The 140,266-nt window shown below is 50.9% G+C and overlaps 4 protein-coding genes across 7 annotated transcripts; 2 read left to right on the top strand and 2 right to left on the bottom strand.

Moving 5' to 3' along the window:
* The first annotated feature begins 5,178 nt into the window (after window positions 1–5,178).
* On the top strand, window positions 5,179–7,706 carry LOC104058402 (G-protein coupled receptor 12). Its single transcript, XM_054075689.1, has 2 exons — window positions 5,179–5,633; window positions 6,447–7,706. The coding sequence occupies exon 2, from the start codon at window positions 6,449–6,451 to the stop codon at window positions 7,469–7,471; it is 1,023 nt and encodes a 340-aa protein (XP_053931664.1). The 5' UTR covers window positions 5,179–5,633; window positions 6,447–6,448; the 3' UTR covers window positions 7,472–7,706.
* Window positions 7,707–13,853: 6,147 nt separating this feature from the next.
* Window positions 13,854–42,737, bottom strand: LOC104058414 (actin-binding protein WASF3). 3 transcript variants are annotated; one of them, XM_054075660.1, is made up of 10 exons: window positions 42,600–42,737; window positions 33,421–33,624; window positions 30,122–30,280; window positions 28,193–28,327; window positions 27,900–28,053; window positions 27,045–27,162; window positions 26,785–26,900; window positions 26,046–26,312; window positions 25,233–25,615; window positions 13,854–24,550 (listed from the first exon to the last, which is right to left on the bottom strand). In XM_054075660.1, the coding sequence occupies exons 3-10, from the start codon at window positions 30,252–30,254 to the stop codon at window positions 24,393–24,395; spliced, it is 1,464 nt and encodes a 487-aa protein (XP_053931635.1). In that variant the 5' UTR covers window positions 30,255–30,280; window positions 33,421–33,624; window positions 42,600–42,737; the 3' UTR covers window positions 13,854–24,392. The 3 variants fall into 3 exon arrangements, with proteins under 3 accessions (XP_053931635.1, XP_053931633.1, XP_053931634.1); XM_054075658.1 differs by having other exon boundaries at window positions 26,725–26,900; XM_054075659.1 differs by lacking the exon at window positions 33,421–33,624 and having other exon boundaries at window positions 26,725–26,900; window positions 42,600–42,720.
* Window positions 42,738–52,064: 9,327 nt separating this feature from the next.
* On the top strand, window positions 52,065–91,294 carry SLC16A2 (solute carrier family 16 member 2). Its single transcript, XM_054075846.1, has 7 exons — window positions 52,065–52,115; window positions 52,213–52,495; window positions 81,994–82,138; window positions 86,233–86,695; window positions 87,129–87,272; window positions 88,065–88,293; window positions 89,349–91,294. The coding sequence occupies exons 1-7, from the start codon at window positions 52,065–52,067 to the stop codon at window positions 89,567–89,569; spliced, it is 1,536 nt and encodes a 511-aa protein (XP_053931821.1). The 3' UTR covers window positions 89,570–91,294.
* A 9,989-nt stretch (window positions 91,295–101,283) lies between these two features.
* Window positions 101,284–121,658, bottom strand: RLIM (ring finger protein, LIM domain interacting). Of its 2 annotated transcripts, XM_054075496.1 has the most exons (4): window positions 121,517–121,658; window positions 111,684–111,872; window positions 110,740–110,823; window positions 101,288–109,920 (listed from the first exon to the last, which is right to left on the bottom strand). In XM_054075496.1, the coding sequence occupies exons 2-4, from the start codon at window positions 111,850–111,852 to the stop codon at window positions 108,386–108,388; spliced, it is 1,788 nt and encodes a 595-aa protein (XP_053931471.1). In that variant the 5' UTR covers window positions 111,853–111,872; window positions 121,517–121,658; the 3' UTR covers window positions 101,288–108,385. The 2 variants fall into 2 exon arrangements, with proteins under 2 accessions (XP_053931472.1, XP_053931471.1); XM_054075497.1 differs by lacking the exon at window positions 110,740–110,823 and having other exon boundaries at window positions 101,284–109,920.
* Between the last annotated feature and the right edge of the window lie 18,608 nt (window positions 121,659–140,266).

Here is a 140,266-nt window from a genome sequence, read left to right on the forward strand (position 1 = left end):
ATTGCCTGCATCATTGATAAGACAACTACTCCACATCCATGCCCTGAGCCAGGAGAGCATCCGAGTCCACTGGATGCAGGAGAGTGAAATCTTCCTTTTCTGTGTTTTTCCTAAGATTTTTAGAGGCAACTGGGTATTTTCAGGTATTTTAACCTCTTTTGGGTCCCATCCTGCAGGTCTCTGGCTCAGGCATGCATGCAGTGGGAAGGCAGGAGGAGCCCATGGGAGCTGCTCCGGTTGGCTCCTGGCACCTGGCTTTACCTGCTTGTAACTCTCCCTCACTCTGGCTGTTTTTCTTCCAAGCCAAGCACTTGCTTTCTGTGAATTATTTCTCTCACCAGGAAGCAGCTGTGACCTTTTTCTGACAAATTCCTAGCCCACCCCCTGTTTCAGACCAGGGCTGTGGATCTGGGCAGTGTGGTCCCCAGGCTAACTCCAGGAAATGTGCCCATGCTCAGGAGATGCTCAGAGGGGAGCCCAGTGCCGTGACTCTGCATAGGAACCTGTTTAAATGTCAGAAGTAAGAGTCAAAATCGATAAATAGAGAGGACCAACTGTGCTTGGGCGAGGGAGTGTCAGAGCTGCCTTTTGCTTAGCTTCAAAGCTGAGAACTTGTTCCCTGGGTTTTACTAAACCCGACTGTCCTTCCTGCCCAGTGGGAAAGGAAACGGGGAGGTCCTTTGAGTGCTACTGCAGGAGACCTTTCCCTGCTGGGTGGGCTGCTTAACACCCCCCATGCCAGCACATTAGGAGGGATCAGCATGGGAGTTTAGCCTTGCAATGGAGAAACAAACCCGTCTCCATCGGCATGCGGTGGCTATAGATTTCTTTCGGCACTGATGTATCGCCATCCCCGGGGCAGATGATGGCTTTTCAGCATGGACTGAACACCTTCCCTGGTCCTCAGATCCAAGTCTCTGCTGGGGCTCAGGTGTTATGGTGGTCCCAGTGTGAGTGCAGGAACCAAGCTCCTCCGGAGCAGCTTACAGCAAGCCTGGCTTTGGAAAGCTTGTGCTGGTGGCAGTGGGTGGTGGGAGGCTGGCAGGGAGGACCCGCTGCCCCTCTCCCAGCTGCAAAAGGATTCCAGATTTTTTTTTCTTTTCTAAAGAATCTTTCTTATTTTGCCGCTTCCAAAAACCACAGAAAATTTTCCTTCCCTCTGTGCCATGTCAGGTAAATTAGGTTCTTGTTAATTATTAATTATCACAACCATTTGCCCTAATATTTTGCCTCACATCCTGCACACTCTCAGCGTTCCCTATGGTTTGATGAATGGCAGCATAGGCGAAACAGTCGCTGCTGCTGAGGTAGCCAGCCAGAGCGCCAAACACAGCGTGGGAGAAGTAGGAAAACACAGTGCAAAAGCTCTTTATTTCAGAAAATAACCCTGTCCAGAAGCCCTTCTCACCAGAGCTGAGCCTGACATATGGTGACACGGTGCATGCCAGCAAAGGTGCTTCAAAATGTGTTCCTCTGGCTCAGAAAAGCAGTGAAGCTTAAGGATTTGGAGCAAAATCATTCAGGTGGGAATGATATAACTGAAGGGCAGGGAAAAAAATCCTCTCCCTGTTTTGGCCTGAGTGTCTGGTTGGAAATGGAAAGAGAAGTCAGAGTGAGCCCTCAAATCACGCAGCGCTGCTCCTTTCTGGCACAGCTTGGCATTGCCCCCACTCATCCATGCTGGGGGTCCTGTCCCCAGGTGTGCAGCACTAGAATGGTTTGAGTTGGAAGGGACCGTAAAGATCATCTAATTCCACCTCCCGCCATGGGCAGGGACACCTCTCACTGGATGAGGGTACCCAAACCCCACCCAACCTGGCCTTGAACACCTCCAGGGATGGGGCAGCCACCACTTCCCTGGGCAACCTGTTCCAGTGTCTCACTGCTCTCATGGTGAAAAATTTCCTCCTAATGTCTAGTAGGGTCCTGTACCCACGCGGGTGCCAGTGGGATGCAGGGATGCAGGCTGTCCTCGCACAGGGGGGCCCTGGGAGCCGGGAGCTGCTGCCCAAGCATAGCTGAGCTTGGCCCAACAGCCTCCCAGGGCAAACCTGCAGACGCAGAGCTTTTGTGCATGCTGGGGTGCGCTCAGCATCTCTGCTGTTAACCACCCTGTGTGCCCTCAGTGCCCACACCTCTCCAAAGCTGCTGCTCCATGGCGGAGCATTCACAGCAGCTGGATGCCCAATCGCAGCGCCCAGCGAGGCGTGCTGTCCCCGCCATCCCCACACCGGGCAACCCAGAGGTATCTCATTTTGGTGTAGGAAGGTCTTGCACATCTCAGCAGCGTGGGGCAAGCTGGGGCCTATGTTCCAGGCTGCTGCAAGAGTAAACCATGCAACCATAGCTCTCTGAGAGGCAAAAGTAGGGTTGCAGCCGTGCTGTTGCAGGCAGGATGGCAGAGGTGGCGTCTGCAAGCTGAACCCTTGAACGGGTCTATTCCAGCTACCTGTGAGAGAGGCTTTTCAGCCAAATCAACTGTTTTTCAGCAGAGCCAGATGATTTAATAAGCCAGACTCCTACCAGATTGCCTCCACAGCTACCTGGGTTTGACATCAGCACACAACCTCCTAACCCCTCACTGAGCCTCAGTCCTTTCTTCTGCCAGGCTGCAATGCTGGAGCCCAGCGACTGAAGCAGCGCTGGGAGAAGCCCCCACTCTCCAGCAGAAGCAGCAGCAAGAGAATGGCCTCGTTTCCACCCTGCAGCCAGAAAGATTATGCAAAGCTTTTGAATGTAGGACTTCACACGATCTCCAGCAGTGCGCAGCCCCCAACGGCCCCATTTTTGGGGAGGCTGGCGGGCGCAGTGTGCTAGTTCGACACCCTGATTAGTCAGCACTGCTAATTATAGCCACGCTTTTCCTTCTTATAACTCTTTGAGCACCATTGGAGTAATAGGGAACAACAGAGGCGCTGAAATAAGGCTGCATCCGTTCACTGTGGAAAAGATGCCAGTGTAAACACAGGAATGAATTTCCAGTGGTGCGGCTTTGCCTGCCCATCTCGGGGGGTTTCAAGGCAATGAGCTCATGAGTTTGTCAGTTCAGCCATGAGATACTCCGGCAGGAGTGGAAGCCAGGGTGGGAAAAGCTCCTGTGATGCAGGGACATAATGACATTTCCCCAAAGGGAATAAAGCAAGCTGATTTTAATGCTCATAGAGAAAAAATGTAATGGAGAACTGTGTTGCATCTGTTTTATCAAAAGTGTCCTTTTCACCTGCTGAGGCTTGGCCGTCTGCAGGATCCGGGCAGGGGCCTGGCTGTAGCACAGGAAAGAGAAGGAGGAAAAGCTTCAGGATTCTGACAGCGCTTCCAGGCATGCCACCAGCCTGGCATATCCCCTTGCACACAGGAGGTCATAGCCAGGAGGTGAACCCCCAGAAAACCCCAACAGAGGCATGGAGTCACTCCTCCCTGGGGTGCCACGGGAGGGTAAGCAGCCCTGACTGCTGGGTGAGAAGCCTATTGCGATGAGCACAAGGAAACGGATCATCTCTTGAGTGGAGGGGGATAATGCCTGCAAGATCTTGTACTCACTGCAGGACATGGGGAAAGCACCCTGCGACCATGCCAAACTTGCAGTGGGATGTTGAGGAGAGGAACTGAAGATGGGAAAGAGAGGCAACAGGGTGGTTTGGGACTATCAGAGCTTCTGTGGACTCTGGCAATCAACCAAGAGACCCAGGCATTTGAGTAGGTTTCTATGAATGAGTGCAGGAGGGGCTGGATGGTGGGAGGTCCAAGCCAACTATCAGTGAGACCAGGGGGCATTGGGGTCAGCTGAGACCTGTTGGGAAGTGTGTGCCTGTGCAAGAGGCAACTACAGGTGAGAGGATCCAAAGGCTGGAGCGCAGCAGCAGGCTGTGTGAGGACGCTTACTGGAGGGCTGCACAGTGCATCTGCACATGTCCATCCCTGCTCAGCATCGCTCCTGGCTGGACTTGGGGACCCAAAGCCACAGCAGCCTCCCCTCTGTTGGTTAGGGGATTCAGCAGCCCCTGGCAGAGCTAGTGGGGACAGCAGGGTTTTCCCTGCTCAGATCTGCAGCTGCTCGCGTCCCATCAGCCTGGCTGGTCTGAGGCCGCCCGCACTCATCTCACCGTGGGGGCCCTGGATGGGTCATGCCCTTGAGGAACACCTCACCAGGCCGTCATGTCCCCTCTGCCTCAACAGCTCAGTGCAGGATGCCTGCTGCACAATGAAAACTGCATCCACCTCCCCTTTCCCAGGCAGTGTGTAATTACTGGGAGTGAATTCATTCAGCTCTTTGCTCAGCTTTCCTCCGCCCCTTTTCATGCTGCTCATGTCACTCGGCACACAACGGCGCTCAGTCACGCGGCTGGCAGCCCCAGGTAGATGACGATTCAAGTCTCCTGGGATGGGGCTTGGCCTGATTAAGAACACAGATGCTCCTAACTGGGGCTATCGGGTTCAGCCAAAACCACTGATATTCACCTAAATATCTTTGCGTATCAGGAGGTGGAAATGCTTCCTGCATTGATCTCACTGCACTGCACAGCTACAGCCTGGAAGAGAAAGGGGGATGAAGGAGTAAAGCTGGAGTGTTATGAAACCAGTAGGAGAGGGGGGAGAAGGTGTAGCTGAAATATTGCCGACACAGGAGATGAGCATCCCTGCTTTGAAGATCCTGCTCCCTCTCTGAATTGTGGAGTCATTTTTGGCCAGAAAAATCATCATGTCTTTGGGACTGATTTCTTTCCAGGCTGATCTTTTCCCAAATATTCAGGAAGAAAGCCTTGGGGTGGGTGGGTGGGTGCTGCAGTGCAGGGAGGGGGGCAGACTCCCACACCCTCCATCCTCAGACAGGTCCCTCCCGCACAGAACGGTGAGTGTCGGGCTGGGCAGTCCGTGTGAAGCTTCAAGACGTTGATCCCCCTCATCCCAGCTTTTACACTGGCTGGAAGGAAGCCCGTGTGGGGTGAAGGCTCTGGGGCGCGATGTCTCCCCTGTGAGGGGATGCATCTGCGCCAGCCTGGTGGCACAGGGACTCCTGAGGACCCACCAGCTGCCGGCTCCTCTGCACCGGTGCTGCTGTCCCTGGCCATTGCCCTTGAAGCGTGGGGCAGCCAAGCCACGCCACGCCATAGCGGATCACCTCCTCTCCCTTTAGATCCCCGCACGAGAGGTAAAAATAAACCTTGCCCGTCCGCCTTTGCGAGCCGCCGGGGCCTGGCTGGCACCCAAGCTGCAGCCGCAAGACGCAGGTGCGAAGGGCGCCGACCTTGGGGAGGTGCATCGGGGCGGCGGGAGAGCTGATGAATGGATGGCGGGGCGGGTGCCTGCATGGGTGCGTGCGGGTGCGCGCACCCCCTCGTGCCTGCGGGTGTGGATGTGGAGCAGGGAGACAGCCTCGTTGTTATTCTGATCACAGCAGCTCTGATTCACAGACTTGGATCATGAATATAAGTGAAGACTTTGACGTCAGAGTTGAGATTTATCAGCAGATCCAATGGGGCAGGAATATTAAGTGCAAGTCGATGCCAGCTATCTGCCAACGTTATTAGCAATGCTCACCGAGGAATGAGGCTTAACACCAAGGGCTGGAAGGACCGGGAAGGGGAAAAATAAAAACGGGGAAAAGCAAGCAGATCTTCTAGCATTAAAGCCAGGTAACACAACCGCCCCCGGGAGCGGCTGGGCTGCATGCGCTAAGAGGGGATGCGGGTGGTGGGAGCTGGCAGCGAACTGCAGGCAGAGCCCCCCAACCTTCACCCCTCTGCTGACCCGGGGGAGCTGGATTTCCTCTGCAAGGGGGACCGTGCCGGGCAGGGCAGGAACTGGCTGGGAGCATCTTGCACCAAGGAGGGGAAGGAGAAAGGAGAAAGTTAACGCAGACTGTCCTTTGCGGCTGCCTTCTGGTTTCATCACCGGCTCCGCATAGGTACGCGGGTTGGCCTATGAATAGTATTTATTTTTACTCACCGGACGCAAAAAAGAAAGGGTTGGGGAGGGGGATGGGGGATGCTTTGCGCTATAAATAGGCAGCAAAAGGTAGCCGGGGACGCGGGGGGGAGGACTTGGCAGCCAGCGACGGGGAGCGCAGCGCCCCGGGTCCTGCGCGGGGCAGAGCGCACGGAGGCGGCGGCGCTGGGCTGAGCTGGGCTGAGCTGGGCTGAGCTGGGCTGGGCTGAGCCGTGTTAAGCTGCGCTGAGCTGTGCTGGGCTGTGCTGGGCTGGGTTGAGCTGTACCGAGGTGTGCTGAGCTGCGCTCGGCCTCAGCGCGCCGGGAGGGGCAGCGGGCAGCTCTCGGGGGGGGCGCCCTGCGGCCACCGGCGGCGGCCGGGTGCGGACCCGGTGCGGGGCTCGGTGCGGGGCTCCCCGGGCTCGGTGCGGGGTGTGCTGGGGCTGGGCGCGGGGCTCGGTGCGGGTCTCCCCCTCCGCATCCCCGCGCCCCTCACCGCCCGCCTGTGCCTCTCTCCCCAGCGATGCTGCACGGCCCCGCGGCCATGGGGGAGCCGTGGCAGCCGCAGCCGCAGCAGCAGCGGCTCCCGGCGCTCGGGAACGCCTCGGAGCCCAGCGCGGGGCCGGGCACGGCGGCTCCGGGCGGCGGCGGGGCGGCGGGCGGCGTGAGCCCCTGGGACATCGCGCTCTGCGCCACGGGGACGGCGGTGGCGGGCGAGAACGCGCTGGTGCTGGCCGTGCTGTTCTACACGCCGAGCCTGCGGGCTCCCATGTTCCTGCTGATCGGCAGCCTGGCGCTGGCGGATCTGCTGGCCGGGCTGGGGCTGGTGGCCAACTTCGCCGTGCGGTACCTGCTGCGGCCGCCCAGCGAGGCTGCGGAGCTGGGAGCCGCGGGGCTGCTGCTCGCCGCCTTCTCCGCCTCCGTCTGCAGCCTGCTGGCCATCACGGTGGACCGCTACCTGTCGCTATACAACGCGCTGACCTACCACAGCGAGCGCACGCTGGGCTTCACCTGCGCGATGGTGCTGCTGATGTGGCTGCTGTGCCTCGGCGTGGGGCTGCTGCCCCTCCTGGGCTGGAACTGCCTGCGGGACCAGAGCTCCTGCAGCATCCTGCGGCCCGTCACCAAGGACAATGCGGCCGTGCTGGCCGTCACCTTCCTGCTCCTCTTCGCCCTGATGATGCAGCTCTACCTGCAGATCTGCAAGATCGCCTTCCGGCACGCCCAGCAGATCGCCGTGCAGCATCAGTTCATCGCCACGGCGCAGGCCACCTCCACCCGCAAAGGGCTTTCCACCCTCTCCCTCATCCTCGGCACCTTCGCCCTGTGCTGGATCCCCTTCGCCATCTACTCTTTGGTGGCCGATTCCAGCTACCCCGTGGTCTACACCTACTGCCTGGCGTTGCCCGCCACCTGCAACTCCCTCATCAACCCCATCATCTACGCCTTCAGAAACCCAGACATCCAGAAGTCGCTCTGGCTGGCCTGCTGCGGCTGCATCCCTTCCACCTTCTCCTCCAGACCAAGGACATCCAGCGATGTGTGAGGACTGAGCTCCCTTGCTCTCCTCCTCCTTTTCCCCTCCGTCCTTATTGTTTCCTACCGGGAGGAGCCCTCTCCCTACCCCCAGCCAGCACATCTCGTTCCATGAAAAGATGGCCAAAAAGAGAAAAAAAAAAGGAAAAGGGAAAAAGAAGGGGGGAAAGGAAAGAGAGTAGAATGATAATGGTTTCGTTTAGAAATGTTATTTTCTTACACATTTTATTTTTTATTTAAAAACACAAAACACCAAAAAAAAAAAAAGCAAACAAAGAAAAGAAAGGATAAAGAAAAAAAAAAAAAAGGATCTCCATACAATGGCGTTTGTCTCCTCTCGGGGTAAGGAGCCAGGGGAGCAGGGGGCTGGCCGGGAAGGCCACAGGAGGGGGGGTGTTGGGTGTCGGGTCCCCCCCGGCGGGGCTGGTCCCCATCGTGCTGCCCCCCCCTCCCCGTCCCCCTACAATCAGGTCTTGCGATGCTATGCAATAAGGGGGGGAGGCGTTCAGCACCGCGGGGCCGGACAGCTCCGGCGGGGGGGCGGGGGTGACGGGCGGGGTCGGGGTTGGGGGTCCCGGGCGGGGATGGAGGATCCCGGGGGGGGGGATCGATGCCTCGTTGTTTCTATGTAGTTTGCGAAGCACTTTGAGAGCCTGCGGGGCCAAAGGCACTTTAGGACATGGCCCTGGTTTCGGGCTGTCATAGGGGTGGGGGTACTTCGGGAATCCATATACCCCCCCCTCACCAAAACAAGGGGGGCTGCGAGCAGAGTGGGGGTGACTGTGCCGCCGGGGTGCCCCGCACCCCAGGGCTCCGGGGAGGCCGAGGAAGGGCTTTCCTGCTCGGTCTGGGGCCACAGAGGAGGGGATACACTCCCCAGCTGTCCTCACTTCCATGGTCGTTTATATGGGGTGGGATTTTCATCCAAAGAAGGGGCTGGGCTTGCTGGGGTCCCCTTGGGGGGAAGCCTCTGACATCAGGCGTGTTATTCTGGATGCTACCTGTTTAACTTGCTTCATTAGCGAAGCTACGGTACCCTCACATTCCTCTACTGTATCATGCGCTTTGTGGTGTTAGTGAGACCATGATGAAGTGTCCTTTATCTTGTGCTTTCTTTTGGCTGAGAAGTGGAACAGTGCATTCACTCAAAAAGCAAGCAAGAAACCAAGCAAGCTTCGGAGAGATGGCAGGGCTTGGGGTGAACCACGCAGGGGGGCTCAGGGCAGGGGTGGTGCGTGCTGCTCTGGGGCCTGGCGTGGGAACAGCTCAATGGTTGCAGCAGCAAAACACCCACACCCCTTCACAGCCCGTGTCCCAGACATGTTGCTCTCCTTTAGAGAAAGATATTGTGATCTCCAGCATCCAAACCCCCTCTCTTCTAAGCAGGAGCCAGGTTCTGCTGCACCATGGGCAAACCAAAGGTTCCTGTCAACACAATCCAGTGGCCCTGGTGCCACCAGACCACAGCATGTGTACCCCATAGCTTTGTGAAAGACAGAAATGTTCTTGCTTTGTGAGGCTCTGGTGGGTATGAAGCCACTTTATGGCTGGATACAGGCACAACTGTACTTTCTTTCTGGATTTGTGCAATGAATTTCTTGCTCCTCAGAGATATGTGCTCATGAGAAAGCTACGAGTATTCCAAAGTGTGTCTGGAGCTTGGACTTATTGTCTACCTTAAAAAGGTGACCAGATTCTCTTTTTACTTTTTATTTCCTTTCTCTTTTGAATCCCTCTGGCAATGGGCGGTAAGCACAATGTTGAATCAGCATACATTTAGAAGTAAATATGTATAAGAAAGAGTAATAGATATACAAGCGTTTTTTTCTGTCCATTTTATTTTTTCTGGTTTCTGTAAGTGCAGCCAGGTCCCTGCATTTTCTTAGTGTGAAAACTCAAGACAGAGTTCTTTTAACCCATTTTTTAAACATTATGAACATTTTGAAATGTTTTTGTGCAACCCTATCCAGAAACCAGTGTTTGTTTCTCTGGGCAGCTCATTTTGTTCCTTTAAATGAAATATGTTATTAAGTAATCAGCTCTAGAGAAACCCTGACATGAAAAAGTTGCATTTTCTTGGCTTTCCAGTCAGTTCCCTGTTGCTGAAGTTTTGGTTTCAACAATGTTCTTTGTGGACTTCAGTTGTGTATTTGAAACTTATCTCAGTTTGAGGGATCCATTGATCAGCTTTGACAAAGGCATACAAGAATTGATGGGAAAAAAATTTTCCGCCATGGTCCTCCACTACAGTAGGAGAAAGATTTGAGATGTGAGGAGCTGACGCTGAGGATATAGTCTCTACCAGACAGCTCAGTTAGAGGGGAGATGGAGATGTCCTTGCTGATGCTCCAACACACCGCAGATTTGGTGAAGGCAAACTCTGCTGCCTGAACTCTGGTCCTTACACTAAGGGCACTTCTATTCTGCTGCATCCATCCAACTCATAGTCAGTATCAAGGTCATAGAATGGTTTGGGTCAGAAGGGACCTCAAAGCCCACCAGTTCCACCCCCTGCCATAGGCAGGGACACCTCCCACTGGATCAGGGGCTCCAAGCCCCATCCAACCTGGCCTTGAACACTACAAGATGTGGTGCAAATTCATTGTGTGCTCAGATGTAGTATGAAATGTCGATCTAACTCTTTTCAAGTGTTAGTCTAGGACCTTTCTCTTGTAGATGGTTAAATGCAGCCAGGGAAGTTGTTAAAAATCCTTGATAGGTTTCAGGAAAATCTCAAGAACTGTCGTCTAAGGAACGTTTTAATAAATTGGCTTTTCTGCAGTCTCTCTGCAAAGGAGAAGCGAGGCAAATAAGCAGGTATGATCTTCTATGCTATGCATTGCATTGTGGAAATCTCTGACTGCACCTCTGCTTTGCTGGTTTTTTTTTCCCCCTAAAGAAAATCTTTCACTCAAGAAAGTTTAGAAGTGACATTGTTGGATATCAGCGAGGACATTGGGTGTTGGAGCCTCCTTATGCGGGACATTAGGAGAGCTCCTAATTTGAGACGTGTTCAGGGCGTAATATGGGGCCTTGACTTTGGGTGAGGTTGTGTTGTCCTGAACAAGAAGCGGCTCCCATGAATGTAATGGTATCATATGTGGATGGGGCATCAATGGATAGCAGAGCACTGGAAAACAGGTTTTTCCAGCACAGTGAATCACGAAGTAATCGCGAAATGAATCCCAAAGTCCTGTGGATTGATTGAGGATACAAAACATTTGGAAACATGGTGAAAAGAGTCAAGGAAGCCCTGTCTAGCTCTTGGGCCACAAAGCATCCAGATTATGGCCCATTGTTCTCTGTTCTCTGGTACTGAATGTATTGGTAACCCTTCTCCGGCTGGGATTCCTTGTCATTAGAAAAGCTGAGGTCTATAAAAGCCACCGATGTTGTTACTGTGCTTTTCAGATGATGTAGAAGAGGACAGTGGTATTTGGGCAAAGCTAATCACAAGGTCTTTAGCCAGTGGAAACTTGCTGGTCTCCTTTAATTTCCACAGAGCCCCTGTGACCACTCTATGTGGAAACTGGATCTGCTAGGAAAGGGCTGGTCGGTGTTTGGTTGGGTAGATCTCCATTTCCTTCCCCTGGTTAAAGGCCCAGATCTTCAAATACTATACATTCAAAAACTGAGCTTTGCAAATAGCTTTTGGTAAAAGATGAAGGGCCAGAGCCTGGCTCTGCTTACGCTCACAGCACTCTGGACTCTACAGGAGCTGGTTTAGAGTTATAGCAGTAAAAATAAGCAGAAAATTGGCCCTGAGCAATTACACAAGGTATCTAACTAGCCCTGAACCTATGGCAGAGATCAGCTTATCCAGGGAAGTGAATCCACTTCATATTTGGTCGATTTGTTTACAGGTTTCTGCTTGCATTTGGCTTTTCTACCATAAGTCGATGGCAAGCAGAATGTAGGTGCGAAATGCTTTCCGTGTTGGTGGTCAGCTGGTTTAGTCAAGGGGATGAGGAAAAGGCGATCAGGAGAATGAGAAAGCATTCCCTGAATACACTGTGAAAAGGCCAGGGACACCCCTGGAAGGGACATAACCACAGGTGCACGAACACTCTGAATTTCACAGAGATGTGCTGGGGTGGGTGCGAGCTTGTGCATTTACAACAAGCCCTTATGCCTGTCCCAAGGGAGTTCAACTGAGAAATTAGAAAAAGAAGCTAATAAAATGTGTAGACTCTACCAAGAAAGTAGCTTAGCTTATTTTGTTCCTTTCCATTTTGTTCAGTTTGGGACTTTGAACAGCGAAAAAATCTCTCTTTAACCAACTTAATTTCAGTAACCTGCAGTAAGTAACTCAAGGATCTCAGTCCTGATGTGGCAGCCACAATTTGTTCATCTCAAACAAAGAGTTTTACTTGAACTTTGAATAAAACCCCAAGAAACCATTACTGTTCTCAGTAGGTGGAGAACCTCTTTCTTGTAGAGCATCAAATTGGGGGTGGAGAGGTCTTTAAAAAGCCATTGATCTTGGTAATCGCCTGTGTTGACGTGTACCGACCAGCATCAACAACTCATTCAATTGTTAGCGATTAATTAATGGCTTACTTTTAATTGTCAGGAATAACTGTTCAATGCACATGGTATTTCCTTGTAACTCTTTTCGTTCACTCGCAGCCTTTTCTCTTGGTGAGGCAGTCATGCTGCCATAGAGCTGATGGCTTCACTTGTACCATTTGTACCTTTTCTGTTAAAAACACAGTTGCCTACTGCAAAATCCCCCAGGAGTCACCCTTCCCTCTGTCCTGGCAGCTCCAGGAAACTCCCTTTTCCACTGGAAAAATCTGCAATATAGAGCATTATAGACATAAAATGGATTTTCAGCAGAAAAGACCCAACTCAGAATGGATGGTCCAAAGCTCTTTTATCCCTGACTTTGAGGGACGTAAATAAATTGTCTCCAGCTCCAAGGGTAACAGTTGCCTTCAAAAGCTCTGCTCCATGTCAAGCATAATTGTGTTTAAACCAAGGTTATTCCTTCACATTTGGGCATGCTGCAGCAGGCAGGACGCTGGAAGTTTGACAGCACATTGTATCAATAGACACTGAAATCATAAGCACAGGTTTATGACCTTATTGCAGGAGCTGGGAGATGGAAAACCTCTGGCATGTCCCATGAAAAGCTCTTTTCTGACTGGGCAGTATCTGGGACAGGATAGCGATAGCACTGGTGGTGCTGGCAAAGCAGGCGTCCTTTTGAGTCTGCTGCAGCCTGGCCTCTTGGCTCTACACCACGTAGAGTGAGAAGGACTGGCCTCGTTTCTGATGCCCCTTGTGAGTAGGTCAGAACCAAGCCCCAGGCAGGATAAACAGCCTCCTCGCTAGAGAGCGCATCCTCTAGCTTGGAGGGAGAGATCAGCTTCTGGGGGCAAAGCTCAGCGAGGGACTCAGCCAGACTGGGGTGGCCTGGGGCCAGAACCTGCTCTGTGGTCACCATCGTGGCCGTGCAGCTGCCCTCCCGAGGCTCTGAAACCCAGCTCAGCCCGGCCAGGCTTTGGGCAGTGTCTGTCGGAGTTGCCTTTGGCACTGCAGGTGGACAGAGTGGGAGTCAGTCATCCCTATTCTCAATCCTGCCTCCCATCCTGTCTGCTTCCCAGGAATGAGGCCATTTCAGAGCAATTAAAACAGCAATTTATTATGATGTGTTTTCATTAGCCTTGTAACTTGTCCAGGAAAGTTGATCTCAAAGAAAAATGTACAGCTATCGTTCAATTATGGTTAAATCAAGCCCCTTCAATGCACTTTATGAACGAGTGAAAACCAATCAATGCTGTTATTGCACTGTATCTCTATTGTGTATAATATTATACATTCATCTGTAAGAGTAATTTATTTTTATTACTGTAAATAAAACTGTTAAAGTGATTTGTCAAGAGGATATCTAAAAACAGGGGAAGGGAGGGGTAAAATTAAATCATTTGAAGATCTGGGCTCCTGTCCCAGGTATGTGCCATACTGTGCGTGTCTGTGTTTTTATTTCAGCTGAAGTGAGTCTACCACAGGTTTCTGCTTTCCCTCACTCGAGGTCTGTTTCCACTTGGATCGCAATGAGCTGGTTGAGGACAAAACCTGCTCGAGACATTGACTGTAGGGGTTGGGGAGAGCAAACCTGCTCAGAGCCTCCAGGCAAAAGGATGGAGAATTTCCCATTAGCAAGTGATCCTCTGGTTTTTGATTGCCCAGGCAGTCAGGGATTAAATACCCATGGGAATGAACCAATCTTTGAGAGCTGGTTCCTCCAAATGAAGGGTTATTGAGATATTGCAACCTTCTGCCGCTGCTTCTGTGCCCCGGCCTCTAATAGAGAAGGGAGCATCACACGGCTGAAAACCAAAGACACCCAGTGAAGGCAAGCTGACAAAAAGCAAAACCCAAAGCTATTTTAACCTCTTAAAATCTTTATTAATTTTTTTTTAATTACCACATGCATAAAGTGTCAACAGTTTGGGATTAAGATGACATTTTTTGAACAAATGTAGTTACAAGCGGTGCTTCGGATCATTCCAAGTTTCCTCTCTACACTGTACAGAAGAAAGCTCGTGCTGCAACCAACATAGTCCCTACCTTTCCGTCATCGTGTCACAACAGGCAGAACCCACAACACTGGGGAGAAATACACTTGTTCACACGTAGCAACTGGGGATGGTAGATAGATACAAGCAGCAACATCTACTCACCTATTAACTAAGTGCACATGGTTAAAAGACCCCATTAGACAGTGAACATCTTGGTTTTTAATGTCAACTATATAGTAATGGAAATCAAATTATGGCCTGTAATGGGTGACCCTCCCATGGGAGAGACACCCGTCTTCCATCAGTTGCTTCGATTGAACGGCAAGTCAAAGGAAACACAAGTAATACTTCTGCCGGTATTAAAAAAATGAGCCTTTGGCAGGACCATCAGAGCAGATTCACCGATGCTGAGACTCCCAGGAAGCCAACTGCAAGGTGGCATTGGGCTGGTACCTCTCTGTCCCTGTCAGGCCACCACTGCAGAGTGGAGTCAACCGCTGTAGAGACCAGCCCCAGCCCTCGCTCCAGGCTCTATGTATGAATGGCCGGTGTCAAAAGGGGAGAAATCCACTTTTGAAATGCTCAGCTCGAGCTGGTCACTCACAGATACTCTATTTTAGGAGGATAGGCTGCCCCAGTGCTGGGGGGCATGCTCTCCCTACCTTGTAGCTGCTGAGTTTGGGTAGTGCTCAAGGTTTTTGGGGGCAGCTGAGGTGCTCCCAGCCCAGCCTGGGCCAGTCTTGATCCCTGGGCTACTAGATGCAGGGCACAGGAGATGATGCTCATCTGCCTTCAATGCCCCCAAAATAATACTCCTGCAGCGCACAGCCTCACCTAGAGGTGCTCATGTTCCTACTCACTCTGAAGGCAATGGAAACCTGGTATTGAGATGATTCCTCTCCTGCCACAGCAGTTGGCATTACCCAGCAGCCCTGGGCTCGGGACAGAGGAGGAGGAAGGCGCTATAGCCTGAATGCTTGCCCCATGGCAGAGGTGCTACAGACACCCTGGAGGAAACCCAAGAGCACATACATGTCCCATAGCGAAGTGGCGACAGGAGTTGTCCCCTCCCCGCAGCCCCCCTCTGTCCTCTCAGGTATTGTCCCCATGCAAGCCTTCCTTGGGCTGGCCAACACTGGAATAAAAGCTGCTCCCAAAACTACCCCTACACAGGCACGAGTGGAAAACCCTGTGCACAGGGAAGGAGGAATCCCAGTGGACACCTCAGGGTCTGGACAGGTCCAGGTTTCCACCCAGGTGAGGACATGCTGAGCATCAGAAATGCTTGGAAATGCTCTGCTCTTCCCCAGCGCGGGAAGCTCACCCGCTCTGTGAAGCCCCGTGCTCCTTAGCAACGCAATGGGGACCTCCGGAAAAGGCACTTTGGTTGGTAAGGAGCTGCTACGCTGCTGCGTGCCCGCTGCCCTGACAGGAACACCAGACCTGAGCCTCATACATGACATGACACAGCCAAAAGCACAGAATCACAGAATCATTTAGGTTGGAAAAGATCATGAAGTCCAACCGTAAACCTCACACTGCCAATTCCACTACTAAACCATGTCCCTAAGTGCCACATCTACACATCTTTTAAACTCCTCCAGGGATGGGGACTCCACCAGTATGGACTCTGCCAGTGCTGGACAACCCTTTGAGTGAAGGAATTGTTCCCAATATCCAATCTAACCCTCTCCTGGCACAACTTGAGGCTGTTTCCTCTCACCCTATCTAGTGACTTTGGAGAAGAGACCAGCACCCACCTTGCTCCAACCTCTTTTCCGGGAGTTGGAGAGAGCGATGAGGTCTCCCCTCAGCTTCCTCATCTCCAGGCTAAACAGCCCCAGTTCCCTCAGTCACTCCCACAACCCCTGTTCTCCAGACCCTTCCCCAGCTCCGTTCCCTTCTCTGGACACGCTCCAGCCCCTCAAGGTCTTTCCTGCACTGAGGGGATAAAACTAAACCCAGGATTTGAGTTTCAGCCTCACCACCTCCAAGTCCAGGGGACTGATCCCTTCCCTCCTCCTGGCCACACCATGGGTAATCCAAGCCAGGATTCTCTTTGCCTTCTTGGCCACCTGGGCCAATGCTGCTCATATTCAGCCACTGTCGACCAGCACTCCCAGGTGCTTTATTTTTCTGGGCAGCTTCCCAGCTGCTCTTCCCCAAGCATTGCATGGGGTTGTTGTGACCCACGTGCAGGACCCGGTACTTGGAGTTGTTGAATCTCATATAATTGGTCTTGTCCCAGGGATCCAGCCTGTCCAGATCCTTCTGCAGAGCCTGGATCATGGATCCAGCCTGTCCACAATCCCCAGCCCATGGATCCAACCTGTGCAGATCTCTCTGCAGAGCCTCAGCCATTGATCCATCCTGTCTAGATCCCTCTGTAGAGCTTTCCTTCCTTCCAGCAAGGGGAAGAATGCAACAGCAACACTTCAGCACCAATCTAAACTCACATCAGAGATACCCTGTTTCAGATTCTCCTAGGCAAGTCAAGCTGCCACAAAATGAAGTCTATTTCAGATGGGGAGCCATCATCCCCAAAACGCTCCTAAAAAGGCATTTTGGAGAAAAAGGTTTCTTTTTGGTGGGGATTTTCTTACTTTGTGCTAATCTGATCTGATCTGAGATGAAAGGCACCACAAAGAGAGTCACCATCTGTGGAAAACTGGCCAGAACTAAAGGCAGACCTGAAATACCTCTGTATAAAAATAACACTGGGGAGGTGGTGATGAGGGGGTGTCTCAATGCTCCTAACTATAATTCCAGAGACCTGTCAGGACCGTGCCACAAATGGCATCCTGCATCCAGCAGGAAATCAGCAACTCCTCCATGTGCATCCCAGTAATGTCATCAGGCTCAAAGACCACTCTGTTTCTAATGCAAGTCGTTTTTCCATGGCAAGAAGTGACTTTCTATGGAGTAAGTGGTTTCCAGCTGAGGCATCAGGCATACACAAGCACCGGTAACAGGGGAAAATCAATGGGATTTGAAACACTTGAGCTGGGGTGGGGCCTTCAGGGACAAAAGCACTTCCTACAGTGGCAGGAGACTCATCTCTTTGGTTGCACGGTGGGTTAATGTGCTGCTTGCTCTGTTCTTAAACACCAGTTTCTTAGGAACTGACTTTTGAAAGTGGTTATGGTGACAAGTGCTCCATTTTTCTTGTGGCTAGCTGGGAAGCAATGCTGCGTCTGACTCCCCCTCAAGGTCCAGAGGAAGGAGATGGAGCAGATTTTCCTTCTGGAAATCACATGGAAGTTGTTTGTTTGTCTTTCAATTGTGGGGGGTGTGTGTTTGTTTTTAGATTTCTCAACTGACCTATCTCAAATCAAAGGCTGACTCTTAAATTGTTTACCTTAATATTCCAGCAAAGTTTGCACGCCGCAGCCTGTGGACCATGGATGGCCTGGAGGAGCAGGTTGCTGCAGCTGCTGCCTTCTAACTACTGAAATGCAGCAGTCACAGCTGCACATCCTGGGTTTCTGCAGTTAGTTCACATCCTTCCCTCTCAGGTCTTTGTCCACCAGTATACTGGACCTTCATTGTAGTTGAGAGTCAACACCAGAACCAGAAGGGGCAACAAAGCTAAAAGAGAACATGGGCAGGCTGCCCTGGCTAATGGGCGATGCTTCAAGGCTGTAACCTGCTGGGACAGATCCACAAGCAGAGGTGCTGCAAGCCTGAACGAGGGGATGAGGTGAACTGCAGATATCCCAGGCTTGAAGAGATGCCCTGTGGGCACCCCCACCATCCCCTGGCCCAACACACGGTCATGGACAGAGGCCCTCCCTGCAGTTTGCCCACCAATTTCTCAAAGACTTCCCATGGCAGAGCCTCTGTGACCTGTTCCAGAGTTTCTCCATCCTTACCTTGCAAAAGCTTTCCCTGAGATCTGATTCATCTCCTTTCTGCTACAAGTCAATTCCATACCATGCAATTTGGTCCAACACACATGTGGTGGACAGGGTATTCTCCCCGCTGCCCTTCACTGCTTTGCAGAAGGTTTCACCTACCTGAGGATATTCTTGTACAGAGTGCTGTGAGTGTAACCAACCTAAAATTCCAGGTTATTTTGTTTCCTCCCCTCTGCACTTTCAATACTTTCTACACAGCTAAATGCTACAACTACCATTGGGCTGAAAGTCCCCCAGCACCAACCCAGTCTGTGATGTTGCCACCACAGGGGAGGTGTGCAGGGAAAGGCTCATTTCACACACACTTGGGCTCACACGCTCTCAAACACAATGACCAAGAGCAGATTTAAGCCTGTTCCTGCTAAGAGCAAAAGACTACAGACCTCTGCGTGATGCTCTGAAGGTGGTACCTATGGGAAGATATCTTAGGAGAAATGCCCATGGGAGGGCAAAGCGTCAGTGATCTACCAACATGTAGCACTACGGAGATGTCTGTGGCCTCAGGGCCCTTTGCCAATGCAAGACAGATATTAGCAATGATAATGTCACATCAGCATTGCCTTCACAGGACATTGTGGCCAAGCACGTCCCATCAAGGTCTTGCCAAGGGATTTCCCACAGCAAGAGCCCAATTCCTGCTACAGGCTCTGCCTCATGCTAGTGATACCACCAGGAAGGTGTCCTTTGGGAACAGCCTGGTGTCCTTCTCCCACCCTGCCTGTGGGCATGGTGCTGAAGGCTTCAGGGCAAAAGCCCCACTGAAGTCCATGACCAGGGTTTTCGGGTGGTGTTTTTTTCCCCTCCCCCAGCAAAATGTGGGTGTAATTCTCACCTGAAGAAAGCAGAGCCTGGAAAACCTGGGGTTTATTAGAGATCAGACTCACAAAAAGACTGAAATACTTCAAAAATCTAGGCTTAAGTGTAAGTGTCTGGAGGAGGACTCTTTCCATGGATCACATGGAAATGCATGGACCCTGTCCATGCATCACATGAATTGCATGGGCAGCTCTAAGTGCCAAACGCAGCTGGAATGAGGCTTCTGGGCATGCTTATTACTGTGTGCATGGTCATCTTGGAGGAGCGCAGCCATGTGCGGACCGGGAAAGGCACATCCCGAGGGCATGGCAACCCGTTTAGAGACAAAACCAGCATGTCTTGGTGCTCAGGCACTTTTGCGTGGGGATGCGGTCGTGGTGTTGGTTATGGGTTCACTTAAGGAGGGACAGCAGTCCTCAAGGTGCTGCTGCCCAGTTGAGGGTAAATTCATGGGTGAGTGAGCATTTGAGGCTTCTAAAGTGCAGTGCAGGTTATATGGTATTTACTTGTAAACTGTAAACTCCTCAGGACAGAGTCCTTGCCCTTACTTTTATTATCTGTAAAGTGACATGCCAGCTGAGAAAACTTTACCCCTAAATAACACCAACTACTACAGGATAACAGGAATCACGGTGAAAGGAACACCCTATGCTCTTCTTACCAGGATCCCATGATGGGGGTTGCTTCCCATGGCCCTCCATGGTCCACAAGGAAACAGCACGGTGCTCTTGCCAGCTATGCACTTCTGGAAAGCACCCTGTAAAAATACCAATTCCAGTGCTATAACTTGCCTCCCTCCAAGCCAAACTTTCATTTCCCATCGAATCTGAGGTGTTAATTCAGGCTCTGTTCCCAGCAGAGTCTGTAGAGCTTCTGTTCAGGCTGTTGGTGTCTTGAAAGGGAGACAGAGATGTAAAAGTTGCTGGGAGGAAACTTGAGGACTCTTTTGTGAAGGTAGCTCTCTGGAGAAGCCACGTTCAGCCCTATGTTTGTCACCAGAATAAAGCCCTCCTAGGATAAAATAGCTGCAAAACCAGGAGCTTTCATAAGACGTGATGTTTACTTCTCCCTGAGTCTCTGCCCAGGGTGAGAAGTTAGAAGCTACCCAATCCTTTCTTCCTTCAGGACACTGATCCATGAAGAGCCACCAGTGCCAACAGCTAGCTCCAATGCTCACTCACAACCAAAGAGATGCTGCGGGTGCAACGCCAGGACATGAACACTGCTAGACCTCCACCAACCTTCATCAAACTTCAGCAAGACCAGACTTCACACCTGATGCAGTCTTCCCAGGCAACAAGTGGCGTACCATGGGCACGGTGGTCCCCATCACGTCCCTCTTTAGAGAAACCAGAGATGTCCAAGAGGTTCCTAAAGGACCTCAAGGGCTATAGCCTTCCGTTAATACCTTAAACCAGAACCCATCTGGCTAAATTCCTCTTCTGCTGCCTCTTGCCCAATTCATTTGTATGCACACAGAACATACTTCCGCCTGTTGGCAGTCGTATTTATTATTTTAATCCATGCCCATAAATTGGCAAGTAGGAGAAAGCAGATAAAATGGAAGGAGGAACTCTCAGGAGATCGGTTGGGCACATTAAATGTTTGGCACTCTGTGATTATCTGTCAGCAATGAAATGCCACTGCAAAGTTAAAACATAGAACATGATACCCTAATGTACAGGAGAATCTCCTCAGCCCACTTCTGGTACAATTGAGAGAGAGGAAATTCAATCATCTGTGACCTGAATTGTAGTTTTAATGGCTGCCAAGCTAGATAAAATATTTAAATATTCATTTTTATATCAGCCTACATGGGGATTTGAGCACACCAGGTTGTGTAATACAGCATGGCCTACTTCTGTAAGAGTATACGGAAATAGGCACATACATACGTACAAAATACGTACACAGCATATGGGTCAGCCAGCCAGTGTTAATTAGTACAGCTCAACCAATTCCAGCAGAGCTAATCCAGCCCAGCCAAGGAGCCGGTGTCACTTGTGTTGGATTTCACAGGTCACCTGGCCAAAAAGTAGATGAATGCACCTAAACTAAAGCTGGTCATCCTCAAACATGGCTGAGTCCCTCAAGCAAAGGCACAGGGGATGTTGGCTTACCCTTACAGGAACGGCTACATCATGAGACTGGGGGTCTCGGTGTCACCATGTGCTTGCCTGCCTTGTGGTGTTGCCAGGAAAGAGTTGGGAAGAGTAACGTTCACCATGTTCAGACCAGAAGTGGTTGTTTACAGTCCGCATTGACTATAAAGGTTACTTCTCCACCGGGTACACAAGAAACCTGAGCAACGTAGACATCTCACTGGGGAGAGGCTACCTGTGGATCAGCCCCATCTCTGGTATCAAGACAGCTTCAGTGGAGCTGATGCAGTTCAGATTCCTGGAAGAGCTGGATCATGGTGTCTTGAAGAAACGATCAACGCCAGGAGATTATGGTCCTCCTGACTTGCTCTGGAGTTGAGCATATGAAATGGACTTGTGTTACGAGGGGCTGGAAATTTCCTTAAGCACACTGTAATCCGTGAGGATGAGCTGGCACGTCCAAAGAGGAAAAGATGGCATAAGAACATAAAGATGTGAAGAAATAGGGATGAGCCTTGCTCCCTGCATGCCCACGGCTCCTGGCTGTGCATCTGCTCTGCAGATGTGGCCCATGCACAGAGCAGACAAGGCTTGAATTACATGATTGTCAAGCGTTTTGCCATGAAATGGCATCGACCCGGGTAGTAGCACAGTTTGACTGACTGCTGCCAACCCCAAGCATAGCAAAGTTGCTGGGAAGTGACAGGGAAGTCATAGGGACACTTTTGACCCACCACATGCCAATGGAGTCCTACCAGAATTATCACAGTTTCATGTGACACACAATGCAACCTAGTGCACGAAAAGAAGGAATACAGTTTTTTAGAGGCACTCAGCTCCTCTCCAGCTTCCACCAGGATCAGCTCAGCTTCCTAGGATTAGGGTAGGCACAGATGCAAGGGACAAGCCAGCCCTGCATGTCCCAAAGCCCCTTCAGGTGCTGGTGGGACTCCCTGACTCTGCCTAGGCACCATCTGTGTCCTCACAGCCACTTCCGCAGCTCTTTGAACATCATAACAGGTAACAGCAGCTCCAACAGCCCTCTGCTCTTCTCTCTTCCAGAAAGAGTTCTCACTTTCTCCAAACTATCCATGTAAACCCAATCTCTCCTCATATACGAACAGCATCGCAATTGCATCTGTATTAATAACACTCTATAATAAATACTACCAGGTGACTCTTAAATGTTACTCTGAATTTTTCCAAGCCTTTCCTCTGCACTTGCTCCAGGTCAGACCCCATCTGCCTTGCCAAGGAAAGCATCGGGAGCACCGCAGGGGCTCTCTGCCCACGCGGAGATGCCAAGCTTTAGCTGAAAGCTTTTGCAGCCAGTTCTCTGCATCTTTGAGTGTCAACGTCAGAAACAAAATCTCTCTGTGAGCACTGAGTACCAGGAATTTCCTGGTCCCTCGCAGTGTACCATGTCTCCCTGCCTCCTTCAGTCAATCCTATTTCCTTGGGGTTTGCAGATGAGCTGTTCCATGTGTCCTATTGCTCGGCTGCTTCTTGCCTTCTCTGTCCCATCCGCCCACAGCAGGAGCTCGGTAAAGCGGGAGGTGCAGAGCCTTTTGGGAGGTTGACATGGGAACTGGGATTGATCCATACAGCTAAACCCACACTGACGTATCTTCCTTGCGCTGGGAGAAGTTGCCCTTCAACGGGGAGAGGGGGATGAACATCTGAGCAGCTTAAACAGCATCAGCGCTGCTGAGATGGAGAATTCTGGGCTTAAATCTGAGGATTTTATTTCCCTAAGGAATGGGTGGCCAAATCACGGGATGTGGCCCAAGGCAAGGTACACCCCTAAACCCTTTCCCAACCACCTTTGCCCTACATCCACGCTGCTCCTCCGCTCAAGCCTCCCACTTGGCATCGCAACTCACAGCTCAGCTCCGGAGATCTGGGAGTCATCGCATCCAAGGGACACAGACTGTTTTGTGACAGTCAAAGGAAGGGAAAGCTCCTGGGAGTATTCTCAGCAGCTGGGCAGAGGGTTCATAGCACCTCACCATGAAGGGTATCTCACTAGGAGGAAAACGAGCAGACACTTGGGGCATTGTTCACCATCAGCAACTCTTAGGGTGAATTTAAACACCAGCCTTTGAGCCTTTTGGGTCCCAGCCATATCCTCCCACCTCCTTTACAGATGTAGTCCTCTCCTAGATAGTCAAAATACTACTTTTGTAGCCATATATGGCTACTGGGAGAGCAGGGGAGGTGGGCTCAGAGCACAGCTTCTCCCCTGAAGAAATGCAGTGTGGGGACTCAGTTTTCCCCCATCCAGGGACTCACAGTAAATGGGAACACAAGGAAAGACCTTGGGTCAGTGTTGCAGTCAAGTCCATAGCTGGTCCTGGCCCATTTGCTGCTGGTGGAGAACCTCTCCCAGCTTTCTACAGGCTCTGACTCCTGACTGTGATATTTTCAGTACTCCTCACCCCTTCACTCTGCCTTCCTAAGCCTCTTCCTGCTGTAGCTGCGTGAAAAGCCTTAGAAGAATCATGCTCTTTTTGGATGGGGTATTTTCAGCGCTGTGGGGACGACCCTGCTCTCCAGGATCCCCCAGGGCAGGATCCAGCAGGGCAGGATCAGTGCCTGGGTTTGAGCTGATCTCAATTGTACAGGCGCAGTTTGTGGGGTTGCAAAGTGCAACTTGAGAGAACGCGCCCAACCTCGCTCTCCCTTTATTTCTGGGGTTTGGGAAAGCAGCATTTTGTCTAATCATTTTTCTTTTTTACAAATGGCACTGAAATGGTGTAGCGCCAAGGCCAAGGAGAGCTGGGCTTGGGGAAGCTCCCTGGACACCTCTGCTCCGTTGCTGCAGCCCCTTTCTGCCACAGGACAGCACACGTTGTACCTTTCAAAGCTCACACAAATTCTGTCTCCCTCCTAGCTGCACAAGCCTTGCCTTCACCCTTTTCTCCCAGAAAACTGGACCAAAGGATGGAAACGGGCCCTGGTCACCACACGTTGGGTTTCTCCAAGGAGTGACAGCACAACAGTGACCATCCCTACGGAACTGCAGTAAAACACAGTGCATCGCTCTATGGGGAAGGAGGCTCTTGCCCTCACGAAGCCCTTGGAGCTGCCCAGTCCTACAAAATGCAGGTAGCAGAGCATCCTCAAGCCCAGCATGTGGCCGTCCCTGCACACCTGTGGTGGCACTCGTTGTACAAACAGGTTTCTTCTCCTGGAGCTTCTCATTAACGCATCTAATATCTAGCTGAAAAAGCACTATTGTCTCTGGGTCTCCCTTCTCTAGCAAAGCACGCTCAGGGCCAGTCCCTGGACTTGGCCCAGGTGTAAATCTGGAGTAATCCTATTAACCTGCCTTTGGAGCATTTTTGAAGTCATTAAAAGTGAAGGTGCTGCTAATTTCTAGTCTCACTGCCTCTGAGGTGTATCCTACCAGTGCTGCTGTTGCCTGAAGGGTTTTCAACATGGTGTAAAAGCAAAGCTCCTGAATCAGCGGGGCTGCCCGCGCTTGTTGGCACTGACGTTGGGGAAGGCGCCTATACACACCTGGTATGGAGCCGGGGAGCTCTGCGCCAGCCCAGCCCCGGGACCCCTCAGTCCGACCACTCATTATCGTCCAGCTCGGAGTCATCGTCGGACTCGCTGTACTCAACCGCGATCCGGCGGGACAGGATCGTCGCCACATCATTGCCCACGGGCTCTTTTTTGGCCTCTTGCTCCCATTGTTCTTGGACTTTCCGGAGTTGGATTCCTGCAGTAGGGAAGGGGGGAAAGCTTTAGGGAAACATGCCCATCACCCATGGATGCACCCAGAGTGTAGCATCCCCCCATTTACTGGCTGAAGTCATGGCTGAAATGAGGTGGCCGTGGCCTTCTTGCAGGAAGAGGCATGCGATTATAAAGCTATATGAGATAATAATGCAATGCATGTGATTATAAAGCTATATAATAGCATAAAGCTCCTCCTCTGCTTCCACTTAGCCTTGAACAGGTTGAACCTTCTTAAAGGTTAAATCTGCCATTCAACCTGAAGATTTGCTGGGAGAAAGGAGAAGTGCAGGCAGAAGGCAGCAGGTAAGCGGGAGACACTGTGTGCTCCCTCCCATTGCGATGGGTGCATCTCAAGGAGAGAAGCCTTGGAGCACATTACTTGCTACAGCCTTGAAGGAGGCTATGTGCACGAGAGCTGTTGCTCATCCCTGTGGGGCTCTGTCCCACTTCCAGCAATGGGTTTCTCCCATCTCCCTCCAACATCCCCAAGGTCCCACCTGGGTGCCACCATCTTCACGCATCACCTGGCCACCCAGGTCTCATCTTGCACTCAACGAAGCCAATGCCACCCAACTCTACACCAAGAGGTATTTTGCCACTGAGGTGGCACGTGCTGGGGACCCATCTCCTCCACTCCTGCTGCCACCACTCCCACCGCTCACCCCTGCGGATGGCTGCCAGGAGGTCGCTCCGGGCATCGCTCATGGGCATCAGCGGGATCTGTGGCTTCCTGGGCTCCATGGTGGGGGCTGGTGGCGATGCTGAGTGTGCCGGCGAGGCGGAGACAGCAGGGGGGCCCGGTGGCGGTGGTGGCGGTGCCACCGGGGGTCCCATGGGGCCAGCCTGCGGCGGGGAAGCAGAGTAGGGGCCAGGGGGTGCCGGAGGTGGTGAAGGTGCATAGGAGGGGGGTCCAGCGGAGCCAGGGGCCAGTGCAGGGGGAGCCGAGATGGGGCTGTCGAAGGCAGTCTGCGCAGAGGGGATGACGGGCGGCGGGGGCGGTGGGGCAGGTGGCACGAAGTATTCTGCCATCGGCACTGGCTGTGGGCTGCAACAACAGGGCAAAGCCATGTCAGCAGCATGAGGAACAACAGCACCCACCACCCGCTGTGGACACCCATCTCTCACCCCAGGCAATGACCAGCTGAGCCGTGGCTTGGTTTGCTCTCAAGCACCATGTAAACTCTGTCCCAGTGTCATGGAGGTGGGGGAGCTCTGCTGTAGGGATGCCTTACGAGGCATGCAGTGGTGGGAAGGCAGGCGACATCCCAGGGAAAAATGGTCCCCTCCATCCACCTTGCCCCCTTATCTGGTTATGAGGTTACCCCAAAAGTGCTCCTGACTCATTTGGCCTTGGCTCCCATCTGCAGTTCCTTCCCATCACCAGAAACCTTCACCCATCGGCCCCACACCACACCACACTCCCCTTCCCCTGGGCAACCCTCTGCCAGGTGAGAAGAGGCAGGCTGAAGCCCTACCCATAATCCTTGACTAAATGAGGTCTTGGCCCATTGAGGATAGCCTCGGGGGGCTGCGGCACATGGGGCTGCTGGAGGCGGTTGAGGCTGTTCTGCCGGCTGCCTGCCATCGGTGCTGGGCGGTAGACATGCTCCTGGGGGGAAGCGGCCACCACCACACCCTCCTTGTGCTCCGCCGGGGCCAGGTGGGATGCTGGGGCCAGCAGCTGCGCAGGGTGGTTTGGGCTCGCTGGGTATGAGTGGTCGGCCACGTCTGATGCATAAGATCTACGGCACAGGAAAACCCAATGGTCGTACTCCTGGGAGGGAGGTTAGCTGGATGTGGGGGTCAGGGGAATGTGGGTTTGGGGATATTTTGGGGTTGAGACAACAAATTAAAAAATGGCCACAAAAAAAAGCCAGCTGTATAAGAAAGCACAGAGATAGCGTAGGGGAGGAGGACACCAACAAAGCTGAACAGTCTCCTTAGCTGCTAAATGGAAAATGCTACCACTTTATCCCAACACCAACTCCTTAGGTCCAGGATGTGACCCCAGGGGCGCCAGCTGTCCATGAAGCTCCCATGGATTTACAGCATATCACCCTGACCCTGCTGCAGGCAGCACAGCCCCCAAAGACGGAGAAGAAGAGAAAAGCAAAGGAGAGCCAGCAAGCTAAACGCGTAGTAGGTAAAACCTGCCTATTATCTGGGGACAGTGATCCTTCCGATGACGCCATGTGATAGGGGGATGGTGAGAACCTGTTATCGGGTCGGAACTCTTTATCATACGCCATCATGTTCCACTCCAGGCGCCGGTTGCGGGCTTTCCTCACTTTCTTCACCTCCCGGGTGGAGTCCTCCACCAGCCGCTGCTCCTAGGGGTACACACAAGCTGCAGCTCCACCGCCAGCCCAGCTCCTCTGCACTGGGAGCGGTACCCAGGGAGCATTGCCCAGCCCATGAGATACACTCATTGCATTGGGGGGGGGAGCACCCAGTGTTCCCCACTTGCCCGTTACCTTCTGCCTGCGCTTCTCCTTTCTCTTATCTTCTGTTGCCTGTAACATTTTCTCTTTCCATAAGTTGAAGAAGTAAGAGGGGTCAGTGTAGAACTTGAGGCCGTCCTTTTTGTCGTCCCTGGGGGGTTGAGGAGGGAGAAGAAGTGGTTATCAGCCACAGAAGAATGATGCCCCTTCCCCTGCACAGCAGGGTTTGGTATGAGCACCTCCCATACGAGGACAGGCTGAGAGAGTTGGGGTTGTTCAGCCTGGAGAAGAGAAGGCTCTGAGGAGACCTTAGAGTGACCTTCCAGTACCTGAAGGAGGCGTACAAGAAAGCTGGGGAGGGACTGTTTACAAAGGCATGGAATGATAGGACAAGGGGGAATGACTATAAATTAGAGAGGGGCAGATTTAGACTAGAAATAAGGAGGAACTTCTTCATGATGAGAGTGGTGAGGCACTGGCCCAGGTTGCCCAGGGAAGTTGTGGCTGCCCCATCCCTGGAGGTGTTCAAGGCCAGGTTGGATGGGCCTTGGGCAGCCTGAGCCAGTGGGAGGTGTCCCTGCCCATCACAGCGGGGTGGAATTAGATGATTAAGGTGCCTTCCAACTCAAACCATTCTATGATACTATGATCACAGCTATGAGCTGTTGGCCCGCCACGAACATGTACAACACAGCAGTCACTACCAGGAATACCACTGCACAGGGTCACTGGTCCCAAGTGCCCCACGCCACAAGGACTGTGGCACAAGAATCAGAGAAATCAGCCTTTCAGTCCTCACCAAGCAGCAAACAGGGTGGACCCCCTCTATGCCTCCCCTGGAAAGGGCCCTTCAGGGGCCCTCAGGGAGAGATACGCTGGCTGCCCTACCTGTAGGGCGTGAGGATGTTGAGTGGTGGGGGCTTGTCGCAGCGCTGGTACATCTCCATCACCGGGTTGGGGATGGAGTTGCGAGACACAACCTGCTGGTTTTGCACTGTGGAGCTCTTGAAGGCTTTCCGCATGTTGATGTCCTGCAGTGAAACTGGGGACACAGGAAGAAGACGGGATGTAGGGCTGACCTCAGACCTCCAAACCAGGCAGAGCAGGTCACCCAGCCCCAAGCACGTGTCTCCCACCTGCTTGCACCCAGCCATCACCCCAAAACAGCCCCAGCCTCTCACCTTCCTCCACGGTGGAGTCCAGTTGCGTCACCTTGATGACCAGCAGGTCCACCCTCTCCTGTAGCGAGTTCATCCGCATGTAGAAACTGTTGGCTTCGTTGAACAGCTCACCAAAGATGTCCTCCGCGTGCCTGCCTGGCAGAAGGTAACGCGCGGCTGTGATGGGCAACAGTGGCAGGCAGGTAGCCACCACCCAGCCTCTGCCCCACACACCTCCTGCCGGCTCCATGAGGCTCTCTCTCCAGCCTTATTTTTTTGGGATATGAGCCTCATCCTCTCCCAGACCTGGCAATGTGCCCCATGGAGGCAGGGGAGCGCACACCACCCACCCTTTCTTCTGCCCCCTCCTGTGCACACAAGCATCCTTTGCAGTGAGAGTGGTACCCGCAGGAGGCACTGAACCACAGTGGTGTGCGCCCCAAAAAGCCTTTGGATCTACCAGGACTGATGCAGCCGAAACACTAACATCACACACCATGACCTGTGAAACCCAGCCCTGAAGGTGGAAAACGGAGAGCAGAGCAGTGGGCAGAGCTGTCATTTGGCCCACTTTAGCACCTATTTTCCTGCAGGACTCAGTGCACCGCTACAACAACTCATTATTAGGGCTATGCCTACCACAGTTCTGAGCGGGGTGGCTAGCAGAGCATTGCTGACACCTGCAGGCTACAGTACCCACACCATCCCAGCACTCATCCCAGCATCCATTCCATCCCAGCACACAGCCCATCCACGCCCCCATCCCAGCATCCAGCACAGCATCCATCCCAGCACCCATGCCATCCTAGCACAAAGCCTATCCCAGCACCTGTTCCATCCCAGCATCCAACCCAGCATCCATCCCAGCACCCATGCCATGCCAGCACAAAGCCTATCCCAGCACCCGTTCCATCCCATCATCCAGCCCAGCACCCAGCCCAGCACCCATCCCATCTCAGCCCCCATCTTATCCCAACACTCATCCCAGCACCCATCCCAGCCACCATCCCATCTCAGCTCCCATCCTATTCCAGCATCTAGTCCAGCACCCAGCCCAGCACCCATCCCATCACCTCAGCTCCTCAGTGTTTCCTCCAAACCCACGTATCAAACAGCTCCCAAGACCAAGCTGCTTTTTGTACGTGCTCAGCCTGTCACCCAGCTTGGCCATTTGTGTTTCATGGGGGTTGGAACTGGATGATCTTTAAGGTCCCTTCCAACCCTAACTATTCTATGATTCTATGATTTCCTTTCCCAGGATGAGGTTGCCAATGGCCTGAGCACCCACGGGTGCTGCTCACACCAGCCCCTGCACTTCCAGCAGCTCCCTAAATATAGAGTTTATTTTTCTGGGAGTATTTTAGAGAAGAATCCAGTTCAGGGTGTGGAGTAGGAAGAGGGAGATCTCTGAAGACCCTATGCTTCTCTTTCTATCTAAAGTCGATCCTCAGCAGTGAAATAGGCTGCCCCTATTAAATCTTCACATCGGCATGTGCAGTGCTCTCATCCTCCCCTTTTCGGCTGAAATCAGTCCCCGGGCAGGAAGAAAGCCAAGGATCTCAACCTTTTCTATAGATCTCTCTTTCACATAAAGCTCTAAGATTAAAAAGAATAGGTTGGGTTTTTTTAAACTTCACTTGACCTTCCTATTTATGGCAAAGTCAAGAAGCAAGGGGCTCGCGAAGGCTTTCCGACGCCAGCCGCAAGGACCAGCTACAGGAGGAAAACAGGTCCTAAAAATACCACCAAGTCTCCACTTTGAGCATCCCCTTTTTTTTTATTACTTGGATAATTGTCATTGAATTAGGAGTGGCTGCAGCCTGCACGGTTTTCGCGTAACCCCCGTTTCTCTGTGACTGGGACTGGAGTAAGCAACCGCGGCATCCCACAAGCATCCCACCAGCATCCCACTGCCCCGTCCCACACCAGGGTCGCTGCGCCGTGACTTACTGAGGCTGCCCAGCTGCTTGATGATGGCAGCCAGCGTGCTGTTGGTGACACATTCCAGCTCACTTGTCACCCCCTCAGGAAGAGCCCCCCGGCACAGGTGCCGAGGCTCGATATTCCTCTTCACGAGTGGCATGCTGCCGGCTAGCCCTCACGCTGCTCCTGGGAAAAGGAGAAAGAAAAAAAATACACAGCTTTTGCCATTGGCTTATTTTTTTCTCCCCATTCCCTCTGCCCAAGGGACTCAGCCTTCCCCCACTGGGATGCGGGGGATGCTGCCCCTGTGGCAGCAGCAGGGTTTCCCAGGCAGGGATGCTCCATGGGTGCAAACCTCCAGATGCTGGCGAGTTCACAGACGCCAGGACTTAAGCAAGGACCATGCCAGAGCCCTGTGCCCACCCCTGCGCTCTGCTGACAAGCCACTGTGCCAGTGGAGCCTTTCCCACTTACCTTCCCGGAGCTGCCAAACCAGGAGCAACCCCCCCCGAATGCTGCAGCCTTTCAGCCGGCCCCAAAACGCCTCATCCAACCCAAACAGCGGCCAGAAGCGAGCAAGCGCTTGTAATGCCATTATTTCCAGCTCAGTGCAAAGCTCTCCAGGGTTTTATTTGTGCACGCACTATGAGGCAAACTGCCGTGGCCAGCTCGCCCCTGCCCTCCACAGCCCCCCAGCTTCACCACTGCCCCTGCCTCAACTGGGGTGGTTCATCTTCTATGGGGCTCGAGGAAATGCAGAGAAAAGCTTGCACTCGGCAGCCCCATCCCCAGCGAAAGCACCCATGGGAGCTGGCGAAGAGGAATGACAGGAACAGTGGGGAGGTGCTGGGGCCAGGTTACTCTGCTGGTGTAAAGGGTGAGTGGTGTAAAACAGGCTGAGAAAGGAGGAAAAAGGAGCATTTATTAATCACAGTGGTTTATCCTGGGACAGGGACACGGACAGGCACAAAGCAGGTGGTGACCCACAGGCTTGCGCCTGGGGGGGCTTAGGTGACATGAGTGCATCGGGCCTCAGCTCCGCTCCCAAGACAAAGGCAAACTGATGGCTTTAGCATTAAAAATCCACAGACTGGATTCCAGACTCAGAAGGTCTGGAGAACACAAACAGCCTTCCCAGCTCCTGAATGCAGTGAGCTGAATCCCCACATTTCACATCCCAGCCCACCCCTCCCCATCCACCTCATCTTTCACAAAACCCTACTCTGCTTTGGCAATGACGGAAAAACCAGCTTCCGAGCCTTTAATAGCTGGGAGCAGCCAGGCACTAACAACGGAGCCAGCAATTCTGACCATGAATGGAGCCAGAAATCTGCAGAGTTCACATTTTTTGGCCCCAGCAGCATTAGACAGAACAGTTTCCCATTGATAGCACCGGCCAGTGCTCCTGTCATCAGCATCACCAGCTCCTCCACAGTTTTCACATGCAAATGCAAACTCCCTCCGCGAAAGAGCCCCAAAACTATGCCTAAATCATTCACATTGGGCTTCCCAAAGGGCTGATTGTGCTCCCAGATCTGTACGGGGTGAAGGGCTGGGCTCTGCTCTGCCCTGGGACAATCAGGGTGCCAGAAGGACCCCAGCCTCAACCTCCTTTAGGATCATGGGATGCTTCGGGCTCAGAGCAAAACCCACATGTCCTCTGGTGCTTCCTAAAGCCACTGCATGTGGATGGTGGGCTTGGTACTCTCCCTGGCTCCTAAAGAAACCAAGAGGCTTCTGCCAACTGGTTGTTATTCAGCTGAGAAATCTGTGACGGAGTCTGCAGGGGGAGGCTCTGGATCCCTGCTGATGGACATCTGCTCTGGCCACACACAACCCCGTGTTCCAGGCACCCCCTGAAACTCTCCCAGGCTGTGGAAAGAGATGAGCAACACCAGCAGCTTCACCCCAAGCCAGCTTTGAGCTGGTTTTGTGCGTGACCCCAGAATCTGCACCCCAAGGCTGAGCACTGGCACATCCACAAGGAGTTTCTCCCCAAGCGGTGGCTGCAGGGCGGGAGAAAGAGGGGCAAAGCGGTTAATGAGCTGCTTGGGCCCAGCAATTAGAAACAGGGAACAAAGAGCCTTTCTCAGCATCCGCTTGGGACATGGCCACGGGCACCCGGGGCTTTGTGTCCCCACACTCTGGGCCCAGGAGGAATCAGAGCCACCAGCGCCTCCGTCTCCATGGGGACCTCAAAGGGATATGACAGAAAAAAAAAAGGATTTGAGGTCTGAACAGACAGGCAGAAGGTGCGTTTGTAGCCTGATAACAGCATCTGAGATCATGCCATGGGAGAGCACACCTGGAGAAGAAAGATGTCTTTAATCTCCACCCTCACTCCCAAAACGTCCTAGCAAGACTCTGAGCTCGCTGCAGAAGAACCCAAGGAGGAGTTATGACCACGCTTTTAGGCTGCAGCAGCTGGGACAGGTAGCCAAGCCAAGGGAGAAGCTGCTTTTTAATCTTCTCAATTAATGCCTACTAACAGGAACAGAGAGGTTGGAAACCCCAGCCATCCCTTTCCATGGCAAGTGCCATCTCAACCTGCTGTAACAGCATCCCTCACGCTCCAGCAGCACCAAATCTCTGCCTTATGGGTTGAAAACCCAACTTCTGACCAAACTTGCACTGTTGAGGCCTGTCCTGACTCAGAGGATCATAGAATCACTGGGTTGGAAAAGACCTTAGAGGTCATCAAGCCCAATCGTACCTGTCCACTACTAAAACAGATCACTGAGCACCTCATCTGCCCATCTTCTAAAACCCTCCAGGGATGGTGACTCCCCCACCGCCCTGGGCAGCCTCTGCCAGTGCCTCAGAACCCCTTCCGTGAAGAAATTTTTCCTGATGTCTAATGTGAACCTCCCCTGGTGCAACATGAGGCCATTTCCTCTTGTCCTATCACCTGTCACTTGGGAGAAGAGACCAGCACCCATCTCATGCAAACCTCCTCTCAGACGGTGTCGACAGTGATAAGGTCTCCTCTCAGTCTCCTTTTCTCCAGGCTAAAGAACCCCAGGTCCCTTAGCCACTCCTATGACCTGTTCTGCAGCCCCTTCCCCAGCTCCATTCCCTTCTCTGGATGCGCTTCAGGACCTCAATGTCCTTTTTGTAGTGAGGGGCCCAAAACTGAACCCTAGATTCGAGGTACAGCTTCACAATGCTGGGTACGGGGGCAGAATCACTTCCCTGGTCATGCTGGCCACGCTGTTTCTGGTACAGGCCAACAGGACGACAATAATTTGGATGGGGATGGATCATAAGCATCCCTGCAGACACCAACTTCAATTCTGTCCTTGCTGGCACATCTTGCTCACACCTACCAAGACGCTGTGAACACATCCTGAGCGCTGGTGGCTTGGCTCAAGCCCCAGTGAAAGGATGCTCCGTTACGCCAAGTGCTGCTCCTGCTTGTGCTGATATTTCAGGTGACTTCCAAGCTTTCAAGGGGCTGATCTTGGTGACAGGTCCTCAGACCTTCAGGCAACAGCTCCCAGGAGCAGGGATCCAGGCATGGAGATAAATCCCTGGTGCAAGAGGAAGAAGCCCAAACATGGACAGAGTTAGGCCAATAGTAATTCATGGTTTCTTCCACACATCTGGCCATACTGGACCCCATCTCCATGCTCAGCACCAGAAGCCATTGCCAAACCGCAGCGTGCATCAGGCTCAGCAGCAAGCACTGTAGCACCCCCAGTACAACCCAGCTGGACATTGCAATGCAACCAGTAAAGCCACAGCTGGGTAGCTGCAGAGCCACTCTGCACCTTCCCATGGGCACTGCTAGCTCATGACAGCCCTGAGCAGCCTCACCTTGGACACCCACCCCACCCACGGGCCCAGGAGGTGATTTAAGCTCAACTGGGGGTGCTAGTCCTGCCCTGAAAGATGCTGCTGGTCCCCAGCCCTGCTCCTGGCCCCGCCCCGCTGGACCTCTCCCCTGCAAGCAGCTCCTGCCCCAGGTGTGGGTCCTCCGGGCTGGATGCTGGCACCCAAGGGAAGTTCTGGCACTGTCTTCATGGCAGGCATTCAACCTGTGTCACATCCTTGTCTGTGTCCATGTCCCCTTCGGCTCCTTCCTGCTGGACACTTCATTCTGAGCACGTCTGGGCTGCCAGCAGACCCTGCTGCTTGCTTGCACTGCGCCAACGTGATGGTGACCTCCTGCGCTGGGGCCACCCTGGGCTCCACATGGCTGCCAGCCCTGCTGCACCCAGCGAGGGCAGAGGTGGTGAGGCTGGGGCAGCTCCTCACTCACAGCGCTTGCTTAACGCACCCGCAGTGACCTCGTCCTCGTGCTGCAAGAGCCCAGCCCAGGTGGGAGCAGGGTTCCGGTTTTTCAGGGGAAAAAAAAGATTTGAGGGCAGGTAGGATGTCCAATCTTGGTGTCCATGCTCAGGCAGGACATCAGGAAGGGTTTTCCACCTTGCTGGGCTGCTCCAGGGTTGGTGGAAGGTGTCCGACTGTCAGGATGATGGATGTCCGAGGCCAAGACTGAGACCAAGACAACCATGCCCAGGCAGCCCTGGGCTGGGCTCTGCTCTGAAATGCGTAGTCTGGCACAGAGGGTTCAAAAAGGAATTCCCATTCCCTTGGGATACACGTGTCTGTCCTTGCTGGCAAGGGATACTTGTAGCTCTCAGAGCTGCTGCCATGGTACCTTCACACTGCATGGGCTCTCCCATCACTCCTCTTCTCTCCTCGACTGCTGAAATACCCAATAACTCTAAATCTTCCTGTACTGGGAAATGTTGCAGGTAAAAGGCAGCGGTGACAGCCTCAGCTGTCAGGCCAAGGAGGGACTCGCTGCTGCTGCTGCTGGTAATGGGAAAGTGCCTGCACCTCCGCAGGCCGTAGTTGCTGCCCCAGGTAGCACACTGCAATTTCCATAACACATCCATCGCACCTCCTTGGCATCCTGCTGGGGCAGCAGCACTGACCCCCCTGAGCTGCAGCTTTGGGAGATGCATCGGGCTGCTCAGCCCAGTTCCCCACCACTGCTTTGTCCTCTCCAGCCCACAATAAGCCTCAGTGTTCCTCAAAGCCACAAACCCACCTCGACACCTGCTGTATCCCACCTAAGCTGGGAAACAGCTTGCAGAGACGCAGCCTCACACTTCCTTTCCAAACCAAGCAAAGGAGCTTGGAAGGGAACCGTGTCCAGCTCACTGCTGCCAGAGCAAAGATCAGCTGAGAGGCACAGCCAGAGGAGGTGATGAGACCAGAAATGAGCTTTATCTTCTGCTGTAAGAAGCTGATTTCTCCCAAGCAACAATCAGCAAATGGACTACAGCTCCCCAAAGCCCAGAGCTGCTGGTGCTACTGAAGAGCAGACCCTGCTTTCCCAGTCCATGCAGGAGAGGGCAGGAGAAAAGCACTGCCCCAGCCCAGGGCTGCCAGCCTCCAGTCTCCACCGACCAGACGAGCAGTGTGATTTGCAGACGTCGGCTCGCAGGTGAACCCCTACAGCTGGTTCCTTCCAGATGTCATCCTTCATCTCAGCAGCCATCACATCTGGCAGCTTAAGTCCCTGGAGTCATCGGGAGCTCTTCTGCAGCTCTTGTTTTGTAAGAGGACCCCCAAAACGGAGTTTTGCGTCCAGCCATTGTTCCTTATACTCTTTGCAATAGCTTTTTATGTACATAACTGTCTCCCCACTTCCACTGCACCTCCAAACCCACAGGCCCTCTCCCACTGAGCAGGGGATTGAGCTGTGACTTGTAAAGCCAAGCTGGATTACTGCGGTGGGGTCCAAAGTGGCCTGAAGGATCATCAGTGCTCTGGATGGCCCTGCAAGGAGGGACAAGCTAGGTGTCCACACGTTTCTCAGGTCCTGGCTAATCCTCATGACAGATACTGGTTTGGTAGGTGCCTGATACCTGCAGTCTCTGCCCCAGTGCTCTGCTTCTTATTGCATGAGAGTGAAGTTCTCCTGCTGCTGTGCTCCTCCACTGAGCCAAGGTGGTACAGAAGGCGATTTTGGGCTTCTCTTTCTATGGCTGGGTGCTCCCTGTGGGAAAACCATGGACTGGGAAAGGAGCCATGGCAGAGATGAGCAGAGCTGAGCTAGGAAGGATGCGCATGTTGCTATCACTGGTATGCAAAACCAAATCAGCCATCGAGGTATCTTCAATACCCTGTGTGATGGTATTGAAACACAGCACCCAATTGCTTGGTTGGCGCGTGAAGCAGCAGCTGAGCTTGTACAAGGTGACCAAGGAAAACCTAATTGGCCGTGTGTCAGATGGCCAAGACAAACCCTGAGCCTGCATTTGAGGAGAACATGAGTAAGTGTGCAGTGAGAACAGCAGTGCCAAATGCCTGAAGACCAGGAGTTTGGTGAGGCCCTGCAGCTAAGCTCAGCTCTCGGCCAAGCTTTGGTAGCACTCTGTCTGTTCAGCCCTTGGATTCAAAGCTCCCAAGGGTGCTGCTGAGCCTTGAGGACCAGACACTGCCAGGAACCAGAGGCTTCTGCAAGGAAGCAAAAGCTTTGGTGGGATGCCAGGAGCCAAAGTAGTGTGAAAAACCAAAGTGAGATATTGAAAACCTACAATCCTTGAACAAAAGATAAAAATGAGTTTACAAATGAGTATCAAAAGAACCAGAAGTGCTTGACCTCACAATGCCTGCTCGGGGCAACAACCTGTGCTTTGGTCCGGCACCCTGGGAATGGCAAGGTAGGGAAAGCTGTCGGGGCAGGACGAGGGAGGAGACACAAGGCAGCCCTGAAATATTGAAAGGAGGCAAAAAAAAGCCAACTCTAGAGTGAGGGAAAGGACAAGAGGTGGTGCTCACTGAGTTCATGGGTGCCTGAAGGAGCTTGGCCTGTGGAGTTCAGCAGGACAGAGCTGGTACAGGAGAGTCCTGGGGAGCGCCCCTGGGGTGTGCAATGTTTCTGAGCAACCAGAAATAAGCGTTGGAGTCATTGATCTGCGGAGCTCTGCCACAGGGGTGCTGGAAATAGGGGCAGGAGGGTGCAAGGAGCAACAGAATAAATCTGTGGAGGACAGACAGGGCCACCAGCAGCTCCCTAATGGCTGAGGTTTCCCCTCTGGCTCAGGCGGCCCTGAACTCCTGCTTCTCAGCCTCCGCTGTTTGGCTCATGAGGGCCATGAACAGCCCTGGGAGGGAGAGCAGAGCCTATAGCCTACGGAGGCTGAAGCTTTGGTGTCTCAGAAAAAAATCAACCAGCACAAACCGCAGGCAGATCTTTGCAATGCAGAGAAACCTGGACCAGATCTGCTGATGTACCACACACAAAATGGAGCGCGCTTTGCACCACAAGGACCCGTTGCTCTAATTTATGAAATGCATCTGCAACCACTTTTGAATTTGTTGCTAGCCCCACTGACTGTGAATATTACCAGCACGACAAGTGTCACTGCTTTGTGTGAAGCTGATAATCACCCCAGAGCTATTGTCCAAAGGTTAATTAACTGCATTAAAACCGGCTAGATCTCAAGCATTCCTCTTGCTTAAAATAAAGCAGGGGAAGATCTTCAGTGACAGTAAATTCTCATGATTGCACTAAGGCTGATGGGCGTGGGAGAAGCAATGCTACTGCCCTCTCCTTGAGACCACAGCATCCAGGAGGAGTCTGGCTTTCCAAATGTTCTGGGGCCACAGAAAGCACCCCAGCCCCATCCTAGACGAGAAGGGTTAGCACATCTCATGGCAAAGCATCAGGTGGCAAAATGCCTTGAGGACTAAAAAGTACCAGGAGACAGGATGCTGTTTCCAGTCCCCCCCATCTACAGGGTTTTAGGGCAGGCTGGAAGCCGGGGCTGTGGACTTACTGCTCCTGCAGCACATGTGAAACGAGTTGAGAGGTCTGAGCCCTGATCCTGGGTGGCACAGAGGAATATTTGCTATTAGCCAAGAACAGATTGGGGCTGAGCAGCAACTGCAGGGAAAGGGTCAGGCCCTCCAGCCAAAGGGAGGAGGGAGCTGGATGTCTGGCTGGCCCTGGGGCAGAGCTGCATCGCTCCTTGGGCTGGGGCTGAATCGGTGACCTGTGTCCCACCAGGAAGGCACATCACCCGCCCCGGCTGGGAGAGCTGCCCGCACCTCTCCTCCGGTCCATCTGCAGCTCTCCTCCTCTGCTCGCTCAGCCAAAGGCAGCTCCACCACGGCTGACAACTGCCAGGAGGTTTCAGCGAACAAATGCTTCACAGCAAAGTGTAACATAATGCTAAATCACAGCTAAAAATATTCCTAAAGAGTTTTATTAGTAAATGCCACAGTATTTTTCCCCCCCTTCTACTGCAAAATGTTTCAGCTCTAGGAACAGCACTTGACTAAATTGCCTGTAAATCACAAACGCCTCCGGAGGCTGGGCTGCGCAACACCAATCTTCGCCTAAAAGCCTGCTTAGGAGGATGCCATAAATGCAACTGCCTCGCTACCTCAGGGTTAGAATAAAAGCTTGCATGGCTAGTTTAAAACAAACAGGCTCCCTGATGATTTTAATCTAAATGATGTTTCTTTACAGGTATGCAACCAGCAAACACTAAATTAGCAAAAGGGTTTTCAGGTAGTTCATAGAATAATTGAATGGTTTGGGTTGGAAGGGACATCAAAGCCCATCCAGTTCCAAACCCCCTGCCATGGGCAGGGACACCTCCCACTGGATCAAGGGTCCGAGCCCCATCCAACCTGGCCTTGAACACCTCCAGGGATGGGGCAGACACCACTGCTCTGGGCAACCTGGGCCAGCGCCTCACCACACTCACAGGAAAACGTTCCTCCCTAAAATCTCATCTCAATCTCCCCTCTTTCACCTGAAAACCATTCCCCCTCATCTTGTCCCTGCCCTCCCTGATCAAGAGCCCCTCTCCAGCTTCCCTGGAGCCCCTTTCAGTACTGGAAGCTGCTCTAAGTCTTCCCCACAGCCTCCTCTTCTCCAGACTGAACAACCCCAACTCTCTCAGCCTGTCCTCATAGCAGAGCTGCTCCAGCCATCGCATCATCTCCGTGGCCTCCTCTGGACTGGCTCCAACAGCTCCATGTCCTTCCTGTGCTGAGGACTCCAGAAGTGGATGCAGGGCTCCTGGTGGGGTCTCATAGAGCAGAGCAGAGGGGCAGAATCCCCTCCCTCGTCCTGCTGGTCCCACTGCTTTGGATGCAGCTCAGGACACAGTTGGTTTCTGGGCTGTGAGCACACACTGCCAGGTCATGTCGACCTTCTCATCCCCCAGCACCCCAAGTCCTTCTCAGGACTGATCTCAATCCATTCTCCACCCTGCCTGTAGTTGTGCTTGGGATTGCCCAAAAAACCAAACAAGTTGTTTTCATTGAGGTTTAGTTCATGTGGGGTTTGGGTTCTGTTGTTTGATTTCTCAGAGATGAGGAGCCCTCACTGCGCTCTGCTGATGGCCAGGGTGTTGAGGGCTGCTTCATCAGGTCCCTCCTATCCCACAGAAGCTGCTGCCAGCCCCAAGACAGACCTGGCACCACCACCACCTTTTGGTTCTGTCTCTGCTTTGGATACAAATCAAATTAATGCAAATGCAACCCCCTGATACTGAAATGCCGAAGAGAGAAAGGAGTGAAAAGAAGGTGCAGATGAAAATACACGTGATCCTCCTCCGTCATCCTTCAGCTGCTCCTGTGCTGGGACCACCTGGGAGCAGCGATGTCTGCCTTCATCTTCTGAGGAGGAGCCAGGGGATGGGGTGGTGGGAATGGCAGCGCAGATCCTGGCTCTGTTTTGGCTGGGAAAAATCCCTGCTGGCCCAGGAACCTGTGTTGTTTGTAATGACTCTTTATCACCAAAGGAAAATCTTCAATGACATTTGTTTCCCCTTTTGTGCTCAGCTCATTAAGAGGAGGATCTCTCTGGCTCGCTGGCAGTTTGTGTGAGCAGGACGCTGCTGAACAAACCCGCCTTATTCTTCCCAATATAGAAGGCGCTTTGATAAACCCAAGAAACCCTCAGTGAGCAGCAAGGGTCCTTCTGGAAACCCAGCGCTCGCTGCCTTTGGGAACAACCGCGCAAATGGCAGCTCCAGCCTCAGAGCGCTCCCAGTCTTTCCCTGCCAGGGCTGCGCTGTGTGCCTGGGCAGATCTGGTCACTTCCCAGGCTGACGGTGCTGCTTCGCCCACCAGTGCCGTACAACCCTGCAAAAATTCCAGTGGAACCCGGGGGAGTGAGGCCAGCTCCTGCCTCCGAGCCGCTTGCATCCCCTCTGCTCAGAGACGCGCGAAACGCTGCGGCTCTCGCCCACAGGGTGCAGCTCAGAGGGTGGCTTCGGGATGAGCAGCTCTGCAAAAAAAACATTCCTGCTTCTCTCCTTTTTCTTTTTTTACATTTATTTTAACACTTTTGGCTTGAGGGCTGTTGTTAGTAACTTGTCAAGATCTTGGCATCTGCAGCTGATTTGTCATCCACCATAAAATGGAGGACGAGTATCTTTGGTTCAGAACTGGGCCAAGGGAGATGACAGCTCAAAGCAAAATATGCTTCATCTCGAGTTTTCTCCAGGGGCTTCACCTCCTGGGGAAAGGAGCGGATATTTGGGGTCTGGGTTGCATCACAGGCGTTATGTGTAAGAGCCCTGAGCGTGCCCTGCGTTTGCAACAGAGGAGGATGGTGCAGGTTAACCTTCTAGCTGCCAGATGAAGTTCTGCTGGACTGCCGCTGTCTTCAATCTCCCCTAATCGCTGAGCTATTCAACCTGTCAGGGGATGCTACTGAGACACAGAGATGCCGCCGTCAAAACGCCTTTCTTTTTTTTCTTCAAATTAATCTAGCAGCATCTCTAAAATCCAAGCAATGGGATGCAGTAAGCGAGGGGTCTGCCTTGGCACACTGAACTTTTGAAGATGAATTATTAATTCTGCCCTTGCTGATCTGCTCATCCATCCAGGTCCTCGGCTCCCCATGTCCGGCAGTGTATCCAGCAGCCGGCTGCTGTGTGCCAGGCAGCTGCAGACAAAGCAGCCACAAACTACACTAAAAAGCATCTTAATCCGTAGGTATTTTATCATGCTGACACCACCACGAGGCAGCAAGAACTCCAGTTTGAAGCGATACAGTTAAAGCTCCCTGCAAGTAGCTGAATCACTGAGCCTGGAGGCCCAGGCCCTGCGGAGCGATAGGGACACCCCCACAAAGAGGGGTGCCCCCCTGCTGCGGGGGGCAGGGGGGCTCCAAACCCCCAGGAGGGCCTCAAGTGGAGTCGGGGGGGGCCATGCACGGTGGGTGCTACCAGGCTTCTGCTCTGCTCAGCCCCATCCCCTACGCTTCCCCAGCCTCTCCACAGGCTGCAGCCCTCCAGCTCCCCATGCCCCCCAGCTCCCCATGCCCCCCAGCTGCCCAGTGAGCCCTGCCCTACGCTCGCCGCAGCCGCCTCTCCCTGCACAGGCGGCCACGGGCCCAGCTGACCCCCCCCACGACGATGTCAAAATGAAAAGCACCGGTGGATCCTCCCTCCCCAGGATGCAGGGATGTAAAGTGATGCTCCCCCACACACTGCCAATGCAAGGGTGCAAAGCAGCCAGGTACGCCCCACTCCATGCAGGAATACGAAGTGACAGCACCTCCCTTCCAGCATGTAAGGATCCAAAGCAGCCAGGTACCCCTCTTCTCCATGCAGGAATGCAAAGTGACAGCACTTCCCCCCCCCCCGTTCCGCCTCCCCCCGGACCCACCATGCAAGGGTGCAAAGACGCCTCTTCCCCCCCCCCCTTGCAAGGCTGTAAAGCTGCTAGGATTCTCCTCTACAAGAAGCAGAGCCATGAAAGCCCCCACCATGAAAGGATGCAGCAGCCCAGAGCACTGTGATGCTAAGTGGTTTGGGGGTCTCCCCCCACAATGAAAAGGTGCAAAGCAGCCTGACACCCTCCTCTCCATGCAGCGGTGGAGCATCCCCCCTCCCCAGCGATCAATAGGTGCAAAGTGAGAAGGATGCAAACCAGCTCCGACAAACACTTCCCGATGTAAGGATGTAAAGAGACACATTGTCATCGTCGTCGTCCCCCTCCCAAGCTATGTGGACACCCCCACAGCGAGGGATGCAAAGCCATTAGGACACCCCCCAATGAGGGATGCAAAGCCAAGGGGTCAGCCCTGCAATGAGGGACGCAAAGCTATGGGGATGCTCCCGCAATGAGGGATGCAAAGCTATGGGGACACCCCCAAATGAGGGATGCAAAGCTAGGGGGTGAGCCCCGCAATGAGGGGTGCAAAGCCATGGGGACACTCCCGCAATGAGGGATGCAAAGCCCGGGTGTCAGCCCCGCAATGAGGGATGCAAAGCAGTGGAGACAGGTCCCCTCATGCGAGGATGTAAAGCGCCTCGGACCCCCCCCCATCCCCTCCTCGGCGCAAGGATGCAGAGAGGTGGGGGGATCCCCTCCAGGCAAAGGTGGGGGGCAATAAAAAGCGTGCGAAGCGCCGGGGAGGCTCCCTGATGCCCCGCGGTGCGGTCCACCCCCCGGGTAGCTCCGACGCGGATGCGGGGGATGCGATGTGTCCCCCCCGCATCCCTTCCCCGCTCACCTGGGCCGGTCGGTGGGTCGGAGCGGGGCCGGTGGGTGGCGGCGGGGTCTGTCGGCGGCCCCGCGGGGCGGTGCAGGGCTGCGGCTCTGCCGCGCTCCCCCCGCCCGCTCCGCAGTGCGCGCACGGCGCATGTGCCCCCCCCGCTCCGCCCCGCGCCGGGCACCGGGCACGGAGACAGCCCCGGGAACGGGGGGATGCGGGGAGCAGAGAGACCCCGGGAATAGGGACACACCCCCCAGGGAACGGGGACACCCGGGGAACAGAGAGACCCCCCGGGAAACCGAGAGACCCTCCGAGAGCACAGGGACACCCCCGGGAACAGAGAGGGACACAGGGAACAGAGAGACCCTCGGGAATAGGGACACCCCGGGAACAGAGAGACCTCTGGGAATAGGGACACCCCGGGGGCACAGGAACACCTCCGGGAACAGAGAGACTCCAGGGAATAGAGACACACGCACCCCGCCCCGGGAATAGAGAGACCCCTCCGAGAACAGGGACACCCGCCCAGGAACAAGGACACCCCCTGGATACAGAGAGACCCCCGGGCACAGGGACACCCTCCTGGGAACGGAGATACCCCAGGAAAGTGAGTTTGGGGAAGAGAGCATCCTTCATCAGGGCTGGGCAACACGAGGGAATGGTCCCCACCAATCCTGTGCAGCCAGGAGCCGGTCAAGGTGGATTTCCTGCTCACGTGCACGTGGAGAAGTTCTCCCAGCAATCTCATGCATATTCTTGACTTTCCAAGGTCTGATAGAATGTGGTTCTCAACTTCACCAAGCTGAGCAGTGCAGTTGCCACATCAGAAGGATGGGATGTCATCCAGAGGGACAAACTGGAGAATCAGGGCTGTGTGAACCTCCTGAGGTTCAACAAGGCCAAGTACAAGGTCCTACACCTGGACTGGGGCAGTCCCTGTTTTCAATACTGGTTGGGGGATGATGTGATGGAGAACAGCCCTGCAGAGAAGGACTTGGTGCCGATTGATGAGAAGCTTGACATGAGCCGGCAACGTGTGCTTGAAGCCCACAAACCAACCGTGTCCTGGGCTGCATCAAAAGCAGCGTGGCCAGCAGGGCAAGGGAGGGGATTCTGCCCTTCTTTTCCTCTCATGTGAAACCTCATCTGGAGTATTGTGTCCAGTTCTGGAATCCTCAACATAAGAAGGAGCTGTTGGAACGGGTCCAGAGGAAGCTACAAAGATGATCAGAGGGCTGGAGCACCTCCCATACAAGGACAGGCTGAGAGTTGTTGTTGTTCATCCTGGAGAAGAGAAGGCTCCGAGGAGACCTTATAGTGACCTTCCAGTACCTGTACCTGAAGGAGCTACAAGAAAGCTGAAAAGAGACTGTTTACAAAGGCTCGTGGTGATAGGATGAGGATCAATGGGTATAAACTGGGGAGGGGCAGATTTAGACTGGACATAAGAGGGAATTTCTTGACCATGAGAGTGGTGAGACACTGGCCCAGACTGCCCAGGGAAGCTGTGGCTGCCCCATCCCTGGAGGTGTTCAAGGCCAGGTTGGATGGGGCTTTGGGCAGCCTGAGCCAGTGGGAGGTGTCCTTACCCATCACAGGGGCATGGAATTAGATGATCTTTAAGGACCCTTCCAACCCAAACCATTGTATGGTTCTACGATTGTATGATTAAGAGCTGAAGGAATGCTCCAGTACAAAGGGGAGTGGTTTGTGCATCATCTTCTCTGGTTTCAGCACCTCCACCACCTCCTTCACACTTCCCCTGCAGCCTGGGATGCCCTTGGGTCTCCCTATGGTACCCAGGGCCCTGCAAGGCTGATGAGCTGGCTGGTACCTGAGCCCCCCTGGACCAAGTAAACCTGCATCCTCTCCAGCTCACCACCACCTGCCATGGTGTGAGGATTTCTGGAGCAGTCTGGTATAGTGGTAGGTGTAGGAGTTGGAACTAGATTTTCTTTAAGATCCCTTCCAACCCAAAACCATTCTATGAGTCCATGATTTTCAGTCCTCTCTTCCTGTGCCCCAGAGTCAGCACTGGACTTGCTCTTGCTATGATGCCACTTGGTGCAACCGCTTGCAAGGACTTTGTCTCATCATTTGTGGGGCTCTGGCAGTGGAGCTGGAGATGCGATCCTGCCTCTAAAGGAGTTCATGTCTTTCCATAGCCTATGGGTACCACTTAGAAGCAGATCAGTACTGATGGTACCCTTCAGCAGGAGCTAACAGGAAACCAAGCATGGGTGTCTAGAAACAACCCTGCCTCAGGGCTCTGCTCTTCTCAGGCCACCCTCGGCCACGCAAAGTCCTGGCCTGGGCTCTGCCCACTCTCCAGCCCTGGTTACTGACAGGGATTTTCCAGGCTGGCCAAGGAGGGACACGAATGACTCGCTGGAACTGTGGGGACACCACATGGCTGTGTCCATGCCAGCTGCACGTCCACTCCAAGGATGCCTGTGGAGCCAGGGATGCTCTGGAGCTCCTCTGTCCCCTCCTCAAACCAAGGTACCGCTGGAGGCTGGAGGCTGGTGGTGCAGCAGAACAAGGCTCCGCACAGAAATAGCACAGTGCTGTAAATCCAGCCGCTACTAGAGGGCAGAATGAGCCAGGCAAGACAGGTTTTTTAACTGTGTGAAAAGCTGAGATGTGGGAAACTGTGTTTGCTTCCCCTTTTCCCTTCCACTGAGCATGTGGGGGAAGAGGCAGAACTTCAGCAGAGCAGCAGATGATCTCTGACATGGTTTGAGGTTTGGAGTGGGATGACTCACTCTTTGATTCTTTTTACGGAGCACTCCAGGGCTGGATTAAGCCGTGATTGTAAGGAAGGCACTGCAACGAGCACCATGGAGGCGGCTGGGCCAAGCTCCCAGTTCCCTGGCACATTACGCTGCTGCACCCCCAGCCCTGACTGCTGCTGGTCCTCCTCAGGAACAGAGAAGAAGAATGAATGCATGATGAGGGCAGCCCAAAAGAGACAGCTGCTCTTTAATATTTTCATCAACAATATAGGCAGCGAGACAACATGGAGCTGTTAGAGAGAGTCCAGAGGAGGCCACGATGATGATCTGAGGACTGGAGCACCTCCCATGTAAGGACAGGCTGAGAGAGTTGAGGTTGTTCATCCTGGAGAAGAGAAGGCTCCAGGGAGACCTTAGAGCAGCTTCCAGTATTGAAAGTGGGCCGATAGGAAAGGTGGGGAAAGCTTTTTAGCAAGGCCTGTTGTAATAGGACAAGGAGTAATGGTTTTAAACTAAGGGAGGGTAGATTTAGACTGGATATAAGGAAGAAATTTTTGACAATGAGGGTAGTGAAACACTGGCACAGGTTGCCCAGAGAAGTGGTGGAGGTCCCATCCTTGGAAACATTCAAGGTCAGGCTGGATGGGTCTCTGAGCAACCTAATCCAGTTAAAGGTGTCCCTGCTCCTGCAGTGGGGTGGAACTGGATGTAAAAGTCCCTTCAAACACAAAGCATTCTATGATTCTATCTCTTGCTGACTCACTAGGCTGGACCGAGGGGTCTGGCATGAGGCTGCATCCTGCCCCAGCACCCTTCTCTTTTTCAGGCAGTGATGTGCCCGGAGGTGCTACCAGAGGTGTTTTCATCTCAAAAAATTACGTACAACTTTTCCCTGACCCTAATAGGGCAAGAAGTGCAGAGGTCAGGGTGAGGTAGGTTGAGGTTCTTCCCAAGACCAGCACAGCCTGCGTCAGTGTCACCTCATCTCAGGGACAGAGATTTGGTCACCTTCAACCAGGAGGTGTGAGCAGCCCTTCTGTTGTGGCCCATTGTGTCTGAGCCCGGAGCTGCCTGACCCTGCCCGCAGCTCTGTCACATCCAGCCCTTGCTTGGGGCAGCTCAGGGGCACTTTGTGCTGCCAGGGCTGGCAGGAGCTGGTCAGCACATCATGAACCCACAAACTGCCAGAAGCAAATCTGATGAGTGTCATAGATGCCTTGAGCCTCAGCCCAGGAGCTCCTGGACCACCTCCTGTACCACCTGGCCGGGCTTGCTCGCAGCCCCCACACACACCCGTGCTCCGAGGGCGCAGGCAGTGAGCACACAGCATGCCTGGGGTGCGCCATGCAGCTCGGCCATCTGGTCCACTCTGTGTGGATGGGCAGAGAAAGGCAGCGCACTGCTCCTGGGGGCAGATAGATGGAGAGCCAAGGAGCTCCAGCTCCACTCCTCTGTGCACGGCCACGCCACAGGCTAGGGGACGTTTGGGCAGATGGTCTGTTGACAGGAGGTCCTTGCAGCTCTCCTCTGCCTCCTTATCAACTCTACAGATGAGGAACCTCTCTTTCCATGCCTGTTCTGAAGCTGTGGGAGGGGATGCTTTGTGCCCGGTGTCTCCACCAGCGCCAGGGGTGCTGCTGTGCGGTTTGGGCAGGGTGTGGGCAGGCAGCAGCGCCCGTGATGCTGAGCAGCACACTCAGCCTGGGGCCAGCCTCTGCCCAGGCTCTGCACATTTCTGCACAGCAGGCACGGGGGGGTTTGCCCAAACTTTTTTCCTTTCCCACTTGCAGGTCTTAGACTGGTGGTGCCCTCCTGCTCGAGGTCGGCTGCACGAATGAGCTGTACTGATGCTCCTCTGCTCCCAGAGCTGCTTGGCATAAAGATGTTTGTGCTGACTTTTCTTGGGGGCATAGGGCAGAAGCAAGCAGCCTTCCTGGCCCTGAAGCTCATGGAAGCTCCAGGCTTGCTGCAAACAGCATGGGGCCAACCTTGTGCTATGCTGGAGCAGGGATGTGGTCCCCAGCCTCCAAACCAAGGAGCTGGTGGGGAATTCACTCTGTCTGTGGATAAACTATGTAGTTACCAGTTACTACTGCTAATTAACGAATCATGGGCACAACTTCTCCTGGGGGCACATCCACAAACTTCTCTGCTAGCAATGCCCTGAACACCTCAAGGTTTCAACCTCCTTGGAGTCAACAGTGGCTCCCACATCAGTGGCACTGGGGACAAACCGGCATATGCTGGCACAGGGGCACCAGGATAAGCACCCAGCCCGAACTCCCATGACTGCAACCCTCCATCAGACTCAACTCAGCAAACCAAGCATCGTGCATCTGGAGCTGGATACCAGGAGGCTGACAAAACCAGGTTGCTCTTCAGTTTGGGTTGCAGACCCCCAGCCAGTGCAGGAGGAGGTGCTGGGTGCTGTGCCACCACCACCCCGCGCGCTCGCCTCCCACAGGCTGCTGCAAGGGGTGAGGTAATCCTGGGTAATTCCTGACTTCCATGGTAATGCCTCCAGGCCATGATGATTATCACTGTAATTAGCCTCTCTGATTTTTCTTGGTGTTCTATAAAATATTAATTTACAGCTGGATCCTTGCCTCCTTTGTGTACCGACTTGAGCTCTTCCCGTCAGCAGAGCATCTCTGGCACCTCTGGCTGAGGTCCTGCAGGGTTACAGAGCAGAACCGGGGAGGCTGCTGGCGGCTGGACAGTGGTTGGGGTCGGTGGCTCCAGCCAGGAGCTTCCACTTAACTGCAGGAACATGCCCTTGTAGCTTCTGTTTCAAAAGAAAGACGCAAAACCAGTGAAGCACTCCCAGAAAGCACCCGTTACCCTGCTTCACCTGGATGATGAAGGCAGGTGGACATGTAAACCACTCCAGAAGCCCTTTAATGTGACATAGATCCATCTTGTTACTCCTTTTGCTCAACCGCATGGTAAATCAGGTGGGGCAGCAGCTGTGGCTGAGCTGGACCTCATTCCCCACTCCAGCCTGCAGCCATTGGAGTGAACACAATGCTGCAATTTCCACCATCAAAATGAAGCCAAATGCAGAGCCTGGTAGGCACACCATGAGCTGAAAACCTGCTGCTCACACCAGCACTTTTAAGTTGCCTCATTTTTCAGCCAGACTAAGTAGAATTGACTTCAATCTTGCTACCAAGGCAGTAAAGGCCACCTTTAATATTTTGATCCTGAACATCGGGAAGGTCAGGCAGAGGAAGGATGCTATGGCATGTGCTTTGCCTTGGCCGGGTACAACAGGCAGCATCCCTGCAGGGCTGCCCACGGCCCGGCTGCCTGCCATCGGGATTGCTTTCCTTTGAAGGCAGTGCCAGCAGCATTGCAAGCCCTGGTAGTCTCGCTGCCTTCTCATTGTGACAAGCCTTGGGCACTGGATCCTGTGTCCTAGCATCCTGGCCAGTGGGTGACCACTGCTGTGTCCCTCCAGGCTGCCCCCGAGTTGTTTATTCCTCTGGAATAATGTATTTGATGTCTTTGCTAGGCCAGATGTAAGGGCTGTCTTGACGATGGCTGAAAACTAAGCAAAGAGCATTGCTAATGGCAGGAGAGGACTGTGCCCAGCATGTGAACGTCTCTGCCGGGAGCTGCTTGCTACTGGAGTTGTTTTCCCAGTGCTTTTGGCCAAGCAGCAGACATTGTCAGTGATGTTTTGCCCTCAGGACGGCCCTACGTGTCCCCGCACCACTGTGCAACACCCGCTGAAACAACGCCAGGTGGCAAACCTGTTGGGAATTCGTATTCTCTGAGGCCATGACCCACTGCGATGCTTCCCAAGGTGTTTGCATCAGATATTTCCATGCAGTCACCCCTCCCCTTCTGCAAAACCAAACACACACATTTTATAGCTGCCAATTCCTTTGGCAACGGCTCCGGCACCACGTTTCGGAGAAAAGCAACAAGCTGCTGACAGCAACGCTTTGCCTGGGCAACGGGAGGCCCGTCAGCCGTGGCACGAGGTGCTGCCTGCCAGCTCTCCAGGGATGTTGGGTGCTGCTCCCAGAGAGCTTGGCTTGGCCGCAGGCATCCGCCACGTCCCTTATTGAGCTGGCAGGCTGGGGGCTTTCAAGAAAACCGTGCCACAGACACACAAGATAATTTTATCATCAAGTGCGACCGGGGAAGAGCAGCTTTATCTGGTTTTTTTTTTTTTTTTTTTTTTTTTCTGAATGTTTTGTTCAGCTTGTGGTTACAGAGCTGCAAACCCTCTGGGTGCGATGCTCCAATCTAAATAAAGAGCTGTTCGTGCCTGACACCGCCAGAGCTTTCCAGGCCACAGCTGCTTGAAGCTTCCACCAACTCACACAGCCCAGCCCTTTAATCCTCTCTTCATTCACCCTCCCCACCACGATTTCACCCCTCTGTCCCACTGGTGTCATCCAGCCCAGCCCAGAAAGCTGCAGCGACGCCTGGCACAGCCAACACCAGAAAATGCCCCATCGAGGTGCTGCGCGGCAAGCATCCAGGAAAGATGCTGCTCAGTGGATTTCATGTCCGGTTCAAGGTCCATAGTAATATTAACCCCTTGTTTCCTACTCCACAAGAGGCTTCTGCGGGTCTGGAGAGGCAAAGGCTCTGTGAGATGGTGTGTGCTACAGCAAAGGGCTCTCTCACCTCTCTCTCTCCTGTTCTTAATCCAGCTCCAGCTCTGCTGCTGCAGGGAATTAGCACTTTTGGGGTGCATCTCCCCTGCTCAGAGCTCAGGGTGCCCCAAACTCCCTTCCCTTTCCTATTGCTGGTGTTTAACAAAACGCAATCTGCAGGGCAGCAACCTCAGCCGGCCTTACGGCAAAATGGTTATTAAAACGCAGCTCTGCGGCTCCTTGTGTCGGCAGAGGGCAGTGGAAGATGCTCCCAAACCTCCCAGGCCTCCCTGGTGGTGCTGCGGAGATGGGGATCCGGGGAGGAGACTCCACCAGAGAGGAAAGGAAATAAAAATGCAGTTCCTGCAGCAGCGAGGTTGACCCAGCGTGGCATTCCCACCGGGCATCTGGCTGGGCAGGGGGAGCCGGCTCTGTCCATGGGTGCTGCTGCCAAGCGGGAGGGCGAGGGCAGGAGGCTGCATCTCCCACCGCGCCTCCCACCATCATGGCCCTCCAGCTTGGGTCCCCCCAATGCACACGCAGGGAGCCGAGGAGAACCATTGCTCATCCCTTGGATGGGAGGCAGCGGGTGGCGATGGAGTGGGCAGCGGATTGCAGCTCGGAGCAGGCGAGCGGGGCGAGGAGAGGTCGATCTGGCTCCAGCCGTGTGGCAGAGGGGATTTGCCGCAGCAGCACGCAGGCCGATGCGCTCGCAGCCCGCAGCTCGCCTGCCGTGAGAAGCGGGAGATGGTGCTGGCATTGCGGCCCTGCTGCCGCTTCCCTGCCCTGCCGCCTCGTCAGGCGCTGGTAATTAATATCCCTGGAGGTAAAGAAAGAGCAGAGTGAGGTTGGGATGTGTTATTTTCTCTGATAGGAATCTGACACTGACACAGCCATTAGGGTAAAGAAAGAATAATAACTTAGACTTGGCATATATTAGAGTGTAAATACCTTCAGCGTGTGAAAAGACAGGCTTTAATATATTGGTGGGTTTGTAATTATTTATTGAAAGAAGAGAAAAGGCGGAGCTTGTTGCAAAACAAGACGGGGAGAGAGAGAAGCTCCTTGCTGGGTTTGTGTTGCCACCCTGCTCAGCAAACCCCAGAGCCAAGGCAACACAGGGTGACCCACGGCCCCTGGGGCATCCCACAGCCAGGATTCAATTGTGGGGTAACTCATGGCTCTAGGGACCATCCCACTGCTGAGATTGAGTTGTGGGGTGACCCATGGCCCCTGGAGCATCCCACAGCCAGGATTCAATTGAGGGGTGACTCATGGCTCTAGGGAGCATCCCACTGCTGGGATTGAGTTGCGGCGTGTCCTATGGCTCTAGGGAGCATCCCACTGCTGAGATTGAGTTGTGGCATGTCCCATGGCTCTAGGGAGCATCCCACAGCCAGGATTGAGTTGTGAGGTGACCCATCCCACAGCCAGGATTGAATTATGGGGTGACCCACAGCCCCTGGAGCATCCCACAGCCAGGACTGAGTTGTGGCGTGTCCCATGGCTCTAGGGAGCATCTCACAGCTGGGATTGAGTTGTGGGGTGTCCCATGGCTCTAGGGAGCATCCCGCTGCTGGGATTAAGTCGTGGGGTGACCCATGGTCCCAGGGAGCATCCTGCTGTCAGGACTCTGGGCTAGTGTTACAAAAACACTCAAAGCTTTTTGGGGTGGTAGATGCTGGTAAGCCAAGAATCCCACTGGCAAACCCGATGTGGAATGGAACAGCCCCCCCAGCGGGGCTGTGTTTGCCGGTGGGAGTGAGCGGAGTGGCCCTCGCGGACCCCCTGGCTGCCCCCGACGGGCAGGTTCCTCCCGCGGGATGCTGAATGCTCCCGCAGCCGGGCCGGGGGTGCGGGGGCACGGGGACGCCTGTGATCCCCATGGGTGCAGGGGATGCAGGCGTTACGGGGTTGCAGGGGATGCGTGAGACACAGGGGGATGCAGGGGGGTGCGGAAGGTGTGGAGGGTGTGGGGGATGCAGGGGAGTACGGGGGATGCAGGGGGTGCAGGAGATGCGGGAGATGCAGGGGGTGCGGGGGATGCGGGGGGGTACGAGGGATGCAGGGGGTGCGGGGGATGCGGGGGGGTACGAGGGATGCAGGGGTTGCGGGGGGTGCAGGGGGCACGGGAGATGCGGGGCCGCCCGCGATCCCCGCGGGTGGGAGGGGAGCGGCGGGTGCAGGTAGGGCGCGGGGGCCGAGCGTGGCGACGGAGGAGGAGGAGGATGGAGGGGAGGCGGGCGGAGCGGCGGCGGGGGCGGGCGCGGGGCCGGGCGCGGGGGGCGGCGGGCGCGGGGCAGGCGGAGCGCGGCCGCGATGGCGCAGCGCGGCGAGAAGGGGTCGGCGGGCGAGGGCGAGGGCGAGCCGCGGGACGGCGACCGGCGGGCTCCCGCCGCAGCCTTCCAGCCCCCCGAGGGAGGCTTCGGCTGGGTGGTGGTCTTCGCCGCCGCCTGGTGCAACGGCTCCATCTTCGGCATCCACAACTCCTTCGGCATCCTCTACATGATGCTGCAGAGCGACCTGGGCGAGGGCACGGCGGACCCCGCGCTCGAGTTCAAAACAGGTACGGGCTCCGCGGGCCCTGCCCGGGCCCCAACGGGGCTGGCGGAGCGGAGCCGGGGCTGCTGCGGGGCCGGTGCCGAGTGGGATGCGGGGCTGGGGTGCGGGGCCGGTGTGGGGCTGGGGTGCAGCGCTGGGATGCGGGGCTAGGGAATGGGGCTGGGATGCGGGGCTGGGATGCGGGGCTGGGATGTGGGACCAGTGTGGGGCTGGGATGCGGTACTGGGATGTGGGGCCAGTGCAGTGCGGGGATGGTGGGTGGGATGCGGAGCTGGTGCGGGGCTGGGATGTGGGGCTGCGGAGTGGGGCCGGGCTGGGGCTGGGATGCAGGGCCGATGTGAGGCTGGTACGCGGCACTGGGATGCGGAGCCGGTCTGGGGCTGGGATATGGTGCTGGGATGTGGAGCCAGTGCTGCGCTGGGATGCTGGGCCAGTGTGGGGCTGGGATGTGGTGCTGAGATGCAGGGCCGGTCTGGGGCTGAGATGCGGCGCTGGGATGCGGCGCTGGGATGCGGCGCTGGGATGCGGAGCCAGTGTGGGGCTGGGATGCGGGGCTAGTGTAGGGCTCCTGCGGGGCTGAGATGCTGAGCTGCTGCGATGGTATTGAGAGAGCGGGGAGCGGGGCTGGGGTGCCGGGCCGGTGCGGGGCTGGGGTGCCGGGCCGGTGCGGGGCTTGTCGGGCTCTACCCCCAGGGCGCCCCGGGAGGCAGCGGGGCAGGATGGAAGCCGCTCCTCGGATGCATTGAACGGCGCATCCCCGCCCCCACCATCCTTGTAGCCGTGGCTATATTTGTCTCCGAGAGCATCGTGTGTTTCTAAGCTCCTTTGTGCTCAATTAAAAGTAATTCATCTGAAAAGCCTGCCCTTAGCCTGTCCTGCCTGGTGTGTTTTAGTAGGAGTGAATCAGCTCGGGGAGGGAGGCTTTATCTTTCACTGTTATTCTGTTACGTTTTTTCAAGCTGTGTGTCTGTCTGCCTTTATCTCCCGGGGGTGGCTGCGGGAGAGCATCTGCCTCACCGACACGCTTCTTCCAAGACGGATCCGTGCAGTGGGAAAGGCTGCGTAGGGCAGGTCTGGCGCGGTCGCACACAGGGCGGTGTGGGGTCTAGAGAGGTTTTTAATGCCCCTTAATAATAGGACTCGTGAGCTCTATCTGATTCTGTGTTTTGGTAGAACTCACCAGCCCAGCCAGGATCTATTTGGTGTTACTGTAACAAGGTGTGGTCTTAACAAAGAGAGAAGGGATGTTTCTGGCTGCAAAGATCCCACTGTTTAAGTAGACCTGGCAGAGGAACAGCATCCTGGAGAGGTGGTGGTCTGAGCAGATCTTAGGCAGACACTAGTGTGTCAAGGCCCAGCCTTGTCCCGGGTCTTGATATCTTCCTCAAGATCGTATCCGTTGCTGTGATGGACACGTATGGCCCACCTTGCTTTTATCTTGCCAGGCAGAGCCAAGCACTTGGCATTGAGGGAACCTGCTTATGGTGTTGTCCTGGAGCCGGGTGGGACATGGGCAGCAGTCAAAAATTGAAGTGGGAGTGTGCTGGGGGGCATGTCAGGACCTCAAAGTCTCATTGTGGGGACTGGTGTCGCTCATGTTCCCTCTGCTCAGCTGACGCGTGAGTGGTGATCCCAGCGCTGAGCATGCCAGGATGAAATGTATTACGAGATACGCTGCCTCTACGGATCATGAATTAGCTCTGCAATACAGTAACCGGAGGAACAATGTGATCGTGTAATTATGGGCAGTAACGGAGCGCCACAGAGAGCTGCGGACGTGTGGCTGGTTGTAATTAGGGTGATTGATGGGCTGTATGAGTGCATGTGTGTGTGATCCCCAGGAAAATCATCGTGTAGCTCTCTGTTTCCTGCTCCCTGTGATCATATCTAGAAAGCCTAGGGCAGAGCTCTAAAGGTAGAAGCGGTAACAAAAGAAATTAAATACTGCAGGTTCTGGTGGTTTAAAGGCTCCATGCCCGAGACAGAGGTTGTAGGAGTTATCATCTGCCTTTTGCTCCTGCGATCTATTTATTTACAGCTATGACCGCACAAAGGCCTCGAAAAAGAGAGGCGTGTGGGTGTGTGAGGTGAACTCAGGTTCGGTAATTCAATTGCCTGGGTGACGAATATATGCATTTTAGTCCGGGTGCTTAATGAAGAGGCTGTTAATAACCCCTGTGCTGTGCAACGCGCCAGCTGAGTGCTGCCTCTGCGTTCGGAGGCTGCGGTGCAAGGGGCTCCGGTGGCAGAAGGGAGAGGTGGCGGTGATGGAGCCCATCTGCCGCGGGGAGCGTGGTCCTTCTGGGGCTGCATCTGTGCTGTCTGGGGCTGAGGACAGCAGGGTGCAGCGTGCCTCCCCCCTCCCTCCCCTCCAGACCTTCCTCCCTTGCTCCCACTCCTCCCCGCTCAGGGTTGCATAATTTCCCCGCGGCGCTTGTTTGCGTGCAAACATAATCAGGAAAATATTGTAGCTCCTTTCCAAGTGCTAAGTGATATAGCCTTCCTGAAAAAAAAACGGCGCTGTCTGTTTGTCCTCCGACGTCAGGCTGCTCCTGCCGGCTGCAAGAGGTAGCAAGACCCCAGGGTGCCCCTTGTCCCCTGCCAGCCTGGAGTAAGTCAGGGGGATGAGAACATGCTCCAACCCTGGGATTCGGCACAGCGTGGGCGCATCGCCTAGCCTTTTGGGTCTGCTCTTAAATCTCCTCCTCTCCATTCTCAGGAAAGTGGATTTGTATCAAAGAGTCAAAATGAGGAGTAATGGTGTAAACTGGTCAGGCATCCCTTTAAAAATAGGGTTCTGTTTATGCTAAAGCAGGTACTAGGCTGCACTAAACAATAGCCGCCCCAGCACACGGCTATAATTATCAAGGTTTATTTCTTGTTTGCATTGGTCACGTTTTCTCGCGTTTGATCTTGAGAAACGCAGGATCCGCGAAGTTCAGATTTGGAGTCAGGCTTTGAAAACAAATCCTCTCCCAACAATGCATTGGATGCATAGGCTCCTTTGTTTAGAATCATAGAATCAGAGAAATATACTGTGTCTCCTATGTCAACAAGCAGCGGTGGGCTGAGGCGGGCTGGCCGCTGGGACCACCGCGTGCCCCTTCACCACGGGGAGCCAGAGCTTGGACTTTTGCAGAGCACACACTGTGCTTTCGGGTTTGTTTTCTTTTGCGGGGCGCAGGGGACTGGGGAAGATCGCTGGGACTGGAATGAAAAAACATAATATAAATGTGAACGCTCGTCCAGGACCAAAATACCGCTCTCCTCCGCTGGAAAGGGGTGGGCTGATGCTTGAAACTATTTGTTGGGAGATGAATGGTGGCGTTTCCCTCCAGTAAAACACTTGTTCCAGTGCTGAGGGATGTGCAGGGCACAGCTGGTGTGATCCTGGCCCTGCCAGGCATGGACTGCCACTGAGCCAAGGGGCAGAGGAGCCATCCTGGCGTGCTCATCTTCCCCAGTTCCAGTCTGAGTGGCAGAGCAGTCCTGTTAAGTATTAACTGAATGTTGACCCTCTTAAATCGATGTCCTTTCTGCTGCTGCCTGGATGCTATCCCAGCCCCAGGAGAGGTCAGCTGGGGTTCTACCCTCAGCTGAGGAGATCCCTCTGGCACCCAAGCCACCCAAGGGTCCCAGTGGGGTGCTCCAGTGGGCAGCCACTCTCAGTGCATCTTGTTCCTCCAAACACATCCTTGGTGCCATGATTAGAGGTCTGCAAGCACTGGTGGGACAGCTGGGAGAGGGATTTTTTTGGAAGATGTTTATATTTTTCTCCTCTCCTCTCCTCTCCTCTCCTCTCCTCTCCTCTCCTCTCCTCTCCTCTCCTCTCCTCTCCTCTCCTCTCCTCTCCTCTCCTCTCCTCTCCTCTCCTCTCCTCTCGTCAATATCTCGGGTACGGATTAACTCTCTTTGCGTAACATTTAATGTTTTGGTTCCTGGAAATGGAAGCCACATGCACTCAGAGAGATGGCCTGAGGAGCTGATCTGGTTTGGCTTCACCTGTTCTGTCTTTGTCCACGTGTCCAGCAGCATCCTCCAATCTGTGTGTGGGAACTCAGGGAGCAGCTGCCCCCTTTAATCCAGCCCCATCTGGGGAGCGGAGGCTGCTGGAGCACCACATGCCTGGAGAAGCCAGGCTGGTGTATGGCCTACAGCCCTGGGCTGATTGTATCTCATTGTGCCCATGAGGCCAAGGCATAGCTGATGTCATCTTTATACCTGAATTCTCATCTCTTCTGGTGGGAAATTTCTTGGTAAACGCTGATTCCACATCCTTAAGACAGTTGAACTTACCTGGAAAAGGCAATTTTCCTCCAACATCCTACTGGAGGGCTGGTAACAGAGTGAGTTTGTTTCTTGGAGAAAATGAGCTGTTTCAGTACCAACAGTCATGGAGGAAGATCAGGAGGAGAAGCTGTGGACAAATGTCTGAGCTGAAGAAGAGTCCCAGGGTGGTTGAGCATGGCTGGAGCACAGGAGCTGAGAGAAGGGAAACCCCAAGGAGAGCATAAATCGTAGAATCATAGAATAGTTTGGGTTGGAAAGGACCTTAAGGATCATCCAGTTCCAATCCCCCAGTGATGGGCAGGGACACGTGCCACTGGATCAGGTTGCTTAAAGTTTCATTCATGCTGGCCTTGAACACCCCCAGGGATGGGGCAGCCACACCACTGCTCTGGGCAACCTGGGCCAGGGCCTCCTCTCCCTCACAGCAAAACATTTCTTGCTTGGATCTCATCTCAATGTCCCCTCTTTCAGATGAAAACCTTTCCCCCTCATCCTATCCCTGTGATCTAATCACAAGAGCTAATTCTTGGAAATGGTCCCAACTGAATTTCAGCAATGCTCCATGCTCCAGAAAATACCGATTAGGGGTGTCTGCCTTGAAACTGCGCTTTTAGACTGCTGCAATAGCAGACCTCTGCCTCAGGTGTCAGGTCTGGGCTTTGGGAAGTGTGAAGGCACTCTTACCAACACTCTTAAATACAAATTATCAACCAGTAATACATCCGAGACCTGTGAGGGGTGTCGCTGCCCAGTGCTAGTGCCTACGAGGCTCCTGTCTCCTGGAGGGGACACTGTAATTGTCACTTTCTTACACAGATCTGCAGGATCTGGTGCTTTTATTAATTGCCAGCGAGCTGCATTCGCCCCATTTCAGAGATGGCTTGGCCAATGGCACTGTGGACCCTGCTGTTCCTGAATGCTTCCCCACATCCACCCGGGTTTCCAGCCCTCCTCCACATTTCCTAACCTTGTGGAGGGATGTGCTGTCATGAACGATGTTTGCATAGCCCGGAGAGGGATTGTATAATCAGCAAAACCAGCCCCAAACCAGCCTTTTATGACCTAGCCCTGCTAGCTGGGGAGTGGAAAAGCCTCTGCAGACCTTTCCCAGCTTTACTGGGGTTCTCCAACAGTGCTACTGTGCCAGCCCCAGGCTTTTCCCCAGCTCAGCTCCCACCGTTTTAACCCCCCTTTTGATCATAGGGGAAATGGGGGTGAATTTTGGAGGAACAGGGTTTTTGCTGCTTGAGCTAAGTGCAAGGTGCTGCCTGAGATAAAGCAGCCTGAAAAGCAAACAAACCACAGTTTTATCATTACACCTGGTTCTTGGAGCTGTTGGGAGGGATTAGAGTTATTAGGAGGCCAGAGCACTGTTTCTAAGGGAGGTTCTTGTTTTTAAAGCCTGCAGGGGCCCTCTCAGCCAGCACACTTGCCACTTTAGTGGGCTTTAATTCAATTTCAAGAGTCCTCCACCAGCCGGCCAAGGGAACGGCTCCAGTCTTGGTTGTATTTTTCAGTCCTTGAGTGGTGGCACCTCCTGTGACCTTGCTGCGGTGTATGAAGAAGTGCTGCATGGGGTTGGTTTAGAGAGGTTTTTTTTTAGTTCCTTTCAGCTACAAAAAAAAATAACAAACCCACCTCACCTTGCTGGGATTTGATTATAATTTAAAGTTTGAAGGTGCCAGGTTTTGGCTCCATTGCTGAGTCTTGTCTGGGAGGAGGAGGGATTGGAGGGCAAAGGGGGCAGATGCTGTGAGTTGCGAGGCCAGGGTGGATGTGCGGGTAGGGGGTGAGATGGGGCACAATGCAATGCCGCTGAGCTGGGAGGACAGCAGCAAAGCTTCAGTTCCATTTCCGCTTTCCAAGAATTTGGCAAGTCACCCTTTCATCCCATTAAAACCTCTCAGCAGCTGGAAGCTGACTATCAGCCAAGGCTGTTGATGTCCACCACCTTTAACACACCCAACTCACCAGGCTGGGTGAAACTCCGTAGCCAGAAGGTGCCGCTGACCTCTCTGGCAGTGCCTGTTGGGCCAGCTGTGCATAGCACGCATGGGTGTTGTCACCTGCCTCCTGTCCCCGGGGCAGCTCCTTTGTCTCCCTCCCTCTTTATGTTATATGTTCATGGACACGTCCGTCTGCGGGGCCCATGCCACTTGTGGGGCAGCACCGATGGGTGCCCTGTTGCACCACGCACCAGACGAGTGGTGGGAAAAGCTGTCTTCCCAAAAATGTGACGGTGTGATGGAAACCATCAGACCTGGTGGACATGGATCTGAGTCGGGTGGGTCCCCCATGGGGTTTATGAGGCTGTTTGAAGGAGGAGGAATGACTTGGGTTTCCAGCACTCCAAGGTGGTGAGCCCATCGGCAGGACTGAGCACTGTGGGGTCAGGTTGCTTTGGGAGGTCCCAGAGGGATGGGTGCAGCCTGGTTTTGTGACCTGGAGTACACAGGGAGAAATTCCTGCTGGGGGCATGGGTGGCAGTAAGCAAGTTCTGCTCCTGCCACACTAACAAGGAGCTGATCCTGATTGGATCAGTGGGCAGCGTCTCAACATAGGACCCGGGTAACCTTTTGCTGTTTTGTCCCAGTGACTCCTTGGGACCGCTGCCAAGGCAGCACAGCGTGTGTGCCAGCACTGGAGGACAGTGCGGCTGGGCAAAGTGATGCATGGGCTGACAGGGATCTCGGCAGCCTTTGGGTTGGTGCCCTGTCTGCTTTCTCTCACCTGCTGCCCTCCATGGCACTCCCAAAGCAGTGCCCACCTCACTGGAGACAGCTGAGGCTTCACCCCATCTCAGTAAGTGGGGTTCTGCCCACTTTTGGCTGGCATCTGGGTGCCGTAGGGAATTTTTGGAACATCACCAAATACCTCGGTCTCTCCTGCTCAATTTTTTTGGGATGAGGACCCATCAGGTGTTTCGTGCAAGCCAGGCAGGGCATGGAGGAAGATGCCAGCATTTCCTTCGCGGGACAGTGGCAATGCACCCACCTCTTGCAACCAGCATTTTGCCTTGGGAATCACTTTTTCCCAGCTTTCCTCAATCACGAGCCTGGTGTCCATGGCATAACCATACCTGCCGTGGCCATGGGGACAGAAGAACTGGGCACTCCCCGTATGCCAATATAACACAAGTGCAAAGACACTGCTGCACCCATTACAGCAGGGATTCATTGGGTTTTCCCTTTCTCTTCCTCAAAGAATTGATGATTGCAAGGGATGGAGATGCTGCCTTTTGGCATTCATCCCTGTGGTAAAAGGCCCTGTGGAGGAGTCTGTGCCAGGCTGGGCATTGCCCGGCATCCCTGCCCAGCTCTTGCACTGGGGCGGTACCCGTGCCTGCTGTGGGCACTGAGGACCTGGGTTCACGCTGGGCTCTTTTGGTTGATCCCCCCCCAAGAGAGTTGTGGTGGTTGCAAAACCCACATGACGTGTGCTGGGAATTGCTGCAACACGCTTGCAGGAGCGAGCTGTTCCAATCTCTCCCAGGCACCTTGTACAACAGGTCCTGCCGGCTGCCGCAGGCAGGCGGGACGCGGGGCTGCCCGCAGCACCCTGCCTGCACCCTGCCTGCCCGCGTCACCGGCTGCTGCAACAAAGCTCCTGCTGCTGCTTCATCTTCCATCAAGCACACCCTGCGGGGTACGGGTGCAGCCCTGGAGGGTGAGACAGCCCTGGGTTCCATTAGCACATTTTCATAGAATCATAGAATATTTTGGGTTGGAACAGAGCTTAAAGCCCATCCAGTTCCAACCCCCTGCCATGGGCAGGGACACCTCCCACTGGCTCAGGCTGCCCAAGGCCCATCCATCCTGGCCTTGAACACCTCCAGGGATGGGGCAGCCACAGCTTCCCTGGGCAACCTGGGCCAGGGCCTCACCACTCTCATCGTGAAGAAATTCCTCCTTATGGCCAGTCTAAATCTGCCCCTCTCCAGTTTATCCCTATTGCCCCTCGTCCTATTACCACAAGTCTTTATAAACAGTCCCTCCCCAGCTTTCTTGTAGCCCCTTCAGGTGATGGAAGGTCGTTATAAGGTCTCCTCGGAGCCTTCTCTTCTCCAGGATCAACAACCCCAACTGTCTCAGCCTGTCCTCATATGGAGGTGCTCCAGCCCTCAGATCATCTTTGTAGCCTCCTCTGGACGCGTTCCAACAGCTCCATCTCCTTCTTATGTTGAGGATTTCAGAACTGGACACAGGACTCCAGATGAGGTCTCACCAGAGATGAATAGAGGGGCAGAATCCCCTCCCTCGCTCTGCTGGCCACGCTTTTCTTGATGCGGCCCAGGACATGGTTGGCCTTCTGGGCTGTAAGCACACATTGACGGCTCATGTCAAGCGCCTCATCAATCAGCACCCCATGTCCTACTCTGCAGGGCTGCTCTCAATCACGTCATCCCCCATCCTGTACTGAAATCAGGGATTATCCTGACCCAGGTATAGGACCTTGCACTTGGCCTTGTTGATCCTCATGAGGTTCGCACAGACCCCAGCCTGTCCAGGTCCCTTTGAATGACATCCTTTTTGATGTCAGCCTTTTTTGTCCCCCTTTGCCCTTTTATTTGTAGATCCCTAAAAAAAAAATCCCTGATGCAAGTGCTCCCCCGTGCCCCTAGCACATCCTTCGAGAGCCGGAGCGGGGTGAAGCATGGTGGAAAGCCTTGGGGAACGGTCCCAGGCCGCAGCGCTGTGCCTATGGCGGCTTGCTTCCCTGGGAATCCTCTTGGGCATGCCTGGCAGCCACACTGTGCCACCCACTGTCCTCTTGTGTGAGGAGCAGCTCAGGGTGCTCCGAGCAACCTCCTGGGCTCACGTGGGACTAGCGAGAGGATGCCTGTGGTGTGCTGGCAGCTCAGCCCCGTCACCCTATGCACCTTTGCTTTGCACGCCCCAGGGGAGATCCGGCCTGGAAATATCCCACACCTGCAGCCCTGCATCTCGCAGGGCACAGGCAGAGGAGCATTGCACTACTCCACTGTAATATAAGCTCTCGGCACTGTATCCCAGTGCAGACACCTCACTGTGAGATGCAAACAGTATTTTGGGGTCAGAGCTGCTGGCAGCATGGCTTTGGGAGCATTTGGTCTCCAGAAGTCTGGGTTGGAGAAGATGAGCTCACCAGATCCTGTTTCTTCCCGTCTTTGGGGTTTGGATTTAGCAGCTCCGTGATAGTTTTTAGGTTGCTTTCTCTGAGGCAGAGCAGAGAGTAGGACTGCAGCTGCCCTCTGTGGGGTTGGGAAACCCCGCATGCTGCTGGAGCAGCGCAGGCACTCGCTGCATGGGCTGACTTGTTGGGGTTCGCCTCAGGCAAACATGGGGCCCTCATCGGGGAGGAGAAAAAACCTTCCCGCAGTGGAGGAACCTGCTCTGAGCACCCATCCATCACCCCATCCCCAGTGACCAGCTGGGATGGGGACCTGTGAAGCACACAGCTTCCCCTGCCTGATGCCATACCCAAGAGCCCCTTTCTTGGCCATCTTGCACTGGGCACCAAAACAAAGCTTCTGTTTCAGCCTCTTGGCCTTAATCTGTCTGCCTGCAGATCCTGTGCGTAAAAGGGAGGTGAAATCCTTCCCTCTCGGGGGGCTGTTGCGTGAGCGAGTGTGTTGGTCCTTGCCAAGGATCAGGCGTTTCGGCTGGAGGGTTTGCACAAACCCCATGTGAAGCAGCTGGATCTCACTTCTTATCGCCAGAGCCTGCCAAGGTGGAAATCAAATCTAATGACAGCTCCTTGAGTGAGGGCTGTGCCTCCTGTGCACAGCCTGAATCGGATCCGATGGAAAAGAGTCATCTGTGATTAAAGATCAGCAGTAATTACATAATGGGTACGCACCAGATGATGCCCAGACAAGCTCTCTCCTGGGATTTCCCAACTTTCATAGTGTTTAACTTTGCAATCATCTTGAAGTGCTTATAACATGGGGGGGGGGTGGTAATTATTGATATTACGGCAGCACCTGGCGCGATTGCAAAAGGCTCAGCAGCGGCACCGTGGCCACTGGGGCCAGGCTGGTGGGTGAGCCTACCTTCTGATAGCCGTGCAGTGCTGGGGCATGGCCGGGTGCTCGGGGTGAAGCTCCCATCTGCATTCTGGGCTGGGAAAGTTGGGGTTGTTCAGCCTGCAGAAGAGAAGGCTCTGGGGACACTTTAGAGTAACCTTCCAGTACCTGAAGGGGCTACAAGAAAGCTGGGGAGGGACTGTTTACAAAGGCTTGTGGTGATAGGATGAGGGGCAATGGGTATAAACTGGAGAGGGGCAGATTTAGACTGGACATAAGGAGGAATTTCTTCACCATGATAGTGGTGAGGCCCTGGCCCAGGTTGCCCAGGGAAGCTGTGGCTGCCCCATCCCTGGAGGTGTTCAAGGCCAGGTTGGATGGGCCTTGGGCAGCCTGAGCCAGTGGGAGGTGTCCCTGCCCATGGCAGGGGGTGGAACTGGATGATCTTTAAGCTTCCTTCCAACCCAAACTATTCTATGATGCTGTAGTTCTATACCCAGCGTTGCAACAGACAATTAGAAAAATAACAGAGAAAAGCTGGTTTGGGGGTCTACTGTCTCCGTGGCTTGCCAGTGGCAAAGAGGCAACATCAAGACGTTCTTGATGTTGGGTCAGCTGTTAACCCATGGATTTTAGCAAAACCCCATTTATTTCTTAAGGTTTGTGTAAGCAGTGGAAGTGGGGAGCACTAGGGGTGGGGGTTCTTGGCTGGGATTAAACTCGCCTGCAAACCAGGCACGCCAAGCTCGCGAGCCTGGGGAGAGCTTAATTAAAGTCGAAGGAGAAGCATTTCCAAGAAAATATTATCAGGTATTTAAACGGGATATTTTTGTTCTGGGCCCAGAATGTCTCCTTTCCCTCTTCAGTGTCAGCTTTAATAAAACAAAATGAGATCTCCAAGAAAAACAAATTGGAGCTCTTACAAGGCGCTGTGGAGATAAAAATCAGTAACACTGTTGCTGGTAACACCTTGGATTATTAAAACGGAAAGAATGCTAACGATGCGATTTGCATTGCCCTTTCTTGTGGCTGCCCCCGGCAGGAGCCCGCTTGCCCTGGAAGGGGGATGCAAGCCCGGCACTGCCCCAGTGCCCCTCACCATGGCCTCTGGGCTGCGGTTGGAGGGCAAGGAGCCGGTAGCGTTGCTGGCCAGGGAGATTGGGGTGTATTTGGGCAACAGTCATGTGGGTGGGATTTTGGAGGGTTTTATTTTTCTTTCCTAAGGTTGGTGAATAGTGCTGTGCCGAAAGCTGGCAGAGTCAGCAGCGGCGCTGAGGTCAAACACTGAAAGGCTTGAAGGAAATGGCAAGAATCAGGATTCAGGGGGCACCAAGTGTTAAAAAAACCCAAACAAATTAAATCAATGAACTTATTGGAAAGGATGCCATAGCCCATCAGAGCTCTTTCAGAGGCAACAATGAACATATGGATGAAAATACCAAGCTACAGTTATTACAGCCTGAGAGCTGGTGGGTGCGGCTTTGCCTGGCACTCTGAGACATCAGGCTGGAGACTTGGGGTTGTCTTGTCTAAAATGAGCGCCCTGATCCATCTGGTACAGCTGAGCATGCCGAATCCTGTACCGAAGGGCTGCTCTCAAAGTGCCCTGGCCGCTGGCAAGCTCTCTCAGCTGTGTGGCCACAGTTTGCTCCCCAGGATGCAGGGAGAGCTGGGGAGAAGCTGGTGATGTGGTTTTGCACTTCGGTCCCTCCAGCATCCATTTCTACCTTCCCGCAGGAGGAGTGCATTCAAAGCTGCCCCTTTTTTTCTCATGTGCTTCCATCCTGGCCAGAGCTGCCCATCTCTTGGTCAGAAGCTGATGGAGGCCCCAGTGCCTTCCCTGGATACCACCTGGGGTCTGTGGGGATGGTGGTTTGTGGGCACAGTGGTGATGCCGCTGGCCCAGGTTCAAGGCGAGGAAGCCCAGCAATGCCGTGGGGTTCTGTCTGTCAGTCTGTCTGCCAAGCAGGAGGATGCTTTTGGACAGGGTGACTTTAAAATGCCCAGCGTGATGCTGTCTACCCTGTGAACCCAACCCGACCCTGCCTGTCAGCGGGACAGGGATGCAGAGGCCAGTTCTTGCCTTGCCCGGCTCCATCAGATAAGGCAATTATAGCTTTATTGCTTAATTGCAGAGTGTAATGATAGCAGGGTTTTACTGAGATAGGATGAGGCCAAGGGGTGAATATTGGTGATGCTGGGGTTTTGGGGTGTTTTTTGCTTTTTTTCAAAATAAACTTGGCTGGGTCTTGGTGCTGCTGGAGGTGTGAGGTCTTCGTGGGGCTCCTCCTGCCTGTACTCCACTGCATTCCCTGCCATGGGGAAATCCAGCAACAAATAAAAGGCATGCGGACTGCCCCAATGCCAAGAAAGCTCACCTACAGTCGATGAAAAACCATCCTGGGAGGGGAAAGGGTGAGAACTAACAGGGGTGTTGTCAACTGCTTTCTGGACAGCATTTCCTTTGCACCTTGGGAATGTGCTTTCCATCCCTTGCAGGTTTTTCCTGTCCTGCTCGGCAGGTTGCGGACTGCATGCTCGCCACTGCACACGAGTGTTGGGCTGTTGCTGGATGCCCTGAGGCAGAGCCAGGCACGCCACCTAAAGCCCTTGCATGAGGCTTTTCCACTCTGGGTGTCACCTGTGAAATACTTGACTGGCGCCTCTGCACTGAGATGGGTAAAGGAAAATGTCATGTTTGGCAGCTGCTTCCCAGCCTGGTGGTGGGAGAGGGGAGCAGGGCATCAACCCTGATATTTGGAGCTCTGCTCGTCTCTGACCTGCTGGGTCCAGGTTTTCCACTGTCCCCATGCGACCCTGTGACTGTTAAGGTGGCTGTGTGCTCTAGCCATCGGCATTTGGGGCATTTCCCTGCCCTGGCTGGGATTTTCTGTCTTGAAAATCAGGATTTTTGAGACCCATATTTGTGCAGGGCAGATTTCTCACCAAGAACTGAAGTTTTGCTGTCTTTGTCCGGACATCTGCAGGGTAGAGTGATAAAAACTCAGCGTATCTGGGGATGAGGGGTGGTTCGCAGGCTTTCAGCTGAGAGAGCCTGGCCCTTGGGATTTGCATTCCGGGAGAAAGCCTTTGTTAGGGTAGATTCAAATAAAAACAAATCTGTTGCCTAAAGCTAAAAAATCATGGCAGATTTTTTTTTTAAGCGGTTAAACTCTGCCCTGTTTCAGTTCATCAACCAAAGCTTGAACCCAACAGCCTGGGAGTAGAGGTGCTTCAGGTCCTGATGTGACCTCTGTGACTGGCTATTAACCCTCACTGGCCCATCCTAAATTACAACCAGAGATAAGATTAGCCCCGATCTGGATTTGGGAGCTTATTTCCCTCTCTTGGGACAACATCTGCCCGCCTGCAGATTTCCATATCGCCCCATCTGCAGCTTCCCCTCATCACAGGTTGTGCCCCACTGGCCTCAGAAAACAGAACACGCTGCAGAAAAAGCAGAAAGCAGTTTTTTCCAGCATGGTAGTGGAGAGGTTTTCTGTGCAATGAATCATAGAATCGTTTGGTTGGAAAAGACCTTTGAGATCATCGAGTCCACCCATACGTGTCCACTACTGAAGCAGATCCCTGAGCACCTTGTCTACCCATCTTTTAAACCCCTCCAGGGATGGTGACTCCACCACTGCCCTGGGCAGCCTCTGCCAGTGCCTGAGAACCCTTTCAGTGAATAAATTGTTCCTAATATCCAGTCTGAACCTCCCCTGACACAACTTGAGGCCATTGCCTCTCGTCCTCTTGCTTGGAAGAGGAGCCCAGCACCCATCTCAGTCAAACTTCCTTTCCAGTAGCTGCAGAGAGCAATGAGGTCTCTCCTCAGCCTCCTCTACTCCAGGCTGAACACCCACAGGTCCTTCAGCTGCCCCTATAAGCCCTGGACTGCAGCCCTTCCTCAGCTCCGTTCCCTTCTCCAGACGCGCTCCAGCGTTTCAATGTCTTTCTTGGCGTGAGGGGCCCAAAACTGAACCCAGGATTTGAGTTTCAGCCCCACCAGCGCAGAGTCCAGGGGGATGATCCCTTGTCCAGGGGGATGATCCCTTCCCTGCTCCTGCTGGCCACACCATGGCTGATCCAAGCCAGGGTGCTGTCGGCTTTCTTGGCCACCTGGGCCAAAGCTGGCTCAAGTTAAGCCACTGTCAACCAGCACCCCCAGGTCCTTCTCCAACAGGCAATGGAGGCAGTTCCTTAGATTTTTATCATGGGAGGAAGAGGGAAGGAGGGGAAAAAAGCTCCAGAAACTGTTGGGAAGATGATGCCTGGCAGAACAGCATGAAAAGCAATGTCTTAAGGGTTTTAATGTTTACTCTGCCGCTGAAGCAGGAATTAACTCTTCCAAAATATCAGGCTTTGCTAGGTGATACTGGCCCCCCTGGCCACACCCTGGTACTTTTTGCAGCAGGTAGCCCTGTCTTTTATTGCCCAGCTATGCCAAAACAAAGCTCAGACTTCATTGAAGCATTTGGATAGGGGAAGATGACAAAGAGCTGAAAGAGCAGGATGCTGGGGCCGGTATGCAAGCGGCAGGTTGTTGGCTGGTTTTCTCATTAGTCAGGGCTGGTGACGAGTCAATCTCCTTTTCCATTTTCTTATGAATTAATCAGTTTTGGCTCAGCTTGATGGTCAGACTGGTTAAGCGAGAAGCAGCCAGTATTAGTTTCATTAGCAGTCGAGACAGGAGTGAGCCTCTCCCCAGCTCTGCGAACACCTCGTGATCCCCAGCAGGCCTGCAGCCGCTGTCTCGATGCCTGTCAGCACCGGCAGCAGTGCAGGAGTCCCCCAGCTTTGGCTGGTGGAAGATCTGGCTTATCCATCACCCCATTCCGTTACACCTCCCTTTTCCTCCCAGCTCCTCGACACACTGAAGGTTCGTGGCTGGATTAAACCAAGTAGCAGGTGCAAACAGGGATCTGCATCCCGTGCTCTCTGCTGTCCTAGCGCATCTATCCTCCGTCAGAGCCACAGCGTAGATTTTATTTGAGGGGGACGATTTTAACTCAGGTTGCCTGTGTTTGCTGCTCAGCTGTGTTTGCTGCTCTGGCCTGAAGCAGCCCCAGTTCAGAGTTCCTCCTTGCACAGAAGAAAAGACTTGACACTGACATTTTGCTGCAGCCTCAGCTGTAGCAGTTGGGATTTTGCTCACCTGGAGCCCTGCTTCCAGCTCTGGACTCCTCAGCACAGGAAGGACATGGAGCTGTGGGAGGAGGTCATGGAGATGATCCGAGGGCTGGAGCACCTCCTGTACAAGGACAGGCTGGGAGAGTTGGGATTGTTCAGCCTGGAGAAGAGAAGGCTCTGGGAAGACCTTAGAGCAGCTTCCAGTACTGAAAACGGCATCAGGAAAGCTGGAGATGGGCTCTGGATCAGGGACTGCAGGGAAAGGATGAGGGGGAACGTTTTTCAGCTGAAAGATGGGAAATTGAGATGAGATTTTAGGAAGAAATGTTTTGCTGTGAGGGTGGGGAGGCCCTGCCCCAGGTTGCCCAGAGCAGTGGTGGCTGCCGCATCCCTGGAGGTGTTCAAGGCCAGATTGGATGGGGCTCAGAGCCCCTGATCCAGTGGGAGGTGTCCCTGCCATGGCAGGGGCTTGGAACTGGATGGGCCTTAAGGTCTCTTCCAACCCAAACCGTTCTATGATTCAGTGATTTGGGAGCCCTTCCTGCTTGGGGCAGGGACCTTGGGAAGGTGTACATGGGGCTGCCTCCGCTCGGCCCTGTGGCTGCAGACCCCACGGTACAGATTTACCCTGCTCTCACTGTCTTTAGTTCATTGCTGGTGCATAGCACAGACACTTGGCCCCGCAGCGGCATTCGGCACTTGGAATAGGCTTGGGAAGGGAGATCCTCATGTTGGGGTCATTGCAGAGGCTGAGCCCTCCCTGGGAAATCTGATCATCTTTCAATGAAGAGGCTGTGCCCAGCGCAGTCGTGGAGCGGCTGGTGTCCTCCACCAGATCTCCATGGTCAAGTGCTGGGGTGAGTGGCAGGTTTAGATCCACCCCATGCTTGGGGCTTTGCATTCCAGAGCTGCCCACGGCCTCCTGCCTCCCTCCTTACCCCCGAATCCCAGGAGGGTTCAGCTCTGCACTGCTGAAGCTGCTAGGCCCCTGCTCTACTCTGTGCCTCTTGGCATGGATGGGCTTCTTGGGAGAAACCGGAGCTCCGGCACTTCAGAACTTACTCAGGGACTGTGGCATCGGTTACCTACAGCGATCCCACCCCTGGAACCTGTGGAAATCGGGTAATTTTGATTCCTGCCCCTAGCCCAAAATGTGCTGTTTCCATGGAGGGGAAGAGGAGATTCCCTGGCCGTGGAGGCAGGATGCACAGCTTCGAAACGTGAATCGCAGGGGGACCAAAACTTAACCAGTAACTGAGAGAAACCTTCATTAACCTGACCTGTTATTTATTCTGATATCAAAGCCCTTGATGCAGCAAAAAGCAAAGGCATTTCTCCGGGGAAGTGCATTAATGTTTCACCGGGCTTCGAAGCCCTTTGCTGCCGAGGCACTTTAGCCTGTACGGGCTGTCCCCAGTTCCCCTCGGTGCTGTTAAACATTGTGCAGCACCTGGAAAGCCACGGTGTAGCTCTGCCTGCAGCCGTCGTGTGGGCTACAGCCCGCGGGAGGGTTGCTTTTTTAATATATATGTATATGGGTCTGTATACATTGATGCACACAGGCATACGTATGCACAGAGATGTATCTGTGTGTGTATGAATCGTGGATCCCCATCCAAGATGCATGGGCAGGAGCTGGAGGGCTGAGGGATGGGTTCATGAGATGCTAATGGGAAATGCAGGGCTGGATACCATCCTGAGCAGGATGTGTCTTGGCTGTGCCTTTTCTCCACCCGCCTGGAGCATCAAAGGGCAGGGCTGGTCCTTCCCCGCACTGCGGGGCGGCTGCCGAAGCCACCCGGCGTCTGGAAAACTTTCAAATGAGAGCAGGTCAGCCAAAAGTGACAGCGCATTGGCAAAGGGGTGTAACCTGTTTCTTGTCAGGGAAAAAAAAGAAAATCAAATATTGCTGTTCTTCAGCTTCCTTTAGCTATCGGATTTACTTAATTACAGCAGTCTGTTTTTCTGAGGTACCCAGGTGTTTTCAAATGTATACTTTAATATACAGAAACTCCAAGAGATTAAAATCACCTGGATATTCTACCTGTCTTCTGTCCTCCGGGTGCTTGGTTTAATGATGATTCGCGAGTCTTGTGTTGTTTATGGATTCTTTTCCCCACAGTAGGCTTTAGAAGCACTATCCAGAGGCATTAGTGTCTCTGTGCTGGAGATCCAGGGAAAACCCTCCAGCACCAGAGGAGGAAATAATTTCCCAATGGCCATCAGGGAAAGAGCTCGAATCTTCAACCATGGAGCGGTTTTGCTGCATGGATGTGGCTGGGGCAGCCCAGGATGCTGTGTGCTCACTTGAGGGCTCTGCTCAACCTGCTTACAAACAGCTTTTCTTCATTTATTTTGATGGCTGAAGATATTCACCCAATGAAGAAGACTCCCCACTGCGGTTGATTGTCACCTTATGCTGTTCCTCATGCCACAGCTGGGTTTGGGTTGGGAATGAGCACCGGGAAAAGCCCCAGTTGCCACTGGCATAATGGGAGAGCCCAGGTAGAAGAGGCCAGTGCAGGGAGGTGTTATCTCCTTTGTGAACAAAGCTTGAGGGAAAAACAACTTAAAAAGCGACAGGGGCCTCCCTTTGGAAAGCACCCACAGCAGCTGCTGTTGCCACCACCTAGATTTTCCCTTTCATATTTCTAGCCCCGTGTATAGGCTGGAATTGGGCGGACTTTGTCTTCAGGGAAACTGGGGCCTTGTTGGGTGTAAGCAAATAAGTAACATAACTGAAATATTTTGATAATATTTGGGCGGGTGGCTCTGCTTGGGTGCTGTGGGGGAGGCATCGCTTCCACCCAGCCCTCTCGGGTTCAGAGCCCTTGCCTCCAGGGGGATCAGGATGAGATTGCTGCAGCATTTTTCCCCCTTGGAGTTTGGGGGAGTATAGGGGGACTGGTGGGGTCCTCGAGGAGAGGAGGATGCTGTGATGCGGTACCGAAACAGGGTAGAGCCAGCAGCACCAGCAGTGCATGTGGATGCCACTGGGAGGAATGTGGGGGATGTTGTCTCCCAACCTCACTCGTGCCCAGCCTTGGTCAATGGGCACTTGGGAGATTTAGGCTCCAGGGAGAACTTAAAGCAGCCCTCTGGTACTGAAAGGGGCTCCAGGAAAGCTGGGGAGGGGCTCTTGATCAAGGAATGCAGGGAGAGTTTGAGCGGGAACAGTTTTCAGCTGAAAGAGGGGAGATTGAGATGAGATATGAGGAAGAAATGTTTTGCTGTGAGGGTGGTGAGGCGCTGGCACAGGCTGCCCAGAGAAGCTGTGGCCGCCCCATCCCTGGAGGTTCCCAAGGCCAGGCTGGAGGGGGCTTTGAGCAGCCTGATCCAGTGGGAGGTGTCCATCCAGTGGAACTGAATGATCATCAATGTCCCTTCCAACCCAAACCATTCTATGATTTGACTCTTCCCACACCATCCCCGTCCCCACTGTGCTGGAGGAAGGCTGCTGCTCCCCACCCTGCTCCTCGCAGCACAAGCGCCCAGCCAGGGTACAGCTGCGCTCCCTCGCGCTCTCCAAAGCACCAAACAGGGTTCAAAAGACAGCACGTGGTGCAGGCCATGGCCGGGGTGCCCCAACACATGGGTGGGGGTGAAGCAGCCATTGGAAGGGGCAGGAGCCATCCCTATCTGCAAGGTTTCCATGGGGTGAGTGCTTTGGAAAGGTGCCTTTCCAGACTGTCGGGATGTGATGTGACAAGAGCCAAGCACCGCATTGTGCTGGAGTGAAGGGACAACAGACAATTAATTATTAGTCAGTCCCAGGAGGAATGTGGAAAGGTGTCTCTGCTGAGCACTATGCACTGGGAAAGGATATGGAGCCAGGTGGGAGATGGGGAGGAGAGGATGAGGGAATGATGTGCAGTGCTGGAGCCCAGGCTGGGGTTGTTCCTGCTAGAGGAAGGTGCATCACTGCCTTCAGCTCCTTAAAAAGTTGCTAAAAGGGTAATAAGCTCTTCTCTCTGTCCACTGAGGGTCAGGTTGCAAAGTGATGCTTTGAAATTTTGCAGGAGCGAAAGCATTGGTTGGGAGAAATTCTTGGAGTGAAAGAAGAGCCAGTCCTTCCTCTGGGGAAGGCCGTTGATATCCATCACTGGAGGGTCTGGAGAAAAGGCCTGGCAGAAGGCTGCCAAGGCTGAAGGAGACTGTAAATGTCCTGCAATAGCACCTAACAGTCTGAAAAATGGAGGTTTATGTGTCTAGGCCAGGTGGAGGACCTGTGGCCAGGGCTCCTGGGCTTGGTCTCAAGCACGCTGCGACTCTCCCCTTAACAGTCAGGGATAGCAAAGGGCTGGAAGGATTTTTATTTCTGAGTGCCCCTTAATTAATTGTAAGGGAATGCTGTCAAGTACCCAAATGGGAGCAAAAACAGGTCTTCATGAGTCTTGTGACCAGCCCAACATTTCGCCTTCATCTATTCTTCCCAGCCTCTTTGTTTTCCCTTTGAAAAAAGAAAGATGTTTTTCTCTTTCCTTCCTTTTAACTGCTATTTATTTGCTGGTAAGTGGAAGGAATTTAGTTGGGATCAGCTCGGCTCTTGCCAGCAACTGGAGTTGAAAAGTTTCTGTGGGGAAGATGTAAGAGCAGAGCAGGGGGTTGTTTTCCACCCGCTGGTCCTCGCTCTGTGGGTCCCTGCGTCACAGCCAGCCAGGCGGAGTGGGTTTAATTCTCCTTTATTTGCCTGGGATGGTGACAAGTGCCCATGGGAGTTGCAGTGGGAGGAGTGCTGACCTGGGCTGGAGGGTTGCTTCTCACCGTTAATGGGAAACAGAAGATGGCTTGGGAGAAATTTGGCAAAGAGGGAGACTTTTCTGTCTCTTCCAGCTTGGAAAAAAAAAAAAGCATCCTTTCTCAGCCCAGCCTCCCTGCAGAAGGCAGAGGGTTCCCAAACACAGCCCAGATGGGATTTGCCAGCGGGGGCAGGAGAAGAGACAGAAAGTGCCCGGTGATTTCGCAAGGGATGAAGCAGTTTTGGGCCACCAGCAGTGTTTTGGGAAGAGTACTCAACCTGTCTCTTGTCAGGGATCATGAGATCTCCTGGCTTCTCCCCAGAGCATCAAGGAGTCGGGATGCTCCAGGTGCTTTCAACCCACATTAACACTGGGAATTTTTAGGGTCCTGCAGCTGTGTCTCATGTATAATATTGCCTTGTAGGTGAAGATGTGATGCCAGCTGCAGCAGTGGGTTTTCGCTGAGCATAAGCACCCGCAGGAATGCTCACGGATGCTGTGCCTGGCCAAGAGATGAACTACTGACCTTGGCTTCAAGGGTCTCTTTGGCATTGCCCCCTCAGCCTGGCCTGCAAGCTACAGTGCTGCTTTGTCATTTGCTCTGCTGCTCACTGGCTGCGAGCCATGACCTCTGTGTCCCTGCATATCACAAAGCCAGCTGAGCTGCTCCGAGCTGGGGAAATGACACAACGGCCACGTGCGTGAGGTGCCTCCAGAGTTGCCCTCCTGTTCTTTGGGGGTTTCAGGTGTCCCCCCAAAAGTGGCAGTGCTCATCTGGGTTCCAGACTGGGAAACAGTGGCCAGAGCTGGCGCAGTCCTGGTGCCAGTGCCAAGCTGTGGCAGGCTGGCCCTCACGCTGCTCGTATCCTCGTAGGCACCCAGCTCCTCACATCTTCCCTGCCCTGTTTGCAAATGTGACAGTTTTGCCTTGGATGGATGACCACATCTTACAGAGCGATCTCTTGCTGCTGGTGGACTCCAAAGGGCGATAAAGGGATGGGGAAAATTCCTGAAGTTCTTCCACCCCCATCGCCCCAGCTGCACTGTTTTCCCAGTTGTCTGTGTGCTGCAGGAACCGGTTACCAGTATGAGTCTCCCAGTTACAAGGAGCAGCCATGGTGGGGACTTGGAGGAGTTTGCGTGATGGTTTGGGGCTGGGGGAAGAGGAAGGGTGTCACCACTAACCTGCCGGGAACGGGAGGATGGCTGTGACAGGGTAGGAGTGCTGAGCTGGTCCCAAGCGAGGGCTTCACATGCTTGTACAAGTGACTGGAGGAGGTTAATCATAGTCAAAGCCCAGTGAAGTTTGGTCAAGTCACAGCTTTTCCAAACGCTTAAAATTTCAGATGTTCAGCAGCCAACATCCAGGCCACAACTGATCCACACTGTCTCACCAGAGTTAATCATTGCCGTCGACTCCAGAACCTGCTGAGCTTCAGCAATGGGAACCATTTCTCCAAAAACACAGCACATGGGGCCTGGAGGAAACCCCAACCTGGCAAGGTGCATTGGGCTGGGGAGAGCTAGGACCTGTAACCCTGACCCTATCCCAGATCTTTACCCTGGCCCTAGCAGTGACTGTGACCAGAATCCTAACCCTGAACCAGACCTTAACTCAAACCCTGACCGTGATCCAGACCTTAACTGTAACCTGAACTCTGACCTTGACCCTGACCCAAACCCTGACTCTAACCCTGACCCAACACCTGACCCTGATCCATACCCTAACCCTAACCTGGACTGTCACCCTGATGTAAACCCTGACCCTAACACAAACCCTAACGCTGAGCTTGACCCAGCCCCTTGACGTGCAGGACAGGCAAATAAACACAAGGGCTCCTGTCCTTCAGGCAGGGGTGCTGCATTGAGAGGGTACACAAAGATGTCCAAGGTCTGGAGCACCTCCTGTATGAGGACAGGCTGAGAGAGTTGGGGTTGTTCAGCCTGGAGAAGAGAACGCTCCGAGGAGACCGTAGGGCAATTTCCAGTACTGAAAGGGGCTCCAGAAAAGCTCGGGAGGGACTCTTGATCAAGGAGTGCAGGGATAGGACAAGGGGGAAGGGTTTTCAGCTGGAAGAGGGGAGATTGAGATGGAATCTTAGGAAGAAATGTTTTGCTGTGAGGGTGGGAAGGGCCTGGTACATTTTTCCTAGAGCAGTGGTGGCTGCCCCATCCCTGGAGGTGTTCAAGGCCAGGTTAGATGGGCCTTGGAGCTCCTGATCCAGTAGGAAGTGTTCCTGCCCATGGCAGGGGGTGGAACTGGATGGGCTTTGGGCCTTCCAACCCAAACCATTTCTGTGATTCTGTGATTCTATGACATGTGAGGGGCATCACAGCTAGGGAGAAAAAATATATTTAAAAGAAAGAAGGAAAAAAATCAGGAGGAAGCGTCTTGGGTTTGGCAGGGTGTGTTGGGGTGAGCGCCAGGAGCTGCGAGGCAGCCGAACCCCAGGCTGGTGCCATGCTCGCTGCTGGTGTTCCTGACACTGGAAGGAGGTTTTTTTATATATATATAAAAAACTACTTTCTTCTCCCTGTGGGTGTGTTTTGAGAAAGGGCTTGGGAACAATGAGGATTAACAAGCAGATAGAGAATTAAATGCAGGGTTTGAGTCTTCAAATGTGTGCACATTTCAGAGCGCGTGCTTGTGCCAAGACAAACTCCATCAGGAATAAACATCGTTTTACATGAAAGGCTAATTACAGATTGGTGCTCTGTGGGTGGGAGGAGGGAATTTTCACCAATTAAAATGAACTTTTCTGTTTTTCATAAAATTACTGGAGCCAGGATCTGGTGAGGTGTTTGTCTGTGTAGTTGATGGAGGAGATGCTCACCTCTGTGACTTGAGAGGTTTTTTTCCCTCCAATACTAAAGAAGCTGTGCCAGTTCATTCAGGCAGAAGCTTTGTGACAGGCAGGGGCTGTGTGAGGGCACTGTTTTTTCCCAAAAGCAGTTGAATCCCAAGACTTACCCTCCAGACGTGCAGCCCTGGTCGTTCACTCAGGGAGATGGGACATGGTCCAATCCAGCATCACTTGGAGTCACCCAGCATCCAGAAAGATTGGAGGAATAAGATCCCCAGCCTCCTTGAGGGTGTAGGTCATGGAAAGATGTCTGGATGGGACGTGGTGGATGGGAGCTCATGTTGAGATGAAGTTGTTGAGATGGTAGCTCCTACTTGTTGGGTAACTTTAGTGTGTGTTAGGTGAATCATCTCTCAAAATTGTAAGCCAGAAGGCGACACAGAGAAGAAAAACCTCCTCGGCCTGCTGAGGGAAGTGCTGGGGAGAAAAATCCAGACTGGGCACATGGTGGGTTCCAGCTGCACAGCACATGCTGCCTTGTTGCTTTTGGATGGATTTCACAAGAATTTGCATTTTTGGACCGACTCTGGAGCCCCTAAGGCTGAGCGGGAGTTGAGCTGTGGATGGGGAGGACGTGACGCATCTCAGACATGAGTTCAAATGCCATTTTGCTCTAACCAGGGTTGAATTTTATGATTTTGGAATGAAATGATGCAAAACATGGCTGGGGCTGTGTTTCTCCAAGCCATTCAGTGCGTGAACCTCAGGCAAACACTCCACATCTGCTGCTGGCCAAGAGGAACCACAGATTTGTCTCCATTTCTACTAAATGTGGCCGCAGGGTGGCTAATATTGGGACTTTTCTCTCACATAAGGTGATATCTGTCACTTAGTGGTTACAGGTGGTGGCTTGGGTATAACCTCTTAAAAGTCCCCTGTGTCCTTGAGAGCAAGGGAAGGCAGAGAAGCCCAGTCAGGAGAGATGTTGTGAGTTTTTTAAAGCAAAGTACATTCCCAGCCTGCTCTGCTCCACCGCCCGGTGCTCCTGAACCAGTTAAAAAACTGATTTTTTGAAAGTCTTCCATGGCAAAGACTGGATGGACACTTGCTGGGTCTGATCTCTGGGAAGCTGTTGCATTATCCACGGTCATGGGACCATGCCACAATGATGGTAGCTGCCACTTTTCCTACAATTTTCACATTTTGCCTTACTCTGTCCTAATACTGCCATAAATGGGACACTGAAAGGCTCTTTAGTCAGACCTGGCCTTGAATAATTCCTCTGAATAATTCCTTTTATTCCAATTTTCGGGCTGTTATGGAATTGGTTTTGAAAGAAGGGAGGGGGGAGAAGTCAGCCAAACCTGATGAAGGAGGACTTTGTTCTGAAGCTTTAGGGTATGGTACCAAGCAGGGCCTGCTATACAATTAATGAGTTTATCTGGCTTTTAGCTGCACGTGATGCATGGTGGCTGCCACTGCACCACCCCACCACCACCTTCTGTCCAGAGGAGCCCAGCTGCTCCTCAGCTTCGCTTTGCTGCTCTTTAGCTCAGTTTGCCTTCCTGCTGTGCATTGTGGTGGCCTCCTTAGATGTGACTTTGCATCTGCCTTTATTTAAGCCTTGCCCAGCCCTCTCCCGCGATGTGCTTGGTCCGCAGGGGGTGTTGAGCACATGGGGCTGAGCCGCTGGGAGCAGCTCAGGCTTTACTTTGAATGAGCAAGAGAATGACGCAAATTGCTTTTAAGGGCAAAAGATAAAACAGCCGCTTCATTTTCAGTGCAGATGGGCTGCGGGTGGCTCACATGAGGGGTTACAGCCGTCCCCTTCCCCACAGTGTCTGTATGGGCAGAGCCACATGGGTTGCTTGGGTTTGCAGGCCACCTGAAAAGAGAGTTGGGAAGGGCTTTGAAGATGTGCGATGAGGTTTGTCGTGCCAGAAGAGCTTCCCTCTCCCCAGAAAGCAGAACCAAGGAATTACTTATCTCCTGGAGGAGTGGTGTAGATGGAGAGATGGAGTTGAATTTCCTTTGGCTGCTTCATCTCTTCTCTGAGAAGTACCAAGTGCCTGGGGAAGGTGACCCTCCGCGGTGCGTCCCCGTCCCCTCTGGCGAGTGCCCTGTCCCAGCCACGCAGCGCAAGCGGGAGAAGCCGCGGGAAGCAAGGGAAGACACTTCCTCCAGCGGCGGATCTGAGGTCACCTCCTGGCCCTTGATCCCTCCAGCCCAGGGTATTTGGGTCAGCGGGGAAGCACAGCTGAGAGCAATGTCCCTTCCTTCTCTCTCCCTGGAGACTCATTTTTAAAGGAACAAATAGGCTCAGCTGCAAGTACCATGCAGTCCGATTTTTTAATGATGTTTTTTGGAACAATAAGATAAATACCAGGGGGGTTGGATCTGCGTCTGAGCGGTGACATTTTCCCCTGTTGTTTCTTGCCTTCCTGAACCACTTTGCTCTGCTCCGCGGTGCCCAGGGACCTTTTTCTTCTCTAGAAAATACCAGCAAGGAAGGAGGTTTTCATTCTTTGGGGATGGTCTTACTGGAAAGAAAGCTGCTCTGGTGTCTGGCACGTGGGACCCACCTGGACTGACCCTGGGAGCCCTGTCCACCTCTTGCTGCCATGAGCTCACAGATGTGGTGCTCATAGCCCTCCCTGGCCCCTCAGCACTGCCAGCCCCGTTGCAGATCCTCATGGCAGCCCTCCTCTGCCATAGGGTCCCTAGCAGTGGTGCCAGGATGACATGGTGGCTGAGGCACAACAGAGCTCCTTCATTGTGAGCACAGCTTGGTGGTGCAGGGATTTTATTCCATCTTGAGCCCAGAGTGAGTGGTGCTGGGAAAGATAGCCCAGCTTGGCCATGTTATCCATATCTCCTACACCATTGCATCTGTTCCCCTTGAAGGTCTTCAGACACTGTCTTTGCCTGTCTGTGTTTAAGGCCATGTTGCTTAGGACCTGCCGTGGGCCAACAGTTTGGCTGTCTTTGTTAAGTCAAGGTGGGAAGGAGCGATTTTGGGAACTTCAGCTGGAGCTTTACTCCCTGTGTGATCACTCTGTGGGAGAGCTGCTCGTGCTCCTTGGTCAACCTTTCTGCTTCAACAAAAGGGCATTAGCCCCATGCTGGGCTCTTCCCATAACCCAGAACATCCTCAGTACTACCAGGAACATCCCATCAGCTCTGAAGGAATCTGGGGCTGCAGGTGGACTGGACTTGGACGGTATCTTACTGCCTTCTCTGCCAGAGCAAGCAGCGAAGAGTGGGGTGCTTGTATCTGGGGGTCACTGCTCCCCAGCTGCTGTTTTATTGCCTTCAGGAGAGGCTGCGGCTGGAAGCAGGGTGGTATGGACATGACTGGTCTTGGGATAACTTGTGCCAAGCAGAATCAGCAGAGAGGTGGCTATCAAGGAGGCGATCAAGGAGCGCATGCTAAGCCACCTCTCACATTGCTAGCCCCTAGATCAGAATTTATCTCCACCCCCTCTTGCAAAAGGAAACTACTTTAAATGCCCTTTTTAAACTAAAAAAAGTGGCTTCTGTAGTCTTTGGTGTTTCTGTAAAAGCATCCCTTGGAGAGGTGGTTTCTTGGCCGTTGCCAGTCAGGTCTCGCAACAGCAGTTCTGAAAGCAGCCCCTTCAGCTGAAACATCCAGGAGGTTGGACTTACAGCACCTCGAGACCCGATCAGGTCTTACCCTGACTCCTGTCCAAGTTCTGCACAGCTCCTTCCAGCCTCATCCTCAGCTGGAGTCAGTCCATTCAGCTGGATTCAGTCCATCTGCTTGATCGCACCGCATGGCTGATAAGGCTCCGTGCCTCTTGTGGCGGCTTGTCTTTGTGTGTTTCAATATCTCTCCTAGGTTATCAGCCACAGAGGGCTGCAAGGTGTGGCCAGGCTAGGAATTAAATCTCATCCAAACCCCGTGGAAATCAGGATCAAAGATTCCCCTTTTTTTCTTTTCCTGTGGGCTTTAAATCGAGTTGTAACTTCTCCAGCATCTGAGGAGCTGCTGAAGGGAAGCCCTGACTCAGGCTGATGGAGCCCTGACTGGTTTCCACCGAACAAATGGCAGCCTCTTCCCTTCGTGTCTAGGAAAGTCCAGGAGAAACTTCAATACCACGTTACATAGATTGCGAGGAATGATCTCTTCATTCAGGAAGTCCAGCTCCATGTCTGGAGGGCAAGTTAGGAGGTACACTTCACCTGAACCCCCTTTTTTCCCCACTGTCTGGTTTTCTTCCTCCAGCCTTGCCCTGACCCAGGTGGAAGGAGCTCACCGCTGTCACGCTGGAGATAGAACAAGGGGGTAAATTGTGCAGCCCTGCTCACCAGGGGCTGGTTCGGTGTTAATCCCACTGGGTCTGGAGCCATGGCTGAAGCATCTTTCTCCTGGCCCCAGGTTTTGCCAAGGTTTCCTTCCACTGCTGAAGCTCGCCCAGCCCTGCTGGCTTCCCGGGGCTTCACTGGGAAGCCTTGGGAAGACAAAACTCCGCTCTGGAAGTAAGGCTATTGTTCTTACTAATTTTAACTTGATGTTCTTCCCAAGCCTATTTTTATTCATTGCTTGCGGTAAGCCCTTTCTCTCAGGTAGAGCAATTTGCCATGGGACTCTTTTTTTCTGTGTTTACCAATTTTAATTGAGCGATATCTCCTTTTCACAAACCCGGAGCTGGAGGTGCTTTTAAGCACCCGTTGCTGAGCCTCTCACGGAGTTTGCTTTGATCTCTGCAGGTGAGTGTGCTTTTTTGGGGCCAGAGATTGATCCTGCTTATTTGCATGTAAATCTCTGGGTTATTAAGATCAGAATCTGGCCCTTTAAGTTTAATACTTTGCTTTATGCTTTTATTTCCGCGTTTCTTAAAGTAATTTCCAAAAATAACAACCTTCAAACATGACGGGGCCGTCTAACGTTTTTCTGCCTTGGCTGGAGTAGAAGGAACATTTCTGGAAGTATATTATCCAATTTAACGAGCCTTTCCTATCTTGGCTTCACTCCCATCTCTCACCCCCTCTTGGAGTTGTTTTGGACGGCTCTTTGGAGCCCTGCCACCTAATCCTATTAGAAGGACTTTCATTACACTGTGCCTTGTGTTTGTAACCAAGAAAATCAACTGGAGAGGGGGTCCTCTCCCTCTCCCTCACCCTTTTTTATTTTGTCTGGTGTTGAGACAAGAGCCTGGCGAATCCCATGCGGTTCCCCCACAGCCTCTGCTTTCCTTTTTAGTGCTCCTCTCTGCATTTATTAAGGCAGACTTCAGAGTAAATTGGATCCTTGCGAACTTATAATTAATTTGGAAAGGTCAGTTCTTCCCAGGCTAGTGAGGGCTTCTTTGTGTGGTCCTTGTTGAAAGGCAGAGGTTGGAGAGGCTGTTCTATAGCTGGGATTTGCTTTTAATAGGGACCTGGCTATTTTCTGAACGTCTCACGGCTCTTGAGGGCTGGGTCGTTATTGTGTGGGGCTAAAAGGGTTTGCAGAGTACTCGCTTTGAGTGCAAAACAACAGCCCAGAAAAGGATTTAAAAAAGCAAGGAGCACATTGTCCTGGGGGCTGCAAAGAGCAGGTCACGCTTGGCAGCTGAGAGCCAGTGCCTGACGCTGGAAGATGGTCCAAGAGGTCCCCTCGCTTGGGTACCATGTAGGGCTGGTGACCCTTTGTTTGTCCATCCATCCGTCCATCTGTCCCCTGCTGAGGAGACCTCTTGTTTCGCTTTGGAGCTGGTAGCCTGAGATTTCTTGAAGGCCTTTCCTCCCCAAAATAGTCACAGAATCGTTAAAGGGGGAGGGTGGAGGGCAGAGAGAAGAGGACATAATCTGTGACTAATAAAAATTTCTGAAAAATGACAGACAGTGGTTTTCTCCAGAGGTGGGTCAGAAAAAGGTGTAAGATCACGGTCCTGCCTGAGCAGGGATTTAATCTCACCTGGCACAACATGTGTACGATTCCCATCAGCAACGAGAAATCCTTGCTGGACACGGGGCTAGGGGGCAGTGGGGCAGACCCGGCTCTGGGGACTGGGGAGGGGTGATGGATGAGAGTTGTACCTGGAAATGCAGAGCTATAACTCAAGATATGAAATTCATCATAGCCAAAGTCAGGGAGCAGAGGGCCTGAGGAGCTCGACGGGGCTTTTGGCTGCAGAGATATCCCCTGTGGAAGCAGCATCAGTGGAAGCATCATTACACACACAGCAAGGACTGTCAGGAAAAAGCGTTGGAAGCTCAATGCCTTCCCTGGGACACAGATGGACCCAGCAGAGGGGAATAAAAAGAAAATTTGGCTATGCCTTCATCCCACAGGTGAACAGCAAGATGCTGCAGATTGCATCGCGGCCATGACGCCAGCAGGCAGTCCAGGCAGTATCCATATTATTTATGAGCTGTTCTGTCAACTGACAATGTGATGGGCTGTGTCGGTGTTGAGACCGCCTTCAAAGCTGGAGTCAGTCCCTGGCTGGTCTCCTTCTGGCACCTGTTTGATGCTCCACCCTTCTCCTCTCTCTGACCATCACCTTTCTCCTCTCTCTCTCTCTAGCATGGGTCGGCTCCTTGGCCATGGGCATGATTTTTTTCTGCTCTCCAATCGTCAGCATCTTCACTGACCGGATCGGCTGCAGGACCACGGCAGCTTCAGGAGCTACCATCGCTTTCCTTGGTCTCCTCTCCAGCTCCTTCACCAAGTAAGGATGCAGAGGGGCTGTCCTGTTCCTCAGAAAGCCCTTCTTCCTCACTGTTCCCTGCGCATGGTGACTACATGTGCTCGGCCTGTTTCTCTCCAAATTGAACCAAGCTGCTCTTATGTCCTTATATAACAAGGCAGTGAAGTTTTTCTAAGCGAGGGACTTTATTTTATGGGATTTCAGCCCTCAAATCCTTCATTTGACCTTTAAAACAGGCAGCAAGAAGTTGCCGTGCCTCTTGCAGGCAGCTCCGAGGAGGCACTCATGAACAAACCGTTCTCCTTTGCAACGAGTTTCACATTTGGTACTGAAAATAAATTAATGCTTAAAATAATATTTGGTGGGTTACACCTGGCAAGAGGGAGTTTCCATGTAGGACAGATGGGGTTTGAAGCAGTTTGTGCTGTTCCTGTGCCAGCTCGGTCGTTTGTGGCAGTGTGAGGTGATTGATGCTCCTTGTTTTCTGTAGCTGTTCCCATGCCATGAATTTCTGCTGGCAGGTGCTTGCCAGTGTGCATTTGAATGGCGAGTGTACCTGATTCTATATGAGAATCTTTCCAACCCAAGATATTGGCATCTTTGAGGGAGAAAAAAAAAAGAGGCCACATCTGGAGTCCTTTGTATGGCACTTGTTAAAAGCAGTCTCAAAGGCACCATGAAGACACCCACCAAAGTGTCATTTGTCCCAGTTTTTCTAATAAAAACATTGCTTTGGGTTGGATTTCAGTTAAAATCAATATTGTTTTAATTAAAATGCTTCAAGAAGTAGTTGTTTGTAAAAGCAAATACCCACTGGTTTCCCGCAAGGCGACTTGCCTGCACCGGGCTCCTCCCTGCCCACCCTGGCAGTGGGACACCAGCTCCTTTTTGCCCTGGTCAATGAGACCCAACCCTGACTCTGCTTGGAGATGTGCAGTGATGGTTCCCTATGTCCCCAGCTGCGGGACCCCCCACATCACAATGGAACCTTTTCCTCATGTCCAGCCTAACCCTCCCCTGGCACATCATCCTACCATTCCCTCGGCTCCTGTCACTGGTGGCCAGAGAGAAGAGCTCAGCGCCTGCTCCTCCTCCTGCCCTGGTGAGGAAGATGCAGAGTGTGCTGAAGTCTCCCCTCAGCCTCCTCCAGGCTCAGCAGACCAAGTAACTTCAGCCACTCCTTACACATCTTCCCCTCTAAACACTTCACCAGCACCGTGGCCTCCTCTGGATGATCTCCAGGAGCAGTTTCTGAGCCTCCTGGCAAAGCCTGGGGGCCTGGACCCAATTGCAGCCAGGGGACTTGGGATGCTAAAACCATCTTGGGCAGCGGCACAGGCAGTGGTGTGGAAGGAACCACCCTCTGCAACTTCCTCCGCAGGTGCCACTCCTTTGTATTTCGGAGGATAAAGTAATTGGAGAAAGTGCAGTTGGTCCTGAGGGAAGGTGTGCCCAGGCTCCTGGCAGCACGGATCACAGGCGTTTCCCATGTACTCTTGCTTTCCTTCTAATCAACAAAGTCTGGACTCACCACCACCACCACCACTGTAAAACATTCATGCAAAGAAAAAGCTCTTGGGAGCACATTGCTGCCAGTGGCTTGTTGTGTTGCACTTTGAAAACAAATCAAAGAGTACAGGCAGAGAAGAATACTATTTTCAGGAGAGCTCCAGAGCTGCAATCCCCATTTCCTGCTTTCTTGCTCTTGGTTCACATTCCTTTGGCTGCCTTTTAAGGCAGAAAGGAGCCCCATTGCAGCTGGACGGTGGAGCTGGAGGCAGAGCAGCAAGACTGAGGTATTTGGCAGTACTCCATCTGGCCAGTCCCAAAATTCAGAGCTAGCAGCTCCTGTTCATCCAGAACAATAGAGAAGCATTTTTTTTGCCCCCCTTGCCAGCTCCTCACAGCCGCAGCTGGAGATGACCCACGCTGCGCTGGCTGGGCTCGGTGCACCGGTGCAGAGAGAGCGGCTGTTTGAGAGCTGCTGCTGCTGTAAAGAGAGGCTCAGCCTGGGTTTGGTTAGCTCAGACAGGGCTCATTCAAGGCTGATCAAGCCTTAATCTCCTGATTTCTCTAAAATGCAATTGCTTTGTCCAAACAGAGGAGCAGTGTTTCCCAGCACTGCACTAGGATGATCCTAAACCACGCTCAGCCTCAGAGCCCCCACAGCAGGACCACAGGGCCCAGCTCATGCTCAGTGCATCCTGCTCCTAAAATACTGGGAGTTTTGTATGAAAACCACTAGACAAACAAAATATGCCGAAAAGCAGATCCCCAGGAGAGGCTGAAGTTTTCTGAATGAGTTCGAGGTGGGACTTTTCCTCACTTTGCACTGGAGTGTCTCCTGCACCCCTCTTCAGCTTGAGCCACCACAGTTCTTATATGGCCTCAAGAAGAGAGAAGTCTTGGTTGTGTTAAGGCTTTACCTTCTCTCTGGTTTTAAGGCGGATGTTTTAGCCTGGAAGATGATGAATTCAGCAGGACTGTCTTCCTATGCCCTCCCATGCTCCCCCAGCCCTCATTTTCTGCACTGTTGTTTTGTGGTGGGGTTTGAGTCTCTTTTCATCTGCCCCTCCTTCCCCTCCACAATTTCTGCTCAGTTTCTCCTGCACCAGTGGGACTGAACCGGGGCCGTTCTTGTGAGATAAAAGTGAGAGGCAGCCATGAGAGGGAGACCGTCTTGTCCCAGGAGATGTTGTTTTTTGTGGTAGACCTCATTATCCAAGGGAGACGGTGCCACCCTTCCCACCGGAGAGCAACTGGCTGATTCCCAGCATGCAGGGTGGGAAATCCTGGCTAAGAAGCGAGGCTGAAAGGAGCCCCTGAAGGAGTGTCTTAGCATGAATAGGGAACAGATGGGAACCATGACATTTGTCTCCACTTATCCAACACATCATCTTAGCAGCAGTACCAAAGCTGGTGCGGCCCAGCTGAGACTGCCAGGACTGGTGTGTGGGAGGTTGGAGACAGCCTGCACAGCCCAGCTGCTTGCCTGACTCCTGCAGAGGGGGTATCTGATGTGGCTTTGTTCTGGAGAAGCTGGAAATTGCCTTTCATGACAGTCATTTGTCTTTGAGCCATTGGGCACAGCAAGCATGTTCTGCTTTCTGCTTGGCTGGCTAAAGAGATGAGCATGTAATGGAAGAAATTATGTACTTGTAAAAGTTTTTTCAACTTCAAACCTCTCTATTAGGTCTGGGCTGCTGTCTTCTTGCTTGCTTCATGAGCAGCACTCAGTATTTCATGATTTGCTGAATTCTGGAGTAAAGACCCCATTTGTGTGGGATCACTTGCCTAGTTTCCGTCAAACTCTACCCCATGCAGTATTTCATGGCAGACTTTTGCAGCTGAATGCATTTAATGGGAGTGAAGAAAAAATCCCTTGTCTGGAAAGAAACACAGTGGGTTATTTGCACTGCCTAACTTCAGGCTCCTTCCTCCTTTTCTCCTTCTGTTGGGAAAACTGGGCTGGCAGTTGGCAAGAGGCTCCTTCCAAGGGCTCTCAGGACTTTCCACCTGTTTTGTAGAGCAGCCACTTCGCTCCTTCCTCAAGTGCAGCCATCAATATAAGGTATAAATGAGATATATTAACTGCCTAATTGAAGGTCCCAGAGGAGCTTAAAGAAGAGCTTAATTAGCCAGCCTGGAGCCAGGGCAGAAACAAGATGTTCCCTTCCTGAGTGCCTAGTAACCACCAGGGTTGGTGCCTCCTGCTTTCAAACACTGGGTGCAGAATGTTTTGAATTAGTCCTTTCTATGGTAAAACAATGGATTTCTAGCTAAAAATAACCCACCCTGTCCACCTTAGAAAGTCTTGCTTGCTGTAATTTAAAAACTGTTCAGGTTAAGTAGTTTTCCCAACGAGGGTAGGTCAGCTGCTGCCGCCTTCTCTTGCAAAATGTGCTCTTCATTTTCCCAAAGATTTAATGTGCCAGCTGTGAAATGAGGATAATCCTTACTTTGGGTAGGGAATAAGCTCTTAGAGGTCAGACAGTCTGTGTAGAACCTGTGGTATGTGAGACCTGGGTCTTGACTCCAGATTTTTGCAGGACCAAGGGGAATAAGACTTCCTTACCTCTGCCTAACAGAGGTATGTTGGGTTTTTTTTCCACTAGGTCTCTGGAAGTTCGTTATTTCACATATGGGATTCTCTTTGGCTGTGGCAGCTCCTTCGCCTTCCAACCCTCGCTGGTCATCCTTGGTCACTACTTCAAGCGCCGCCTTGGCTTGGCCAACGGCATCGTGGCCGGTGGCAGCTGCCTCATCTCTGTGCCACTCCCCTTCTTCCTGAAGATGGTCGGGAAGGCCATCGGGCTGGCGCATACTTTCCAAGTACTCAGTGCCTTAATGTTCATCCAGATATTCTTGTCCCTGACCTATCGGCCCATCTTGCCACCTTCTTGTGACTCTCAGCACGATGGGCAGGACAAGCTGGGCAGCCGGAGCATGCGGCAGCAGTGCTGGTCCCAGACGCGCAAGTATTTCAACTTGAGGGTTTTCCGAAGAAAGACCTATCGGATTTGGGCCTTTGGAATTGCTACTGCTGTCCTGGGATATCTTGTACCTTACATGAACCTGGTAAGAGCCTTGGCTGGGACAGGATGGGGAGGGAGATCTCTTTGCTGGGAATGAGAAGGCTCCTCTGTGCAAGCAAGGAGGAGGTGGGAAGGTGAAGATGGGTAGTAGGGACAGAGCCACCAAAAGCTCCAACAGTAACAATGATGGGAGGAGACAGCTTTTTAATGCACCTATGTGTCCTCTGCACAAGGGTGGGCAGAGCAGTCACTTCCCACAGCTCTTGAGGACAAGCATCAGTAGCAGGAGGGGAGTGAACTGTTGGGTTTGGAGTGAGCAGAGGTGATGTGTGCAGGTCAGTGTGGGGCGGACATGAGGGTCACAAAACTGCCCCCAAAGTCACAAGTCCTCAGCAGGAAGTCTTTTGCCTTTGAGGGATATGAGAGGGATTAGCTTACTGAAGATTCATGCCTTTGCATCCTTCCCTCCATCGCAGGTAAAATACGTGGAAAAGCGATTTCAAGAAACCAAGAAGGACTGGATCCTCCTGGTTTGCCTCGGAGCCATGTCAGGGCTGGGACGCTTGGTTTCAGGCCGCATTGGGGACTGCATTCCTGGGCTGAAAAAGATTTACCTACAGGTATGTTGTCTTTGACCCTCCACATAGCTGCTGGCTCACCACTGAGACAGCATCTCTACATCAGCATCGACACTCTGCTGAGTAACTTAACAACTCCCAGATCCTTTCTCACCATTATCTAACACCGTCGTATCCTGTTAGGGAAGAAAATGTATTATAGAAATGTGTACACATAAGTTACACCTTTGACCTCATGTCTCAGTGTCCTTCCAGCAATCAGACTCTGTGGTCCCAACTCTTCCCAAGCTGCTGGACACCTTCTCACCTTATTGTGTTATTTTCAAAACCAAACTGCTGAAATCTAGCAGCTAATCCAGCAGATAATCCTGCTAAAGCTTCTTAAAAGGTTATTCTTAAGGGCCTCTCCAAGAAGTGAGCAGAGGATGGATGGCATTGCTGGTTCCAGAGGAGGAGGTGATGTCTTTGACGTCTTCATTGTCATCTATGTACACAGCGCCTTCGTGTTCATCCAGATATTCTTGTGCCTGACCTATCAGCCCATATTAGATCTCAGGAAGAAATGTTTTCCTGTGAGGATGGTGAGACACTGGCCCAAAAAAGTGGCAGCTGCCCGATCCCTAGAGGTGTTCAAGGCCAGGTTGGATGGGGCTTGGAGCAGCCTGATCCAGTGGGAGGTGTCCCTGCCCATGGCCAGGGCTTGGAACTGGGTGATCTTTAAGGTCCCTTTCAACCCAAACCATTCTGTGATTCCATGATCTTACGACATTTCCTGCTGCCCATCCCCACTCAGCCTGCACCCCAATGACATGCCACGCACTTTTGTCTCCTCAGGTTGCATCCTTCGTGCTGTTGGGCATCCTGTGCATGATGATCCCCCAGTGCCGAGGGTTCGAGGGCGTCATTGTCATCTGCCTCTTCCTTGGCCTTTGCGATGGCTTCTTCACCACCATCATGGCCCCTATCGCCTTCGAGCTGGTGGGGCCCATGCAGGCGTCCCAGGCCATAGGGTACCTCATGGGGCTGATGGCCTTGCCCATGACCGCAGGCACGCCAATAGCAGGTTGGTAGTGCCACGGTGCCAGACCTGGACCCAGCTGCTGGGAGGAAAGGGATGCTTGTAGCGATTTTCACCTGTGGTGATACTTTGGTTATATTTTGGCATGAGACCAGACATACGGTTTTGAATTTTCTGGTTTATCGTGTCCCATGGGGGCTGATGTATGGGTGCAGCATGACTCCATCTCAGGGCCTTTCTCTGGGCTGAGGTATGGTGTGACCAGTGGGGCAACAGTGAGGGCAAACCAAGATCATGTTAACTGATTTCTATTTGAAGCTGAGCTAAAAACTGGCAGATATTACTTTTCTAGAAGTCCTTTTAGACATCTGGGGACTGAAGGGGCTACAAGAAAGCTGGGGAGGGACTTTTTACAAAGGTTTGTAGTGATAGGACGAGGGGCAATGGGTATAAACTGGAGAGGGGCATATTTAAACTAGACATAAGGAGGAATTTTTTCATGAGGAGAGTGGTGAGGCACTGGCCCAGGTTGCCCAGGGAAGCTGTGGCTGCCCCATCCCTGGAGGTGTTCAAGGCCAGGTTGGATGAGGCTTTGAGTAACTGGGTCCAGTGGAAGTTGTCTGTGCCCATGGCAGGGGGTTCGAACTGGATAGGCTTTTAGGTCCTTTCCAACCCAAACTATTCTGTGATTCCCTGGTTCTATGAATCTGCAGGGGAACAGCCCCTTGCCCACTTTTCCTATAGCCTCCTGACCAGCAGGGTGCTGGGAAGAGCCACCTGAAATTTTTGGTTGTTTAACACTGTCTCAGCTTGCATTTGGGATCGTTTGAGCTGTGTCTGATTGTGTCCTGCTCTAGTTAAATAGGAGGAATGGCTGCGGCTTTCCTTCTTGGCTTCCTTACTACCCAGTGTTGGCTGCACACATCCTTTAATCCAGGGATAAAAACTCCAAGGAATGCAATGGAAAAAAAAAGATTGTTTAAAAACCCAAATCTCCCCAAATCTGGTGATTGCAGCAGGCTGTGGCTCTCACTCGAGGGAGGAGGTAGGTCCATCATTAGACTGACGTGGCTGTAACTGCAGGTGTTGTTCTCTTTCAGGATACCTCAATGATTATTTTGGGAATTATGATGCCGCCTTTTATTTTGCCGGAGTTCCCCCCATCATTGGCGGCTTGGTGCTCTCCGTTGTCCCACTGATCCATCAGAGGATGCTGAAGAAGCAGCGCCTGGATTCTGGCAAAGACAAGATGCTGGCCTCGGAGGCAGTGGTGAACGGGGAGCTGCTGCCGGGCTGCCCAGCCTCCGAAGCAAACGTGTAACGCCTCGCCAACACTCGCTGTCGCCACCAGCAGCCCCTCCACAGCCCAAGCACAGGCCTTTTCTACACGGATGGACCGTAATTCTCAATGATCGCCGATGCACTACGTGTGTAAAGGAAAAAACCCAAAAAGTTCTTCTAGTTAAAAGCTATTAACTAGCAGAAATGCTCTTTTTCGGGGGGACAGTTTTGATTTCAAAGTCGCCTTTTTTTTGTCCTCTAAACATTTTTTCTAAGGAGAACTCTCACCAGGATTCAAACTTGATCAATCTCCCACTGTGCTCCCCAGTTTTCTACATGTCACAACAGAGGTTTACAGCTAATAAATGCCTTTTTAAAGCAGGCCACAGAGGGAGCTTGTTGAACCTTGCAGCTGTCCAGCCTTCTCCTCTGGTCCCACTTGGGTGTCATGTCCAAGCGAGACAGCCCCCTTCCCGTCCAGCGCCAGAGGCTGGTTTGGAGCCAGCAGATCTGAAGGAGGAAACGCTGCTTTAGTCTGATGCACAAACCAAATAAATGGTCAGCGAGTCCCACTTTAATCTTCTCTCCGCCTTTTCGGGTGCTCTTCCGCAGACCTGGGGAGCTGCAGCTGGAATGATGCAGAGCTTGGCTGGCTCCAGTCCTGCCACCCTCATCAAACGGAGCCACACAGGAGCACCTCCTTCCTGCAAAATATGCCTTAAAAACATGTGGACAAGACCAGCAGCTCCCTCAGCCACTTTCCACCTCCCATTTTCTCACTCAGCAACTAATCATTGAGCTTTTGAGGTGCAAAAGAGAGAGGCAGCTCCCAGTGCAGCCCACAGCTCTACAAGGGGAAAACCATGAGCAAGCTGCTGAGAAGGGCACTTGGGAGGCATCAAGGCATGCAGAGGTGGGACAAAGCCCCAGGTGTCACCGGTCTGCTCTGTGCCAAGAGGCAGCTTCCCTGCACCCAGGAATGTTGGGGTGCAGCTGGCTTGGGGCAGAGTTGTGTGTTATGCTGCAATATCCATGAGTCAGTATTGGCAGGGGAAACCTAGTGTTCCCAAAGGATTTAAAAGCCCCAACAGCGTTTAACTCGTAGCCCGTGTGTTGCCATGCAGAGCCGATGCGGGGTCGGTGTTGGCCTTAGGGGAAGAGAGCTCAAGCAAATAGCATAGCCCCTGGGTACCCACCACACAGAGCGAAGGCAGAGCTCAGCCTTGTGTAGAAACTCATCACCTCCGGGCACTGCCGATGAGCGTGGCACAGAGCAAGGGAAGTCCTCCTGCCCCGGTGGGTCCTGTGAACGAGATGCTGGCTGGGACCAGGGTACCTCTTCCTGGGAATAATAACTCAGGAGAGAGCAAGAAACAAAGCTCGTTTTTATCCTAGCTGCAAAATCATTAATTTTTCCTTTTATTCATCTGCCAGTAAAAAATGAGAAGCCTAAAGAGGGATGTGCGCTGTGGGAATCATCCCTCGGTCCCAGGCGAGAGCAGGGGTTTGTAACACTAAGGCAAATCTTTGCTGTGGAAAGTTGGTTTCTGTGGAGGACCCCTCCTGTGGGCAGCGATGGGAGCTCTGTATATAGGTGCAGGAGCCGGCATGCTTCTCTGGCCCTGTTTTTAATCCATGTTGATTAATGCATTTTAAGGTCTTGTGGCCCTTTTGTCCCTGTATGACCTGGAAAATTAACTGGTGTGTTGTGACGTGTCCGTTTATGACTATAAAATGAGAAGTCCGTTTGTCTCTTTCTTCAATACACTTTTCTGTGACTGTTCTTACCCTTCTTTGCCCATCGCATCATCTGCTGTGGTTCTGCTGACCCACCCTTTGGTGCAGGAAGCCGCAGGAGGCAGCGTCAGGAAGCAGGGCATGCATACACCGTGCAGCAGTGGGAGCCAAACCACCATGCCCTTGCTCCAGCTCCAGTGGAATCTGCCGGGCTTAGCCTAGGGCCGGGCATTAAAGTGATGATTTTTAGGCGAGCGTTGGCAGTGAAGCATCTTCAAGACTGTCTGAAGTGGAACAAACAAAACAAGTTGCATCACAACTCCTTTTGTGAGTTTTGGGGCTTTTATTCACATTGCAGTTTGGTTAAGTTTTTGAAATCATATTTTTTACCTTAGTGCCCCCTGAAGGAGAGCTTGTGAGGGATTGAAATTCAAGAATTAGCTTCTTCACTCCAGGAAGAGGACAAGCAGAGCTGCCTCAAACCCATGTCTGGTTTGAGTGAGTGGCTGCACAGCAGAGCACACTGTTGACTGCACCCGGCTTTGCATGAGACTTCGTGGTGCTAACACCTCTCTGGCTCATAGGGTGATTTATGAGCCATAAATGAGGAGGTATGAGGCGCTGGCCCAGGTTGCCCAGAGAAGCTGTCACTGCCCCGTCTCTGAAGGTGTGAAAGGCCAGGTTGGATGGGGCTTTGAACACCCTGATCCAATGGGAAGTGTCCCTGCCCGTGGCAGGGGAGTTGAACTGGATAGGCTTTAAGGTCTCTTCTGACCCAAACCATTTAATGATTCCATGATTCTAAATCTCAAATTTCTACAGATTACCACTTGTGTTAAATGCTCTGCCTGCCTGCAAAGGTCTTGGCCCCAGGAGGAGCCTGCATTTGGTGTGATGGGTGCTTAACACTGTGACGGCATTGGGCCAGCTCTGTGTCAGCCTAGTGCCAGCACTCTTCCCAGGAGGGATGGTGGTACCCTCCTTCATCCCCCCCTAAATTTTGGGCTTTGCTCACAGCTCATTATTAACCCTCTAGAAGATGTGAGTGATGAGGTGCATTCAGGGGCCACCTGAGTTTGGTCAAAGGAATCCACCCTTCATCCTATCCCTGACTAATGTCTGGTACCAGCCTCCAAACCCTCCCTCCGTTTCTTTGATCGAAATCCTGCCCTTGGTCAAGACAAGGGCAAATTCTGCAGCTGGGAGGCATGTTTGAGCAAGAGCAATGAAAGGTTCACTGTGTCTGCAAACAGAGATGGGAACGGGAAGGACAAAGGTTAGAGTAGTCTGTCAGCATAAAGGGTGGGGGGTGTTTGGGGATCCGTTTGTCAGCTAAATGCTGCTGCTGTGTGTCTGTTTTGTCCCTTGACTATCCATCAGTTTGCAAGGACTTGTGTTGACTCCTGGCATGTGAGATTGTGGCAACCTGAGCCACAGGGAGAAATCACATCGGTCTCCAAAACATCCTTTTAGTGGGTTGTAGTCTTGTGCTGTGATGCCAGATAGGTCCGTACCTGTTGCACAAAGCTTCATCTTAGACCTCCTCCTGTTTCTTCCCATCAGGCTCTGCTCATCCTAGCCTGGCACATCCATGTCCTCCTTTGGGTGGGTGAAAGCTGAACAGGAGGCAGCATTCATGGTCAAAACTCTGTTTTACTCCATTTTCTAGTTGATATCCTCCAAACTTCACCCTCCCCTGTGAGTGTTGGACTGTGATTCCTGCCTTGCTCCCTCGTTCTGGCAGGAAAGGTGAAGCCCGGCACTTGGGGCTTGGCCATTTTTGAGAGCCAGGGAGGGCATGAGAGCAGGTCGAGTTCCTCGAGTGGGAAGGAGGTGGAAGGGATTGGGCAGGGACCAGCTTTGCTCCGTGCCCAGGGTGTTTGGAGAGCTGCAGGCATGTGCAAAGCTTTACGTAAGTGTACAGCAAGCACGGGACATGTCCCAGCAGCACTGGGGCTTGGCTGGGGCTGCCTTTCTAAATCTTTAGCTTGAGGGTGTTCAAAACTAAGTTGTCTTTTCTTTTTCTTCTTTTTTTTTTTTTTTTCCCCTCCTGCTATGGGGATTAACTCCTCTTGCCCTGGCGGAGAGATGGAGCAGGGCAGCTAAGTTGGAAGGGCTCGGGAGGTAGTTGTGTTCCAGCCTTTGAGGCAGCAGCTGCAGGAGCTGCCTGAGAAGTACCATGATTCATGACTTAGAGCCTTTTCCATTTGTGAAACAAAGCTGGAAGCATCTGCAGGAGCTGCTTCATTGCAGCATATCCTGCCCTGAGGCCCTGCAATCAGGGCAAAACACATTTCTAAGTCACAGAGCTTAAATTTAACAGATTCTGACTACTCATTGGCTGGGGTTGAGGTCTCCTCGCATTTCCCTGCTGTGGGAGCTGTGGGAAGGCCACATTTTAATTGCAATCAAAGCCTGAGGGTTTTTGCGGGTCTGCTGTGGTACGGTGGGGTTTGGGCACCCCCAATTTCAAGATGTTTTGGCTCTGCCTCCCACCATCGTGGTCATTTGGGGCTGCCAGTGAGGCTACACCGGTGGTCGAGAAGCTTTGTAACGCTCTGGGCTGAGCAGCCTGGTGTGGAGGAGCTGGGAGAGGGAGGTCGCCTGCAGCTGGGCAAGGACATTCCTACCTTTCTGTGCACGACAGTGCCACAGGAGCATGTTGCATGGCAATAAAGAGCCTCTTTAGACGTTGGTACGTTAGTGCTAAGAGCCATTTGCTCTGGGCAGTCTGATTTGGTGCTGAGGATCTCATCTGTACTTGCTCAGGTCACTCTGGTTCAGCGTCTTGGGAAGCTTAGGGTGGATTTTCACCCTGGCTGACATCTGTGGCCACACGGTCCTTAGAGGAACAACCTGCAAAGGGTGAACTTGGACCAAATCCTCTGGACACAGGGGACAAATCCAGCTGAGACCATGGCCTCTCTTACATCCTTCACTACAAACCATTACCCAGCTTTCACATCCCTCTGTAGCTAAGAGGTTTTTTTGAAGGTTTTCTTGTTTATTTTAGCTTCCATGATTTTCACGCTAGCAGAACTCCTACCTGGTAGATAACTAGAATGCTTTTGGAAGCCCCAACTCCTTTGCCAAGGCAGCTCCCTCCAGCCACCAGAGCTGCTGCCTTTCTGCCCCAAAAATCAGCACTCAGGCTGCTCTTTGGGTGCTTTTGTTGGAATGTCAACCACCCTTGTAATCTCTGGGGTGAAGGATGTGGTTGCAAGCGCTCCTTAAATCCTCCTGCAATGTCCTCTGCTTAAGGGGTCAGCCTGGCACCATAGTGGGGCTCCACTAGCAAGGAATGAACTGAAGCAAAGCTGTTTCCCTTGTTTTTTGAGAGCCCTCGGATGGGAAGTAGACATGGAGATGGATGGAGCTGCCATGGAAGCAGCTGCCATTCCCATGCAGCTCGAAGTGGGCTTTGCAGCTGAGCCCTGGGGGTGGTGGCAGGGGTGACCCTGCCTGGGACGTGAGTTGAACGTGTTTCCAGGTGCTTTGTCAGCTTGGCACAGCGGCTCCATGGACTTTAGTCCTGGTGACAATGAGGTTATCAGAGGCTTTGGCTGGCTCACCCTGCATAACCCTATTTCAGGGGTGTTTTGTTGTTGGGTTTGTGCAAACGTTGCAATGCCCTTCGCGCTCCCACCAAGGACGAACACTGTGAATGCCCCCGCGGCTCCTCTTCCCACCGCAGCCGTGACACTGTGGCAGCAAAACACCTTGCTGATCATGGGTCCCAACTCCCGGCAGAAGTGGAGCAGGAGAGGAAAGACCCACAATCCCTCCCGTTTCTGCAAACCATGGCTTTGGACAGAGGTTTCGTCCCTCCAAAGCTTCTCCTCTTTTTGTAGCATACTTCCCAACGCTCACCCTCATTCACCTCCTACTGGCAAGGCAAGCGTAGCTCTTAGCCCTAGCGTTAGAGGCCAGGCTTAGTGTCTGTTTTACTAAGGAGTGAAGCTTTTTTTTAACCCTTTTGTACCATTTTAACTGTGGAGTGTAAGATGAGTTGTTTACTGGAGCAGGTTTTTTGTAGCATTGACGTTCTGCTTCTGGTCGGTGATGGCCAGGCTGCCTGAACTGAGTCTTTTGGCTGCCGAGTGCATTCAATCAAATCATTCCAGGAAAGAACACAACTGCTCGAGGCCTGAACTTTCCCAGCATATCTTGTTTTAGCCATTGGAACACGCTGAAGCTGGAGACGGGACTGTTTTGCGAAGGGTGAGGGCAATTAGGAGATTACCCTCCCCTGCCCTAAAATCCAGCGGGATGAAGCCAAATATTTGCTCTCGGATGAGTGGACTTTGGAGCCAACTCCACATAGGAGCACCGGGGCTGAATTGTGAATTTTGGCCATTTCAGGTCACTCATGAGCTGACTTGTTTTTACCCAAGGACCTCCAAGCCTGCTGCCGTCGTGCCCAGTCAGTGGATCCCGATGCCGTGCCTTTCTCCAGCCCTGCTGCTGCCTGGGGCTGTCGTGGTCAGCATTAGCTCCACCACTGAGAGAACAAACCTTGCCATGGGGTTTTTGGGGCGGGATGTGTTGCTTTGCCCTGATGATGTGCTGGTAATGCTCATCCTCGCGGTGTCTGTGCCCACAAGAAAGACTCAGTAAAAGGCTGCAAGCACTATCAGTAGCTTTGCAATCCCATTTTTTTCCACTGCGCTCCCGGCTCTGGCTCAGCGGGAACCGTAAACAGCTCCGAATCAGGTCCTGCGAGGCGGCTGGGGCTGCTGGGCACCCTGGGCAGAGCAGCAGAGCCAGGAGCCTGAGAGCAGCCGCTCAACTGCTCAATTCACTGTGGCAGACAGACCCTGAAGTCTAAAATGATTCTTTTTTTTGACATCTGCTCCTTGTAAGAGATTTATATTCCCTTCAAATTTTGTATCTGGAAGTAAAGTATTTGAATGTGTGTCTTAAAAGTATGACTGTCCTTTCAAAATGTGAATTTCTGATTGTTGGTATAAAAACCTCCCACCTACCCCATATTACCACATTTTTTGTAATTAATGTTTTACAAATGTTGTTTAAAAAAATTGTGTAGAATAAAATCTGTTTAAAAAGGAAAGGATGTTTGTGCCTGTGCCTCACCAGGTCTCCTCTCCCTGTGGCCGAGGGCAGGAGCTGGTCCTCCATACAGTACAGCACGTAGAATCGTGGAATAGTTTGATTAAAGCCCATCCAGTTCCATGCCCAGCGATGAGCAGGGACACCTCCCACTGGATCAGGGGCTCCAAGCCCCATCCAACCTGGCCTTGAACACCTCCAGGGATGGGGCAGCCACCACTGCTCTGGGCAACCTGGGCCAGGGCCTCACCACTCTCCTCATGAAGAAATTCCTCCTTATATCCAGTCTAAATCTTCCCCTCTCCAGTTCATACCCATTGCCCCTCGTCCTATCACCACGAGCCTTTGGAAACAGTCCCTCTCCAGCTTTCTTGTAGCCCCTTCAGGTACTGGAAGGTCGCTGTAAGGTCTCCTTGGAGCCTTTTCTTCTCCAGGCTGGACAACCACAACTCTCAGCCTGTCCTCATATGGGAGGTGTTCCAGCCCTCGGGTCATCTTTGTAGCCTCCTCTGGACCCCTTCCAACAGCTCCATCTCCTTCTTATGTTGAGGATTGCAGAAATGGACACAACACTCCAGATGAGGTTTCACCAGAGAGGAACAGAGGTGCAGAATCCCCTCCCTCGCTCTGCTGACCACACTGCTTTTGATGCAGCCCAGGATACAGTTGGCCTTCTGGGCTGTGAGCGCATGTTGCTGGCTCATGTTGAGCTTCTCATCAATCAGCACCCCAAGTCCTTCTCTGCAGGTCAGCTCTCAATCACGTTATCCTCCATCCTGTACTGAAACTGCGGATTGCCCAACATCCACCCAGCTAAGACATCAGAAGTAAAGGGGCAGGAGAGGTGGCAGTTTGACACGGGAATTCTTTCTATCGAGACTTTCACACACCTTGAGGCGAGGCTGTGCTGAGGTCCTGGTACCTAATAGGGAGAAGAGGTTCCTGCTGCGACACACAGGGGTGAAAGTTGGAGGTGGTGTTGCCTTTGTCCCACTAGAGGCACCAAAAACTAAAAATAAGGAAGAAAGAAATCCCTGAGAGCCTCTCCATGCCAAACCGGTGTCAGTGCTTGAGGCAAGCCCCAGGGACCTGACTCAGTGTCCCCTCCATCCCCCTGGGTGTGCCTTTGGCTCTGGCTTTTATCAACCAGCATCTTCAGGGGGCCGCAGCTCGCTGGCGTCTTCCCTCCAAGGGGGCTCACACACGGATGGCACCACAGCTTTTTTTTTTCAGTTATTGGTATGATTTCTTCCTTTCAGCAGAGGTTTGGGGGCACTGTGAGACCTCCCACATTGGTACTGGCCATGAGAGAGCCGATAGGTTTGGTCAATCAGAGCAGTTACAGGAGGGCTGAGGGCGAGAAAGACTGGGACAGTTGTCCATAAGAGAGGGTACTGTGGCTGTGAGACACTGGAAACAAGGCTTTATGTTAATCATTTCTTTACTTTAGGTACTTTAATTAACATTAGATGAAAGCTGATATACACATTAGCTTTATATATCTCAGGCTTTCTTATTTTTTTAATGCCCTTCTTCAAGCTGAAGATTTTTACTGCAAACAGTATTTAGAAAAAAAACACCAGGAGGTAAGAAGTGATAAATAGATATTCAAAAGGAATGAGAGTACAACAAGCTCCTCCAGAGGACTTTATGCCATGCACACAGGGACAGAGGGAGGAGAGGTGATGCTGCCTCCCACTCCTGGGAGTGGAAAACACTATGTGAACATGAGGAGCCACAGGACGCTTCCAGTTCCGAAAGAGGCTCCAGGAAAGCTGAGGAGGGGCTCTGGATCAGGGAGTGCAGGGACAGGACAAGGGGGTACAGTTTTTAGCTGAAAGAGGGGAGATTGAAATGGGATCTTAGGAAAAAATGTTTTGCTGCATGGGTGGGGAGGCCCTGGCCCAGGCTGCCCAGAGCAGCGGTGGCTGCCCCATCCCTGGAGGGGTTCAAGGCCAGGTTGGAGGGGGCTCTGATCACGCTGGTCCAGTGGGAGGTGTCCCTGCCCATGGCAGAGGTCAGAACTGGATGGGCTTTGAGGTCCCTTCCAACCCAAACCATTCTTTGATTCGATAATTTACGGGTAGCCAAAAAAACAAAGACAGCCTAATATCACGATATTCTTGGGATGGCTGCAAATTGGGGAGGGTAGGGCGATGGTGACTTGAGAGGGTGCTGGAGGCACTGATAAAAGCAGGCTGCGCACCCCCAGGGACACCCGGAGCGGTAACAGCGGGGAGGACCTGCCTGGCTGCTCCCAGAGCCCCCCAGGAGCATCAGCTCATCACAGCTCATCTCCACAGGCTCCATATACACAAATAAGTAGAGACATATGTACATATATATATATACACACACACACACCCCTTTATAGGTGTGTTTGTGCACATGCCCAGTTGGGAATCCCCACTAAGCCTCCCTGCTGGCTGAGCCGAGGCCACGCGATGCTGCAGCAGCCTCCCTGCCTCAGGCAGGATTCAGGATCCGACCCTAAAACATGGTGAGTGGAAAAGTGGGGAAAAAAAGTATTTTTGACCAGAGCAAATCCCTGAGTTTTCAATAAGAAGTCTGCAAATTAGAAAGGAACAAACCAAACAAAAGCTGATTATATCAAATAGCTTATATTTGTACTGACAAAATGCAAAATTTCAATGTACGGTTTATTTGTTACGTGCGAACCACATGTCAATGTGTTATATTAGTTTGATAATTATAAATTGTATGTTTTCTATACGTGAATGGCATATGGGATAGCTATACTTCCATGTAGTTTTTATCTGCATCTACACCGTGTGGCTGACCACCCACAGCGGTTAACAGGCATTTGGGGGGACACAAGCACATGCTGTGCCCAGCCGCTCCGCTGCTCCTCACCCACAGGCTCTGGGCTGGGCTTGTTTTCTTTCATTGTCCTCTTCTCCATCCATTTTCTTTTTGCAGAATTTAAATACTATAATCTTAAAAAAAAATAATACTTAAGGAAAAAAACACCCTATCTGCAAGCGTCTTTGAAGGACTGAAAGGATGCACTGGTGACTCCTCGGTACAAGAAAAACATTGAGGGGCTGGAACGTGTCTGGAGAAGGGGAACAGAGCTGGGGAAGAGTCTGGAGCCCAGGGGATTTGGAAGTGTCTGAGGGATTGGGGTTGTTTAGCCTGGAGAAGAGGAGGCTGCAGGGAGACCTCATCGCTCTCTGCAGCTCCTGAAAGGAGGTGGTGGTGTGGTGGGTGCTGCACTCTTCTCCCAAGTATCAAGTGATAGAATGAAAGGTAACGAGAGTAATCAGAGTTGCACCAGGGTAGGGATAGATCAGATATTTGGAATAATTTCTTCACTGACAGTGTGGTGAAGCACTGGCAGAGGCTGCCCGGGGCAGTCTCCATCCCTGGAGGGGTTCAAGTGGCTGTGGCACTTCAGGACATGGTTTAGTTGGCATGATGGGGTTGGGTTGACAGTTGGACTGGATGAGCCGAGAGGTCTTTTCCAACCTCAATGATTCTATGGTTCTAAGAGTGGCAGAAGTTTGGGGTATTTTTTAATCATCACTGCCTCTAAATGCAAATCTCCCCTAGAGCCATTACTGTGTTATTTAAAACAATACATTGGAAAACGCCTCTTCTTGGGGCTGTTCAGCCACGTCCGGCACAGCTGCCAGGACTGTGGAGCCTCAGAGGGGCATCAAAGGACCTGAAGCCCCGAGAGCGGGGTGCCTGGTATCTGTGCCCGGGTCCTGGCAGGAGTCACCGAAGGGGAAAGGAAGACATGTGAGGAGAGCACTGGGGTGAGCTCGGGACACGCTTGCTTTCCTTTGGGTTAGGTTGTAGGGGCTTTTTAAAATGCAATATGGGAAACCACTTCATACTGGCAGCAAGGCAGGAAAATGCATATGGACGCTTAGATCTCAGGCAAACATAGCTCAGGGGAGGGGGGAAAAAGGAGAAGGAGAGGCGAAAAAAGAGAGAAGGAAGGTGTACATGGCTGGGAGGGAAGGGAGAGCCCAGCTCCCCATGCTCCTGATGGCAGGGAGCCCCTCACACTGCAGCTGATGCTGAGTACACACCCGTCCCGCCAATGCGGGAGCAGATGAACCCGTTGGGCTGCAAGAAGCTTTGGACGCGCTGGCGTGCGAGTGCTTTACCCTGGCCAAGGCTTCAGGGGATCCTTCCTTAATCTTTTGGTTTTGGCACAAAAGCTGCATTAAGCCAGTCTCTCCCTATCACCTGCAGCCCCTCTCGATCCCACACTGGAAACAAACACTGCGTTACGGGGATTTTTCGGTGGGGTTGTGTAAACAGCCTCTCTCGCAGCTGTGGGGCGAGCGGGACCCTGGTTCTGTCCTCCCTGCACAGGCTTCAGCTATCGTGCTGGCACACACTGCTTCTTTCTGGGAATGGGATTTGATGGTTATGAATCTGTCCTTGTCTCATCTCAGCGCTGTTCAGGCCAAGCCAGCACTGAGCAAGTGGCCACTGCCCCATTGCTCCCAGACGTGTCCACCATGCTCCCACTCGGCCCCAGATGGCCCCATCCACAGTCCTCAGGTCTCTCCTGGTCCTACAGCCAGACCCTGAGGATCCCTGTTGTTTCGCTCCCAAACGTACTCTTCTTCCACCTGTGTTGATGTTTTCACTGGTCCCACTTGGAGAAGCACAGTTCAAAAGCCTTTTCTTCTTTCACCCTTCCTTAGTTTTCCTTCAGTTTCCTCCACCTCTTTCCCCCTCCCCCCTTCTGTCCTTTATCTCTTCGTCCCTTCCCATCATTTCTCATGCCCTGCCTTTCCCTTCTGGCCACGGCACACGTGCAGGGAAGATGGACGAGCACCACTGCCCAGCCATCAGCCACCAGCAATCAGCTCTCAGGCCATTCCCCAGTCCCGCCTCTACCCACAAGCATTTCAGTTTATTTAGATCCATCTTTATAAATTAAAGCAAGATCATCGCAAAGGCACCAGCAGCAAAGGCCGAGTCATTTCCAAGTTTATTTAGGATTTATTTAGTTTATTTAGAAGTCAGCAGTACCCACAGAGATTAAACTATTTCTTCCACTGCGTATATTTTCCTGCCGTTCACCTGCCCAGCACCGCCTTCCCTTCAGCCCACAGCGAGCAATGCTCATGGCAGGCGTGCAGCTGTCCCACCCCTGCTCTTATCTCGGCATGGATCCGTGCTCTGGGGTCAGATGAACCCTGCAGACTCCTCCAACAGCTTTGTTTCAAGAGCTTTCACAGCCATAACACCCTCCGGCACCAGCAAACCCACCAGCCAGCCTACAAGCAAGGTCTGGTTCTGCAGACACAGGCAAGAACGTGGGGCTTTGGTCTGAGTCAGTGTCATTGGGGATGTTTCATAGCTGTGAAAGACCAGAGCAGCTATCAAAGCCACGAAACCAAGCCAGGCACTTTTTCCTTCATGGCATTTCATACAGGTCCCATCACAATGATCAAACATCCTTCTCCAGACCAAAAAAAAACCACTGTCCTCAACCTATTTCTGCTGGCAAGCAGGAGCCCATCCGGCTCTTCTCCCAGTGCTGCACAAGGCATCACTCTGCTGGCTGCCAGCGCATGGGGAACCCAGCACAGCCCCCATCCAGCTCCTGCGGTTCCACTCCCACAGCGCTATCACAAGCATCCTGCCTTGCAAACCTTGCAAACCCAGGACCCTGTTGGCATAGAATGCCAAAACTCAAGAAACCCTCAGCAAATATGGGATGACTCCTATTTTATGAAGTAATCATTGTTGAGGAGGCTTGACACCCAGATTTTCACATGCACAGCTTAACAGGGGTTTATTCAGGGGAACAGTTGGAGCATGCAGCATCAGCATCTCATTAGCGTCAGAGACAATGCCCCTCCAGTATAAAAAGAAAAAGTGGGTTTAGTTTTCCCTATATAACTTCATTGTAAGGGTTTAGGGAGCCACAACAGAGCTGAGATTCATTATATTAAAAGCCCCGAACCAAGTTCAATCACATTAGAAACAGCTGGGAAGGGCCAGTGAGCAGCAGGGCAGCCTTTGCTTTTCTCCCCACCTCTGTTATTTCCAAACACTCGGTCTTACTGAGGAGCAGTCAGAAGAGCCCTTTGGAAGTGAGAAGCCTGATGTGCATGGTTATTCCTGCACTCCCATCGCTCAGGATGGACAGGTTCACCAAACACGACCTTTCTCCTCCCACCCAGCAGGAGGACAGCAAAGCTGCCAAACATTCCCCTGTGAAGGTCTGGATCTGCCGTGGAAAGAGACTCCAAAGGGAAGAGTAGGACAGTGTAAAAGGTTACAGGGTTCAAGCACCAAGAGGGAGGAACAAGGTTATACAAATTTTTACAGGCCAAAACAAAGACCTGGAATCTAGTAAAGAAAACAAACGTAAGGGTGAAGTCAGCTACACACGTCCTCCGAGGCCAGTTTGGACTCTTTAAGCAATTTGGGAGTTGATCATCATTTTTTAAGGAACAAACATAGGGCTACCCAAACTGAAGGACTTCCTCCAGGGCTGGAGTCAGCAGCTTGGCAAAGAGCTCCTGGTACAGAAAGCGTGGGAACAGCTCCATGAATTAAGTCACCGAAATAAAAGTTAATGCCTGTGTTAAAGACTCAGCTTCAGGTTGAACTATGCACTTGCAGAGCAAGATGAACCACGGAGCTAAAGACAAAGCATGTGGGAATGGAAAAAAAAATCCAACCCTTAGCCAAGAGCTCTCCCCACGGAAAGTGAAGCTGGAGCAGAACCCCAACTCAGCACATTCCTGGAGAAGCCCTCTTTACTGAACAAGAGCATTGCTCACAGCGCTGTCAAGCACCAGCCCAGCTGGGATGCTGCTGCTCACTGCCCCGGCACCCAAACCACCGGGCACTGCGTGTTTTAAAGCTATCCATCACCTTCCTACCCCTTCTTTTGTTTCCATGCCATCATGCCCCTCTCAGGGGACAGCTCCCACCTCCTACTCAAGGAGCAGAGCTGAGGTGAGGGAAGCGCTGGCAACAGAGATAGCTTCCTAACCCTAAAAAATTTCCTTCCCACTACAAATAAGCATTTGCACATACATCAGCTACTAATTTTATGATGAAGCTTCAGCTGTATGTGAGAATTCTCATGAAAGCCGCTCAACACTGTGGAGTGTATTTCTAGGGAGACTCAGCCCCTTGTCCCCTGATCTTGTATGGATGGACACCCCTAAAAGTCCTACCTACCACTTGAAAGACAGCTTGCAGACACTGCATTGGTGCCTCACATTATCTATGGACAGATTTACACAAGTCTGGGACATAGGGAGATTTATTACTTCAGTTTTATGAACTAAGGAGCGATAAATTCTTCTGAGAAGTTAACTCTGTACCATCCCGGCTTTTTACTTTCTGCCCAGCATCAAGGGAAAAGATGTATGGAAGAAATAAATCCCTTCCACATCCACCACTATTTACTTCAGTACATTCCCACCATAAGAAGAATAAACCCAAGGAGTGATGATCAAGCACAAGATGAACACTTCATGCATTTTATTGAGTCTATTTAATTTGCATTATGACATCTTACATAGGGAACAAACTCCTCCTAAACGTTAGCTATCAAACCTGGTCGAACTGTTGCCCGATGACCTCAGAGTACCATTTTGTATTAAACAAGTCCAGTATAAACAGATGCAAAGCACTGTACAAAAAAAGAGAAAACCGTTACATTCTCAGTTGAATTCAGGGCTTCCCAACCAAGAGACTCGCTAGCAGACAGCGAAAGTCAGGGAAGGGGCTCAGGTGTTTTAGCTTAAGGGAAGAAAACCAGATAGAACAATCAAAGCAAATTCAATGTATGTTTCCCCATGTAAGAAGAAGGGGGGGAAGAGAAACCTCATATCAAAAAGAGGTTGGGAAACCCTGGTATAACAGATGCAAAGTTCTCTTTGTTTTGGGTAAGTAACCACTGATGCTCTCTGCACTCTCCTCCTTCCAGCCCCAATCAAAGAAAGAAGCAGCCTCGTGTGTGCAAAGATTGGAAACACTTGTGAATTTGTGATCAATTCCGTTAATGTGGCTGCAAGGTGCCTCACCCAAAGCGCCTCCTCCTGGGAAAAGGCAGCAGAGCAGGCAGACATTCCATAACCACTGTGCACCCCACCAGCTCCACACTTGCTGGTGGCCCCTTACTCCTCCCTTCAGCAGAAGCAAGGGTGACTGGTGAGGAAACCCAGACACTGGACAGTCACACGACTGTGCACATCAATGAAAAGGATCCCAAACTACTGTGGCTAAGCTGGCAGGAGGCAGCTCCATGTTGCAGTGTGATGTGGAGGATCCCACTGGGAGATTCAGAAACCCTTCACTGCACTGCTAAAAGTCAGAGACCGATGGTCAGTCTGAGCTGCATTTCTCATCTTCACATCAGACCCTCACTATTGAGAGACCACTGGGAACCTGCCCTTTGTGTAGGCCATCCCTTCAAAATAAACAGTAACTGCAGACACAGCAGGGACAGTTCTCGGAGCTCTCTGCATGTGCATAATCTGCATGTCACACAACACTGGAGTGACAGTCATTATGGTCCATTGTGCCAACTTTGGTGGGAAATCCACTTGGTTGCAAGTTGACACAATGGACAATTATGGCTCCTTCAGAACTGGCAGGTATCATGTCCTGCAGCTGCTGTGCCTGCGCAACAACACTTCCTATGAAAGGCTTTACACTTTTAATGAGTAATTTCTATGCATGCAGCACCTATACTAATCAAATCATTTTCCAAACAAGTCAATAACTGCCTGCAGGTTACCCAATTTGTTCAAAGAAACTGAACAGTGCACATGAAAGGGAAACCGAACAAACCCCGGGAATAACTCTTCAGTCCTTTAATTTATAAAGTCCCCAATTAAAAAGAAAGCAAGCTCTCACAGCTCTACATTGGTTCACAATCTGACTTAAAAGTATCAAATGCATTCTTCAATAAAAAACACAGTGCATTCTTCTCCACTTTGCCCTTTTGACTGCTTCGACTGCCACGTGTGGAGGTCCCACAGATACAGGTCTGTCCAGGCAGAAAGGAATGAAGCTCACACACCAGACAGAGGTTTGCCACAGGAGCCTGGGTGATTTGCAGTCTGAAACAACCCCCACGACAGCTACTGAGGCAGTGACAGGGAACCTCATTGCAAAACAAAGCAATGAACAGCCTCCGGTGCAAGAATCCCTGCTGCTCCGAGCCAGGAGCTGGAGTTCTCCCAGCCAGTGGAGGCTCCCACGAGGTGGCACTGTGGCCCAGACAGCAGATGGAGCCAACGCTGGGAACAACCGGGCTTGGGAATGGCAAACAGCCCCGCAAAGGACAGCGGCTGCACCTCTCCTGTGGCATAAGTGCAGGCGCTAAATACTGAAATGATCCCCCTGCTGTACGTTAGGCTGCGAGCACTGTCAAGAGTGTCTTTCACACGCTGTTAGCAACTGAAGGGTTAATATTGGCTTTTCCTAACTCCAATCTAACTTCAAAAGCACAAAAAAAGGAATTACCACAGAAGCTGACAGAGGACTCAGCTGTGTCAAGAGCTCTTTGCTGCTTTAACGCCTGCCAACTCCTCCCAATATCAGGCAATGAAGCCCTGGCACCTTCAGCACACTCACCATTGGAAGTCACCTACAACACTGAGAACATTCCAGGTCTTCTGACCACCAATTATTCGTTCTTGGTACCGCTTGGAAACCTACACCGCTTTATTAGTTGCGGTTGTTACAGAAAGATAAAATGTGAAGATACACCTCTACTGAGCTATAACAGAGCTACAAAGTCAATTCTTCCAAGACGAGCAGTTACTGGAAACTCAGAACATGGAAAAGCAAGTGCTGTTGAAGGACACGTAGCACAGCCATGCTCCACATTTATCAGCACAGGGGAGCTCCTTTCTTTCTGGGCACCAGCTCCAGCTCTCAGAGACGCGCATCAGCCTTCCCAGATCTAACACAATATTCACAGAGAGGTTTTCTTCCTAATGCTGTGCTCCAGTAAGTCAGTAGAGCTACTGGGAACCACACCTGATTGTGCTTGCTACGTGAACGCTATTGGAGAAATTCAGGAGTGTTATTTCATCAAGGAAATTCTGGCACCGAGTCCAGCACCTGGAATTAACACGGAACTTTGACCTCACAGGGATCACACCAGAGGGAGAAATTCAACAATGCAAGCTTATTGATTCTTCCACTCAGAAAGAACCAAAGTATCCTCACCACCACAATGGTGTCTCAACACAGCTCAAGAGCCAGTCTGGGTTTCCCACTGAATCAAACACCACAAAAAGCACCCGTGGAAAAATAACTGGAATTTTGGGACATTGAGGAGTCCTTAACCAGCTGCAGAGACATTAAAATGGCTGAGAACAGAGAATAGAGCTTATGTTTATGTGTTTTAATTAGGAAAGAGACAGCTTTGGTTTCATCATCTGAGGAACATGCAACATTTCCCACAAAGCCAGTCAGAGCAGCTCATGTCCCTCTGTAATCACTGCCCAGCAGCTGAAATACACATTGCCTTCCCCGCCACAGGTGTAAGCCAAGGACTAAAAGTCATCAAAGGATAAAACAAAGAGCGGGTCAGTGAGGGATGTCCTCCCCTGACACTGATGAGAGCTGAGGCACATTCTCCAATGCTCAATACATTACATACATAATTTAAAGGTAAATTCCACTCATTTCAATCTGTCCAAGAGGAGTAGGAAGAGTTTGTTTTTAACGTTTTTGTAATTGCTACACATTGAAGCGCCCTCCCATAATCAATTATTGTTTTCAAATCTAATCAAACCCTCCAATAATCTGTTTTCATACTTCAGTTATTTTTTGGTGGCACTTGAGTCACAGTCCGCCAATGCTGGATGGATCAGCTTATTTATTCAATAGATCCAGGGGTTACTAACATGGTTGAAGCTGGTGGGGAAGAGAACAAACAAACACTGTTTGACACTCATCTGCTGAAGAGTTACACAGAGTTGCCTCAAAAATTGAAAGCAAAAGTTGCTAGGAAAAAACTGGGCAAAAACCTCACTAAAGGAAGCAGCACGGCTTGTGTTCTTACGCACTAGCAACCACACCAAGAAATAACCAGCCATTAGAATAGGTTCTAATTTTTATCATCTTTCTTGGTGCCATTACTGAGCCAAAACACTGCAATTATGACATTTAATTTCAGCTTTTTAATGCAATTCAGATGTCTGATCCAACTGTTGTTCTGTTACAGCAGCTGTTCACATCAATAGTACAGACATGTACTGCTCTCGACAGGTACGCGGTTACAGAAGCGGATCTCGTACCGAGTTTGCTCTCTGTGTGGTGGGGTTTGTATGAAAAGCATTCTTGATTTCTAAGCATGGTACAATTTTAATTCTTACTGCGTTAGTACAACAGCGCCTTGGAAAAGTACTGAGCTTCTACAAAAAAGCTTTACAATTTTAAAACAGATTTCTTTTATTTAAACAAGCATAGGCAATTCTTATATTTCCACAACAAGATAAATATCCCAATTAAGCTACCAGCTCCTCCTACAGCGTGCCATAGTGATGGGGAAAGGGCTACCGTTAGTGTTATTTACAGACACAGCCAATAGGAACCCAGTATGAAAATCAAACATATGTTCGAGTGTGCAATTACGTTCAGATCTTTTCTGATAGTTGGATTTCTTGCAGTAACTCCTCCATGACTCCTGTACGTTTAGCTGGGCTGACTCCTCAAAGAACTCCTCAGACGCACAATCTTGAGGACAAAATTCTATTGGACTGGGATGGCAGGGGCTGTGCAGGTGGAAAAAAACTTAACACTCTTCAAGAAAAAAAAAATATTTGTAAGTGGGCAGATGTCTTTGGACAAGTGACATTTAACAACCAAACTGACTCAACCTTGAAAAAACTAATTAAAGAAATTTTCTGATTTTAAAAGCTTGAATTCAGAAAAAATGCGTTCATGAGGGAAGATTCGCTCCAAGTCACTACTATACACTGAGGTACCACTCAAAAAGTGGCCATAAAGGAAGTGATTTCTTTGCCCATCACTATCACACCAGCTGCTTGGCCATAGATGCAGATCTCATTTAGACAATGCTCTCTCTGTTACCAGAAGCTAAGACTGCTCTGCGACAAATGGGACAAGTGGAATTCTCCGATAACCAGCGATCAATACAGTGGACGTGATATTCATGCGAACAAGGCAATTTACGGAGCTTGTTGCCTTCTGTGTACTCAGTAATACACACACTACAGGTTTTCAAAGCATCGCTCTCACCGAAATTCCTCATGGCCAGGTTGTCAATTTGTTCTTTGGTGAGTCCTCTTGGTTGGTCGTCATCATCTTCATTTAGCAGGAAAAACTGTGCTAGGCTAAGGAATGGTAGAGAACCGCTTTCTTCAAATGTGACCGATCCCCTTGTATTCCGACCTTCGCGCCTGGCACCAGATGTCGAACCACCTTCATTACCACCTTCATACACCTCCCCTGAGCTAACATCTGTGCTTTCATTGCTTGAAGTACCACCACCATCATTCTGTGCCTCTGAAGCATCCACATTCTGATTTGGAGTTGGGCCACTAGGATCCGCATCACTATCACTATACATGAAGTAACTTAGCTCTCCAAAGCCTGTCATGATCTGCCTTAGCATAGTCTGAATAGCAACTGATGTAGTCTCACTCAAGCCTGTGTTTAAGATCCTACGGATAGGAATCCTAATGGTACTGACATAAGTTCTCACTCCAGCACGTTCTGAACGTGAAAATGTGCGCCTAAACCCTCCTCGTTCGCTCTCGTAAGTGACTGTGTTGTTGGGTGTCTGGGACCTGGACCGAGTTCTGTTGGCTATGCTGTCTCTTTGCCGGTATTCTCCTGGACGAACTCTTCGCACCTGCAGATCAAGCACTATGGTAGGAGGCCTCTGCCCAGGAGCTGCAGACTCACTGGTGCTGTTAGTTTCTGAAGAACCTGCTGCTTGAGGAACAGGCCTTGTTTCAGGGGTTGAAAACAGAACTGCGTTTTCACTCGGTATCTCAGTCCCCACCGCGTGCTGCCTTAAGGTCACGTGCTGCCTAGTTCTAGAGCTTCCCTCAGCTTCATTCCCTGAGGAGGGGTCAAGCGTTTGAGATGATGTATTGTGACGAGACCTGCGAGGAGTCTCATTCACTGGGTTAATAGGTGACCTACTTCTATCAGTTCTAGCCCGTGTTCTCCGCTGTTCTGGACTCCTGCTTCTTGCTCTCCTCTGCCCTCTAGGAGGGGAAGCTTCCTCAGTTGTTAGCTCCTCCGAAGTGCTCCTTTCTGATCCAGGCTGCCTTACAGATGGCGATTCAGACCTTGGAATTTCAGAGTCACTTTGGCTGTTTTCCAAATCCTCCCCACTGGAAGGCTCTACAGATGGCTCATTCTCAGTTTCTGGATTTGCATTCCCATTATTACGGTTGACATTTATTTCCAAACTGAATCTGAAGTCACCACTATTTGGATTAGTCCGGCTCACTGCTCTCCAAGACTGGTTTCCTCGTTGGCCACTTCGTGTTGTATTTCCCGTCTGTCGGACTGAATTAAGCCAGTCTATTATAGAATCTCCATTTGAAACATCTTCTGCGGACTCCGCACCTGCGAAAGAGACAGGGAACTACCAAAATTAGAGTACTGAGCTAATTTTGGAGTGATCTTTTCCAAGAACATAATTGCTTAGTTTAACAAGTGACAACTCAGAATGCTTAATCCTATCAAGTGCTATTGTGGTTTCACACACAGCATCATGATTCTCATCTACCAGTGCTCTTGGAAGGGAGCAGGAGTGGACGTTTCTAATATGTACAGATAGGCTGCAGCTATCAAGTAGCAAAGAAGTCATCATAGTAACACATTGTTTATCATCAAGTAAATGGAAAGTCACATTTCAGGTGTCATAACACATCAATAGTCTGTGTTTTTCTTTCTAAAAAACAGCGATCTATCAACCGCTAAATAGAGAAATAAATTTGCCCTGACCTTTTGCGTGACGAATAGTTTTATAGCAAATCTATCTCACTAAAGAATGAACCCCAGTGGTAAGCTCCAGGCACCCTTCGTCGACCTCAACAGAGAGGTAGTAATTGAAGTAATACAGTAACTTTGGAAGGGAAGAATGGTGGATAAAAAAAGAGGGATTGCCAAAAAGCATTCCTGACGGGAGCATACAAGAAGGCAACCTTAAATAAAAAAACCTGAACAACTAAATTAAACTCTGTTGATGCAAATAACTGAAGCATTATGCATGAAATCTGTCCCAAACTAACCTCTGCAGCAGATACCAGACACAATGTGCACTTAGTTGTGAAACAAAGCTCACCTTGCACCTGCCTAGGCTTAACTTGTTCCATTCCTGCACTCACATTAAGGTCCGTATGGGGTGCTAAAGTTAAGGGTTTTCACAAATACTGTATATACCTCTATGCTCATCACTGTTTTGCTGTGGCGGACCTTCTTTAACTTGGTGTAGCCTTCTCAGCAACTCTTCTTCAGTAATTTCACCTTAGAAAATAAGCAAAATTTTCCAAAAATATTTCCAAATCACATGTATGGCAAGCATCATCAAACGCTTCTAAAGAAGGGACGAGCCACTGCTTAGCTTTTTTCCTAATAAAACCCTGCCATAATGAGACTGCTAAACAGTTTTCTAAGGGAAAGTTCTGGCACTTCAGCCCCATTGTCCCATGTGAGTCTTGCTGAAGCTGAAAGACCCGAGAGCTTCAACCTTTTCAAGACAGACTACACGTGTGTCCTGGTTTGGAACCTCTATGACTTATCAGCAATTTTTGTCATCCTGTGCCAATCAAATGGCTGCCCAGAGTAAAATATTTAAGATAATACCTTCACAAGTATGAAAAAGGGTTTAAATTAGTTGAAGTCATGTTTTAAATTAGAACTGGTTTGACTTGGGTATCATCCAGTAAAGAGTCAATTTGAAGTAATAAGTCAATTAAAACCTGACAGAAGAGCCCGTGCAGAGTCTCACCCCAGACTGCAGAGCCTCATGACAAGCTCTTAACCTCACCAGCACAGCTTTTTTACACAGATGCTTAAGGGAGATGACTTTTTGATCAAAACCATCTCAGGGTCCATAGCTGGAACTGGGTCAGCTCTGGGTGTTCCCACCCAGTTGTGTAAACACCAGACTCATGTATCTGATGAAACCACATCATCCTAACTGCCTCTCCACCAGGAAGAGTACCACTCAGATTTGAGTATGTGCAAATCAGCAAGGAGATACTTCCTTCCATGGAACTCAACTGCCGCACATAACTAAGCAAGTGAAACCGCTCCAGGAGAACAGAATGACACACATTGCCTGCGAGCAATTCTAGAGTGATACACACATAAGCATGACCTACCTGGTGTTCCTAGCAAATTGTTATCTCTCATAAGCCTGTAGTCCTCTTCACTCAGGTTGTTCACAAACTGGTAGAAAGCCTCTTCTCGATCTAACCGATCTAGCTGGCTTTGGCGTTGTGCTTCTGATTGATCAATACTTCCTTTATCACTAGAATCTGACCCTTCCATCTTGACGAGTGGCAGAGTAACTAAAAAGGGAAAAAAAAAATCCTTCATCCAGTGTAGTGAACATAGCACAAAATTTAGGGACGTTTAACCTGTACTACATTCATCATTGTTATCCTTAAATTTGGGGAGTGGGAAGTTTGCTCATACAAAGCTTCAGTTAAAGTAGGCTGCACAACTACAGGGACCCCAGTGAAATAACGCTCAAAGGAACCTCCTGCAGGAAGTACAAACAACATCTGTGCCCATCATTATCAAGTACTCAAAGCAGCAAAGACAAACGCGTGTTATAGCCATAACCCTCAGTCCATCCTCACACAACCAACCATCCGTCCATGATTGTCCAACTCATAAATATCAACACTGCCCACCTCTGTAGGGCAAGGCACAAGCCACCTCTGATCATGCTAATTCTTAATAGGCAAGGGATTCAGTGTCCAGCACTTCTTCCTGGCTGGCACTACCATGAGGGAAGCAGGAATCAACCTACCTTACTGCCTGCTATAAGAAACATCCTCTTCAACATCGAGGTAAGTTTTAACAGGAGAATTCAAATAGAGAAGATGGGAGATATCATGGAACACCACTCATGCAAAAAAACCAAACTTGGACTACTAGTTTCCTCAAAAAGCAAAAGAGTTTGTAAAAGCAGCTTTGTAATTTTATGTAATGAACTCTGCTTGCAAGTTTCAGCTTTAGTGAGTTACTGGTGTTGATGGCTGCGATTTCCTGGACAAAACTCCATAGTGAACACCAGGTATAACTCCTGCTAGGAAGAGCTGTCCTCTGTATTGTGTAATTGTTAACATCTTCTCATACTGTTTTTCATTTGGATGAGATCCTCGACAACATGCGTGTGTCAAAAAAAGTTAATGATGACTGCCTTCTCTATACTTGATAAATATTATAACAAAATCCCTGTGTATGGAGCCCTGCTCATGCCATGCAAAATATCAAATTAAGTTAAAATAATAACCAGCTTCCTTAATCACTACGCCTCACTATTCACAACACCAAGAATGTTCCTGTACAACTGGTAGAATCTACTTGGAGAGGTGATTAGCGAGCTAATCCTCCGCGTGCTAAAACGCTCTGCAATAACATTCCCCATCAGAAAACATTCCTTTCATTTAAACCATACTTCATGTGACAGGAAAATACTGGAAGAATAAAGCTTTTCCGCTTCTCACTGGAAAATTTCCAACATTTGGACATCTGTCTAGTGTAAAAAGCATCTTTTTCTGGTTTGTCAGCACAGCTGTCAAGTCACAACTGCCCACAGTTTACATTAGTGCTTCTCAACAGAAGAGCAGCACCGCATCATCAGCAGGGTAGTTTATCTCAGCTGCTGCTGTGAAAATTAAAGTGCACCAACAGTCTCAGTCCGTACCAGCAGAAAATGCACAGGATAAGACATCCCAGTGGTGCAGACCTGCACATAAAACAATGACTCCAACCCTCTTTGTCTAGAATTCTGATGCAGTAGAACTTGGGTTTGCTATTCATACTACGGCACAAATTACTTGTTCCCACTCAGTAATATTTGGTATTATTTGGTTCTGTGAGTTCCTGCCATTTTACCAAAGAAATCAAGCTTATTTCCCACCTTTTTGTCAGCAAGAAGTCATCAATAAGGACACCACCACTGCAAATGGAGGCCTACCAGCCTCCTCTGCACTGCTACCCCTCTGGTGCAATCTGAAGCTGAAAGAGGGGGGATTTAGACAAGGTATCAGGAAGAAATGTTTTGCTGTGAGAATGGTGAGGCCCAGGTTGCCCAGAGAAGCTGTCTGCCCCATCCCTGGTGGTGTTCAAAGCCAGGTTCAATGGGGCTTTGAGCAACCTGATCCAGCAGGAGGTGTCCCTGCATGGCAGGGGGGGTGGAACTGAATGAATTTTAAGGTCCCTTCCAATCAAAACCACTCTGATTCTAATTTGAAGCCACCCGAAGCCTTGCAGTGGCACTGCCAATATGCCAATGAACAAACCCACCCATGGTGAAAGCCGTGCAATGGCTTCAGCAGGTTTGTTCCACTTGGACCAGGCTCAGCTATGAAATCTGTATGCCCTTCCAACCTCAGACGTACTTCTAATGAGAACATGGCTTGCAACAACTTTTTACAAGCCTTCTGCAGCAGAGTGGTGACTCCAAATAACTTCATTTAAAGACAAAGGCATTCTAGAGATGATACCAGAACACAAAGACAGCTGCTTTTAATAGAAACTTCGGAATAATGCCTCAGATAGAACAAGTGACTTGCACCCAAAATAAAACCTTGAAAGATGTGTTAGCTCTCTGGGATACACGTCAGAACTCTAACCAGCTTCTCAGGAAAACAGTAAAAGTTGACAATAAGATTAACAAAATAAGGTGATGTAATAAGGTGCTGAAGGACAGGAACAGCAAAAGGCTTCGTAAAGTCTTTTCCGCAAAAATCGCAGCCACCTTGCTATTTACAGACTTCAAGAATTTCTCCATAAAGATGTCAATATTAAATTTGTAAGCATTAGACTAAACTCAACAACAGCTTTTTAAAAAGAAAACCACACTATGCATATATAGCACAACATTTGTTTACTACTTATGCTTCGGAATCATCCTTTCAAGGGCAGATTCCAGTGCCGGCAGGCACCTTGGCTATACAATGCCTAACTGATTCAAAGAGATTTTCCTATCCCACTTCAGAAGATCTAGGAGCCCTGTTCCTAGTCAGGGAAAAAGAGAAAGTCAAAACAAGTGAAGTATGGTGAAACAGAACAATCTCAACAAACTGATAGGCAATCCTTCCAGAAATGCCTAGAATAAATGAAAGTTAGTTTTACTTATTTGCAGGTTTGTTCCTCTTTTCTCCTCCATCACCTCCTATCTTCCTTCCTAAACCACAAAATCAACTATTGTTCAAGAGTGAAAAGATGCTACGGCTAAGGAAAAAGCTGCAGAGGTGGGATCTTGAACCAAGAATTTGATTCACATCAGGACTGTTTCTGCTACTGACAAACTCATTGTCTTTTCCTAGACTATAATGGCCCACTGCACCCCAGTTTCATGCTTTTTAGCTTCAACGTCCTTGAAAAGCCATGAATCTACACTGGATGTTTATATTGATAGAAATACAGATGGCAGAGTACACAAATGCACATCCAGACATTCTCCCTGCCTTTACTGCTGACAGCAAACAGGATGATACTCTTCAAATTACAGCTCTGATATTGTAACCAGTAAATGAAGAACAGGATTTCTAAATACTGTTTCTAAATTTTGCTACCTAAATATTGTTACTCTCAATCTTTCTCCTGTCCACCCAGCTCACAGTCCATATTGTCCACTGTAAGCTACACCTCCCACACCCCTACAGAGCATGATCTGACCAGACTGAACTCACTAAGATGCTCAAGACTCCTGCCTCAGCGTGACTCCTAGGTCTCATCTGGCTCTACACCAGGATTTCTATGGTAGCAGTCACTATCTAACCTCACTCCTATTTCAGCATGGGAGTGTGCTGCATAAGTCACTCTAAAACCTGTCCCTTAGTCAGGATTCTGCTCTTCGCTCCTATACCACAGAAAATTAAGACTGCCTTAAGAAAGCTGATTCCAGTAATGCAGGGAGCCCTGGTGAAGGAAACCAACACATATACTATGAAGTTACAACAAAATAACCAACATTTGGTTGTCTAATAAGCAGGTACACTTCAACTCTGTTTCTCTTCCTTCCAGGGGTCCACTTCAACTCAAAGTGACACTTTGTTCTTATCAGATTCAGAACTTCCCTCTTCAGTGTCCTCCCTCAACAGTAGGCAGTTGACAAAGGGTGGGGAAGGTCAAAACTGTGAGCAGGAAGTTCAGATCTGTTCATTACTGCCAAGTTCAGCCAGGACACCCAGAAATTAAAATCTCTTCACGGCAGAAAAGGGTTGAGAACCACCTAGGGGTTGCACAAAATAATGGGATTACAGTGAGAATAAACCACTTGCTCCTTTAAAAAAAAAAAAAAAAAGGAAGTTCTTCAGCAGCTGAACATGCAGACACATTAACCACAGTGAATTCTTAATTGGCTTTCCCATCCTTCCACACAGCAGTGAGCACCTTCCCCGCAGTTACGCTTCAGCAGTCTCTGAGATGTCAGCACACAAGTGACAGGCTGTCTCTCCTCTGCTGCAGAGACTGCAGGAGCGAAGCAGCAGACCCAGAAGAGGTATTGTTTTTTACAGTCTTTGATGCAAGAGCAAGAAACATCATGCTCTTTTGCATAGGAACAACTCACACAGACCTTCAGTTAATGCAGAGTTATCATCCTTACAGTACTACAAATATTTTACATTGTTCCTTATGTAAACTAAATCCAATTAGCCAGCAATTTACTTCTGAAAAGCAACCTAGCTGGAGAGTAAGCAGTGATAAAATAGTTGCCTCGTCTATCTACTTGCAACAATAACACTGCATCTCTATATCACTCAGCCCTTGACCATAGAATTCTTCCCAGAAGCACTAATGGACTTTAAGGGACAGAGAAAAAACACAGCTCTTCCTCCTTCAGAAATGTGTCATCTCTCCTGACATTAGGTATCTGTATTGAATACCAAGGCACTATCTTAGCCTGAATTCATTTTTGATACTTAAAAAATATCACATAAACCATCAGAACTCTCATTAAACTAATGAGGTAAAACTGAGAAGATCTGACAAATTCGGGAATCGTTCATTTGCAGGGTTCAAAGAAAAAGCAATGCCTTAAAGTTACAAGCTTTAGATTTATGGGGCAAGTCTCAACCCGTAACAGGAGAAAGGCAAACAACTGGTGAAACTGCAGAAACAACTCAGATGCTCACAGGGTAGCAGTGCAAAGAGAATTTTCTCTAAAATTCCCCCCACCTGGGTGTTACCAGGATTGGAACATTACAAGAGAATGTGTAGTGCCCTGGGTGTTAGGAACGTTTTCAGAATTGCCTCACGTCAATATAATTAATACCTTTGTATAAACAAAAAAGACGATGGAAATACAACCGTTTCATAGATGTGCTCAGCAGAAGACTAATTTGTCATTTATGATTCATAACCTCATCTTAGTTAGGTACCTCAACTGGTAGAGCACCTTGCTTTCTTCCAGCCTGCAGAGATTATCAAACACTGACTAAAAGAGGTGACTAGTAGAAGTATAAGCTAGAAATACTGATTTCTGTGTTGGGTTGTTACAGGTGATCCATTGTTTCCTTCCCTGCTTTCACTGAACACACCTCAAAGCCAGTTTAGCTCCAGAGCGGAACTAAACCAAGCTGTCTGTTCAGAGCTCTGACCTCGGCAGCTATAACACATCACCCCATTTGGCAAAATCACCGCTCCAGTTCCATTCCTCAAGTGACAGGAACAGTGGCTGGAACAGGCAGTCCTGTTCTTTAAGCACAGAGAGAGCCAACTTCATATGCAGGGTTCATCCAACCCATCCTGCCTTCCTACTACTGGATTTTCCTGGAAGGATCAAAAGTTGAAAAACAGTTTCCACACCAGTCAGGATCCAATTTCTCAACACTCAAAACTAGCAGGAAAAGACATAATAGAAACTACACTTTCACCTTAAATATTTCATCATTCAAGTCTGCTAGCTCAAAAGCAGGAGCAAAATCTGACTGTCAGTGCATCCTATCATTAAAGGAAACAGATACCACAAAGCAGTGCCACAAAACAGCTTTCTATCTGTGTTATACATGGAGCAATATTATACTAAGTGTGGGGTTTTCCTCTTCTTGTGCTGGTGCACAGGTCTCCTCTTGCTATCAACCAAAGGCTTTGACAGCACAGGCGAAATTCACTCATCTACATCTTAGATACAGTAACAAGTAACAGACTTTTCCAGCTTCAAAAGTTCCGTCAGGAATTTTGGATACACTTCTTTTTCCTGGTATTCTTTCCCTGGCTTTCTGTTGACAATGACAAACAGCAGATCTAGGCTTGTACTAGATTTCTATTAAACTTACCACAATTTCAAACATTCAGGAACTACCCATGTCACCTTTGTCTCAAAAATATCATGGAACGTGCTGGAAAGCTGGAAGGAAATTTTGTCTTCTATGAAGTATTCTGTGTAAAATACTATAAAATTTAAATGCAGGCTTAACAAGGAGTGTTGAACATCGCTTTAGCTATTTCACTGGCCCAGTACATTTCAAAGCAAAGGCCATAAAACAAGCTGTCATTCTGAACAGACGTTTCAAACAACAAAGCAGATGGACATTTCTGCAGAAAATTCCACCCAATAAAGAAAAAAAAAGGAAAAAAAAAAAAGACAACATATCAACAGAACCACCTGCTGGGATGTAGAAGAGAACCATTCTTCTCTGCACTATCAAATCCTGATAAGTCAGAGAAGTGAAATCGGGGCAGAGAACCCTAGCAGTCTCCAACAGTACCCAAAGCAGAAAAACCCGATCTGGCTGTGTCAATTCCCAAAGCAGAGATCCAGTCAGGAAAGAAACAAACCTCCTTACAGTTTCCCAATGCTGTCTTCAGTAGGAAAGGGCAGAGCTTAGCAACTCCAGAGCCCTGAAAACACATGGAACAAACAAAGACTGAGTTCTGGAAATAAAACACAGTAAGAACTTCCAAAATGCAGGGCTCCATGGTTTACCATCTGTACTTTCCACATACAAGTTGAAAATACAATTAAGACAGTACTGCCTTCTGCCCTCAAATTCAGATCATACCACAGAAGAGAGAGCTCAGTGCTTACAAGGCGTAACAAGTTTCCAGCACTGGAATCCCATGGAGTGATGCTCTTTTCCCCATCACGGAGCTTCCCACAAAGCCAGCGAGCCCAAGGCCTACTCCACAGCTCAAAGGAAGAAGTAATGTTGTACACAAGCAAGTACACAAGTGCTGACACTGAAAGACAGCAGGGTGGAACAGGACTGACAACCAAAGAAGCTTGGATGACCATCACATACTGTTTTGATTTCTGAAGAAACCAAACTTCTCGTCAGTGAAAGCATTAAGCCAATCATAGCTCACCAAACAGCAATTAAAAAAAAGAAAACCTGTTCCTTACACTCACGAATCTCCCCATCTCCACAGAACTGCTGCTAACACAGCTACTGCTGAAAGGCCAATAACCCATTGACAATCTCCACAACCACAACCCCCACAGGAATTCCCACACACAGGTTGTTGGTTTTGATGTCTGGTGCCTAACATGTAAAGAAGTAGAAAATAAAATGAAGTACAACTGATTTGAATTTGAATAGATACCTGTAAGATGAAAACTTCATTTCTGATGATGTGCCCCAGCCAGAAAGCTCAAGCATTTTAACAAGAAATCATGCACATAGATCTCGCATATTGAAGTTAATCATGCTCGAAGAAAAATGTTTTACAGTTACTAAACTAAGAGAAAATATGTGTTGACTTTTCATACATATTCAATTATTGTTGGATGGTTTTATGAGACGGTACAAGTCTGCAAAGCTCCAGAGTAAAAAGCTGAGCTCCAACACTGCGCATCACCATGAGGTTACAAGTACTTTGTTAATATAAAACAGAACAATTTGAAAGAGACACAAGCTCACATGTTTCTCATGATCTGACGGGCAGCCAGGGACCTGTGCCAGAGCAAACTGGAACCTCTGCAATGCTCCTGGCCATCTCGGCTCACCACAAAGGTCTTGACTCCAAGTCATCACACTCTTACACTGTCCAAAAGTATTGGGTTTGAGAGACACAAGACCCTCAAAATGCTTTGAGGACAGAGGTGTTCACGTTTGGCTTTATCCCTTCAAGATGAACTCCTGCAATGAGCCTCAAAGGCTGATAAGCTTTCACCAAGCCTGATATTAAGTCACAAAAATCCTGGACAAACAACAAATAACCTTTTTTGGATTCAGACATTTCCACACACCGAAACTGAATTCTCTACAAAAACCTTCAGAACTGCCTAGTAACACGTTGAGCTCTATTCAACTACACTTCAGGGCAATCTTGAGGCTCAAGTACACAAAGTCATAACGTTATACTATGGCTGTAAAAAAAAAACCACAACCCCTCCACTGTGATGAGAAGCATCCTGTCAGGATCAAGGAATTTATTTTGACACATTCCCATAGGGAAGGGGAATAAGAGAACAAGCAAGGCAGCAGTATTAATATGTAGGTATATTAAAAACATTTCCATTTTGGGATTACACTCTCCATTATCCAAACATACCAGTAAAATAAAAACACACAACAGAAAAACAGATCAGGTCGTGGAGCCTGCACGCTCCAACACTGCTTTCCAGCACATCCTGGCATGCCCATGAACTCAGTAACACGGAAAACAGGCTACAGACGACAACCACTATGCGCCTGAGAAATGCTGGTGTGGTTATTTCAGTGACATTTATGTAGCCAGAACTGCTGATGAAGAGAACACGGCAGTTGTTAGGCTTTAGTTGTCCAATACAACAAGAAGCCCTTTGCTTTATACCGCATGGTGCAGTCTCCTCTTGCCAGGAGGAGGGCAAGACGTAATTCCAAGCTATCATTCTTATAACTGCAAAACAGGAAACCTGTAGAGGGAATGCATTAAGGGCTAGGTGACCACTACCACAGAACTAAGCACCTGACTTGCAATTAATATAATTAACTTCATAAGAAGCAGACAAGTGTGTGGGTTTGGGTTGGTTTATTTTTTTTGGGGGGGGGGAAGATTTGACAACTCACTGCAATTAAAATTCACAGACAAGTCTGTGTCAGAACTTCTTTAGCACTTGATAACAATTTACAACTTGAAATTAAGCAGCACTGCCAATGTGGACAGGGAAAATAAATCAGACGTATGATGGGAATATTGGGCGCAATCGAGTTCACATTCTTGTTTACAAGAGCCTCTTAAAAAGGCTCTCTCTTCCTGAAAAAAGGTGAGAAAAACAAAATTAGTTTAAAAAAAATCCTGTAGTTTTTGCTGTGAAACCTTTTATCAGGCTCTTTCTGCCACACACTAAAATTGAGGCACATAACAAACCTTAACAAGCACAAGATACGTATATACGATTACATACAACACGATTTCTCCTCCATTAAAGCAGATCGCTGAAGGTAAAGTAACACACAATTCTAACTGGATGCACCAACGGTTTTGAAACACGGCAAAGAGAAACCTTAAATACCAACAAACACTATGAAAAAGAACGGAAGAACCTGCACAGGAAGCGAAGGTGACGGAGCAAAGATGACGTGATTAACTTAAAAGAAACTAATAGGGCAGGAACAGCACCAACGGCCGAAACGGGCCCGGGGCGCATCCAGGCCCTCACGGCAGGCACGAAGCGTTCTCCCCGCTGCTCGAATCAACCCACGGGCTGCCGTCACGGCCCCGAGAAGCTGCCAGGCCCGAGGCGGCGGCTCCAACTGCCCCCACCCCTCCAGGAAGGGCTAGTTCCGACTCCCCTTCCAGGCCCACCGGGGCCGGGCAGGCGAGGGGGCCCCTGGGGGCAGCGAGCACCCCCGGGCTGCCTCGGCGGAGGGGTCGGGAGGTCGGGCCAGGCCTCCCCGCGGACCGCCCTCGGCCTCCCGGGCCCGTGGAGCCGCTGGGCCGCACGCCCAGGCCCGGGCTCCCCGCCGTCCCCCCCCCCGGGCGGGGCCGCCGCCGCGGGACGGGGCCTTGCCCCGCCTTCCAGGAGCGCCACTGCCCCAGCACTCACCGCCCGCCGCCGCACCGGCTCCCTTGCCGCCGCTCTGCCCGCTGCTTGGGGCCCCAGTGCCGCTCGCCCCACTCCGAACACCGCCGCGCCGCGCTGCCTCCCCGCTCAGGCGGCCATTTTCTGCTCCATTGTTACCAGGGAACGGGGCCGGAAGTGAGGCCGCCGGCAGCCGGAAGTGAGGCGCGCGCGCTCGCCGCGCAGGCCACGCCCTCTCCCTCCCTCTTCCTCTGTCGGCCCCGGCGCCGCCATTTTGTTGCGGAGTGGGGATTGCGGAGTTTAGCGTATCCCTCGTGTGCTCTGAGGCTCCCCGGGCCCGGCCCATGTTACTTTGCAGCCCCCGAGGATCTCCGGGCTCGGCCTGTGTACCCGCCTCCCCCGCAGTCCCCGAGGCTTCCCGGGCCCGGCCCGGGTCCCCCCGCAGCCTTGGATGTGCCTCCGTGTATCCCCAACGCTCTCCGGGCCCGACCCGTGTCCTCCCGAGGCTCCACATGTACTCCTCCGTTTTCCCCTGCAGCCCCTGAAGCTCCCCGGGCTCGGCCCGTGTTCCTCCCCCCGGCAGCCCCCAAGGCTCCAAGTGTCCCCCCCCCGTGTCCTTCCGCAGCCCCCGAAGGTTCCCTATGTCCCTCCCGTGTCCTCGCACAGATCCCGAGGCTCCCCGTGTCCCTCCACAGCCCTTGAGGTTCCACGTGTGTGTGTGTCCCCAGCAGCCCCCGAGGCTCCCCCGGGCCCGGCCCGTGTACCCCCCCCAGCTCCCGAGGGTTCCCTATGTCCCTCCATATCCCCCCACAGCCCTCAAGGCTCCCCGTGTACCCCCTGTGTCCCCCTGCAGCCCTTGGGGCTCCCCAGGGCTTGCCTATGTGCCCCCAAGGCTCCCCAGGCCTGGCCTGTGTCCCCCCGCAGCCAGGCTTGGCACTCAGGGAGCCGTTTTGTGTCACATCATGATGTGGTTCAGTTACACAGAGCAATCTGAGCTGGACCCACAAGGATCATCGAATCCAACTCCCGTCCCTGCACAGGACAACCCAGCATTCACATTGTGGGGCCTTGACCAAAGGCTGCTGAAATCATGGAATCGGTTGGAAAAGACCTTTGAGATCATGGAGTGCAGCTGTCCCTGTCCACTGCTAAACCAGATCCCTGAGCACCTCATCTGCCTGTCTTTCAAACACCTCCAGGGATGGGGACTCCACCACATATTGAGGAAAATTGTCAGGCTTAGCGCCGTGGCTGCTTCCCTGGGAGCTGTTCCAGTGCTCCACCACCCTCAGGAAAGAACTTTTGTCTAATGTCCAACCAGACCCTCTCCTGGCACATCTTCCTGCCATCCCCTTGGCTCCTGTCATTGGTGGCCAGAGAGAAGAGCTCAGTGCCTGCTCCTCCTCCTCCCTTGGTGAGGAAGATGCAGAGCGAGATGAGGTCTCCCCTTAGTCTCCTTCAGGCTGAACAGACCAAGTGCCTTCAGTCACTCCTCACACACTTCCCCTCTAAACCCTTCCCAACTCCATGCCCTCCTCTGGACACTCTCCAATAGCTTTAGATCCTTTTTATCCTGTGTTGCCCAAAATTGCACCCAGTGCTTGGCAGAGGGGCTGGAGCTCGGGGCTGGCAGTGCCAACATTTCCATAGACTGACAAGAAAACGGCCAGTGAAGAGCTGTGTTTGCCAGCACAGGTGTTCTCTCTCCTCGCCCTTTCACTGTGGCAGCGCTTCCCCTTGCCTCACATGGGGCTTTCTCTGCTGCCTGGCCTGGTGTGGCATGTGGACAACGGCCATGCTACGTAACAGCTGAGATGTTCCCTGTTTTTCAATGTGAGCATTAGTTGAACACCAGACTCCCCATGTTCTCTAACAAGGACCTGCAGGTGTTCGTCAACAGTGGCTGAGTATGACCAGCAGTGGCTCAGGTGGCCAAGAAGGCCAACAGCATCCTGGCTTGGATCAGCCATGGTGTGGCCAGGAGTGGGGAAGGGATTGGTCCCCTGGACTCAGTGCTGGTGAGGCTGGAACTCAAATCCTGGGTTCAGTTTTGGGCCAGTCACTCCAAGAAAGCCATTGAGGGGCTGAAGTGCATTCGGAGAAGAGGAGCGGAGCTGGTGAAGAGTCTGGAGAACAAGGGTTATGAGAGGCGGCTGAGTAACTGGAACTATTTAGCCTAGAGAAAAGAAGGCTGAGGGGAAACTTTATCACTGTCTACAACTTTAAAAGATGGGTAGACAAGGTGTTCAGGGATATGGTTTAGTAGTGGACAGGTACGGTTGAACTCGTTGATCTCAAAGGTCTTTTCCAACTAAATGACTCTATGATTTTTCTGCAGTTCTTACCCTCTCATTGAAGCTCTAAATTGCAGCTGTGTTACCTCCCGGGTCAGCCTGTCCTCCCTCGTGGCATCCTGTAAGAGAAGTGTAATTGGGAATTAATAAGGCATAGTGGGAAGAAAACTGTGGCTGGGAAGAACTACTTACGAAAGAACCATGAGAGAAAAAAATTAACTTGGTTTAGAACCCGAGGGGGCTCCTGCCGTAGTGAACGTCAGTGCTGGTTTAAGGGGAGGGAAAGGTTAAGGCTCTGCGGACTTGTTTTTCATAGAGAACAGAAGGGATTGCCTCAGTGGGGAAAGACCCCACTGTACTGTCTGAGCAGTCTCTCTTGAAAAGGACTTTAAGGAAAGTAAAATAGAGATGGCTTCCAAGAAAGTTAGATTCCTGAACTTAAAAACATGTTTCTGAGAATTTGTATGGCTTCAGGGAGCTCACAAGAGCTGTTTCTCCTTTTGGCAGTTTCTTGTAATAGCAGTGAGAAATTGGGAAGGTGAGATTTAACATTATAAAGTACTATTTAGGTCTTAATGAACCAAAATATTTGTCATTGGGAAAACTTGCCTTCTTCCTGACGCACGACAAACTGTGTTGTGGTTTGAGCTAAATTGGTTTCTAACTTCAGTTAGGTCTCTTCTAAGTAACTTCACTTTCTGAAAGTGGACGCATGTTTTTCAGACAGCGTTCTCCCTAGCAGTGATAACACAGGGCACTGGTGTGCAGAGAGGCCATTGCTTATTCCTGATCCTCCAGTAACCAACACCATCCTGGAGCTGCCGAAAAAAGGCTGCACCTGCACAGAGGGGTGGACAGGACAGGTGACCCCAAACTGACCATCCTATACGTGTCATACTCGGTATAAACTGAGAGATCACAAGGGTCTCACCCCTGTTCTGCAACAACCAACGTCCAGCGAGGGCCTCGTCTGTATGGTTCCTCCTGATCCTGGATTTGTGCATTCCTGAATCCAGTTCCTGAGCCCAGCTCCCTCCCAGCCTCAGACTTGTTCCCATGTTTCTGCCTCACAGTATATGTGGTGACATAAGGTCATCAAGGGATTTCATATATTTGTATGTATTTTATTACTTTCTTATTATTTTCATCATCATCGTCATTCTTATTATTTCATTAAAATTGTAGTTTAGTTTCCAACCTACAAGTCTTTTTCCTCTCATTTTCCTTTCCCCTTTCCCTGGGGGCAGAGGAGGAGGGATTTGGAAGCTCAACTGCTTGGTTTTAGCTGCTGAAATTAGCTGGGCCAGGGCAAAACCATGACACATTGCTCCTATCTCTGACAGATTCCAGTGGCTGGAGAAGCTGCATCTCCCAACGAGAGAGACCCTGTGGCTGAGCGTGTTCGCACACTTTCAGTTTGGGCTGACATCTTTGAAGCAGGTGGAAGATAAATTCTCCTGTCAAACATCGATAAATCAGGAAGCAGATGACTGGCACACAATTGATCCGCTCGATTATGGAAAACCTTGTGCCAACAATTGATAATACAGCCACTGAGTGTATTGGCCATTAGTAAATCAGCAGGACACCCACCAGGGTGCAATAATGGCAGACCCCAAATTGCTGAAGAAACAGGAGGTGATGTGACTGTGATAGAACAATTTATGCATGAAAGTGAATCCTGCCTGAATACCAGGCAAGGTCAGAGCAGGATAAAAGTGGCATCATTCTACACCAGTAACCTAAGCAGCAAAATGTTAGGGATTATTGGGCAAATGGAAGGTGGAGTATATTCTGTTCTTAGAACAGAGGGATAAGGTGATAGTTTGTGCTCCCGGAACAGCCTCTCAGGATTTTATGACATCTGACAAATAATTGTGTTTGTTTGTCTCTTTCTTTTCTCCCCAATAAAATACTCTTAATTGAATAATCATAGAATCATGGAATGGTTTGGGTTGGAAGGAACCTCAAAGCCCATCCAGTTCCCCTCCCTGCCATGGGCAGGGACCCCTCCCACTGGATCAGGGGCTTCAAGCCCCATCCAACCTGGCCTTGAACCCCTCCAGGGATGGGGCAGCCACCACTGCTCTGGGCAACCTGGGCCAGGGCCTCCCCACCCACGCAGCAAAACATTTATTCCTAAAATCTCATCTCAATTTCCCATCTTTCAGTGAAAAACGTTCCCCCTCGTCCTGTCCCTGCACTCCCTGATCCCTCTTCGGCTTTCTTGATGCCCTTTTCAGTACCGGAAGCTGCTCTAAGGTCTTCCCAGAGCCTTCTTTTCTCCAGGCTGAACAAGCTCAACTTTCTCAGCACAGGAGGTGCTCCAGCCCTTGGATCACCTCCGTGCCTCCTCTGGACTCACTCCAATAACTCCATGTCCTTCCTGTGCTGAGGACTCCAGAGCTGGAAGCAGGGCTCCAGGTGGGGTTTCGTTTACAACTTACCAAAAATCTTGAAGATGATCAAATGGCAAGCAGCAGAGGAATAAAAGATGTTTTATTCTTTAGAAGATGTTCCTCTTTACCTCTGTTGGTGAGTTCAGACTCCTCAGGCGGATATTTGCCAGTTTGCTGGGATCTGAGCAGCCAGCAATGCGCAGCGATGGCCGCTGGGCTCTGCCAATTCACACCTCACTTCAGGGGTTAAAAATTGTAGCTGAGGTGCGGGGCAGTCAAGAGGAAGTTCCTCCCTCGTGTGATCTGGTGGACTTGGTTGGCAGCTGCCTTTATAGGGTCGATCAGGTGTAGAATTAGCTCTGTTTTTTCCAAACCACTTAGTGGATTTCAGTGCCTAGTTGACATTAATAATAATTAATGGCTTGTGCTCACCTAGCTCCTTAACGGCTTTGAAAACATCAGGATGGGTGTAGCAGTGTATTTTAAAAAGCTTGTAGGGGAGGATATATTTGCATAAAGAAAAAATCCAAAATCTGTAGCAAAAGTGTGGTGTAATTCATGCTTAAGTGTTTTCAATTTGCTGCTGTATGTATAGTGAAGGAGAATTACAATACTTTTCCATGGTAAGCTTAATGTCGTTTCCTTCAATGAGGGTAAATAAATTTGCTTTAAATCCCCCAGGGTGTTAAAACCTGGTTAGTTGGTATGCAGCAATAGATGAGAAAAATGTTGGTGGGTTTTATTCTAAAAAGATATTAAGATAATTTATTCACAATATAGATCAGTGATAATCCAACTGCAGCGAGGTGAGAAAAATCCAAATCTCTTGGGAGCTTCTAAACCTGAAGCAGAACAAAACCCCTAACAAACTCAAATCCTTATATACTCAAAGTGTTAGAGGCGCCAGGTACCAAGCAGGCAAATGAAGCCAATTTACATGAGTGTACCAGCCCGGAGCAAACTTGAGAGGAAACCTAAGGCTATAACAATTCCTACCAGTCTGACTTCGGTCTCTTTTCTGTGTCAGCAGTCTGCCCATGCTGCTGTCCATGCTGGTGATGGGCTCTCTCCTCTGGTAGGTAGGCGAGTGGAGGGGCTCTTCTCTTCTGGTGAGGGGAGAAGCCCATATTTATGTCCTATACAATAACATACTTTCCTTTCAAACAGCATCTCAGGAGGTTACACCTTACAGATGCATTTTTAGTAGTGTTTGGTAATTTGCTAAATTCTGATCTAGGTTTTGTTTGTCTGGCAGTGCCATGCTTTCAAGAGAACTTCTACATGCAGGTACCATCCCTCCATATCCAAGCTTGTAAATTCTCAGCCTGTTTGGGGAGCAGGTAGAGTCATAAAACCACAGAATCACGTGGGTTGAAAAGGACTTTTAAGATCAGATCCAAACATAAACCTCACACTGCCAAGTCCACCAGTAAACCCTGTCCCTGGTCACCACATCCACACCGCTTTCCAATGCCTCCAGGGATGGTGACTCCACCACTGCCCTGGGCAGCCCATTCCAATACCTGAAAACTCTTTCCATGAAGAAATTTTTCCCAGTACCCAATCTTAACCTCTCCTGGTGCAACTTGAGGCCATTTCCTTTTGTCCTATTGCTTACCCACCTCACTCCAACCTCGGCAGAGAGCAATGTCCTCTCCCCTCAGCCTCCTCCAGGCTAAACAGCCCAGGTTCCTCAGCTGCTCCCATAGCCCCTGTGCTCCCGACCCTTCACCAGCTCTGTTCCCATTCTCCTGGACATGCTCCAGGCCCTCCAATCTAAATAGGCATTTCTCAAGTAAATCTCGTGGTGTACCCTAAGGTGTGTGTGAGGGCAGGTGGCAGTGGAATTAATCACCTCATTTCTGGGAAGGTGTGTCCCGGGGGGGAGGGAGGGATCTTGAGAGGAAGCTGGCGGCTAAACACAATAGGGAATGTGCAGGAATTTAGCGCCAAGAGGTGCTGGTTTTGCCTTTTAAGACTCTAAATTCCTCATATATAAAAACAGGGAGAGCATCTGGTGACTTTATTACCTTCTGTCAGCTGAAGTGTATTGCTAATACAGGAATGCTGAGCTGTGTCTGAAGCTGTGGGGATGGACAGAGTTTGCCGAGCAGGTTCCTGTGTCTTTTCTGGTTTGGTTGGGTGTACAGCCCTTCATCTGTCCAGGTTGTTCCTCTGCCCAGCAGCAGAGCTCCAGATAGGATCTGCAGGCAGCATCCCTGCCTGCTGCCTACCTGAACCACTGTTCATTAGCTCGTACATCAAATCAGTTCTTGTCTTCTAATTATTATGAAACCAGGTGTCTCTATGAGAGCTTGGCTATCCAGCTTAGATTTACAAACAGCTTCAGAGATTTCCAAGGCGTTTGGTCTTGTTCAGTAGCTTTTCTTGTAATCAGTTACGGCTGATTTTTCCCATTCCTTAAAAGCAGCTCAGCTTCACTTGGTTATAACAGACTCTTGTCCAGGCAGGAACACTTTGATCAGAACCACTTCAGATCAATAGTGGCACATCTGACTCAATGACCCTTGTGGGTCCCTTCCAGCTCTGGACATTCTATGGTTCTATGAAACAAACATAAAAGTTGTGTAAAAATGAGACAGAACAATATGTAGAATGAACCTGTGTCTGAGTCACTGCATGAGCTCCATTTTGTTCTCTTCTGCTCACTTAGAGAAGATAACCTCACAGTGCGCCTGGCACCCATCCTGTTTGTGTTGTGCTCCTGTGCCACGGAATTGTCAAGCAGGTTTCTCTGCATCCCGTGATTAAAGCTGAGTGGAAGGTGGATGCCGAGGAATCCAGCGTCAGCAAGACATTTACTGAAGACATGATGTGTCTGTGTTCTTCAAGGCAGCTTGCAAATGAGCAGCCAGATCCCTGTGGGGAGACTCCACGTTCCTCAGAATGCTGCTGCTGGTCTTCCTCCTTGGTGTGTTATTACAGCTGATGCTGCAAACGCCACTGCAAATGCCCTGCTAAGGAGAATACGACTTTTCCACTCAGTATTGCTGGCCTTGAAAAGGCCATTAGCTCAAGATCTGGGCAGTGAAAAAGCGGTAGTTGTGACTGCACCCACACTGCCTGTGGATTTAAAGCTGGGCCGCCATTTACTTTTTAAATTGACTTTTTTTCACTCTTAGTTTCTGAAGGAAAGTTGCAAACAAAGAATGCAGTGAGTGCAGGATGCATAAAGTACTGTTGAATGTGCTAGGTAAATGCACTGGGAAGTAGGAATTTCTCAGGCTGGCTGTAGTCACTGCTGCAGGGAACAGAAAAGAGAAAGTATTCAACTGGTGTGGGTAGGTTTTTTAACATGCAAATAGCTCTTTCAGGGGAGAAATCCATTCCACTTTCACTGGTGCACCCTGTAGGACAGATCTGTGTGATGCACTGTGGAACAGGCCCGAAGGATCTCTCTCATGGCATCTCTCCCTAGTTTGGTGCTGTAAATCCAGTGGCACCCAAAAGGCTATAGATTAATAAATAAGTTAACTTTTCATAAATAAATAGACAGGGTAGCAATTTATACGGCCCCAACCTTGCCGTGCTCAATGCTGCAGGGACTGAGTGCTTGGTTCCTGTGCCTGGCTTGATGCTCGGGAAGTGACAGACCAGAACGAAGACAAAGCAAGGAATTGCCCCTTTGGCCAAAAAGGTTTGAACATATCCTCAACCAACTCCACAATAATCAAGCATAGAAGAAACCTTCTTGTGACAGGTAGTCATATCTGTTTGCTCCAAGAGTGTCAGTCTTTTCCAAAATACTTCTGTCCAAAGTGTGTTGGTGCAGCAGGATGAACTGTAGTTAAGGTGGTGATCTCTGGGAATTCCTGGATGATTGATTTGGCACCTTTTGAGAGAGGGCAAAGGCAATCCTGACTCCAGCCCTGCAGCTGCCCTGCAGCACCATGCACTGAATCGTGGTTAACAGAATTCCCTAGGAAAGTCAGGCTCTGTTCTTCCACCTCCACCTCATGTTTCTGCCTTAGCTGATGGTCTATGAGAAACAACTCCCTGAGTTTAGTGGATTGCTTTTGGGGGTTTCTCATTTGGGCTTTTCTTTTCCTTACCACACATGCACACTCCTTACAGGTTGCCCAGAGAAGCTGTGGCTGCCCCATCCCTGGAGGTGCTCAAGGCCGGGTTGGATGGGGCTTTGACCACCCTGATCCAGTGGGAGGTGTCCTTTGCCCATGGAGGAGGGTTTGGAATTGGATGGGTTTTAAGGTCCCTTCCAACTCAAAGCATTCTGTGATTCTATGATTCTATGATTCTATGATTTTGTGTACCTGGCAGTGTTGCAGATTCCTGCTTCTAGGAATTCTTTACCATTTGCCATTTTGCTATGAGGTGTAACAGGCCTTTTCCTTTCTGCCCACACCAAACACCTCACTGTTCACTCACAGTTTGACATTTCAGCGAGGAAAAAAGAACCAAACAAACCAGACTCCCCCTCTATGCTTAGCAAAGCGAAGGTGCTGGTGCTGTTTGCAGAGGAACAGCTCTGCACCACGGCCTGAAGCACATGACTGATGTAACTCTTCCCTGTTGAACGTGCCCGTTCTTGCTCTGCCATCCCCCTCAGCTCACCGTGCGGTGTGGAGAACAGGCTGAGCAAGATGATGGCACTTGGTTGCACGCCATGTCCTACAGGACTTCGGCAACCTCGATGACGGTGGTACTGGTACCTAAAAGGGGAAAAGGGAGATTGTTTTTTGCCTCCTGGCTGAAGAACTTGTCCTAGACCATCTGAGAGTGTCCGTGTGAATGTCGGGGTGTGACAGAATGCTGATCCTCTCCTTTCCCACTGGAAAACCATCCCCCAGCAGGTAGGAATTGTAGAAAACTTCGACCTCCTCATTGAGGAGCTCAGCTCTGCTCTGAAACAGTCAGTTCTGCCAGGTTTTAGACACTGAAGTTGGTGGATTTTATTAAAGCCCTGAGGCAAGAAAGCTCATAAAAAAGTAAAATGGCAATTAAGTGCTCCACGTGTAGAACTAGAATTAAATCTTAGGCTGGAAAAGTTACTTCATCCTGACAAACTCCTGACGATGCTTACAAGGGTTTGATTTTGTAGTATTGACTGTATTTTATTTTAAAATAATTTACTTCTAGGACTATAATATTAATCCAAGAATGTCTTTTAAGAGCATAGCAAGCCCCAGTGATTTGCTCTGGGTCCCTTATGGGATGGGCTGACTAACCAGTACTCTAGCATAGTCTGATACATTCCCTACCATGTCACCTAAAGCAGAAAAATCCTAATCAAAGCTCCTGCAAATCGGAGATTTTCCTTTAAATCATCAAGATTTTGCCCTGGCCCGGACAATTTTGGCAGCTAAAACTAAGCAGTTGGGCTTCCAAATCCCTCCTCCTCTGCCCCCAGGGAAAGGGGAAAGGAAAATGAGAGGAAAAAGACTTGCCGGTTGGAAACTAAAACTACAGATTTAATGAAATAATAACAGTGATGATGAAAATAATAAGAATGTAATAAAATATATACAAATATATGAACCTCCTCGATGACCGTACGTCACCACATATACTGCAGAGCAGAAATGAGAGAATAAGTCTGAGGCTGGGAGGGAGCTGGGCTTGGGAACTGGATTGAAGAATACACAAATCCAGGATCAGGAGAAACCATACAGATGAGGCCCTCGCTGGACGATCGTTGTTGCAGAACAGGGGTGAGACCCTTGTGATCTCTCAGTTTATACCGAGTATGACATGTATGGGATGGTCAGTTTGGGGTCACCTGTCCTGTCCACCCCTCTGTGCAGGTGCAGCCTTTTTTCAGCAGCTCCAGGATGGTGTTGGTTACTGGAGGATCAGGAATAATCAGTGGCCTCTCTGCATACCAGTGCCCTGTGTTATCACTGCTAGGGAGAATGCTGTCTAAAAAAACATGCCGTCCACTTTCAGAAAGTGCAGAATCATAGAACAGTTTGGTTTGGAAGGGACCTTAAAGCCCATCCAGTTCCAACCCCCTGCTATGGGCAGGGACACCTCCCACTGGCTCAGGCTGCCCAAGGCCCATCCAACCTGGCCTGGAACACCTCCAGGGATGGGGCAGCCGCCACTGCCCTGGGCAACCTGGGCCAGGGCCTCACCACTCTCATCTTAAAGAAATTCCTCCTTATGTCCAGTCTAAATCTGCCCCTCTCCAGTTTATACCCATCGCCCCTCGTCCTATCACTACAAGCTTTCTTGTAGCCCCCTCAGGTACTGGAAGGTCGCTATAAGGTCTTCTCAGAGCCATCTCTTCTCCAGGCTGAACAACTCCAACTCTCTCAGTCTGTCCTCGTATGGGAGGTGCTCCATCGCTCGGGTCATCCTTGTAGCCTCCTCTGGACCCGTTCCAACAGCTCCATCTCCTTCTTATGTTGAGGGTTCCAGAACTGGACACAATAATCCAAGTTACTTAGACAAGACTGACATGCGGAAACACACTTCACAACTCCCATTTATTCCCTGTTTCAAGAGCTGACTCTAGTTTAAGTCAAACCACAACAAAATTCAGCATTTAAAGTCACTGCTCACATGAGTCTGTACATAACGATGAAAGGCTCAGTACATAAGAACTCAGTTGGTACTGAGTACATAAGAACTTTTCTCCCATTGATGTCTGTTGAGAAGGAGTAGAGTGCGCTTTCTCTCTGAGTGTTCTTGTTGCTCTGGATCAGTTTTTTTTCTGATGTATATTTATCTACAGCAGTCTTGTAAACCTTGTTCCCTTACTTCTCCTCACAATGAGCAGCAAAACACCCAACACCAAATTGTTACACGTGACAAAACAGCACAACCATGAGATGCTACAGTTAAACAGAGCTCAAATTCTCCATTGGTGACGTTCCAAGAAGGAAATTTTCAGTTCTCGGTTCTAAGTGTTAAAAACTCTTGGAGATCTTTTTCCTTTTATCTGTGTTTAGACAGAAAAAATTAGTCTCCTTGGAATTCTTTAGCTCCTAGTATCAGTGTTCTCACACTCCAGTGCCAAGCTCTCCAAGGTGAGAGGTGGAACAAGCGTATGGGCTGTGGAGACTAATCTCTGATCTCTGCTCAGAGACACCATGGTGCAAAACGCAGTGCCCAAAGCTGTGAGGCCACTGGGTTTTACATCACAGACACAAAGGTTTCAGCAGCACTGAGCACAGTAACAGAGGCTCTTTCTCTGCTGAGCACGGTTGGTTTGGAGGCCTGTCCTGAGCAGAAGTGTCTGGTGGCAATCAGGGAAGGAGAGGTGGCTTGGCCTCTCGCTGTTAAGAGAGGGAAGTTTCTTACTGGTTTCCAGAACATTTAATTTGTGATCACTGAATGACCAGAAGCTGCCTATGGCTTCTCATCATGCTGACTCCGCAGTTTCTCTTCTCAAATCGGACTCCTTCATGCTTGCGTCCTTTTGGAGTGCTCCCGAGGAGGCCTGAGCCTGCCTGCAAAGGAGGAGGTAGGGTATCGTGATTTGTAGTAACACAGAGCCCTGTGAAAGACTCAGTTAAAGGCTGAACCTGTCTGAGGATGGGGGAAAGCATGGAGCAAACATGGGCTTTCTCTCTCACACTAGCAGCAATGCTGAGCAAAATAATGCAGAATAATGTAGGTAAGAGGCCTCCCTAATAAATCATTTCAAGAAGACACTGTAACATTGTGGAAAGTAGGCTTTGTCAAGTTGAGCAGATACTTCCCTTAATGCCATGGTTTCAAGTAGCAGTGCTGTTAGAATAAACCTGCAGTAAGACATCTGAGCTGCCTTGCACGATATTTTGTTTGAGAAAGAGGATCAGTGTCAGTCGATTTGGCAAATATTAATTGGAGTGAAAACCAGCTGATAGGTCCCAAGTGTAATTGTAAGCAGAGGCGTTACTGAAACAGGCACGGCTCCCCTGTCGGTTCTTGACCCCACAGCGCCTAACGTGTGAGTGATGACCTACAAGAAAATGTGAAGTCATTACTGGTGAGCTGCAGGTACACAAGGGTAGGGGCAGGTCATGGTACCCAACCTGATGTGGATCCCTTAATGAGCTGAGCTTAAATAAACAACATGTTTTTCTGCGCCACCAGATGTAAAATCGTCAGCCTAAGAATAGAGCGGCAGCTGGACTGTGGGGCGAGTGACAGAGTCATAGAAAACAGTGATTTGGGAGAGGAATAATCAGCTGAATATGAGCTCCTAATGAGATGCTCTGCCAAGCTAACGCTTCCATGGAACCAAAAAGGGAGACACGAAAGAAGATAAAGGAGGGTTTATTACCTCGGTTGTGGGCACCATGAAGACTTCATCCAGGGCTGGAGAGCTGGAGGACACACCTTCATAAGAAACACCCAAGGAACAGAGCTGATTAAGAAATAAAAGGTTAAGGGACACGTTAAGTGTGGCTTCTTGGAAAGCACAGCGCAGATTTAACACTAAAGGGTTCTTTACCTGGTAAAGTAGTGTTTTGTGGTGGACTTTGAAATAGGTTGCTGTATGGTTTTAACAGTGGGAAAGCTGTCCACCAGAACAGTCCACCCACAATTCACCAACTGTGGAAGAGTGACCGGCACTGAAGAATCACTGGAAATACTTAATGGGGCTTTTTGCTTGTTTGTTTCCCAAAGGAAACACTCTATTTTGAACAAGAATTAATTCAGAGGAATCTGGCAGCTTTCATGTGGCTGGAATTTGGAGCAGGTTATGAGAACAGCTCCTGCTAGATTTCTTCTGGATAAATGCAGAAGCAACGTGACTGCAGGCAGGGCTGGAGGGACGTGGTGATGCAGGCAGCCAAGCAGTCACTTGCTGACTTTGCTGCACTGCGTGTGTGCTCCCAGCTAGATGACAAGGCCCTTTGGAGTTCTTTCTCCTCCTTTTTCAGGTTTAGGCTGTATCCATAACAGCTACGTCTTCCCAACGCTTTCTTTTCTCCTGCATGAGGTTATCGGTGTGAGCCAGGGCTGCCCTGAGCGGCACAACTCAGAGGGCAATCAGTGTTTGTAGACAGCTACCGAAACGTGCCTCTAACAGTTTTATTGCCTTGCCTTGTGGTTTAACACCATGCTGGAAGAGCAGTTTTAGCCACTGGGAAACTTAAAGATCAGACGAGAATACTGCCAAATAATGTCAGCTTTATTGCTGTCCTTGGCCTTGTGAAAGCATTGGCTGCCCACTGGCTTTTAGTTATGGTTTAGGGGAAGCGAGGATGCTGGGCAGGCTTTAACATTTCACTCGTGTTGAGAGAGTGGAATGGAGGTGTTTTAAGTGTCAAAGTCCTTAAGAGAAGAATGGGGGAAGAAGAAAGTGGGAAACGTGGGATGAGGTAGAAGGGAAGAGAGAGCTTTCAAAGACATTTTCATATTCAGTGTTGATGGTCACCTTTTTATTTACATCCAAACCACAGTCTGATGGTTGCTTACCAGTCCTTATCTTCTAACATCTCATGTGCAGCCTAAGCGTGTGTTGGTGAATTTGGGTCCTGCATCTGGTTAACCACAGCACTCGCAGGGGTGACCCAGAGTGGGCTCCCTCTCTTCTTTTTTTTTGCAGTATTTCAACAGCAAATGTTAATTCCTCTCTCCATGTTTTCCTCTTTCTAGTTTAAAAATAACTTGCCTAATGAAGCGGTGCTGATCAGCTCATATGTCCAGACAGATAGGAGTGAAATGCTTCAGTTCAGGAAGCACAGTCACCCGTAGTGGCAGTGCCTTTGAACAAGCCCCCCAGGGCCTTTTTGCAAATAATCCCAAGACTTGCTGAAATTAATGCAGGAAGAAATTCAGAGACGGGGGGAGAATCATGTCAAAGGAGCTGGGACATGGGAAGATATTTCTGGGTGAGCTGTAATCAGTCCCATCCTATGGCATCCCTTCAGCACTGCTGTTTAATTACGGTTTTACGAGTAGGGTTTGATGTATGTGTTCTATAGCAGGGACATCCAGAACATGAAAGGAAAATGTGGCACATACTGAATGCTTTATAAAGATCAATGAAGCTCCTTTTCCCTTGTTAGTGCAACGAGAAGCTTAACACAGAGCAAGACAACTGCCTGCGCAAGGGCAGCCGCCGAAGCACAGGCAGAGATGCTTACAGGCTATGGCGGTTTCCAGTTTCTCCCTCCAAACCACCTTGCTTTGTCACTCTCTGGTTTTCTGTCCTCTGTACCCAGAGCTCACCATCTCCATTTTATCCTGTGAAGAGCACATCTGCCTCAACAGGACAGGACACATGAGAGCTGTGGAAGGCAAACATATGTGTGTTTCCAAGAGTAACTACCAGAGTGGTTACAAAAACAAGCTGAGCACGATAAGCTGGGAAGCAAAATTACTCTGGAAAGGAAATCATGCGGTCTAGGGAGATACTTGGCTTCTTACTTTGTGCCAAGGCTGGAGTCAGAAACTCTTCCCCTCCCATTTCTGGCCTCCTTAGCCTCTTGGGTTGATTTGCAATATTATTGTTTTCTTGTTCTTTAGAATTAAATCATCTACAGTCCAAGTCCTTGAGGTTTCAGGCTTACTTCTGTGGGTGCCATAGTGCTTATCAGAGAGTCAATGTTACTCTTTTTGGTATATCAATGATAAAAACCCTTTTGTCCCCCAGCTGGATGAATTATTATTACGTTCTTCATATCAATTCTCATTGTTCTTTAATTGCTTCTGGTGCCCTTGACACTGGGGAGGAACAGGGTCTGCACTCCAGCACAGGAGGATGCCGGGGTAACTCAGGGATGTCCTCACCTGCACGACAGGAGAGTATTGATCCTAAAAGGCCGGTGGTTTCAGTTGGGGCAGAGAGGATGAGGAAAGCATCTGCCAGAAGAATTTGCCAGGCAAAGACTCATGCTAATCCCTGTGTTAACCCTGTGAAGAATGTAAGGTCTGTATCATATACAGCATGTCCCTATGTTTTTATGAATTGTCCTTAAGAAACGCCAGCTCTAGTGTGCAATTCATTGTTCCCTTGAATCTTACATCAAATACTCTGAAAGATTTAAATGAAGTTGAAACAGAAGGTTCATGTGTTATTTCGTCTCTGTACTTGTGTCAGGGAAATTGAGGACTTCCACCACTGGGATGCAACTGTTAATAAACAGGAGCATCTCTGTAGAGAATAATGAATTTCATCATCATCCTTCATCCTTCAGCCAAGAATGTGGCCTGTGCGATGTCCAGAACAGTCCAGGCAATGGCATGTTTCCTTTTTTGAACTGAAATCTTAATCCAGTTTGTAACCATAGCCCTAAAGTTAAGCTGGTGATCAATCCATGCTCAAAAACACAGAAGCATTTGCTGTGACCAACATGAACCTCCATCTCCACATTTCCTGTAGGTCAGCAGACTTTATAGACTTGGAGGTTGGAAACTGAGAGATTTGTAACTTTCTGTTCTCAAATCCTAACCCTAACTTCAAGCAACCTTGATGAAAACTGTACGGTGATGGTCTCACTTAGACCAGGAGCTCCCTGAGCTCCTGGGCTTTTCAGATTCAGTAATAAAACTTACTCTTCAGCTTTTGTCTTCAGTAATCCTGGTATCATAACCCCCACAGACACTGGAAGCTTCCCACCCTCCAAGAGAGAAACTCTCCTCAACTCTGCCCCTCAAAACCCCTGAGGAGGTTAAGCCTATTCATAGAATCACAGAATCATTTAGGTTGGAAAAGACCTTGAAGACCATCAAGTCCAGCTTTTAACATTAAAATCCCACTAACCCACATCCACACGCACCACAGCCACATGGCTTTTAAACACCTTTAGCAATGGGGACTCTACCACTTCCCTAGGCAGCCTCTGCCAATGCTTGACAACCCTTTCTATGAAGAAATTTTTCCTAATATCCAATATAAACCTCCCCTGGTGCAACTTGAGGCCATTTCCTCTCAACCTATCATTTGTTACTTGGAAGAACCAAACGCCACCTGGCTCCAACCTCCTTTCAGGGAGCTGCAGAGGGAGTCTGTAACGGTTGAACCTGTCCCCATTGCATCAGGGCCCAGTGCAGACAGATTGTGCCCAACACCCACTTCCAAACGGAGCCAGGGCCAAATCCAGCATGCACCTCAAGGGCAGGACCCACATATTAACCAGGGTCAGACCGTGCCCTTGAGATATCAGGTTGACGCTAGCAGTCTGATGCGGTTCTGGGTGCTGGTAGGCAGACCCCTCTTGCTGGACAACATGTCAAGGACTCGTTTCAAACTGGAAGATCTTGAACCGTCATTGCAGTGTTGTCTGGTCGGAGATGAAGGAGGGATGAATTCCTTAAAAATAATCCTCATGGTCTTAAAGAATGTGATTAATTAGGCTGCCTAATTCTCCTTGGTATTAAACGGTCCTGTTTATCATTGCTATCAGCTCTGCCTCCCTCCCTGCCTTGTCCTGTGTGTTGTCCTCTGCTGCAGCTCCAAGCTGACTTGACGTACCACCGCTTTAGCAGCTGCCTGCCATAAAAATGCACCCTTATCTCTCAGTCTGCAGTTTATGCTCAGTCTATTTTCCTTCATGTAATCATCAGACATTTCTGCATTTCCTCGTGATAAATACCAGACTGTTGAATCTCTGGGGCTGCCAAGAAATGCATCTTGGCATAGCACAAATAGAGCTGCTATTTTTTTTATGCCTTCCTTTAGTTTAACATTTCTTCCTGCTATTGTTGTCCTTAGAAGGATAAATAAGGCTGCACCTTGCTAGCAAGTTGCTCCAAATACATTAGATAAAAGAATAAATAACCTGATATACCGAAGGCTGTGGGGACTAAATGCATTATACTGAGATCATCACGCAAAGGATGTGATAATGCGTTGTTCATTGTACAGGTGTTCCAGCGCTCACTGCAGGATATGATGAGGTTGATTCATCTATACGTCATGGGCCTTCTGCTGCTCAGAACTGGAAGAGATTTTCTTCTGTGTACACTGGGAATGCATTGGAACAGGAGAATGTCAACCAAGCCCTGCAATCCAAATAAAGGTTTTCATGATCACAATGTGTTGCACAGCATAAGACTTGACAGATCTTGGGCATCATTGCTTTGGTACCATATCTGAAGACATCTTTTCCATTTCTACTTTTAAAATGCCATAGGTTTCTCTTGCCTCTCCTATCAAAGAAGATAGAAGACGGACAACGTGCAAAAAGGTAAGAAGCACATGGTATCTTATGGACAGGTGGATGTGTCAAGCATTTCCCGGGTTATTTGCTCTACCTCATCAGATGGTGTGCTGAATGAGCCTCTGGAGTGGGGATACTTTGATAGGCAAAACCAACTTACACCAGTGACTGATGTTTACGCTGCAGTAACTCATGCTGCGTTTCAGACAGCGGGACAAGCTGAGCACTCAAGCGTGGCTATGTTTCCTCTTTTCCTTGATACCCACACCCCATGTTGCCAGCTTACAGCCACCGTTCTTGGAACGCTTCTGCCACACAACCTAGCTATAAAACGTCTTGTGCTCCAGAGAACGCAACCCCTAAGTACTTTTCTCTTTGCAAGTGGATTTACTGTCTGAAGCTGCCTTTGTAGCCACCCATCCCTATTATTTCCATTAAAAGGCTGGAAGCTGAGTCTTGCATTATTATGCAGTCTAGAAGATCACTAAATGAATTCAGACAGTAAGGAAGAAAAGGTGCAGGTATAGACAAGAAGAGGTGGAAGTGTCCGTTATGCTTCAAGCAGGAAACAGAGATGCAAGATGTGAAATTCCGTGGAAACTTGGATGAGCCGAGATGGGAGCAAGTGCAGGGGGGTGTGGGGAGCCCCAGGGTCCATGGATGGTGGACAGGGATGGATGGGACCAACATCCCACTCCTCCCCTTGGCAGGAGCAGCATTGTGAAGAAGAAACATTCACCAATACTGAAAAGAAGGGCAAGTGGAAAAAGTGAGCTTGATGGCAAGGAATGAGGCAAAGGTGGGAAGGGAGGAAAACCTTGAGTCAGTGATAGGCAGGTGGAGATGAAGATCAAAAGGGAGGAGGGCAACTGCTGGCTCAAGGCAATTTCCAAATCTTGGAGTCAGTCAGCAGAGGAATCACCTTTTTTCAGATGCAGAGAAGGACCAGTGCTACTCCATGAGGGATCTGGGCCCTCTGTCCTTTCCACAAGAGAGGCC

The sequence above is a fragment of the Cuculus canorus genome, chromosome 10 (genome assembly GCF_017976375.1).
Source record: "Cuculus canorus isolate bCucCan1 chromosome 10, bCucCan1.pri, whole genome shotgun sequence".
Taxonomy (NCBI): domain Eukaryota; kingdom Metazoa; phylum Chordata; class Aves; order Cuculiformes; family Cuculidae; genus Cuculus; species Cuculus canorus.

Excerpts from the sequence above, each read along its gene's own strand:
- LOC104058402 (XM_054075689.1), top strand. The coding sequence starts at position 6,449 with ATGCTGCACGGCCCCGCGGCCATGGGGGAGCCGTGGCAGCCGCAGCCG.
- LOC104058414 (XM_054075658.1), bottom strand. The coding sequence starts at position 30,254 with ATGCCACTCGTGAAGAGGAATATCGAGCCTCGGCACCTGTGCCGGGGG. Across the intron at positions 27,163-27,899 it reads AACATCCTCACGCCCTACAG|GGACGACAAAAAGGACGGCC; the intron begins GTAGGGCAGCCA and ends TCAACCCCCCAG. Across the intron at positions 26,901-27,044 it reads AGGAGAAGCGCAGGCAGAAG|GAGCAGCGGCTGGTGGAGGA; the intron begins GTAACGGGCAAG and ends GTGTACCCCTAG.
- SLC16A2 (XM_054075846.1), top strand. The coding sequence starts at position 52,065 with ATGCGGGGCCGCCCGCGATCCCCGCGGGTGGGAGGGGAGCGGCGGGTG. Across the intron at positions 52,116-52,212 it reads GAGGGGAGCGGCGGGTGCAG|GGGCGGCGGGCGCGGGGCAG; the intron begins GTAGGGCGCGGG and ends GCCGGGCGCGGG. Across the intron at positions 52,496-81,993 it reads CGCGCTCGAGTTCAAAACAG|CATGGGTCGGCTCCTTGGCC; the intron begins GTACGGGCTCCG and ends CTCTCTCTCTAG.
- RLIM (XM_054075496.1), bottom strand. The coding sequence starts at position 111,852 with ATGGAAGGGTCAGATTCTAGTGATAAAGGAAGTATTGATCAATCAGAA. Across the intron at positions 110,824-111,683 it reads CAATTTGCTAGGAACACCAG|GTGAAATTACTGAAGAAGAG; the intron begins GTAGGTCATGCT and ends TTATTTTCTAAG. Across the intron at positions 109,921-110,739 it reads AAACAGTGATGAGCATAGAG|GTGCGGAGTCCGCAGAAGAT; the intron begins GTATATACAGTA and ends TCTCTTTCGCAG.